The 144,179-nt window shown below is 34.0% G+C and overlaps 15 protein-coding genes, 1 long non-coding RNA gene and 1 pseudogene across 18 annotated transcripts; 5 read left to right on the top strand and 12 right to left on the bottom strand.

The window, feature by feature from the left end:
- Positions 1 to 6,773: 6,773 nt before the first annotated feature.
- LOC145597882 (transcription factor BIM2-like) lies at positions 6,774 to 15,143 on the bottom strand. Of its 3 annotated transcripts, none has more exons than XM_081654153.1 (12): positions 14,932 to 15,143; positions 14,366 to 14,634; positions 14,124 to 14,198; positions 11,566 to 11,937; positions 10,351 to 10,444; positions 10,144 to 10,268; positions 9,798 to 9,906; positions 9,133 to 9,202; positions 8,963 to 9,058; positions 8,043 to 8,497; positions 7,509 to 7,638; positions 6,774 to 7,403 (listed from the first exon to the last, which is right to left on the bottom strand). In XM_081654153.1, the coding sequence occupies exons 2-12, from the start codon at positions 14,403 to 14,405 to the stop codon at positions 7,302 to 7,304; spliced, it is 1,668 nt and encodes a 555-aa protein (XP_081510279.1). In that variant the 5' UTR covers positions 14,406 to 14,634; positions 14,932 to 15,143; the 3' UTR covers positions 6,774 to 7,301. The 3 variants fall into 3 exon arrangements, with proteins under 3 accessions (XP_081510279.1, XP_081510278.1, XP_081510280.1); XM_081654152.1 differs by having other exon boundaries at positions 11,566 to 11,943; positions 14,932 to 15,142; XM_081654154.1 differs by lacking the exon at positions 11,566 to 11,937 and having other exon boundaries at positions 14,932 to 15,138.
- A 16,178-nt stretch (positions 15,144 to 31,321) lies between these two features.
- Positions 31,322 to 36,289, bottom strand: LOC145598531 (uncharacterized). The gene is made up of 3 exons (XM_081654903.1): positions 35,834 to 36,289; positions 32,936 to 34,526; positions 31,322 to 31,876 (listed from the first exon to the last, which is right to left on the bottom strand). The coding sequence occupies exons 1-3, from the start codon at positions 36,215 to 36,217 to the stop codon at positions 31,617 to 31,619; spliced, it is 2,235 nt and encodes a 744-aa protein (XP_081511029.1). The 5' UTR covers positions 36,218 to 36,289; the 3' UTR covers positions 31,322 to 31,616.
- A 1,135-nt stretch (positions 36,290 to 37,424) lies between these two features.
- On the bottom strand, positions 37,425 to 38,837 carry LOC145597062 (putative serine/threonine-protein kinase WNK11). Its single transcript, XM_081653240.1, has one exon. The coding sequence runs from the start codon at positions 38,835 to 38,837 to the stop codon at positions 37,425 to 37,427; it is 1,413 nt and encodes a 470-aa protein (XP_081509366.1).
- Positions 38,838 to 40,023: 1,186 nt separating this feature from the next.
- LOC145597061 (putative serine/threonine-protein kinase WNK11) lies at positions 40,024 to 41,388 on the bottom strand. Its single transcript, XM_081653239.1, has one exon. The coding sequence runs from the start codon at positions 41,386 to 41,388 to the stop codon at positions 40,024 to 40,026; it is 1,365 nt and encodes a 454-aa protein (XP_081509365.1).
- A 4,638-nt stretch (positions 41,389 to 46,026) lies between these two features.
- On the bottom strand, positions 46,027 to 47,526 carry LOC145597060 (putative serine/threonine-protein kinase WNK4). Its single transcript, XM_081653238.1, has one exon. The coding sequence runs from the start codon at positions 47,524 to 47,526 to the stop codon at positions 46,027 to 46,029; it is 1,500 nt and encodes a 499-aa protein (XP_081509364.1).
- Positions 47,527 to 48,729: 1,203 nt separating this feature from the next.
- LOC145597059 (serine/threonine-protein kinase WNK2-like) lies at positions 48,730 to 49,614 on the bottom strand. Its single transcript, XM_081653237.1, has one exon. It carries the CDS (start codon positions 49,612 to 49,614, stop codon positions 48,730 to 48,732), a length of 885 nt encoding a protein of 294 aa, XP_081509363.1.
- Positions 49,615 to 50,232: 618 nt separating this feature from the next.
- LOC145597058 (putative F-box protein At5g47300) lies at positions 50,233 to 51,351 on the bottom strand. Its single transcript, XM_081653236.1, has one exon. It carries the CDS (start codon positions 51,349 to 51,351, stop codon positions 50,233 to 50,235), a length of 1,119 nt encoding a protein of 372 aa, XP_081509362.1.
- A 10,890-nt stretch (positions 51,352 to 62,241) lies between these two features.
- LOC145597057 (putative serine/threonine-protein kinase WNK6) lies at positions 62,242 to 63,288 on the bottom strand. Its single transcript, XM_081653235.1, has one exon. The coding sequence runs from the start codon at positions 63,286 to 63,288 to the stop codon at positions 62,242 to 62,244; it is 1,047 nt and encodes a 348-aa protein (XP_081509361.1).
- A 1,784-nt stretch (positions 63,289 to 65,072) lies between these two features.
- LOC145598132 (UDP-glycosyltransferase 89B2 pseudogene) lies at positions 65,073 to 66,865 on the top strand (annotated as a pseudogene).
- Positions 66,866 to 85,851: 18,986 nt separating this feature from the next.
- LOC145598507 (protein ENHANCER OF LHP1 1-like) lies at positions 85,852 to 91,274 on the top strand. Its single transcript, XM_081654871.1, has 12 exons — positions 85,852 to 86,134; positions 87,141 to 88,249; positions 88,332 to 88,508; positions 88,664 to 88,777; positions 89,082 to 89,186; positions 89,374 to 89,508; positions 89,593 to 89,648; positions 89,736 to 89,838; positions 89,920 to 90,036; positions 90,163 to 90,289; positions 90,389 to 90,519; positions 90,639 to 91,274. Exons 1-12 carry the CDS (start codon positions 85,852 to 85,854, stop codon positions 91,170 to 91,172), a joined length of 2,991 nt encoding a protein of 996 aa, XP_081510997.1. The 3' UTR covers positions 91,173 to 91,274.
- Positions 91,275 to 92,469: 1,195 nt separating this feature from the next.
- Positions 92,470 to 94,398, top strand: LOC145598156 (uncharacterized). Its single transcript, XM_081654470.1, has one exon. The coding sequence runs from the start codon at positions 92,476 to 92,478 to the stop codon at positions 94,024 to 94,026; it is 1,551 nt and encodes a 516-aa protein (XP_081510596.1). The 5' UTR covers positions 92,470 to 92,475; the 3' UTR covers positions 94,027 to 94,398.
- Positions 94,399 to 95,895: 1,497 nt separating this feature from the next.
- On the bottom strand, positions 95,896 to 105,693 carry LOC145598551 (uncharacterized). The gene is made up of 10 exons (XM_081654925.1): positions 105,365 to 105,693; positions 102,957 to 103,057; positions 101,277 to 101,331; positions 101,048 to 101,183; positions 98,069 to 98,182; positions 97,346 to 97,954; positions 96,933 to 97,079; positions 96,709 to 96,830; positions 96,563 to 96,596; positions 95,896 to 96,312 (listed from the first exon to the last, which is right to left on the bottom strand). Exons 1-9 carry the CDS (start codon positions 105,421 to 105,423, stop codon positions 96,566 to 96,568), a joined length of 1,374 nt encoding a protein of 457 aa, XP_081511051.1. The 5' UTR covers positions 105,424 to 105,693; the 3' UTR covers positions 95,896 to 96,312; positions 96,563 to 96,565.
- Positions 105,694 to 109,759: 4,066 nt separating this feature from the next.
- LOC145599383 (uncharacterized) lies at positions 109,760 to 111,235 on the top strand. The gene is made up of 4 exons (XM_081655773.1): positions 109,760 to 109,999; positions 110,274 to 110,362; positions 110,469 to 110,570; positions 110,801 to 111,235. Exons 1-4 carry the CDS (start codon positions 109,804 to 109,806, stop codon positions 110,978 to 110,980), a joined length of 567 nt encoding a protein of 188 aa, XP_081511899.1. The 5' UTR covers positions 109,760 to 109,803; the 3' UTR covers positions 110,981 to 111,235.
- Positions 111,236 to 113,059: 1,824 nt separating this feature from the next.
- On the bottom strand, positions 113,060 to 114,179 carry LOC145599520 (uncharacterized). The gene is made up of 3 exons (XR_014103787.1): positions 114,005 to 114,179; positions 113,810 to 113,882; positions 113,060 to 113,101 (listed from the first exon to the last, which is right to left on the bottom strand). It is a non-coding gene; the product is annotated as an uncharacterized LOC145599520 (long non-coding RNA).
- A 234-nt stretch (positions 114,180 to 114,413) lies between these two features.
- LOC145598778 (pentatricopeptide repeat-containing protein At1g18485-like) lies at positions 114,414 to 117,848 on the bottom strand. The gene is made up of 2 exons (XM_081655168.1): positions 114,606 to 117,848; positions 114,414 to 114,520 (listed from the first exon to the last, which is right to left on the bottom strand). Exon 1 carries the CDS (start codon positions 117,395 to 117,397, stop codon positions 114,878 to 114,880), a length of 2,520 nt encoding a protein of 839 aa, XP_081511294.1. The 5' UTR covers positions 117,398 to 117,848; the 3' UTR covers positions 114,414 to 114,520; positions 114,606 to 114,877.
- Positions 117,849 to 123,642: 5,794 nt separating this feature from the next.
- LOC145597056 (putative F-box protein At5g47300) lies at positions 123,643 to 124,692 on the top strand. Its single transcript, XM_081653234.1, has one exon. The coding sequence runs from the start codon at positions 123,643 to 123,645 to the stop codon at positions 124,690 to 124,692; it is 1,050 nt and encodes a 349-aa protein (XP_081509360.1).
- A 741-nt stretch (positions 124,693 to 125,433) lies between these two features.
- Positions 125,434 to 141,099, bottom strand: LOC145599308 (serine protease SPPA, chloroplastic-like). The gene is made up of 13 exons (XM_081655707.1): positions 140,554 to 141,099; positions 140,126 to 140,309; positions 139,401 to 139,538; positions 138,934 to 139,104; positions 138,725 to 138,828; positions 138,474 to 138,541; positions 135,782 to 135,948; positions 135,336 to 135,405; positions 134,293 to 134,447; positions 127,344 to 127,449; positions 126,920 to 127,007; positions 126,663 to 126,806; positions 125,434 to 125,933 (listed from the first exon to the last, which is right to left on the bottom strand). Exons 1-13 carry the CDS (start codon positions 140,998 to 141,000, stop codon positions 125,703 to 125,705), a joined length of 2,073 nt encoding a protein of 690 aa, XP_081511833.1. The 5' UTR covers positions 141,001 to 141,099; the 3' UTR covers positions 125,434 to 125,702.
- Between the last annotated feature and the right edge of the window lie 3,080 nt (positions 141,100 to 144,179).

Below are 144,179 nucleotides of genomic sequence, written 5' to 3'. Positions count from 1 at the left end.
ATATCAAGACACATGAATAGTATAAACTAAGGGCCTGTTCTCTTACGTTGAAATTCAGTTCAGTTCAGTTCAGTTCAGCTGAGTTCAGTTCAGTTCAGTTCAGTTCAGTTCAGCTCAATTCAGTTCAGTTCAGTTCAGTTCAGCTCCTAATTTCCTTCTCTTATAAAATATTCATTTCAGTTCAGTTCAGTTCAGTTCAGCTGAGTTCAGTTCAGTTCAGTTTAGTTTAGTTCAGCTGAGTTCAGTTCAGTTCACTTCAGTTCAGCTGAGTTCAGTCAATGAGAACAGGCCCTAAAAATGCTAATTTGAGGTCCATTATTAGTTTTCGTTTTTTTAAAATGAAAATAATAAAAAAAAACTAGTTTATATTTCTGTTGACATTTTTAAAATTTAACAATTTCTTTTTTCATAATAATATGTCTGCATGTGATAAATTCATAGACTCATATTGGAAGTTGTTTGTTATAGAGAGGGCAAATCGAGCTGCCAATTGGCTAGTAAATTATGGAGTTACTCGAGCTCACAAATTTTCTAGTTTGTCATTACTCCCTTTAGAGCTGGGAGTTATAATAGGTGATTAGGTTAGAGGTGTTATATCGCCACGTTTAGTTGTTCCATATACATTTTTTTTTTTACCCCGTTTTAGGAGATGATTAGATAAAGTAAACAAATGACTTTAATAAGATATTTTTAGCATTAGAAATAGAGAAGTAGGGTTAGTTACTATTTATATACAGCGTAAATCTTTTTAATTAGTTTGTATGTTTACATTATCTAAAATCTTCCTTAAAATGCGTGTATCAGCAAAGATATTAAACAAAGCCTAAGTAAGACATGTTGCTGTTGTTGTACCTTTTGTATCCAACGCTGGATGATATGGATGGTTGTTTTGGCCTTTGGGGGAGAGACGTTATAAGACAGTGTCAAATTTGTGGCCACAATAATAATACAAGTAATGGAAGAAGAAGAAGGCGCCCAAATAAGCCAAAGATACTGACAATCCCACTTGGATTTTTGTCATTCAAAGCCAAATTTAGAAACAGCTACAAGTGCTACTACTGTCAGCCTTGTTGCTTGAAAATTTACTGTCCTTTTTGAACGTTACAAATATTTGAATCAAATCATTCTTTCAATTGGATCTTTTTGGAGTGTATACTCTAGTTGAGATGGGAATTATTGTCCGCAAAAATCCAAAGTTGAATCTCTCTACCTTACCTTAATCAAATTTATTCTTTCTCTTTGAAAAGCAGGCTAGGCCCATTAATAACAAACACAACAATAATTTATTCTTTACAAGTTTACCCAGCCCATTAAGCTTTTTGGTAAGATAAATTTGTTTTTATTTTTTTTATGCAATTTTTAACTAGAACTCTTTAAATCTACAATATTATTAAATTTCATAGGGACAACATGTTGACGACAGGACATATATCACTCCATGTCATAATGAGATTTATTACATGACACCACATGAATGATAACATGACGTCACTGCATCACATATGAATATCATACCATATTTAATCCTTCATATCCCTTAAAATTCTAACTTTTATGACCATTATTGTTAATCAAGTGGACAACCACATTGATACTCCATAAATAATTTTTTTTTCACTATTGTATTTATTTTTAATGTCACTCTATTGCTTAGTTAACATTTATGAGTTGTAACTTTTCATTAACTTGGTTCTTAAAAGTTTTTAAACATATTATGCAATCTATAATACTACATCGTACCGCCATTTATAACCCTTTCCTCAACAAGACTAGGCGACACATGAATGTGATGTGGCACCATATATGTCACGCTTTTCCTCATTATGAATTGGTTCTACATAACGACATGTATACCATTAATAATTTTTATTGCATAAGTGACTTTTAGTCTTTAATCTATCATGGATTCCAAAGAACAGGAAAAACCTCAATTTTAAATGCTTTAAAAACATCCATTAATTATATTACGTGTGTTAATAAGGAGAAAAACATGATATCCATTAACTATACGCTATCACATGATCATCCATGATATTTATTAACTATATCCGGTGCAATGGTGTAAGTGTATAGTAAATTATTGTTGCTAATCATTTGCAATCTTTAAATTTTGTAACCGGTGACTTTAATCCTTCCCTTAAACTAATTGAAACCATTAAATCTATACCTTTTATATTTAACTGATTGTCATAGTTGACTTTTCTTTTCTTTTCTTAATGTCTTTTGTATTAACTAAGACATTTAAACATAATAGTTTTACAATGTTTGATTTAAATGTGGGAATGTATTATATTGAACAATTCTCATTTATCCAATCTTCATATAATTAACTATTGTGCATTAAAATTGTTCCGAATTCAAATTCTAAACGTTATTAAGAAGTATCGTACAAACATAAATTTATTATGAATGATAAAAGCGTAACAATCATCCAAAAAACTAAAAAATCAGGGCAACGTCCGAGTTAGAAACTAGTTCCCTACTAATTCTAAAACATATACTCTTACATCTCTCTTTCAATCCCCATATTTCTTTTCTACTTTTTTTATTTTATTATTTAAACTTAATTAATAATGTTTTCAAAACATTATTGGAACTTAAGGTAATTTTTAACTTTTATTTATCAAATTAACCATAAATTATGAAGAGAACAGGGGTGCTTCAAGGTGCAAAATGTCTTGTGTGTAACTTCTGGTTTTCTAGCCATCAAGCATGTTGAAAGCATGCTTTGCACAAACATGCAATCAAGCTTGATTATGACATGGATTTCTTTGTATGTATCCTGTGTATTAACATGAATACATTCCAGTTTCTTAAGTTATATAATTGTTCATCCAATCAAATTATCTACAATAATTATACAATATATATCGTTTGCAACGAAAATTTTATCCAATTGGTCTTGTATGGACCCGGTCTACAATAAATTATTGTAGATCCAAAATTTGACTCTTTTAAATAATATAATCACATTCTGGATGATATAATCACTTTTTAAGATGATATAATTATCTTTTTGTGAGTCATATTTTGAATTATATAATCTCATATTAAACCATTTAATGAGATTATATAATTATCTTTAGCATGATAAAATTTAAAAATCATCTTTTTTGAATGATGTAACTTACTATTTGATACTTTTTATAATGATAAATTCACTTTTTGAGTGATAAATTTACATAACAATTTCAGGATGATATAATCACTTTTGTAGTAATATAATCACATTTCGTATGATATAATCACATTCGTATGGTATACTAGAAGGTTGGGTCTACAATAAGTTATTGTAGATCGGGTCTATTCTAGTCTTTATAAATTTTACCCAGCTGTATTCTCAGGTGAGTTTGCAATTGTTTGGCTAGTAACAATTCTATCCTAACACAAGTATAATATTATCTATCACACACATTCTCAAAAAAACAATATGTGAAGTATTTTTTTAAAAACAAATTACGTAAAGTTTTTTTTTTAAAACAAATTACGTAAGGCTTTTTTTTTTTGAAACAAATTACGTAAGTTATTTATTTATATAATAACAATGTGTATTTTTTTCACGTGATATAAAAGGATCCTTCGTCACCATATTTTTTTCACATGCTGTATTTGGCCATTGTTTTGCAATTGAAACATCTAAAGAATGTCTTTGTTGTGATACATTCAAACAAGAATGATATTATTCAGACAACATGACCTCTCATTTAATCAATATTCTCCCTATGACTATACCATCGGGTCTACCCTGCTTCAGACTCAACAAGCATGATAGACAACTGTAGGTTGGTATTCGTCTTCTCATTGAGCTCTGTGCATACCTAGCCGCCCCCGATGGAATATCCTTATCCACCCATGCTTAGGAATGTGCTTATTCCTTTGAAGTCGATACAAGAAAATGTCATTAGAATGTGTGCGTGTTCCATTGTCTCACACAATGACTTTCCAGCTTGTCATGTACTACTTGTATTGTTTTTCTCTGCTAAGATATTCCCGTCTTCTCAACAACTTATCTATAAGATGATTTCTGAAGAATTGCCTGATATCCATGATAATCCTGCATACTCCACCTTCTTGGATGTCTTTGTGGAAAGAAAGTTTTTCCTTAGAGTTCCCCACCATGGCCACTTTTTCAATGAGCCTGCTTTGCTACTTTGCTACTTCGGCCCAACCTACACTTGGCTTCGATCGAACCTCCAAATAAGTCAGTGGCTGCTGCAAATGATTTTCTAGAATAGGTTCGATCGAACTTTTCAACAGTTCGATCGAACTCCGGCAATGCGCAGACAAGTCTTCGTAAAATGGCCATAATTTCTTCAATTCTTGACCAAATCGAGCTTATGACCAGTCGTTGGAAAGCTCTTGAGACGAGCTATCACCTCCAACTTGAATCATCTCAATATTATTTCTAGATCTTGAAAATATACTCATTTTAAGTCAGCCTTTGCCTTTCATAGTTGCTTTGCACCAAGCAAACAACCCATAGCTTAAATATAAATCTATGCATTCCCTTGCCTTCTTGAACCATTCTCCACACATTACAAAACTCAACAAGTGTTATCATGGATGTTTTTTATATTGATTATACTTTGTATATCCTGTAAAAATGTTCCTTCCTAACCATTTACACGCACAAGTCTCGCTTGTTTGAGAGTAGTTTTGACAGTGTTATCATGTACTACTCCCTCCGTTCTTAAATGTTTTTTATGTTTCCATTTAAGGTGTTCCTTTTTATTCTTTAAATTTAGTATCTTTCCTATTTTAGTCATAAATTTTGGACAAAGTTACCCTTGTTTAACATATTTTTTTACTCAAAAATCCTTACTTTTTCATGTGCTATTGTACTTTTTGTACTATTTTAATAGTTTTTCAACACTTATTATTACTTTCTCTCTCCTCTAATTTCTTAACCCCACATGCTCAACATTGTATTTTTCAATAAAATTGTACTTTCAATCATTGAAATATCCCAATATACATCAACTTTACACAATTTTCTTAATAACCGCGCATAATTCCAAACGTAAAAAACATTAGGAAACGGAGGGAGTATGTTTTTTGCTTGAAAAGTTGTTGCATATGGAATTATGAGGTTTAAAGAGAATCTTTAAAAGATACACTCGTTAACAATGTTTTTTATAATTTGGCAATTCCTTCTTATGCTTAAGTTTCTGTTCTTTTTCGTTTTCTTCAATTTTGGCAGATTCTTGCAGCTTGGGGTTTAGGATGGTTGTTTTATTTTCCACCTTGGCGTGGCTGGCTGATTGTTCTGCTTGAAGTTCCTACTCTTTTCCTCTGCAGTATTTTCTGGTTAATAATTATTACGGACTGTAATGGAGACTGAAGAGTACTCCCCTGTTTATATTATCATCTTTTCTAAGCTATTGACTTCCAGTAACTCTTTTGTAATAGTTTTTAACTAGCTAATTTATCCTGATTTAGCTTTTGTGCACTGATGCAGTTATGAAGTTCTAACTTATTCTATTAGTATGATGTTTTGAAGGATTAGGTACTTTTTTGGCATTTTAAAAGTGTATTCATGTTTCTAAAACTGGTTGCTGAATGCTGATTTTAGTTTCTTAATCTATATAATCTACTTATTCATACAATCAATTTATTTATAATAACTATACAGTATATTTCATTTGCAAGGAAATTTTATCCGGTTGTATTCTTATGTGAGTTTGCAACTGTTTATCTAGTAACAATTCTGTGCAGTACTTCATACGAAGTACAATATTAGATTATAAAATAAATGAACGAAGTATTGATTAGGGTTACTGTATGTGCTAGGGCCTAGGGCGATTTTCTACGTTTGCTTACTCGGTTTCTTATTATTTTTTGTTATTATAATTGAAGATTTGGCCTCTACTCCAAGCCGACTTGTTAATTTGAATCGTCGTTACTTATCTTTTTTATTTCAATTTTTTGTTTTCAAAAATCAAAACCAGAAAAAGTGGTTTGTACTTTATTGTAGTTAGTAAACCAGATTCTACGTAATTATGATTTCATTATAAATCATATCTCTTTAAAAAAAAATTACAAAAACCGAAAAAGGTGTTTTGATACCAAACGACCCTTAGCAAATAAGTTCGGATCAAGTTTCTTCACAAGTTGTTTAAAAACATTTAAGGTTAATGACAACCAATAAAGTATTAGCTTAGTTGAGAAGGTTCTTACCTCATATTCTAAAGGTTCGGGATTTGAATTCTACCAAATGAGAGTACTTGGAGGTATGGATTTCCTTATCCTCCCCTCTACTCCTAACTCTCAAGTGTCTAGCTTGCAAATATAAGACCAAACAAATCATGAGGGTTAAGGTCTAGTTAGGTATTTCCTTATCAATAAAAAATAAAAAAAAAAACTCAATGACATCGTTTTGCTTGATTAAAAGTTTGGGACCTTGATGTAAAAGTGAAGTGTGAATGTGTGGTTCTTTTATTCTTGTTGCCTACCAAAAGCTATGTTTTCCACTACTTAAATAAGGTGTTTTAGTAAGTTTTAATCTGATTTAACTTAACTTTCACCGTATATATAGACTAACATACAATTTTATTTTTTTTTTAAAAAAAAAAAAAAAAAAAAAAACACTATTAAGTGGAATCTTATTAGAGTATTTGTAATTCATAATTTATTAATACATAGTCCCAAATATTGGTAATATCAAAACACAAATACTCCATAAGATTTGGTCTAATCAGCTAATATAATATGGTATGATTCTAAAGATATTAAGCAACAAGATTTTTAAATAAGTGAAGAGAACATGGCCAAAATCCTCCAAATTTCAAACTCCGTTGAATGACTTGATCTCAAGAATTTAACTGGTTAATAACAGTTACCTAGAATTTGTTATTACATGTAGCAAGGAAAACAAAAAAGAGTATGCTAATCAGTATATAAGCTGCTACTTAATCTGCTATAGCCCCCAAGATACAAGTTATAAAATGAAGTTAAAAAAAAAATTAATAAAAGCTTCTCAATATGGAAGCTCATAATTAAAAGGCGGCTCCTCATACACAATATGGATGCCTATATAAATACATAATAAGTTGAAAAAATTAGAAAAATTAAGATGAAAGAATATTCTAAGTAGGACTACCTATTCACTCATCAGAAGTCCTGAAAGACTAAGCAAAAACAGATTGAAGAGAAAATTAATAGCATGTACAATTTGGCTCGAACTATCAACTGGTTAATCTGGAGAAGAAGGGATGGGCGATTTTACCAGAGGACCAGGACAGCTCCGCAAAAAATGATCTAATCACAAAGCAAAAGAATGTACCAAACCTCTTAAATAATATCTAGCCTGTCTTGAGCCTCTTTACTGCATGATCAGACTCGCTACTGGTGCTATCAAGTCTAGCATGTTGCAAAGATTGATTACCACTGGCAGTTTCGACAACCTGAATAAAGAAAAACATGTCTTTTGCTAAGATAGAATCACAGTATGAGAAACATTTGTGTTAAAGAATTCTCTCTGATTTGCCCAGTTACTGAATTATGCTTACCTTCCCAACAGCCTCCAGGGAATCTTGTCTATTATGTGCTCGCTTTCCTATGTCAACTTGAACTGAAATGCTTGCTTGAGACAAATCTACCCCAGAACTCTGCAAAGCTCGTGTTAGCGTACTCAGCAACCTGTTCAATAGAAAGAAAAATAACAGGAGAATGAATTTTTATATATACAATCAACCCCTGAAAATTACTTATTCTCTTAAAATAGTTGTCAATAGAGATAAACTTAATCTGCTGATCAACAAACTGGGTACCTTAGACATTATCATGTCTTGTCAAAAAAATAAAATAAAATAACATTATTATCATGACAAACAAGATAACTCAGTTACTGTTCATTTATTTACGAGAAGCCATGTTTGCCTTTATAAACCAATACTACAGTTTCAAGAGCAGAATCCTTTGCTTCTCACTTAGCGTACACAAATGGTTATGCATAATCATCAATCACCTTTGATACGAAGAGTCGTAAAATATTCCCTAATCTAATAACAAAACATCTACAAAGAGAGTTTATGTTTACTCACCCCTGAGAGTATACGCTTGAGATGTTAATTGTACCACCTTCAAGAGCCAGCTCTTGATCTTTCAGTTTATCAGTGGCAAGAGATGGCTCAGCTGCAGAAGTTCTACTTTGCCATAACTGCAATTGAGGGAAAGAACCATTGCCTGCCTCAGATGGAAGCCTCACGGGAGGTGGTGCAACAGCACAACTATTAATGATAGGAGCATGGATATCATGCTGCAGTGGTGGAGAAATTGATCCTGCTTTATTAGTTGTTCCAGGCTGCTGATCAACTGTCTTAACATTGATAGCATTGATCATGCTACATTCTGCTGGGGTTTGGGGATTGCGTGGGACATTCAATGAAACAGAAGGAGTAGCTTTCTCGTCAACTTTAGCACCAAACATCAACACAGGACTAGCATTCACTGCTCGAGACTGATCAACAAAACCCTCAGTTGCCCCATGGCTATTTCTCTGATCAAACAAATGAAAAATGAACAATGGTTTACTTAAAGATCTCTATAATACTTCAAAACACACAAATAAAAATAAAAGAATGAGTATTAAACTCTTGTTTATGGTTTTTTTTTTTTTTTTTTGCCAACTTTCTCAGTAACTAATGACTTTTTCACGCGGTCAAACAATCAAAAAATTTGTTTGTTATAATCTTTTGGCCCAAAATGCAAAAGTTAGTTTGAGTAACCTTTTGGAGATGGCTTTTGGCTTTTTATCCTAAAAGCTAGCTAAGTAACAGCCATACACTGATTATATCAAACATCACTATAAACATCTAATACTACCTAATTTAGCAACATTACTTTTAACCTAGAAAATATCAATCTGAATGACCCGGTGTAACAGTTGTTGCTCTGAAGCAAGAAGTCCTTTCAGAGTATACATATTGTTAGCGTAACCTGTAAAAAACACTGAAGAACTTACCCATGGATTCAACTTGGGTGGTTCACTATTCCATCCAGGGTATGCCCCTTCGTATCGATTTACCTTTTCTTGAAGATACTGAATGTATTCAATGACCTGCATAAATACGAATATCAGAGGGTATTCTGGACATCACTATGTCAGATAAGAGAAGGTGTCTGTGCTAATACCTCTAACAGAAATGATGCCTTATCTCTCTTCTGGTCACTGTGAGGAATGAGTTCTCTCAACATGTGAAATCTGCAAAGGCAAAAAAGAGGTGTCAATAAGCAGTAACTCTTGGGACATCAAATTCTTAAAATGCATGCAGGTAGAATTTTAAACTAGATTAACAGGCGACTTTTTCTGGGACCACAATTTCACAATTGGAAGCTATGTTACACAAATCATCACCTATCTTGCCATGACGGTATTGCGTCTACATCTAACCTGTGTATGGATGGGTGTAAATTTTCAAAAAACATCAGAAAACCTAGTAAAAATTAGACAGATAGATGTCGGACACCCTATCCAAATCAGACACTTTTGATGAGTCTAACATATAGGAACTGCTCTTTTGCATTAATTGTATATCTTCTTACTGTTTATCTTGCTAAAAACTTTGGAAACAAAATTTTGGGTTTAATTCAATATGGCAAATCATCAGATGCCTCTTAGAAGACAACTCCCAGATAATGCAGCAACAAGTCAAAGGAATGGGAACAGATATGAACTTTCTTATGAGGCACAAGTCCCATGGTGCATCTACTAGGTGCTTCATCTAATTAAGACAGTTCTAAAAAGTCTGCTTTGGTTTACAAATCAATTCATTACTTAGGCTGTGAGGTAAACTTGCCTGTCATTAATTTTGCATCTTCTTCGCTGCTCTGTGGCAGAGTGTTTGGATCGAGGGGTGATAGCTTTCTGATCACTGCTCTTACCACCAACATTTACACGTAATTCTCCTGTAGAATCATTAATATCAATGGTTAGAACCTCTTATATCTTAATCGAATGAGATTTCATTATATCCCATGAAGTCAATAAGAATAGGTTTGTATTCTCAAGAGAAAACATAAGTTCAAAGACAAATTTCATCTGCAACTAAATTTCTGTTTCAATTAAAAAGACACAGAGAGAAATAAAGAAGTTTATGACGCCAAATACAACCCAACACTTATTACAATGAGCAGAATACTAACCCTTTAAAGAAGAGCTGCTTTCCTTTTTTAGGCTCACATCCTCATCAACCTCTTCCTCCACGGAATGAGGACCCTTTGCTGACTTGATCATCTCCATAAAGCTTTGACTCTTCTGAATTATTGCCCTATAAAATTTCCAATTTCCTTATCAGTTGGACATAGTTGCTGGTGAGGATGAAAGAAATATAAATAGGGTAAGTCACTGACTGAGAAGACGAGAGAGGGCTGACACTGCTGCGGTGGTTGGAAGAAGAGTGTGACAGCCGATCCAAAGGCCACTGCCCCATTTTTATTGTTGACTCTGTCCATCAAAATCAAGAGATTTTTCAAAATCTAGTTAAGTTTGTAAAAATATAATTTTTGTAGAGAGAAACTTCAGAAGTTCCCTAATATCAGAAATTGGGATGGAACAAAAGTCTTTGTCGAAAATCAAGTATCAAATTCCTGATAAACCTTGATGTAGTTAGCCTTAGAACAGGAAGGTAAGTTATGTAAAGAAAGCCTACAGTCATTGGAAATTAGATTATATATGTGGAATACTACTGTAGTCGTACTCTGAGTCTCTGACCCAGAGCAATCACTTCAACCAAAACTATTATCAATACTTCATCCCAAGAGGAAATTGAGAGTTACAACACTTGCAAGCATTCAATTCTATGTATTTTATATGAGCCTATTTTTGTACCCCTTTCATATTATCTGCTTCTCTGCATTTAAATTGACTCAACTAACCTTGCCACTCGTACCCTCCTGTCCAAATCAAAGTCCTAAAGTACATATTAGCATGTTCAAAATTCCATGATGAAAAAACCCCTCCTGAAGCAAACTGTATTCAACTCAATAAAATTGTAGCAACATTAAATCCTCCCTCAGTTCCATGATGAAAAGACATAGAGATTGGTGTGATGAAGAAATCAAAGTAGAGAGCGACTTCAAGAGAAAATCATATTGTGACACCCTAAAATATGAGTAAGGCTATTTAGAGTGCAAGTTCTCCAGCAAACTGTAAGAGAGTCGACAATTTAATAATTACACTTATGTGGGATTCACTGCCCTTCCTCTCTGTATAGTTCACTGGTGAGCTAGTTTACCAGAATATCAGATATCCTTATTTTTTCCTAATATACAAATGAGAGATTTAATATGTGATGGACTGTTACATTGATGTGAGTGTAACCTCCAATCCCCATACAAACACTTTGAAAGCATCACTATGACATCAAGCATCATGCTCGCGGAGGTCTGTATAGTATATTACCTTTCTACTTCAAATGGGTCCTCTAAGTTGTCTTGTATGCCAAACTAAAACATGAACACAATAATTATTATTGGACTAATGTCTAGATAGTAAATTACTTATATCGAGTATCAACCTGCTATGCAATGCTTAATCTAAGTTGAAAGAATGAATTAGACATTTACCTTTAACTATGTTTTCATCCCCCAAATTCTCTTTCCCTGTATTTCCCTTTTTCACAGTTGATTCGTCCCACAATGTGAAACCACTTCCCGTATATGAGCTACAATTTGAATTGTCATCGTTTTTATCATTGCTGGTTGCTGGAGCCACTGAGAAGATATTCTCCTCTGGCTTAGGCACCTTTGGATTAAAATAGGAAATGTGACTTATGCTGTATGTTCCAATCCCACCAGGCAATACATGTTCAACTACTGAAGTAGGAGGAGCTGCAGATGGAGGCTTAGCATTTATATCTACCAAGTTGTCTTCCTTAGGACCAGTCTTTTCTTCTCCTTCAAGTGGTTGGAGGAAATTATGTGTTTTAAGCAAATTTCCTGCTCCTTTTAGAGTTGAAAAGATAGATAAGGTTATACACTTAAACTTCTTTATCTAAGCTATAAATAGTCGACAAATAAGGAAGTGCAAACAATTAACTGTTTCTCCTACGATCATTCGTATTACTGCTCAATTAATTATTAATTAGTAAGACCTCAGACCAAAAAAAAAAAAAAAAAAGCTCAAACCAGACCCATAAAAGGATGAAGAATAGATTCACACGAAACACATGTAGCTGTGTAAACATATTAAGTGCATAGTATTTATACAGTGGCCATGTTTAGCAATTGCAAAACAATGTAGTTCAGCTACCATGAGTCACAAGCAAAATAATATCGACTGTAACCAAATACTTAACTGAAGCTAATATAGCAAAGAAATGAAACCTCCTGGTCCAAATATTAGAATCACTCTGTCGCTAAAATTGTGAAATCCACTCTCATCAAAGAGATAATGCAATCATTATTGAGAAGTATATTTGAAACAAACCAACATTACAGCTACAATTGCATAAATGTAGAAGCTTATTGTCCATTTATCGAAAAAAATATGAAGGGAAAATATGTTGTAGGAAGTACAAAGGAATGGATACTTTGACAGTTCATGTAACTTATGTAAGATCAATCATAGTCCATAATCATGGAAAGTTTTCATTAAATAGCCAGGTTTGAGTCCGAGTGATTGCAAGAAATAAATTTTAAGGCATGCTTCTTGACATTAATCCATGTTTGTGTATAATCTGTGTACAAAAACACAATGTTACCCTGCCTTTTTATTCCAATTTGATGTACTTTTCTCAAGCTTCAAAGAACTACTTGTATATGCAATGAAAATTTTCTAGCTTGAAATTAGATTTTTTACATTCCCAGGATTTCCACATGCAATCAATCCTTGGTCAAATAATAAATAGCAAAGTAATTCTATCTTCTGTGGTATAGGCCTATAGGGTGTGTGTAGTCAATTAGAGGGTAATGGAATATATTCTAAAACCAAGTCCAAATAGAATGCAATGCGAATCAATCTCTTATCAAATACGCATTTTCATCTTTTTCGTTGAGCAATAGAAGGCGAACTTTTTACATCCTTTTGAACTTATACTCTACTTTGTATTTGTATACCCAACATAACCCATCAGACCGTCCATCACTAGAACTTGTCATTTGAACAATCAGTTCTAATTAGTAAAACATCAATTTCTATTAAGCTTAAATCAGATAAAACCATTTTAATCCGAGAACTTGGCTTAAACATTCAAGTATGATTAATCATGAAAAGAACTTATACCAAAACGGACTCAAAAACAATTTTGGACAGGACTACATTTAAAAGGGTAAAAGCCAAACTGCAAAAAGGACAACCACAGAACTACACACTTAGATCTCTCATCTCTCTCTCTTCTTAGTCTTGAATGCCCAAACATCACTGTCAGAGACAAGAGCGTGCGTATTTTCTGAAGACCCACATCAAAAAAAAGGATTTTGCATTTTCTATGTGGGTTGGGCCTCACGTAACATCAATCAGTCAGTGTCTCCCCCAAAATGGGCCCCACAAAAGACAACCCCCTCTCCCTCACGTGTTGACGTGTCCAAGACTAAGTGGCCCTCCAAATTTCTGGCTTTATGTATGGGCCCATGGGCCAGAACCCAGATCTATTATTCCAGATTTGGGCTGAAAGAATAGAAGCCTACTTTCACTACCATTTTCTCATCCCACAAAAGTCATCGCTCTAACCAACCAATATCACATATAAAATGCGATTTTGTTAGGATGAAAGATATTTCATTTTTGGTCGTCACATGCATGATTCATCTTTTTTGTGATATCCTAATTATATTATATGGTTTTTATATACTCCCCTAGTCCCCCCTCCTCCAATCCCATCTTTAGCCAAATAATTATTACTGTATTATAAAGTATAACTATTTTAATTTTTCTTTTCCCTTTTATAAAACTCACATGCATAAAGGCACAAACCAACCCGTAAAAACATTAGATGTGCTTATTAAATTTTAGCAAAAACAAAAGTTTCACTTAACTACTAGTAGAAATATTTAAATCCCTCAAAATCTATAATTCTATATACGCGTACAAGACTCTGTCCCGTGTCACCCTCTTATTGTACCACTAAATCCGAAAAATCCGATCACCGATCGATAAGGAGAGAAAATCAAAAATAAAAATTTACCGTGAGAAGACCTTGGATCTTGCTGAAGAGATGAGTGACTGTAGAGAGAAAGAAAGTCATGCGTAGCTTTTCTACCTGTACTTTCAACCAACCAAAAAAAAATTAATAAAAAGTTTAAAAATGAAATTATATACGGTACAAAAAAAAAAACAAATTACCATGTGAATTTTATCTTTCAAATCATCAGTTATTATTAAATATAAAAATGAAATTAATCGAAACGTTTTTTACGGAAATTCTACCTTGTGTGGCTCCGAAAGGGCGGGATTGAGGAAGCTCCATAAAAAAAAACCCTAAAATTCCAACTGAATTATCAAATTATGAAGCAAATTCAGCTGAATTTCGCGATAATTTGAACGTTGGAGAAATTCAAATCCAGAAAATCAGATCCAAAATCATGCAATCATAATTTGCATGAATGAGATTACGCAGAAGATCCAAAACCACATTCACTTTCTCTCTCTTCAAAAACTGCTATTTCTGTCTCAACTGAATTCAAATTTCTGCAAATCTGCAATTCAATTCCAGAAACAAAATCAGAATTACGCATCAAACAACTGAATTACGCATCTAAACTGCGAAAAACAACAGAATTATGCAAAATTCAGATGAAACACTAATCAAAATCACGAAAATCGACAGAATTATGCATAATTCAGATAAAAATCCTCGAAATCACAAACAATCCAATAGAATCCATAATCAATCACAAGATCTAACAACTAAAAAACTCGAACAACAACAATTTAGTAGAATCAAATCCTGTAAAATTCAAAATAATCAACAAAAAAAATGCAGTAAGAATTACGCTTTGATCTTTGGTGAGCTATATATTTTCTCTCTCCTGAAAAAATTTGCTTGACGCGCGATAGGCGCTGCTCTGCTCTCTCTCAGTTTCTCTCTCTTCACTTTCTCTCTCTAAAACTCGAGTTTCTCGCTCTTCGAAAAACCTCTTTACTGCAGTGAGGAGATCTTTTATACAGTGTTGCTGTTTGAGTAAACGGCGTTATATTCACGTCGTTGCGGCGGGTATTTTAACGGCGTTTTTACTCACGATTTTCTCCGTTAACATAATTAGGTGTTTTATATATATTTATTTTATGATGAATTATTTATGAATAAGAAAAAATAAAATTAAAAAAATGAGGGAGTGTGGGGAGTAATATTAAGATTTAAAGATGATGATAATGAGATGTTAAGATTTGGGAATTTTTTATGATTTTGGCAATCCCGAGGAGCACTTTAATCAAAAATAATAATCCTCAGATACCCTTTCATTATATTTATTGTTTTTATAATATGGTTTGCACTATAAAGTAGAAACATCAATTTGTGTATCACTCAATTTTTACCTTACCCAATCACATTGGACCAACACTAAGTTTACATTTTTTTTTTTTTAAATTTTTTTTTAAGAAAGTATATACTCCATCCGTCCCCAAGTCCCTTATGACCTATTTTTAGTCCCAAATTGATATTCCCATTTGCTTTTTTCAAGTACCATTAATATTAATTTTTTATCAAAACTCCCTCCAATTGCAACAATATTTGTGTAAATTTAACTTTCCCATGTAAATTTTGTTTTTCAATGTACTTTTATTACTTTCTCTCTCTACTATTTTACATAACCAATGTAAAATTATCTTTTCAATGTAACTAAACTACTTTTATTTAAATTTCTTAATTCCCGTAATTATTGCCCATAAGGGACTATTATTTGGGGACGGAGGTAGTATTAAAATTTATGGTAATTTGGAAAGTGAAAGAGTTGAAAAACTGAAGAAACTGAAGTAATAATTAATTTAAACTATATATGTGTGTCTTGTGATTTATTGTTTTCTTTTGTGGTGTCCTAGGTTTTATGTTCATGTTAAGTTTGCTAAAATGACATTTTATAGAGGGTAATTAAGGGCAGTTGGGTTAGTTATTACATGGTTTTAATAGGACTAAGATGGATGTGGCATGTGCATTAATACAAGTGCGCTTGGATGCTTGAAGTCTTGAACAATGCAAAGAACTATGCTTCTCATCATATTTGAGAGCTATGAATTTTTCCCATGATTTTCTTAGTAAACTCTAAGTTTTACCAAACTTGCTAATCATTCTATATTGAGAATATGGAATATAAAAGATAAGAGAAAGTGTAAAATATCTTAGAATTTGAGAAGGGGGTTGGGTGATGAGATTTTTATGGTAGTTAATTGTAGTATACTAAAGCTATTGAACTCATACTTTTTTGTCATTCAAATTTCAGTTATATATTAGAGAATCAAACAACGTCCACTCAAAATAACTGCCATAAAAAGCAAACAAACAAACACGTGTACTGTGTACATATCACTTTAATGTAGGGGATTCATTAATGAAGTTACAGTACGCCGTTACAAAAGTAAACGTTATTTACTATGAGTTTCAAAATGGAATACTATATGACCTGGCACCATAAATGAAAAGCTTAAAAACTCATCATGGACTAATATGAAATAATTGACGCCACGCACTGGTGACAAGCTCACAATGCTATTTATATATACAAATTGGAATTAAGGGTTTGTTCACTTCAGCTTAGTTTTAGTTTAGTTCAGCTCCAATCAGTTCAGTCCAGCTCCTAATTTCCTTCTCTCATAAAATATTCATTTCTGTTCAATTCAGTTTAATTCAGTTTAATTCAGCTCCAATCAGTGCAGTTCAGTTCAACTCTGTTCAGTAAATGTGAACAAGCCTTAAGCCAACCCTCTTGTCGTAAAGAGAAAATTTTACAAACCCTAAAAACTCCCAAAAAAAAAACTCTGCGTACGTTGATGTTAGTGAATTAAATTACATGGGTTTGATTAACTAATTAAAATATTAATAAAATTTTATAATTTTTTTTTGTTGACTACAAAACCAAGTAATCATGTAAACAAATTCAATTCTAAATATAAAGTACTATTAAAAAAAAAAAGTAAATATTCCTAAATATAAATGTTACATCGTTCTTAAATAACGATCTTCAATTCCATTTGCAAATTTTACAATTTACACAATTAACATACATATTTCATCATTAATATTTTAATAACATATTAGTAAACTTAAGAAACATTGATATGAACAAAATCTAGGTTAAAACAAATCTAACAAGAGTAAACCAACATTAGGGATTTAAATAATCATCTTAAAACTGATTTATATCATAAGAGTATAAATTTCTGAAACAAGTTTACATTATAATCAAATATGTATAGGTTTACTCTTTGAATTAAGTAAAACAACTTTGACAATATATTTTGTTTTTCAAATATTCAATTCACGTGATTCAATCCGAAATTTATTATTCTATCTTAGTTTGGCCTGATTTAAACTTCAAATTTGGCTAATAAGCTTTAATATTATTTTACAATAATCGTTAGCAAATAAGCTTTAATCTGAGAAAAATAAAAGCAGCCAAATATAGTAAGAGCTTATAAAACTTATTAAAAGATATAAAAATTATTAAGATAAGAAAAATAGAGCCACAATTTATTATTACCCGAAGATGAATATAAGATGAACAAAACAAACGTTAATCAAACCCAAAGAGGGTCAATAAAAAATTTGAATATAACATTTTAACATCATATCAAAACTATCCAAATGTAAATAGTTCAATTAATTATTTAAGTCTGTAATAAAGTTATATATTTTGTTCACATGATCTAATATGATCTGAATTTTTCGAATCTAATATGATTTTCAAATTTTGACCTATTGCGTAGTACACTAATCCGTAAGACAATAAAAAAAATGAGATGTCATTGTACTTATAGTTTTATATTAATATGTACTTAATAATAACATTAATAATAATTACTATTATTTTTATTAATTAATAATTAGTAGTAAATTATTATTAATAATTAATATAATATATTACAGTTTTTTTTTTTTTTTTGAAAACATAATATATTACAATTATAATTGTGAATAATTACTAATATTACTAATAATTATTAATATAATAATTAATAAATAATAACTTTTATCAATAATAATTAACATTATATAATCAATCATAATAATTATTGATTAATAATAAGAATAATTAATGTTATAAGAAAATAAGAGTAATTATAATAACAATAATAGCAGTTATAATAAGGGTAAATGCTAATAATAATAATGATGGTTAAAAAAAATAACAAAACTAAATTGAAAAAAAAATTAAACTATAATTATCTGACCTTAATTAAAAATCAAGTGAACTGAAACGAATTAAATTGAACCGAAATGAAATGAACTGAAAAACTATGTAGAGAAGTTTAAAATAATTATGGTAGCTAACGCACGATGCAAGCATCATAGCTAGCCATGTTCGGAAAGTTCTTTCGATTTGTCATTATATGTTACAACTTCTGTTTTTAGTAATGTAATGAGAAAATATGTAAGCAAATATTATTAGGGATATAAATGTCCATACAGTATTATTAAGAGTTTTTTTTTAAAAAAATAACATTCATGAATGCAAATATGTAAATTAAAAATTTTAGAAACATAAGCATCTCAACACTATTCATAAAAGTGTAGTCATACTTTTAAAAAGGTAAATGTAAATATGTAGTAAATATTTTTAAAGATATAATCGTCTCAATACTATTCATAGGAGCTTAATCATAATTTTAAAAAGGTAGGGATATAGCTTAATTAAGGCCATGTTTTTTTAAAGCTTTTGGGCAAAACAGGAGTTAGCAGAGTATAGCTTCCCACATTACAGGGCAGGGCGGAACAGGACTTAAGTTGAACAAAATATAACCTGAATTGACTAAATTAAATTAAAGGTAAAAAAAATGTTGGGAGAGAGAAAGTAAAAGAAAGGAAGGCACATGGGGAGAGTGAATGGTTGGCAGGAGTACGAGTCCCGGGTTTCCCGGCGCAGCTTAAAAATATAAAAACAGTAGCCACCCTACTTACCCTACCACCTCTTCACATAAAACTAACAACAACTCTTTCTCCTTTTTTTTTTTTTTTTTTTTAAATTCCAGCAACAAACCAACTGATTCTCATGGTGTTGTCAACTTGGCACCTTTGGTTTTTCGCACTAGGCACGTGACCCCCCTTTATCTGCCATTGTACCAACATCCTCTGCTTATTACTCCACTTCTTTCTTTCTTTTTTTTTTCTTTCAATAATTTATTTGTTTATTAGTAATAATTACTCCGTAATTGAATTTCTTTAATTATCTTACTATACCGTACCATGTTTTCTCTTAAATAATTATTTTAAATAAATAAACAATTAATTAATTAAACTGAGTTACATTTACTAATTGGGATCTGTGCACTAATCATGTCTTAGGTTTTGTACTACTAGTAAATGTCCTATTTTAAGTCAACTATTACTACCTTAAGTCAACTCACTACATTTACCCCCTACCTCCATTCACGTGACACTTGCAATTTTCAAACTCCCAAATTGTTTTTGGAACCTTAGAATTTGTTACCAATATTTTGTGTTACCCTATTATGGAGTACTTTCTTCTTTTGTATTTTACGGATAATTGAGTATAGTTATTTTGAGATATTCAGAAAATTGTTGTGCTTTTCAAATGATAAATGTTGTCAAATAATAAATTGTGTTACAGTTTAATCATCAAGGATGAACAGGCGATTGAAAGAAATCAAAGAATGTGTGATTTCAATAACGGAAATACAAGTCATTTTTTCCAATTGGGAAACAAATTAATTAGTAAAATGTAAAGTTGCATTAAATGATAGTCATGTTTTGATAGAAAAAACCCACATAGACATGAAGTAATGAGTCATTTAATTGGAAATTTAGTTGCTTTCTTATATTTATTTGTTTTCAAGACTTTTTCGATGGTCTCTTCACCACTGATCTGATCTAGACCAAAGTGTAAAGATGTGTATTGGAGGTCGTAAAGGCCAAAGTGTAATTACAAAATTAAAAAGAGATGAATGGAATACTAAGCATATGTATTTCAAGTGGAATTTTTCAAGCTTTTACATACATGATATTCATATAGATATGGTATTTATAATAGTGACGAGTTTTGGTAGTCAAAATTTGAAAAAGTGGACCACAATAATCAAAACGTAGAGAATTAAAAAATTGGAAATCCTAATTTATATTACAGTATAATGCTAAGAGGCGTAAGACCCATCCCTTATTAATTAATTTGCATTCAAAGTTTGTAAATATCTCATCATGCACTATAAATGCTTGATTATATTAATTGATTATATTACTAATTGTCTCATCCAACATGACTTCAACTTCAATTATTTTATCAATGTAGCACAATTTATATGAGCAAGAACTCTCTAGCAAACTAATCGATCAATTGTAGATAACTCTCTTCAAATTAGTTAGGTGTTATACTCTTACTACTATTTGAAAATGACAAGCAATTATTATATTATATTTATATATATGTCCTTTTATAATTGTATGACAAGTTTTATGTGTACAATATTTGTTTAAAAGGGATCATGATTTATAGACTTTGTCAAATATTTATAAATGTTAAACAAACAACTGTTACATATTGAACAGGAACACATCAAACTTAATTGCCACGCTGAAACATACAAGATAGATAGTGTACAATTTGGGCAAGATAACAATTGAATTGAAGTAGGTTTATTAAAATCTTCGAAGTATGTACGAGAGAAAAACTAGCCTATCTTAAAAGGAGTAACAAAACTACTCATCTTCACATAAAATGAAAAGAAGATCCTTATCCAAAAACTACTACGTATGGTAAGATGTAAGATACAAAAAGTTTTAATAAGGTAAGGAATTGAATATAAAAATAGATGAAGACCTTCGCATGATTGAAACATTTGTAATGTATCGGATACAATGATGACTGAAAACAAGGTAGAGTTAGTTATTCAGTTCGTTGCTTGATTTTCTTCATCTCAGTAGACGAGTTGAGTATTCTAATTGTCAAAGTGTTGAAGAAAGTAATTAGGGCTCAAATATATGTGATGATGTGATTGATTTTCCATAAAGTTGGCCACAAATTTTAGCTTACACCGAATTAATGTCTAAAAAATTACAAGATATATCCTTCGATAAAAATAAGAAGTTAGCCACGAAAAACAAGCACGTTAACAAAAAAACACGAGCCGAGTAAATAATAACATAGGGTGAAATAATAATTACATATACTTATATAGGAGTATAAAATAAAAATAAAAATAAAAATAAAAATAAAAATAAAAAGTGTAATAAAAGTAGTAGTGTAAAACGGTGCACATGGAAAGCACTTGGGGGTAGGAAGGCCGTTATCATGTCATGTAAAAACATGAATGTAGTCATGTCCATATGTGACAAGTCGCATCACTAAAAAAATGCTAAAATAGCATCGTCCTTGTCTATTTAGCTAACTTTGTACTCGTGTTCACTTCCTTCCCCAATCAAACCCCTCTTAAGTCTTTACCCACCCCCCCCCCCCCCCCCCCCCCCCCCCCAATTAATACTTCCATCCAGTGACGAGTGTGTGTACTACATACTACGAGTACTTGTTTTTAGCATTAACTTGATCGATCATATCCCGTTGATACCATATTGGTAGCCTAAAGTTTTTATGTTCCACTGCACTTGTTTGTATGCTTCAATTCTTTCAATTTTGATAAATTGTAACACTTTTGTATAATTATTTTATCAGTTTAATTATTGATCATCTCTCCCAACAATCTCAATTTATGCGTGAATATTTTTTTAAAAAAATAATTATTACGGAATGTTTTTTACTCACTAATAACTTTAGAGTATTACTTTATTACTTATCTACAATTTTGTTTACAAAGGACTAGGGTAATAAGGGAGACCTAACCTCAATTTGCAACTAAAAATATTATAATTCAGATATGTAAATTTTACATTGGTGAAAATCAAGATAATAGAACACGCCCCTCTATTTATTTATTTTAATGTATTTTGTCATTGATCACTTACATTTTCGAAAAAGATTATACATAGTCATTATGTCAAACATTAATTGATATGGTCATTTTAAGAAATGAACAAGCCAATACAAGTTAGGGCTAGCAATCCCTGACCCGACCTGAAGTTACTGAGAGAAACCCGAACCCGACCTGACTCGAATTCATCCCGATTTGACCAAAATTTCATATATCGTAATAATATTAAGTTTTAAACTATTTTTGATAGTTTTTAAGCACAATTCAAAATTGACCCGAAAACTGACCCGAACCCGACATGCTGACCCGAATTGCCACCCCTAATACAAGTATGAGAAATAAAAAAAGAATTTAAAAAAAAAAACATAAAAACATTAAGTGAATAAAATAAATATAAGAAAGAAGTGTGTAAAGTTAAAAAAGGCTGTTATAGTTTTATGTAAACTTATTATCTTTGTCTTTTGAAATAAAGATAAACTTAGATAACATTAAACATTACATGATTTACATCACAACCTACCTCGCAAGACATAACCTCTTTTAATAGCATGTACATGTACAGAAAATTAGAAAAGGTGATACGGAGTACTTCGTACTATTGCGCTTAGCAAATCACATCAATTCTAAGAATATTATGACCATAATTGAGCTGTTACTCCTGTTAGATGGCCGATTATGAGATTTAATTTTGTTTTGTAGATAGATATGCTATACCTTAGCTTTGTGCATGACAACTTGACGAGTAGTATTTAACAACATTAAGTAATAAAAGTATTGAATTGAAGATAACTAGATTATCGCTTTTAATGAGTATGTATCCGGAATATAATTTTCGATAAATATAACCACGAATTAAAGGCGCTAGTATGATTTATGGAAGCGGAAGTGGTAAATTTAACAAAGTTGTATGGGTTGTGTTTTCCAAATTCTTTTTATGAATAAGATTTAGCTAGAAAACATGTTTACAATTTACATTGCATGCATCTATGATTTTGTAACTCACCATAGTCACCAATGTCATAAGTAAAACAATAAAAAAAATTAGAAGAAGAAAAAAAAACATGACAATTGATCGATACTTATTATATTCTTAATCAGGTTAAATAAATAGCTTGTACATTAAATATTAAATTAAGGTCACTTTAATATTTTGTTCTCCTGTCAGTTTATTGCTGTAGATACTGGTACTTCGGTACTTCCCCTTTTAAATTACTACTTGCATGACTTAAGCCCTTTTCGGAAGCTTCCAAGATAGTAATGTGGATAATGTAGAAGTGAAGACTTGCTACCAAAACACATGGAAAAAAAATAATATCTCTTTTGCAAAATTTTTTACATTTTCGAGTTTAGCTCGATTCTCTTCGCCTTACAAATATTATCCGACCCAAGCTTACAATACATAATAATGCTATTTTAGTTGTAAATTAAACTTTAGCTAGTCTTATATTATCCGATAATTTAAGAGTATGCTACTAGATTTTATGGCGACTTGCAAAGGTAGGTCTGATTATGACTATACATTACGTTTTCTATGATTCCTCTACATATAAGAAAACATTAGCAAAACAATTAAGTTAATTAGTTAATCATTGAGAACTAAAGAGGGCTATAATAAGATTCCAATACATAAAAAGACAGCAATTGAGGTGCATGTATACAGGTAGTATAGCAATGTCTCTTTTCATTTTACAGATTAGGCTACTAATTAAACAATTATAAAGGTTAGATTTACATATATATGTGTATGAATATAATTAATTATTTAATTGAGCCTATGATGACGGTGGTATATGATTTGGTAATTCGACGACCTTACAATATATTAATATAATATAAAATAATAATGAAGCTTGAAAGATATACTATATGGTTGGATTACATTTTAAACCAATGTTTAAATTAACTTTAAAATGAAATTATTTATAATTGGTGGGAATATGGGTGTCTTCGTAGCCTAAGTAAATCACAATCAATTAATAATATTAAGCTATCTTCTGTTAGGTATCCATTAGTTTAATTTGATAGCTAGGGACCAAAGCTTTTTAGAGGCAATTAGTAGTATGTTGTCACATGGAATTGTCGACTAATTTTTTTTTAATGTTATGCATAATTGATTTAGATCATTTAATTTTGATGGGAGTAGATACTAATTTATTTAATTATTAGTATTACACACCATCCTTTTCCTTTTGTTAATTTGTTCTGTTGGAAAAAGACACACTTTGATGACCACCATGAATATTCATATTATATATACAACGAAAAAAAACCTTTAAATCTTATTGAATTTTCGATCTATAATTTCAAAGTATTTAGTAAATATAATTAGAGTTTATAGTTGAAGATTTTACACTCAAATCGTGCAATGAATTTTGCTTACAAAACGCCAAATTAATTGGATTATAGGGTGTAATATATACAAGCAAACCTTAAAGCTGCTTATAATAAATTAAATTAAAGATCTAAAGGTAAATTTTTTAATTTAATCAAACTCAAACGAAAATTACACCAATCGATATATGATCTTGTCACCCATTCCTAATTTTAATATTGAATTTTGATGCACAACTTTTATGGTTCATTGTATGTCATTACCCTTAATTATTAGTGTGTGGAAAAGACAATTGCATCAACATATTCAAATGTTAAGTTGTTACTTGTTAATTAATTAGTATAAATAAATCTTGTAATAATAGATTAACACCTTTTTAGAGGGAATGGGGAGTACAAATGTAAGTACAATCATAAACTAAGACTTAATCACATGAAGAATACATATATAATAATCCACAATATATATCATTAGCATTTACACAATTACGCAGATGAGGAAGCATGTTGGAAAGTATATTGAATTATGAGTGACGAGTATTTTGGGATGGGTTAGTAATAATGTGACATTGGCCTCCACATCTAGTCACATGATCGATTCGTCACCTCACCCTCCCCAAATAAGAATATAAGTAGTAGTTCCACTATACTTATCTCATCATATTTTATTTTTAGACCTTATATATAAATATAATTATCCCTTGATAATTTCTTCTCACATACTTGTATTACCTAAGCCTATCACTATGTCTCCTACTATCCTTTCTAACTCAAATTTTGTATATCTTAGCTAATATCTTATATGTGGAGCACCCATTTGATTATCATCATGTCTATCGAGAAGACAATTGCATCCCAAATTAAATGACATTGTAGCGATAATATAGGAAAGAAACTACTTAATTAAAAACTCATGCATCAATACATCGACTCTTTCTTAATTACATATACAGCAAACTTTGTTTATCATTCTTTTTGTTTTGTTCACCTTATTTACGATTTAAAAAGATAAATTTAATAAAAGAAAAGTTATGATGAGAGTTGATATGAACTACCAATGTTCTAATAATTACGTTTAGGTGATTATAAATATAATATTCAAATTAATAAAAATCAGGTGAATATGACCATTGTGACCATTATATATACACGATAAGAGACAATTATTAGTTTATTACCAATATGTTATATGTACTCCATAGCAAAATATTGTAAAAGTCAAATTAAAATAGCTAAAAAAACGAATTTTATTAGAAAAGAAAAGAAAAAAAAAAAGAAAAAAAAAGGGGGGGCTAGAAGATGGACATTCTCTGGCTAAGGAGTATCAATATAGGGATCAGTTAATAAATGTTTTATCTATCTTTATACGTGTCTTAGGATAATGATACTTTTACTTTAATGTACTACTCACTTAATAGTTTATTTAATTAATGAAATGAAATAAAATAAAATAATTGATGAGTGTGTCTTTGATTTAAAAGAGTGATACGTGTCGAAGCATGCATGGTTGATGCACCGCATCACGTGATTAAAAAAATTGGGTAGCCTACCACAACGTCGCCTCCCAAATCACGTGGCCCAACTCACGCTTTGGTGTGGTAGGTCCCACTCTCTCTCTCTTACTCTTACGCGATCCACTTTCTCTTTCCCTTTTATTCATACCTGTTTTTTTAGATTCATTATTGCTCCTCTTTCTCGTGTTATTGCTTTTATCTCGTTATACTACTATACTCTCTCCGTTTTGTATTGTTAAATTATTTCAAATTGATGTACCGATATGATTAGTGGTTAAAGTTATACATTTACAAGTGTGATAAATGAAACATGTTAAATAATCATACTAAATAAAATCGAAAGAATTATTTATATTCAAGCAATTGTGCTAAAATTTGAATCGTGTCAGATCAATATTTAAGACCAGTAAAAATAACTTGTAAAAATGTAAAACTTACTAATGAATTTCTACTCCAACTACTCTGTACTCCCTCCAACTCATTATCGATAATAATAAAATGTACTAAATATTATTGAAGGGTTGAATTGGCTCTTAGATTTGTTCATTTTTTAAACTCCATCTACCATAGTTATAATAAAAGGGCATTGGCCAGGCCATATCCAATAACATAAGCATGCATGAGAGTAGCTAGGCTGTGAAGTTATCTTTGTTTTTTCCCCCTAGTTGTAATCACATGTTCCTAAATTTTTCAACCTTTAATAATAAACTATTTGAAACATATATAACTATTTGCAAGTTGAGATTATCCAATCAATTTGGTGTAGTTGGTACTTTGTAGGTTATTAGGATGTTTACCTTGTAACCTTAAAAATCAAATAATGTATGATCTCGTTTAGTTGTAATTTTTAAAGTGGAGATTTCCTTTATCCTTTTCTTCACTCTAAAAACCTCAATTTGTAATTTAGATTAACCTATCTACAAGCTATCTCATATAAAAGACTAATTTAACAAATTCATTCTACCCATCTTTGCTATAAAAAATACGGAGTAATGGATATTCCTCCCTTCATCCTATAGCAAATATTTATTTGGAAAAATTGCCCGGAATAATCCGACTTTTTGCCCGTCTGCTGAAAATAATCCCACCTTTGGATTATTTTTTAATAATCCGACTTTTATACCCAATCTACTTAAAATGGTCCCGGGTGACCAGCAACCGGTTGAAGAGGTAATTTTTTTTTTTTAATTAAGTTTATTTAACACGTGTCACTACTTGATTTGTCCAAAATTAACAAAAACAATTTAAAAAAAAATAAAAATAAAATTTGAAAAATAAAAATAAAAACCATCACAAATCAGCACCGCCATCCCCACCACCGCCACTGACGCACCAAATCGAAACCACCTCCACTGACGCATTCACCGGAATCCCATCCCACCCCAGCCAACCCACCCCAAAACCCCTTTCGAAAAATCGAAAACCCACCCACGTCAGATCGAAAAATCTAGAATCGGGATTGGGGTTGGGGAGGTCGGAGCAATTGGTTAAGGGACGGTGGACGGGGAAGGGGCTGGGATTGGCCGGGAAATGGATTTTTGAGTGTTAAGGGCTATAATACGGTCGTCGATTAGGGTTTCGTGGGATAAGGGGTTGGGGGCTGGGCGTGGGATCTCACTGGTACGGCTGGGCTGGGCGTGGGATCCGGCGCTAGTTGGAGTTGGGATTCGGTCTCGCTGGCAGGGGTTGGTGGTTTTTGTGGCTGGTTGGCGTGGGAATTGGTGGTTAGCGTGAGGCTGGGTGGTCGGGACTGGGATTCAGGTTGCTGGTGGCGTGGCGCGGCGTCGGAATCGGCGCCGGATCGGAGTCAACATCGGCGCCGACTTAGGGTGGTCGGGGCAGGGATTCAGGTGGTGGTGGGGTGGCTTTAACATAATTAATTGTTTTTTTTATTTTTTATTTTTTCTTTACAAAAAAAATTAACTTTTTGTTTAAATTTTTAGTTTATATTAAATTTTTTGGACCAATCACAAGCCGCCACGTATTAGGTAATCTGTTATAACAAGTTACATGACCGGTTGGGACTATTTCGGGCGGATTGACTATAAAGGTCGGATTATTTAAAAATAATCAAAAGGTGGGATTATTTTGGGTGGATGGCTCAAAGGTGGGATTATTCCGGGCAATTTTTCCTATTTATTTTTAAGCAAATGTTTGTGTTAAAAGTTTCTATATCATTAACACATACACATTTAAGTTGGATTCGCTCTATAATACAAAATAACTCAACTAATTCAGTAATATAAACAAAATGCTTTTAGAATATGAAGTATAAAAAAAACCACTTACAAAATATAATAACTATAATATTGAGTAAATGAGACTTTTATTTAGTGATGATTTAGATTATCGGAAACTCATAAAATGGTTGATAAATGATGCCACACAATGATACAAGTATACAACTGTGTAGAGAGAGGGGGGAAGGCACATGAAGGAAGTGAGTGATCGCCCAAGTATTGCGTATGTGACATAAAAATGATGTGACAAGACATAATTCGTATGTGTCTTTAAATTAATTGAAAATGTAAATTTAGGCAATAGCAGTAGGAAAGAACGCACGTGAGTGAGGGAAGCAGCCAGTCACGTGCGCCCATCCCCTGCCGTTCATATGCCACACCCTCTCACACACACAGCCTGCCGAGTGGGGACCATTTTTTTATACCCTCATTCTCCCGTTCCGTTTTAACTTCCGTTATCTCACCTTTTTCTATAAAAAAAAATTTAAAAAAAAAAAAATGAAAAGCATTATCTTACATTCTTAATTTTTTTTTTTTTTGAGAAACAACAAACCATTTTCCTTTGAGTATTAAGGAGTATTTTTTATTTTAGGAAAATAAATATGACATCTACCTTGTAATTTCGTTGTTTAATTTTAAGATAGCAAAAAATAATGATATACTCCCTTCGTAAATTAATAAGTGTTATAGTTTGACCAGTATATAATTTTAGATAATTTTATCGATTTAAATAAAATAAAAGGTAAGTGGGATAGTTGGAGTTTAAAAAATTGTAAAAGTAAGATAATGTGGTTAATAGTTTATTGAAAAGTAATGAATGTGAGATGAAAGATATAATAAAAAAGTAATAGTGGGTTAGGATGAGGACCATATGAAGAGAGATATAATATTTTAATGTACTTCCTCCGTTTCTATTTAGTTGACGCGTTTGATTTAGGCACATATATTAAGGAGAGGAGAGAGAGTGATAGAGATTGAAAAAGCAAGTGGGGTAGCTTGTAAATGCAAGGTAAAAAATTTACCCAAAAAAGAAACGTGTCAACTAAAAAGAAACTTCCTAAAAAGGAATACGTGTCAACTAAAAAGAAACGGAGGTAGTAATTTTTTGCCAAAAATGGAAGTGTAACACTTATTAAAACACAGCCAGATTTGGTAATAAGTGAAACACTTATTTAAACACGGAGGGAGTAATAAGTTTTGTATAAAGCGGAGATGTTTAATCTACGCGTATTTTTAATTTTGATTGTATTTTAGTATGTTATAAAAAATGGTAACTTTTACAATATATAAGGGTAATTTCAATTTTTTTTAGGGTAATACCGTAATAAGTTAATGAAATTCTATTTAGGCCATTCTCTCTTCACCTTACAAAAGTAGTATTCAGCAAAAATAATTTTAAAGTCCGGTAAAAATAATTTTATTCAGTAAAAATAAGTATGGTTCAGTAAAATAATTCTAGTTCGTAAAATCGATAACTTAAATGAAGAAAATATAATAGAGAACTTATAAAATTAAGTTTAGTTTAGTTTAATTAATTTTCGATTAGCAAAATTGATTTTAGTTTTTTTCCTTTTTTTTTTAATTTTTGAAAGGAAGATCAATCATTAATAAGAAGCCATACGACATCTACAAAAGAGATCAGAAACGATAAATACAATGAAAATTGAATAATGTAGAATTATGATCGCGAGTGAGAATTGACATTAATGAATACCCTCGTCTCTTGAATCGCTCTCCTCTGCTGCTTCTTCTACCTGGGGGACTTGCAGTTTTTTGGATTGAACAAAACCTGATTCTATTAATTGTAGTCATTGATCTGACAACTGATTCAATGCCGCACGAACCACTACAAAAAATTAGAACTTCCAATGGCAAAAGATAAATCATTTACACCGATCAAAACCATCATAAGGATGAGATCTATTATTGTAAGCGATTAAAAAGGGATTTTTAGACTTACCATTGATCAAGGAACCAGTGGTAGTCCCTACTAATAATAACAATGGAGATCAAGAAGAGAAGGATGAAGTAGGAAAAAGGGAGAAGGGAGAAGATCAAAGGAAAACCCTAAAAAAAAATTTGAAAAAACCTAGGAAAAAAAACCCTCCCAAGGAGAAACCTAGAGGAAAACCCTACCTTTAATGATTATTTCAGTTTAATTAACATAATATCAATGTAGCAAAAAAAAAAAAAAAAAAAAAAAAAAATTAGTTCAGCAATAAGAAGGTAAAATGAAGTGTTCGAGATTTTGTGATAATTAAAACTCTATATTGGTAAATAAATTGTAGAATCTAATTTAATTATTTTTAGGTGTATTACTAAAAGAAGGAATACATGTAATTACCCTGTATTAGACATAATTTCAAGAGTAATTAAAAAAGAGAATGCTAAATTTATATATAGACGATTTATATTAATATTCGTAGATTAGAGAATGAAATCTTTCATATAAAAGTTAAGGGGATTCAAACACCCAACCACTTATAACAAAGTTGGCAATTTAACCATTTTAGCCCATTATAAAGCATGTTATAAATATAAAAAAGAAATCTACATAACTACAAACTACATTGAGGGATTGAGTTTACAAAAATCATTGATAGGAAGTCATTAGATTCAAAGAGTAAAAACGTTCTAACGAATGAATAAGACGTGTCTTAATATTACTCTAGGTTAAGATAAATTGTCATGATAAATTGATAAGTAAGATGATGTCTACATTTCAAGCATGATACTATTCACCAACGTTTCGATAAATATTTCTTCTTCATTTGATTTTTTCACAATAAAAGCGTAAACAAGTTGATCACAAAATCAGATAATTATATAACATCATAATGACCATTGAGGCATTGATCTATGTCAAACAAAATAAAATAATAATGAGCAAAATCAATTATATTAAGATTGGTTTCATCTGTACAAGTATGACAATTGGACGGGTTGAATTTCAATTTCCTTCCTCAAAGTCATACACACGCCCACTCTATCTTGGACAAATGCTTTGTAGAGTCTACATAAATATTCATACCCATATGTCAACCCTATATCTTTCTCAAGTAAAAAAGTAAAACAAACCTGAGAATTCACTTGTTGTTTATGTTGTTCCGACAAAAGGCCTATATAAGTCTCCTTAACCATTCCTAGTTATTCTAGCAAATGAAACAAGTAAAGACTATATATCAAATAAAAAATAAAATTTAAAAAAAAAAGAAAAAAAAAAGTAAAGATTATATCTGCTAATAATCATTTGTGCAATGCTTTTAGTCATGTAAAGACACAAATGTTACAAATACAATTAATTATATACAATGACTAGGAGTTTTTAGGATCCCCGAGTCCGGATTAGCCCAAAGGGTGAACCGGGTCGAACACCCAAAAAAAAAAAACTAGGAGTATTTAGGATCTAATATGCCCGAATGCAACTCAAAATCTTTCACCTTTGTCCTGGTCAAAGATGATGAGTTTCGTCATCAGCAATTTAGCATATAAAAAAATATATCAAGATGCAACTTTAGCAGCAACCTTGGCACTATTCAATTTCTTGGACATGATTGAATTAACTACATCTTTGACAAAGACGTAGAAGCATTCCCTACAAGAGCTAGGCACTATCGTAGATCTATGAAGCTGTGGAGTTTGATCACCGTGATGGCATACTAATGTTGGGTGTGGACTAACAATTTTTCGATGCTCAAAGCCACAGGAAGCCAAAATTGTATGTGTTGAAAGCCTGGCGATTTCCTTGAATGCATCCACGTCTAGTAGATTAGACAGAAGAAAGAATGAGAACACAACATTGGGTCAAGAACAAAATCAATATTACTCCAATACTTTTAAATGCGTCTACCCTAAAGGGTTCTCTAAGAAATTTCAACAATACAACAATAGAAAAGCAATTTCAAATTATACATTCATCCCACACTAAACTTTGCAACCTCAACGTTATAACTTATAAATAATATGAACAGGTAGTTTAGCAAGTCATTTTAATTAATATCCTTATTAATCTAAAGCTAAAAACATGGTAGATATTTTTATCCATAAAGGGTCAAGAACCATTGGTTCTGCAGAATATCATTAAGATTAAAGGCGAAAGGAACCACATATACTCCTTCCATCCAGATAAACAATAAATCTTGAGTTTTACTCATCCTACAGAGTACTCTCAAAAGATTCAGAAGGCCGCTGTCATAGAATGATCACCACAAATGACTGTACCACGGCAATGTCGACAATAATAGTACATGTCAATCCTATTTCATCAGTGAGAAGGGTCTTTATGCATTACCTCCAATATACACAGCCTGGAATTACCTTTATATTCAAAATACTTAACATAATCTCGATTTCCAGTAACATCTATAATATACACACGTTTAATTTTTTTGGAATGTTAAAACTTGTTGCATTGGTTCTGGTATATTTTTGATATGCAGTAGCAGTCATATGTATCAGATTACAGGTCACCACAAGGGTAAGGTACCAGCATAAGAAACCCTTTACTCTGCCCAAAAGGGGAACCCCTTAAAAGGCATCAGACATTTGAACCAATGTTGACATGACAAATGGATCAAGTCTAAATCATCTCACGTCACTTCTGATCAACAAATTATCACAAGATTATTCCATCAACTAACAATTTCAATACAATCACTCTATAAAAAGCCAGAACTTGTAGATCTCTGGTCGAGGGAAGGGCCAACTAGGGGACTATCTATAGCTAAAAATACTGAAAAAGAATTCTTTCAAATTATTCTAAAGCAGATAACACCTAACAAAAGAACAACACATACTTAGAGAGATTTTCATAAGCATACCTAATCGTTTGTCTTTGCAAAGGAGCTTCAGGTTGAGCTTTACAAGGGATTGTATCTCACCCTTTGCCTCATCATCTTTGTTACCCTTGCTGGTGTTGTGAGATCCAACACTTCCAGGACATGCTGATATTTTCTTGCCTTCCAGCTTGACATTTAATGCCTCAGAGCTGCCCACTATAGGATCACACGAAGATGTTGAGCAAGCAAAACCATTCTGTCCATCAGAAATATTTAAAAATCCTCTTCTTAAATTTGCATCAGAAAGTAAGCCAATTTTATTATGACAATTGTCAGCCTGTGCTGAAGTTCGTGGCTCCTGCTTATTGGGCGCACAGATATTCATACGGCCATTTTTCTTCACAGGACATGCAGATGATTCCATCCTCTGCAATCTGGGATGCGATACATCAGACATTCCTGCTATTTGCCCACATGAAGATGCTGCCCAAGCAGAGCCATCTTCAAGAACAGTAGAGTCTCTTCCCCGTAGCTTTTTGGATGATGCTAAGAGCGCTGTGTTGTGATAAATATTAGCTTTTGAAGTAGTTTGTACTTCTCTGGGCATAGATATTTTAGGGACACAGAACTTCTGATGCTTGCTGCTAGAGGTATTAGCAGCTTGTGAGTTGAAATTAGTCAAATGATGCTTTCCAGAAGTCTCAGCAGGCCTTCCACTTACCTTATTAATAAGCTTTTGCTTCTCAAATTTAGGGGACATTAGATCCTTTCTTCCAGACACTAAACACTTAGGTACAAATTTATCTATCTTTAAACAATGTGCTTTGTTTTGAGACATCTTAGGAGTATTTTTTGACTTAGCAATTTGTTGCCCAGTCTTTGCTTTTGTCATCAATTTCCAAGCTCTATCAACATTGTAGGAATCTTTATCACACATGTCATCATGTGACTTTGATTGCAAAGAGCTCACAGATGAAATGGATTGCAATTCGCAAAATCTTTCTCCGCTTCTTCCAATAACATTCTTTTTCTTACTAGCTTTACTTAAGGAATCAGAAAGTGCTGGAGAGAAGCTCAAGGATCCAGTTCTAAAAGCACCCCAATTCTCACGCAAGACATTAATGTGCCTGTGAGCATTTCGGCAATTCTGCAGTGTTCTAGCACTAGATGACATATCAGCAGGACGCAAATCATCTCTTTCGCCAGATACACTTCGTGCAGATGCAATATTTGACTGATCAGAAGCAGTAGCTCTGGAAGAAAACTTTGTCGGATTTTGAGACACCAATTTGAAAATCCTATCTGTCTCTGAGTCATGCTCCTTTGGGTCTCTCACGATATCAAATATTGAGACCGAAGATGAAGTTGGCAATGATTCCTCAGCACAAGGAGGATCAATAGAAGTAACATCATCACTCATATCATTGTCAAGCTGCTCAGCCCGTAGAAGAGCACAATCCCGGCAAAACCAATCATCTTCAGGTACAGTGGCACCAAGGCCAACACAAAAAGTATGTGAAGCTGAGTCACAAAGATCACATAAAAGAAGAAGGCACTCATCCGTTGTACCATTGCAAACAGAGCACTTTGCTCGTGCATATGGGTCAACTGGTTCCCCAAAAGGATCATAAATCTGCAAGTAAGATATACAACAGATAATAAGTAACAGATACTAAGCATTAGCAATCAAAGATACCATCACACTCAGCGCCGTCAGCAGGGAAACCAAACATGTATCTTGGCCAACAGTCAAAGCTGTGGAGGCTTAAACATCTAAGTGAATTATTAAGGAAAGGCTTAGTATCTAATGGTCAATTTACAGCAAAATTAAGCTGGACCTATGATAACATATTACTTTCAAACACTTAAGCTACTTTCTAGTTTCTACAACATCAAAGTATTACACCAACCATTTAAAACAAATAAATTGCATTTGGCACCCTAACAGGCTAACAACATGTGACAAAATTCTGCATTGGTAACCTATTGAAATAATTGTTTCATCTCATTGGCTTGACAATAAGGTTGTTAAATTCCAGTAAAAAGTGATGTGTCATCCAAAATTTCTTAAAAAAAATATTAAATGTTTACTGTAGAAAAATAAATAAATTAGAGATCCGATTAAATTGATGTTATATTGGAGTATAACTTTCATATTCAACTTCAATGGTCTAAATTATAAGATTACAAATAAAATTTTTCTTGACCCTAATGGATACAAACTTCAAAATTGTTACAGATCACTAAATTGAAGCTAATTTTACAATATCAAGTCACCAAATTGAAATTATGCAATATCAAGTAACCCAAGTGATATTATTAAGATACTATAGTATCCTTACAGCACCAAAATTGGAAAAAATCCTTTAAAAAAGCTTCTTAAGCCCCAAAAGGTACTCTATATATCCTATATGGGCTAAGGGTTAACCATTCTTACTCTTTTAACATCTACTTGTACTATAATACCACCCTTTAAAAGCCTATTTCATCAACAGGACTGATTCGTAGGTGGTTAGGGAATGAAATTTAAATTTGGTAACGAAAATCCCTAATGTAAACGCCAATTTTAAGGCCAATCAACTGCAAAGTATCTATTTTTCTTCATAATTCCACATAACCATCCCCCAACACTTGAGGGGTTCCATTGTGTGGGAATGTAATTTTACGAAATAACCCATAATTTTGGGGATTGTGTTGCATGATCACAAACATTAACATTAAGGATGCAATACTTCCATTGTAAAAACTACATTTAACTTCAATCTCATTACCGCGATTTATTATCACCTACCAAACAGGCCATAATCATAAACACAAACACAAACACAATCATATATATAATCACTCAACAACAAACACAACTTCAATTAGCAGAAATCACATTGATAAACAAACACTGAAAAATCCAAATTCAACAATAGCATAAAACAAATTATATACCTGATCTCGCACCGGCACCCGAACCGAACCCTGACCAATGATGCTCCCATCCTTCCTCATACGACGGATACTACTAAACCTCCCTCTACACAAGGGGCACCGAGACTCAATCTTCGACCACTCAACAATACAAAGAAAGCAAAAGTAATGATCACAGCTATCAATAAGACCTCTAACGGTTCTTCCTTCTTCCGAGAAACAAATTCCGCAGCCATCATTCGTCGGCGATTCGCAACAATCGTCGGTTTCGCCGTCATTGTCTTCGATAATTGGAGCTTTACCTTTGTCAATTGAAGACGAAATTGCAGGATCTAGGGTAAGGTTTTCTGATTTCAATCGTTTGTTTGGTGAATTGGGATTGAAATTGGGGTCTAGGGTTTCCATGATGAAGAAAACTGAGTGTGTTTGTAACAAGTGAGGTGAATTGGATGAAGTAGGATGATGAATGAGGTGAGATTTTCCCACCAAATATGGTTATTTTCTTTACCAGGGGTCAAGGGAGATAATTATTAGAGCTGCGTTGATTTTTTAATGGTTTAAAACAATTAAAAGTCATAAATACATTATTGTGAGTATTTATTGGTTTTATTTTTACTAAATTGAAATTATTTTTACAGAAGTTATTTTTACTAAACTTAAATTATTTTTTATTGAATTTTATTTAAAGAGAACAAGGCCTCATTGGGCTTTGAATTTTGATTCGAATTTGAATCGGATAAACTTTTGACCTTTGTATTGAATAGGAATCCGGAGTAGATGTCAAAACTATCATTGCCAATTTGCCATCCACCCCAAGCCAAATTAATAAATTATACGAAGTACTTAGGATTGAATTATACAATCACTAGTATAATTTGGATAATCCATAAATAATTTTAAATCTTGTGCACAATGTCACTAGTTCCAAGTCAAATTCTTAACTGAAAATGCATAAACAATGAAAGGAAAAGCAATTAACACAAGTAAAAATAAGAGAGCAACATACACAGGCCATTGGTGTGTAAGTACGGCCGATGAACTTGCCAACACCAGGAGTTGAACATACAAGCCGCCGGCCAAATTGGTCATCAAAGTCCTTTGCATTGCCCGCCTATTGAATACGAGTAGATTCCTTGATACGATTAATTAACTCTAATTGTGCTAATAACAGAATTTGGCTCAAGCTGATCGCGTTACTCTAATAACTTGAACATATATTCCATGCTTAAAAACACTTTTTGATATATGATATTAACAGGAGAGGATTGCAAAGATATTACTAAGTATTACACAGAAGATGAAAAAAATTGCGTACTAATCAATGTTCATCTATCTAGATCAAACACATACAATTACAAATGACAATCGATCAACAAAGGAAAGAATTAAATCCTAGTTGAATTGAACCTAAAACTGAGAAATCATACTTATTGGCACTCTTAAGATTACTAACAACATGCTTAGAATCAAATATTGTACTTGAAGAATCAAATTGAAAGTCTAATTGTGTACTAAGAATCAAATTGAGCTTAAAATCTACTACTGTCAAGTAATGACAGCTTTCCAATGCTACTATATCTTGTCTTTCTGCTGCCACTTCAATTCCCTCATCCTAATTACTCCGATGTTTCCGTACCTGCCTCTGCCTCTGCCTCTGCCTCTGCTTCTGCCTCTGCTTCGCGACTTGCCTGTGTTGGATCCTTGGTATCTCATATGTCCGGCGCCTACCATCAGAAGTTTCCTCAGTAGGTATATTCACAAGATTCGGAGCATTGTCAGAGACTGCAGCTGTTTTACTGTCACTGTTAGCAAATTCTGGCACAAGTTCTGTTATCAGTTGCTTCATACTCACAGAAACTGATGCAGCATCTTCATCTGACAGGCCATATTCTTCTTTAAGCTTCTCTATGACTTGCAGAAATGTATTCGTTTCGAGTGAGATATGAAACCTAACCCTCTTACTACCATAATCTACAAAGTCCATGTGTATCAATTCGCGGTCCTTCACTCTTCCTTTTAATCCAAACTTCTTATTTCCTTTGTCATCATCAATAACCTTTTCGATTTCCCTTCCAGATGACTGCAGTACTGATCTCAGCCTCTGATCACTCGAGCCAGGAGCCGGGAATTCCACAATACTAGTTAGCCTCAGATTCGGAAGACTGCATCCTGTCAAATACGTGCTAGGATCCTCAACACTCGGTTCAAGAAACACATCATTCAAGAGCTCAATCGCGGTAGGTCTGACATCTATACCTCCTATACACTTCTGAATGAACTCCTTAAGTTCTTGGTCCACCACTCGCTGCAGCTTGTCACGCGAGTCCCTCCATCTCCTCTGTACAGCATCCTTATACACCATCTGTAGTACACACATCCCAAACTCGTATATCTCAGACCGCGCATTTGCAACAGCATCAGCATTACTGCTCTCACCCGGTTCAAGAACCATCGCGCTACATAAATCTCCAAGCTTAATTGTACCCGAATTTCCAATAACAAAGAAGTTTTCCAAGTAAAGACTACGAAGATAAATCGATGGACTAAGACTATGAAGATAAATCAGCCCTCCAAGAATATGCCTACACCAATTCTTGATTGGAGTAGTATCTTCAAATTTTCCAATCCAATGTTTCTTGGAATAATCTCTCAAATTTGCACCATAAATTTCAGTAATCATGTTAAGCGTTACTATATCATTTTTAAAATCGACCCAACAATCGTAACACTTCATTATGTTTTCATGGTCCAACTTATGTAACAACTTAGCTTCTTCGTATAATATCTCGTGATTTTCAGTAGTTAACACTGTTTTACTCCAAGCAATATCTCTGCCAGTAACACCATCGAATCCCTTATAGACTACTTTCGATTCGCTGCTCGGTTCTCTGATGAATTGGTTTCCTGGCTTCTTTAGCCTTAGTACCGGTTGTACAATGATAATGTCATCGTACCTTGCGAATTGCCGTGTCGGGTTTCTCTCCACGATCTTAAGTTCGTCTGCCTGTGAACTCGAAGCCGCCATTACTACAGAGTATGTACTAACTAAGAACAGGAAAACAGAAGAACTAAATTAAAGAAAGATTTGTAATGGAATGAGGTTGATTTTTATAGATGAAACTTTTGTTAGTTATGAAGTAAAAACAGAATATTTGATGAATTATAGCTTAGTAATGTAATGTAGATCGCTATTTATAAACATAGTTTAGATGTTACATGTAAGCAAGATATATTTAAAGTGATTAATCTTCATTTTTTCCAATTAGTTGTAGTTAGTTAAGTCGGTTATAAAGATCAAGATTCAGAATGTGCCCTTTCTTGATTTTTATTATTTTCTTAAATTGTTGAAATTCTACCTTTCTTTAATGGCAGGTACAAATATTATTATCCCTCAAAAAAAAAAATTACTAAATGAATTTTTTATATTATTCCCTAATCGTTAATGTATTGAAGTGGTAAAAGTGGTGAAAGTGGTTTTACTCCAAGTAAGTCAGCTAAATAACATTATTGGTGGGTCTAATTAAACACATTGTTTTCACATAATTTTATTAATTAGATCCATTTATAAGTGGTAGATATATTATTAGCGGTTAACATATAGTTAATTTGTTTTGAAATAAAACATCAGTAATTACCTATTCCACTAAATTTTTCTTTTAATTTAGGAATCAAAATTTCTAAAGTATACATTTCGTCGCATAAAATAGGTACATTCTAGTTCGTTTATCTTACATTAAAGATCTGATTTTATTGAAACATAAGTTTGATTGAGCCTAATTGCTTCAAGGACCAATGCGATTAATAGTAAGTTAGACGCTTATTTATTGAATGTGGGTTGTGGTTACATAAACAGTCAAGTTAGCGTCAACTAACCAACTCTTAAGACGATTAATAGTAAGTCGCTTAATAGTGAGTTATACATGGAATTGTACATGGAATGAAGATACGAGTACTAATTATAAAGAAAGAAAAACAAACTGCATAGTCTCAAATTTTATTAAAATCTTACAACTAACACACCATTGTTCATATATCTAAATCACACTTATTGACACACTAAGTATCACTAACATAACTAGATTTATTCAGAAAACCTCTATACTATGACATAAACCAAAGTCTAATTTTGCACTAAACAATCAAACTGATGAGCCTAATACACCAATGAGTCTTCCTGTTAGTTGCCACTCCCCTCGTCGTAATTACTCCAATCAGAACCTCGGGATACTTGCTGCCATCAGTCGCGCTTCTTCAAAAGAAAGAGCTATGTTACTGTCATCGATACCACCCTCAGAGTTTGCTGCAGCTGTGTTACTGTTGTCGATATCACCCTCAGTCTCTGCAGCAGCTGCGCTACTGTTATCGATTACATTACCATCAGCCACACGTACTTGTTCTTCTATACGAACATTAATCTCGAGAGGTTCACTAGTATTATCTTCTTGAGGCTCATCATCAAGTCGCGGACCTTCTGGTCCTAAATTGGCTATGAAAAACCTCAGTTGTTCCAGAGTATGAGCCATCAATTCGACGTCTGCATTAGTATTAACTTCTGCTGTGATTACATCAATCATATCAGGAACTGAATCAGTAAGTGAGAACACGAAATTAGTATTCTTAACTTCAGTAGTCCTCAAGGTCACTGCCATCAGTTCTCCGTCTATCCTCTGTCCCGATAATGTGAATTTCCTATATTCTGTATCGAATTCTGTTGCAGACCGCAGTTGTAAAACAGGCCGAGCTCTCGGGGGGCTAGTTGCTGGTACTGGTGTATAGCCAGAAGGTACAGTCCTCGGTATCAGAAACGGGTCATTCAGGAGTTGAGTTATTGTAGGCCTGATATCTGCAGGATACACACACTTCTGAATGAAGTTACTAAGCTGTTGATCTTGTATTCCGTTTAACAGGCTAAAATCCATTGTTTGCAATCTTTCGTCTCTCAGCATCTGTAGTACGCACAACCCAAGACAGTATACCTCAGATCGCGCTATCATACGAGCATAAGCATCATCATACTCTGGACTAGTCCTCGGTGCAAGAATAGTCTTCGCAGCACTCAAATCTCCCAGCTTAATCGTGCCTGATTTACCAACAACAAAGATGTTTTCGCACTTGAGATCATTGTGAATAATCGGTTGATTTTGGCTGTGAAGAAAATCGAGCCCTGTCAGAATCTGTCGACACCATTTCTTGATTACAGGAATGTTTTCTTTAACCTGATGTTTCTGAGTGTAATCCCTCAAATTCCCAGAATAAAGCTCAGTAATCATGTTAAACTCAACATTGGTATCTAATTCGATTTCTTTTTCGACCCAAAAATAATAGAAGCATTTGATTATATTATCATGATCAGAATTCCTCAACAACTCAGCTTCTGTAATCAAAGTATCAAGATTATTAGTTCTTAGAAATTTCTTACACCAAGCAACTTCTCTGCCATTAGTCTTATCATATCCCAAATAAACTTCTTTAAGATCGACCTCATCAATCAGCTTACTGTACCTTGAGTATTGCGCTGTAGGATCTGTCTCCGTAACTGTATAATCGTGTCCTCCTCGTGAGCGCAAAGCCGCCATTACTAGTTAATAACAACAGCAAGACAGAACTAAAGAAAGATTTGCAATGGAATCAAGCTAATTTTTTGTTGGGTTATAAGGAGAAAAAACAGAATGTTTGAAATAATGGGTTGATGATGAAATGAATTAGAATGCTACTGTAAGAGGGTATTTATAATGGTAAGTGTTTGGTTGTTAGTTATAACCAAACCATTTTATACAGTATATAAAACGACGAATCTTCAAATTATCCATTTGTTGTAGTTAGTTAAATCGGTTATCAAGATCAAGAAATAGAAAATGCCCTTTCTTGATTTTTTTAATTTTAAAATAAATTCTTTAATTTGCCCTCTGTTCAATATTTATTTATTTATTTTTATATTTTATGTAAGAGATAATATTCTTATCCTATTTCTTAAAAGTGAGTAGTAACTACTTATCCTATTTCTTAAAACTGATTAGTATCTAGTATCTACGACTAACAAAAATCGTTTTTTAGTCTTTCAAAAAAAAAAAAAAAAAAAAAAACACATTTTTAGGCTATACTGTGATTATTAATGTTTAATCAGAATCATCGGAGAGAAATCTATTAAACACTCAATTTATTTTCAAATTATGAGATAAAAATTTCTAATGCCCTATTAAAAAAATTGCTAGTAAAGAACCAACGGCTTTGCCCTGCCCTTCTTTCCTTCTCTGTCAAAGTTAGTCTCAACTAATGCCGTATTAGCTATTAGAGATGACCTCAAGTTGAACACATTAATAACTCTGTTGAAACGAATTTAAAGCCCGTGCTTAAGATGCTTAATAGTAAGTTAGATGCTTAATAAGTTATAGAGTAACAAAATACTTGTAAAGAATACTTGTAAAGAATGAAAAACAAACAGCTTAGGGTTCGTTTGCCATTGTTTTGGTTAGTTTTCTGTTTTAAAAGTATATTATATATGTCACATAATGAATCAAAAATTATTTAGGCTTATTATAATTATGATAATTTTGAAAACTGACAACAGAAAAGTGGAAACATTTTTTTCTTGTTTCCTGTTTTTGGTTTTTAGTTTTAAAAAAATAGGAAACTAAAAACCAAAAATGATGTCAAACAAGCCCTCAAATTAAAGTCTCAAGTTTTATTAAAATCTTATAATTAACACTGTTACACACCAATATAATGTGGAAGACTATTCAATGGTTACATAAAAAATGTAGCCATTCTAACTACTTTTAATCTCAACCGTTTAAATATTAATGATTAACCTTGTCCATCAATATATTTGACTTCTAAATTATAAATATTTAAAAATTTATTTATTTTTTTTTTAAAAAAAAAAAAAACTGAAAACATAACCGCTTGTCTTGCTACCATTGATGCAGTTCCAAGCATTCAACCTTCAGCCTAAATCTCATTTAAAAAGGTATATGGAGGAGCAATTATCATGGATTGGATTAGATTAAAGTATAACCAATTTAAATCAATGGAAAATTGGTGACTAACCTTGAAAAAAGAATACAATTCAATTTTATAGATTGGATAGTTTTATACGAACTACATGGATAATATAAATATTTAATTATTGCTCTACATAATTCTTCCTTTCATCCTTGCACTAGTTAATTGATGGATTTCATGTTAATTAAGTGGATTATTTTGTTATTTATACTTTTTTTTTGAGAAAATCATCAATGGAGTAGTTTACTGTGTAAAGAATTAAAGAAAACAATTAAAGAAATTTAATTTTGTAGGTATTTTTATGGTCAACTTATATCAACGATCCCAATTTACATAATGATAATCAAGGGTGTAGATTTCATTTTTGTGGTGACTACAATTTCATTGTAGCAATTGCAAAACTGTCCATATAATGTTCATATATCCAAATCAAACACTTAAAAATGAAAAGGAAAATTTGCCAAAAAGGTGCTTTTAATCCCTTCAAAAAAAAAAAGGTGCTTTTAAGTAGCTAGGCCATCACTTTGTCTTAATTGGTTAATGTATGTCCTTTTATTTTTTTTTTTTTAAAAAAAAAAGTAGCAGTCCTTTTATCACACTTAAGTTGTGTACAAATTCTTAAATGGACCTGGTTCACACTAATTTATTGTGGACCACTAACATTAGAGAAACTATGCTTGTTTTATTAATAAAAAAAAAGTCACTATAATAAAATAAAGGTCACTATGTTGAAAATAAAAGTCATTTTGGTAATAAGGCAATAAGAAGTTAATTTTTTTAATGAAATATTTTACAAGGTCAATATAAATAATAAAGGTCATTATGTTAAAAATTAGGGTCATAACGTCGTACTTCAAGTTCACAATAGTATTAAATGTTATACAACTCTTAATAAAGGTTATCATGTTAAAAATAAGATTACTATATTAAAAATAAGGGTCACTATATTCACTATAATGTCAGTTACGTATGTATAGACCCCGGGTCCATAATAATATTATTGTGGACCAGGTCCACGCAAGTATTCGTGTAAGTTGTGACGAGGGTCATTTAACCGAATTCCGGCCATTTACTTTTTCTTTTTCCGGTGAAAATTAAAAAAAGTCACATGAGTTTCACTTGATTACTTAAAATCAATTTTTTTTTTTTTTTTTTTTTTCTTCTAAATCTCCAATCAAATAAATATTGAATTATAAGATAAACCAATAAATATTTGTAAAATGATATATCAACGTTAATTTGTAAGATAAACCAATAAATATTGAATACCATATAAGATATACATGAAGATCCTTAAATCTAGTGCAACTACTATAGTTAGGAGTCTTAGAACCCTAGCTTGCAAAGTACGGAGTAAACATTTTTAAGTTCCAATTTCTCCCCTTGAAATCCTGTTCTTATAAAATGGCGGACGAATTACCGACGGATTTGTGGACGCAGATCTTAGCGAGGCTGCCGGTGAAAAGCTTAATAAGATTAAGGTGTGTTTGTAAAAGCTGGTGTTCATTAATTGATTCTTCTTATTTTATTTTTTTGCATCATCAAATTTACAACAACAACAAACCCAAGTATATGATGGGCATGGGATTATTTAAATCTACCGTTTATAGTATCGACACATTAAAAAATAACAATGTACTTTTCAAAACTCCTGATAATTGTGTTGTATCAGCAAGGAACTGTTATGGATTAATTTTGACACAATCCTTTGATAAAACAACGCCTAAAGAAGAGATGATACTTTATAATCCTTGCATTCGAAAGTCGTTGGTCATTCCTCCTTGCCCTTTGATTTCTATGGGATATAGCATAGGCTATTGGCTAGGTGTTGCTCCGTCTAGTAAGGATTATAAGTTGCTTGCTTACGGCTATCTTAAGCAACCCGAGTTTTCCATCGCGATTTATTCATTAAATGATCGCCTTTGGAGGATCAAAGATAGGTCCGATGCTCATGTTCGAGGCATTTTAAGTTTTATAGATGGGGATATATTTAATTGTAAAGGTGGTTTGTATTGGTTTGGATTTGATCAGGGCAAACCTCGTCCTCGTGGCTTACATACTCAGCTTGGGTGGTTCGATTTTGATTCCGAGGAATTTAGCTTTGTGGATTTGCCTGATGCTCTTAAACAAACAGGGCTCATTATTAAAATTATTTTTGTCCTTGATGAGTCTATAGCAGTTTTCGCTATGTCTTCGGATTGTACCTGTATATGGGTTTTGGCCGATGAGGATAAATTATGGCGACTTTGGTATACCGGAGCTTCAAATGTAGAAGGCTTTTGGTTTCTTACAAGAAGTTTTCGTACGGGGGTTTTTAATGCTGAGAAGAATACATTTTTCGTATTTAATAAGCAGAGATTGTATTCTTATAATTATAAAAGTCACCACATACAACTTGTGGAAAATTATAATAATGATGGTCCTAGTAGATATTTAGACATTTTTAAGGAGAGTTTATTACTGCATAAATGATCGAAACCAAGGTTTTTGACAAGACTTCTGAATCTAGAAGAAGATCATCAAATGTGAGTGTGAACTGTCAAGTGTTATGTTGCTTGTTCTTTATCTTTACTTAAAATGGTTCTGTAATACGAAATTTCTGTATGTTTAACATGATTTAAATCTATTTCACCCTTAGTTATTATTTTAATGTTACTTCACCATTTAGTTTGAAGTGTTATGTTGCTTGTTGACACACTAACATACCAACAAGTGAACACTCTATTTGAGATATCTAGTGATGGAAAATTATTGCTCGTGCTTAATAGTAATTAAGTTATAGAGTAATGAGATGAGAGGATTGAAAAGTAAGGAAATTGTATGTAGAAAGACACTAATGACTAATTACACAGAAAGAAAATCAAATTGCATAGTCTCACATTTTATTAAAATCTTATAACTAACACACCAATGTTCATATATTTAAATCACACACCAACAAATGACAATGAACATACGAAAGATATAAATCTCAGTTGGACCTAAAACAGAGAAACCATACTTATTGACACACTAAAGTATCACTACCATACCTATAATTATTCAGAAAATTCCTGTACTATGACACAAACCAAAGTCTAATTTTGTACTAAAGAATCAATTAAACTGATGAGCCTAGACTAAGCTACTGCCAAGAAATAACAGCCTTCTGATGCAACTACATATTGTGTCTTCCTGTTGCCACTTCCCTTGTAACTACTCCATTAGACCATTCACCTTGCATGTGTTTCCGGATTTGCCAGACCCACTGCATTATCTGTCAGTTGGGCCTCTTCATCATCAGATGTACCGATGCCAGGCAAGGCGGGCATTCCCTCTTCAGCATCATCAGATGCATCGATGTCAGGCAACACAGGCATTCCATGCTGCTGCTGATGCTGTTGCTGATCCTGCTGCGCGTCTTGGTTCTGTTGGACCTCTTCATCAGATGCAGCTACATTGTTGTCATCAAGCATTCCATGCTGATGCTGTTGCTGATCCTGTTGCACGTCTTGGTTGTGCGGCATTATGATTGGGGGAGCACCTGCCGGATGATTCACAACAGTTCTCTCAGTAGATGAAATCCGAAGAGATGAAACACTGTCAAAGATAAAAACCATGTTACTGTCATTGGCCTCATTGCTATCATATTCAGCCACAAGTTTTGCTATCAGTAGCACCATACACTCAGAAATCGATGCGGCCTCTACATCAGACAGATCAAGTGGTTGTCTTAAACCCTCCACGACTCCCTGAACTGTATCATGATTGACTGTATACATAAATGTTTTCCTGAAATACCTTATCTTAACGAACCCGAGTATCACTTCACCACCGCCCCTCATTTGTCGTCCCATCATAAGTCCTCCTAATGTGAAACTCTCACGCCCTCTGTCGATTTCCCTAGCAGACGGCAGTAACAATACACCCCTCTGATCACCCACAGGAACACTCACATTCAGATCACTCGGTGCAAGAAACGGATCATTCAAGAGATCAGTTACAGTAGTTACAACAGTTGTAGGAATCAGACACCTCTGAATGAACTTCTTAAGCTGCTGATTTTTCACTCTATTCAGTTCAGCAGGCATTACACGCGACCCAACCGGTCTCCTCTCCACATCTTCCTTAGTCAGCATCTGTAACACGGTCATCCCATAATAGTATATCTCAGACCGCGAAACTTCAAAACGAGCAGCACTAGTTTCAGGAGTAAGTGGTGCACTCCAACCCATAAACGCCGCTTCTTTCAGATCTCCTATCTTAACTGCACCTGTTTCTCCAACAACAATGTTTTCACACCTGATATTCTGATGATAAATCGCCGGACTTCGTTCGTGAAGATAATGTAACCCTTCAAGAATCTGCTGACACCAAATCTTGATTATAGGCAATGCAGCACTATCTAAAATCAAGTGATTCTTTGTAAAATCTCTCAAATTACAAAAATATAACTCAGTAATCATGTCGAGCGTGCCCGAGTTCGTATCAATCCAAGAATGGTAGCATTTCAGTATACTAGCATGGTCAGAGTTCATCAACGCTTGAGCTTCGCAATACAAAGCATTATGATTTTCCTCTGTTTCTTCCTTCTTAATCCAAGCAATAACTCTGTTATTAACCCTGTCTAATCCCTTGTAAACTACTTTCGATACGTCTTGTTCAATGATGTTATCGTACTTTGTGTATTGCCTTGTCGTATCATCGTCTCCATGTGAACTCGAAGCCGCCATTATTAGTTAATAACAACAGCAAAACAGAACTAAAGTTGTGGAAACAAGTTGATTCAAATGGATGGAATTTTTTTATTGTGTTTGAAAGAGAAAAAAAGAAGGAATTCTTGGAGTAGTACGTGGAAATTGAATGACTTGATGATGAAATGAGTTAGAATGGCAGTGTAAAAGGGTATTTATAATGGTTAGTATTTGGTTGTTACAAATATCCAAACCATAATGTATACAGATGATTAATATTCAATTTATCCATTTGTTGTAGTAGTTAGTTAAGTCAGTTATCAAGATCAAGAAATAGAAAATGCCCTTTCTTGATTTTGATTTATTAATTATGATGAAATGAATCTTTATTTTGATGCCTCTAATTTGTTTTCTTGAAGCCTATTTTCTTTTTTCTTTGAGTACGTACTATCCATCAAGTTGAGATGTTCTTTAGAGTTTAGAGAAGATTGTCCGATTTGACATTAATACGGTTTGGTTTAGATTGAGGAATGTTGAACCGTCTTTTACGATTTGGTTCGAGAAATATCAGACCTTATTTTTAAGATTTGGATTGGTTCTAGAAATGTCAAACTGTATTTTTACGATATGATTTGGTTCGAGAAATGTCAAACACTCAAACCATACTTATTTTTATGATTTGACTCTAATTAGTCCTATTAACTTGACCCGGCTAGCTCAAGTTGAACACTACTTTAATCAAAGAATTCTAGTGAACTTACCCTAATTAGTCATACTAAGTTGATCTGCTTTAATTGAACACTTTATTTAAAGAATTCTGGTGACATAAATTTATAGCCCGTGCTTATAGTAGTGAAGAGATGAAAGGATTGAATAGCAAAAGAAAATGGACATAGAAGTAACTAATTGCAGTGTCTGTTTTTTATTAAGATCTTATAACTAACACAGAAATGTTCATTTGTCTAAATCACACAATTACAACGAAAATTAATCAAGAAACGAAAGAATAAACCTCAGTTGGACCTAAAACTGAGAAAACAAACTTATTGACACACTAAGTATCAACAACATACCTAGATTTATTGAGAAATTAATGACATAAACGAGTCTAATTTTGTACTAAACAATCAAACTGATGAGTCTAGAATTAAGCTACTGACATGCCAAGAATTAACAGATTTCTGAAGCAACTATACTCTGTCTTCCTGTATGTTGCCACTTCCCTCATTGTAACTACTCTGATCAGCTAGCAGTCAAGGCATCTTCAGCAGATGCAGCTACGTCATTATCTTCAGAAGTTCCAAGCTGCTGCAATTCCTGATTCTGCTGCTCTGATGTACTTGCCTGATGTTGTACACGAGAAGTTCCCTCAGTAGATAAAGTCCGAGGAAGTGAAACACAGCCAGAGATTACAACTGGTTTCCTGTCTACAAAACTGCATGCTATTAGCTGTTCCATACCATCAGAAATGGATGCAGCTTCTTCATCAGACAGGCCAAGTTCTGCTTTCATACTTTCCATGACCAGCAGAACTTCATGAATACTCGGTGAGAACATTAACTCATGACGAAGATTCCGAATCTTCAGGAACATCTCTATCTCCCCATTTCTATGCATTCTGCCTCTTAAGACATACCTCCTGTGCTCTAATTGTGGCATTGAACCAGTGTATCTATCGATTGTATAACTCGATGATGCAAAAAACGGGTCTTCTCGGATCTCATAAATCGTAGGCCTTGAATCGCCAAAAGAAAAACATCTCCTGATGAAGTTGATGAAGTTTTTGTCTGTGACAAAGCTTTTGGTCACCATCTGTCGTACACATAAGCCGAAATTATATATTTCATCAGCCATAGCTTTGCTTACGGCATCACTTGTGGGATCACCTGGTTCCATCTCTAAAAGAGTTTTTGAAGTAAAAGAAGCTGCCTCACACAAATCTCCCAGTTTGATTGTTCCTGAATCTCCAACTACATAAATGTTTTCACAGGACAGATTATGGTGAATCATCACAGGATCTTGCTCATGAAGAAATATCAAGCCTTCAACGATTTGTAAACACCAATTCTTGATTGAATGTAGTACATTTCCATCGTCGTCTCCTCCGCTTGAACTCGAAGCAGCCATTACAACAGCAAAAACAGAACTAAAGAAAGAATTGCAATGGAGTCAGGCTAATTAATGAAGTTGATTTCTATGGATTAATGGAATTTTTGTTGGATTATAAGGAGAAAAACAGAATGTTTGAAATAATGGGTTGATGATGAAATGAATTAGAATGGTAGTATAGAAGAATTAGAAGGATTATTTATAATGGCAACTGTTTGGGTTGTTACTTATATCCAAACCGATTAATTTTCAGTTGTAGTTAGTTAAGTAGTTATCAAAATCAAGAATTAGAAAATGCTTTTTCTTGATTTTAATTCTTAAAAAAAAATAAAATTAGAAGGATAAGCCTTAGTCTTTTGCTGTAGCTTAGTAGTTTCTTTTTTTTTTTTTTGTGTTTCGTTTTTGTTCTGCTTTTTCTTTCTTTATTTTATGTTTGTTTTATGGGGCTTGTCCCCTCTCCTTCACCCAAAAAAAAAAAAAAAAAAAAAAAATAATAATAATTCTACTTTTGGTAAGCCAAAGGCAAATTAAACACTATTACACTAACATGAAATACGAGTATATTAAATCTACTACATACAAGAATTTGAAAGTAAACCAGTTCATATTCTTCACAACTAGAAGTCAGTAATATATCTATAAATGGACCAATTTAGTTCTTTCTTCACCATCCTCATCATCATGGTATGTCAAAATCTTCCTTTGGTTTTGCTTGTGCAGTACTAAGCTCTCCATATAAGTGTCAAAATACATAGGACGACCATCATTATAATCTTCCAGATGTTGTATCTGATGACTTCGGAAGTTATAAGAATACATTCTGCTATTATTAGATACGAATAATGTATTCTTCTCAACATTGAAAATCTCCGTACAAATACTGTTGGAAAGAAGTCGACGAGCTTTTGAATTTGAATCTCCAGTATACCAAAGCCGCCATGATTTGAATTTATCTCCACCATCCTCGACCAAAACCCATATGCAGGTACGATGCGAAGACATAGCCAAAATTGCTATAGACTCACCAAGGACAAATTTAATTTTAACTAGACCTTTTTGTCTAAGAGCATGAGGCAAATCCACAAAGACGAATTCCTCGGAATCAAAATCGAACGATACAAGATGCTTATGTACGCCACGAGGTTTATTCTTTTGAAACCCTAACCAGTACATATTACCCTTACAATAAAATTCATCCCCATCTTTATAACTTAAAAGGCCTCGAACGTGAGCATCCGACCTATCTTTCATCCTCCAAAGATTATCATTTGACGAATAAACTGCTATCGAATACTTAGAATAGCCGAAAGCAACAACCTTATAATCATTAGTAGATGGAGCGAAACCTGGCCGATATGTCCAAGATATACCAGGACATACGGGGAACGACCAGAACTTTCGAATAAAGGGATTATAAAATACGAGCTCATCCGGCGTCATTTCATAAAATGAATACATCAAAATTAATCCATAACAGTTGCCTGTTACAACACAACTATCAGGAGTTGTAAATAGTTCATCAATTCTTCTGAATGTGTCGATACTATAAACTGTAGATTTAGAGCATTCCATGCCTATCACGTACTTGGGCTTTTTGTTGTAAATTTGAAGATGCAAAAGACTGAAATAAGAGGAATCAATTAATGAACACCAGCTCTTAGAAACACACCTAAATCTCATTAGGCTTTTCGCCGGCAGCCTTGCTAAGATCTCCGTCCACAAATCCATCGATAAACTAGGCAATGCTTCCGCCATTGTTTCGGAATTTCAACTTCTTACGGAAATTTACAACTTAAAATAGGGTTATTATTGAAATATGAATGTATATTGGTCTGATATTCATGAGAATATATAGAATTATATTCAAGTATTGTTGTAAGTCTTGTAACATTAGGAGTCTATTATTAAAAGAAATATTATTGTGATAATATTTTAGAGTATCTTATGAAAGAGATATGTTTTAGATAATGTAATATTTTTGGTAGTTGAGATGATTAAGGAATTTTAAGGATTGTTGTTCTCCAAGTATATTTTAGGTAATTTTTTTTTTTAATAGTTAAGGATAACTACTAGGGAATATTAGGTGTATGAATCGTTTGTATTTTTGTAAATTAATAATTTGTGACTTAGTTTGTTGGGATAATTTTCAATTGGCTACAATATTGTAGTCATTATACTTCGTATTAGATTAAATCTTAGTCAATCATTAAATTTTGACTAATTCAAACCTTTTATTGAAGGAAAAATTAGAAAAAATAATCCCAACTTTCATCAATTTTGCTAGAATAATTCCAACTTTTGATTATTCTGGAATAATCCGAACTTTAGGGGTCATTCTTTTTCTTCAATCCCTAACCGGTCAACCAAAGTCAATGACCTATAATATCAGGTCACTTGACACGTGTCAAGTCCTGATTGGTAAAAAAAAATTAAAAAAATAAACAAAAAAAAAAGAAAAAAGAAAAACCCAGCCAGCAGCAGCACCATTCCACCCTAACCTCCACCACCACAGAAAGTTCGCCGCCTCGCCATCGTCGGACAGCCGCCGTTCTTTCTTCGGTGGACCGCATTCTTCCCTCGCCGTTTTCCCCTTCCTCGAAATCCCCTGCAACCCCCCACGCAACCACCAAAGCACGACCTTTCCCACTCCCGAAAAAAACCCCAATTACTTTTCCCCCCACCCCAAAAACCTAGCGGCTAGGGTTTTCGATGGTGGGGAAGGGGTTTTTCGTGGTTTTCGGGAGTGGACAAAGTGGTTTAGTGGGGTTTTCGAGTGGGGTTGGTGGTTTAGAGGGATGTTTCGAGATTGGAGCTGGTTGTTTTCGGGAGTGGGGCTAGTGGTTTTGGGGGTTTGGCTGGTGGCGTGGGAGTTTCGGGTAGGGGGGTGGTAGTCTGGCTTGGAGCAGCGACTCCAATAGGGGGGGGGGAGACGGCTGACCGACGAGGGAGGTGGTTGGGCTGGTGGGTTGCCGGACTTTTAGGGTGGTTGGGGTTTAGGCTGGGTGGTTTTTTCTTTTTTAATTTTGGTTTTTTTTTTGTTTTTTTTATATTTTTTAACCAATTAATTTTTGACACGTGTCATTTTTCCTTTATTGAATGACTTTGTGGTTTTAAAAAAACGAAAAAATAGTTTGACAAAAAAATAAAAATAAAAATCTACTACACGTTCTTTCAGGTTTTTTTCAATCAATCTGAACTTAGGGTCTGTTCATATTTACTGAACTGAGCTGAACTGAACTGAACTGAACTGATTGGAGCTGAATTGAACTGAACTGAACTGATTGAAACTGAAGTGAACCGAATTGAGCTGAAATGAATATTTTATGTGAGAGGGAAATTAAGAGCTGAACTGAACTGAACTGATTGGAACTGAACTGAACTGAACTGATAGGAGCTGAATTGAACTGAACTGAAATTAAGTAAATGTGAACAGGCCCTTACTTTATACTTTGCTTTACTCCCTTCTTCTAAGCAATAACATCTTTTTTCTAGAGTTTCCCAGAAATAAAATAAGGCTAAGATATATTTCGCTGGATTTATCATTTCATTCATTTGCAACTACGAAGTAATCCCTCCGTTTCAGAATGATGTTCCTATTTCGTAAATCAATGCAAATTTTTACCCAACTTTGACCGCAAATATCTTTAATCTCACATTAGCAAAAATTATAAAAGTTAGATATTAATAATCTGCTCACCAAGACGAATCAAACTATATCCCACATGACTATATTTATTTTTATAGATTAAGAGAAATTTAGAAGATTCTCTCTTTCTTAAAAAAAGTCAAAGATTCCAAACAGGAACATAATTGTGAGACGGAGTGAGTACTATCCTATGACAATAGATTGCAATTACTACATGTGATGATGGGAGTTGGTGATTTATTTTTTAAGGCAAGATGATGATAATGATGAGGATGACGAATGTTTAATTTGGGTGGGAAAAAATCCAATAATTATGCTTTGTTCTTAATTACATAATCATCCGTGTTTATGCGTATTTGATAGACTCTTTTAGTTTGGAGGTAGAGAAACTATTAATGGCGGAAAACCATAATTTAGAGTAAGAAACACGAATAGATTTTATTTATTTTTATTTTTTCAGTTATATTTTTATGCCAAACAATTACGTGGACGTATTAGATTGATTCATAAAATTTTAAGGGTCAATATTGAAAATAGTTACAATTGCTACAATTTTGTTATAGCCGTTGAAAAGTCTTCTTATGTATCACTCTTTTTTAAATTTAATTTTAAAATAAAGGAAAAAATTGTGGGGTAAATGTTAGATTATGGAAATAATCTTTTGTAATTATATTGCATATATTTAGTGTATATCTTTCCTAGTTTAGCTTAGCTTAACCTAGAAGCCTAATCTTTTATATATACTAATCTATAATGAATGAGAAGCCTACGGCAAATATTCACACATTCTATCAAAATCTAAGATGGAGATTCCCGGTTCAAATCCTGCACAACAAGAAAAGTTTCTGGATGGATGGAATTTTTGTTGGATTATAAGGAGAAAAACAGAATGTTTGAAATAATGGGTTGATGATGAAATGAATTAGAATGGTAGTATAGAAGAATTAGAAGGATATTTATAATGGCAACTGTTTGGGTTGTTACTTATATCCAAACCGATTAATTTTCAGTTGTAGTTAGTTAAGTCAGTTATCAAGATCAAGATTTAGAAATGCCCTTTCTTGATTTTCTTTTTTATTTTAAAAAAAAAATCCTTTAATTTGCCCTCTGTTCAATAATTTTAATTTTATTTAAGAGATATTTCTTATTCTATTTCTTGAAAGTGAATAGTAGCTAGTACTAGTCTACTATTAACAAAAATCGTTTTTTGGTGAACACTTATACTACACATTACAAGTATGATTATAATTATTGTTTAATCAGAATCCTAGGAGAGAAGCTAATAAAACACTCAATTTATTTTCAAATTATAATAAAAAAAAAATTACATTCCACATTTTGTTGGTGACGGGTAAAAATATTATTAAATGATTTTTTGTTCCCTAATCGTGGTTAAAGTATTGAAGCATTACAGTAATAGGAATAATTTTAAAATTTTACTCCAAGTAAGCACATTCGACTAAACTATTGGTGGGTCTAGTTAAACACATTTGTCCAAGTTAAGGTGGCTCTATGCTTTACCCGTAGTAGTAGTAGTCATCGTCTAAAGTGATGGGGTAGAAGATTCACATATTGTTCATTAGTCGCATTTATCTTATTTTGAAGCAAATAAGTACTGGTTATATTGAAATAAATAGACATAAATTTCCTGAGCTAGAGATAAATAATTTACTTAGTCTCATTAAAGACCCTATTAGTTGAAATGACACGATAATATCATGCACTAGCCAGCTCTAATTGCCATACTAACTTGATCCGGCTCAAGAATTTGACACCTTATTTGAGATCTCTAGTGATGGAAAATTATTGCCCGTGCTTAAGATACTTAAATCGTAATTAAGTTATAGAGTAATGAGATGAGAGGATTGAAAAGTGAGGAAATTGTACGTAGAAAGACACTAATGACTAATTACACAGAGAGAAAATCAAATTGCATAGTCTCACATTTTATTAAAATCTTATTACTAACACACCAATGTTCATATATTTAAATCACACACCAACAAATGACAATGAACATACGAAAGATATAAATCTCAGCTGGACCTAAAACAGAGAAACCATACTTATTGACACACTAAAGTATCACTAACATACCTAGAATTTTCACACTAAAGTATCACTAACATACCTAGAATTATTTAGAAAATTCCTGTACTATCATAAACCAAAGTCTAATTTTGTACTAAAGAATCAATTAAACTGATGAGCCTAGAATAAGCTACTGCCAAGAAATAAAATCCTTCAATTCTGATGCAACTACACATTGTGTCTTCCTGTTGCCACTTCCCTCATTGTATCTATTCCGATCTGACGATACACCTTGCAAGTGTTTCCTGATTAGCTGTCAGTCGGGCCTCTTCATCATCAGATGTACCAATGCCAGGCAAGACAGGCATTCCCTCTTCATCAGCAGATGTATTGATGTCAGGCAAGACGCGCATTCCCTCTTCAACTTCATCAGACGCATTGTGTCAGGCAACACAGGCATTCCATGCTGCTGCTGTGGCTGCTGTTGCTGATCCTGCTGCGTGTCTTGGTTCTGTTGGACCTCTTCATCAGCTGCGTGACTTATTCCTCTTATGATCATAATCTATGAAGTCCATGTGTATCAATTCACAGTCCTTCATTTTTCCTTTTTATCCAACTTTCTTATTTCCTCTGTCATCATCAATTACCTCTTCTGTCTCCCTTTCATACTGCAGTACTGATCTTAGCCTCTGATCACTCGATTCCAGAAGGCGGGAATTACACTATACAAGTTAGTCTAAGATACAGAAGACTGCATCCTGTTCAATACATGCTAGGATCCTCAATACTCAGTTCAAGAAACAGATCATTCAAGAGCTCAATCACAGTAAATCTGACATGTACACCTCCTACACACTTCTGAATGAATTCCTTAAGCTCTTGATCAATCACTCTTACAGATTAGTAAGTTGTAGAGTAATGAGATGAGAGGATCGAAAAGTAAACAGGTTGTACATGAACATACTTGTACAGAAAGAAAAACAAATTGCATTAATCAAAATTTTAAAATCATATATGTACCAATGTTCATTCATCTAAATCACAGACTCACAAATGAAAATCACAATCAATTAACAGATAAAAGAACTAATTCTCAGTTGGACCTAAACCTGAGAAATCATACTTATTGACACATTATCACTAACACACCTAGAATTATTCAGAACATTTCTGTACTATGACATAAACCAAAGTCTAATTTTGTACTAAACAATCAAACTAATGAGTCTAGAAATAAGCTACTGACAGTCTTACATGCCAAGACATAACAGATTTTTGAAGCAACCATATTATGTCTTGCTGTTGCCACTTCCCTCATTACTACAGTAAGACGCTTCACCGCTTCACCTTGCAAGTGTTTCCATATCCGGGTTGAACATATTAGCACTATGCTGCTGGATCGTTTCTTCATCAGTATCATATATTATTGGTCTGCCACCAATAACAGGATCAACAAGTTCATTATTGAACTCAAAAAGCAGCTGTTCAATCCCTTGAATCATTGAATGGGCTTCTTCATCAGGCATGCCAATTGTTTCTGCTCTAAATTCATCCATCATCGGATTATCAAGTGATAGCATAAAAACAACATCAACAATTTCCCTTGAGGTCACAGACAGTTCATCGCCCACCTTTTGTCCTATAAGTAACTTTTTCGTCGTATCATCTTGGGTTGACAATGTTGGTTGTAGTCCAAATTCATAACCTTGCATGCAGGGCATACAAACTGAATTAAGAAATGGATTCTTCAAGAGTTCACCTATAGAAGTCTTCTTCTTCCATTTCAAACACTTAGCAGCAAACTTCTTCAGCTTATGGGATTTTATGGCTTCTAGTGCATTACAATTAACCATGTGAATCAGACAAACACCAATACTATAGATTTCTGCTCTTTTTACATCTTCAATCGCATCATACTGTGTTTCACCACCAAACTTAGAAAAACACTTAACACAAGATATATCTGCTATTTTTAGAACAGATGAAGGCCCCATAATGACAATGTCATCCAAACTAAGATTAGGGTGGAATACTTCTGGTTGTTGGTCATGCAAAGATTGTAAACCTAAAAAAATTTGCTTAGCCCATTGAGCAATAAAAGGACTATCCTCTTTAACCTGATGCTTCTTACAGTAGTTACCTAAACTATCAGAGTAGAATTCAGTAACAGCATTGAGGGTAACAACCCCTTCAATTAATTCTATCCAACACTTGAACGTTTCAAGTATATGATCAAAGCATTTGAATCTAGATAGCAATTCAGATTCTGCTGTTATTGAATCAAACCTTTTCTTGGTGATTAATTTTTTAATCCAACAAATTTCTTTGCCATTTCTTGTATCAAACCCACGATAAACAGACTTTGATTTTGATTTTTCAAGAAGAATCCCATACCTCAAGTATTGCCCAGTAGGATCTGTCTCCATAACCGTATAATCCTCGTCTCCTCCGCTTGAACTCGAAGCAGCCATTACAACAGCAAAAACAGAACTAAAGAAAGAATTGCAATGGAATCAGGCTAGTTAATGAAGTTGATTTCTATGGATTAATGGAATTTTTGTTGGATTATAAGGAGAAAAACAGAATGTTTGAAATAATGGGTTGATGATGAAATGAATTAGAATGGTACTCCCTCCGTTCCAGAATGATGTTCCTGTTTCGTAAATCGATGTAAATTTTTACCCAACTTTGACCGCAAATATCTTTAATCTCACACTAGCAAAAATTATAAAAGTTAGATATTAATAATCTACTCGTCAAGACGAATCAAACTAGATCCCACATGACTATATTTATTCTTATAGATTAAGAGAAATTTAGAAGATTCTCTCTTTCTTAAAAAAGTCAAAGATTCAAAACAGGAACATCATTGTGGAACGGAGGGAGTAGTATAGAAGTATTAGAAGGGTATTTATAATGGCAACTGTTTGGGTTGTTACTTATATCCAAACCGATTTTATCCAGTTGTTGTAGTTAGTTAAGTTAGTTATCAAGATCAAGAACTAGAAAATGCCCTTTCTTGATTTTTTTTTTTTTTTTTCCCTGTTTTAAAAAAATTCTTTAATTTGCCCTCTGTTCAATAATATTTTTTTTTTTTTTTTTTAATTTAATTTAAGAGATATTTCTTATCCTATTTCTTAAAAGTGAATAGTGGCTAATACTAGTCTACTAGTAACAAAAATCATTTTTTGGTGAACACTTATACTATGTATTACGAGCATGATTATTATTATTGTTTAATCAAAAATCCTAGGAGAAAAAGCTAATAAAACACTCAATTTATTTTCAAATTATAATAAAAAAAATTTACATTCCATATTTTGTTGATGACGGGTAAAAATATAATTAAATGATTTTTTATTCCCTAATCGTGGTTAAAGTATTGAAGCGTTACTATAATAGGAATAATTTTAATATTTTACTACAAGTAAGCACATTCGACTAAACTATTGGTGGGTCTAGTTAAACACATTTGTCCAAGTTAAGGTGGCTCTATGCTTTACCCGTAGTAGTAGTAGTCGTCGTCTAAAGTGATGGGGGTAGAAGATTCACATATTGTTCATTAGTCGCATTTATCTTATTTTGAAGCAAATAAGTACTGGTTATATTGAAATAAATAGACATAAATTTCCAGAGCTAGAGAAAAATAATTTACTTAGCCTCATTAAAGACCCTATTAGTAGAGATGACACGATAATATCACGCACTAGCCAGCTCTAATTGCCATACTAACTTGATCCGGCTCAAGAATTTAACACCTTATTTGAGATCTCTAGTGATGGAAAATTATTACCCGTGCTTAAGATACTTAAATCATAATTCAGTTATAGAGTAATGAGATGAGAGGATTGAAAAGTAAAGAAATTGTATGTAGAAAGACACTAATGACTAATTACACAGAAAGAAAATCAGATTGCATAGTCTCACATTTTATTAAAATCTTATAACTAACACACCAATGTTCATATATTTAAATCACACACCAACAAATGACAATGAACATACGAAAGATATAAATCTCAGTTGGACCTAAAACAGAGAAATCATACTTATTGACACACTAAAGTATCACTAACATACCTAGAATTATTCAGAAAATTCCTGTACTATCATAAACCAAAGTCTAATTTTGTACTAAAGAATCAATTAAACTGATGAGCCTAGAATAAGCTACTGCCAAGAAATAAAATCCTTCAATTCTGATGCAACTACATATTGTGTCTTCCTGTTGCCACTTCCCTCATTGTATCTATTCCGATCAGACGATTCACCTTGCAAGTGTTTCCTGATTAGCTGTCAGTCGGGCCTCTTCATCATCAGATGTACCAATGCCAGGCAGGACAGGCATTCCCTCTTCATCAGCAAATGTATTTATGTCAGGCAAGACGCGCATTCCCTCTTCAACATCATCAGATGCATTGATGTCAGGCAACACAAGCATTCCATGCTGCTGCTGTGGCTGCTGTTGCGTCTTCTGTTGGACCTCTTCATCAGCTGCAGCTGCATTATTGTCATCAGGCATTCCATGCTGATGCTGTTGCTGATCCTGCTGCGCGTCTTGGTTGTGTGGCATTATGATTGGGGGAGCATCTGCCTGATGATTCACAAGAGTTCTTGCAGTAGATGAAATCCGAAGAGATGAAACCCTGTCAAAGATATAAACCATGTTGCTGTCATTGCCATCATATGCAGCCACAAGTTTTGCTATCAGTAGCTCAATACTCTCAGAAATCGATGCGGCCCCTACATCAGACAGAGCAAGTGATTGTCTTAAACCCTCCACAACTCGCTCAACTGTATCATGATTGAATGTAAACACAAAACTATCACTGATATACCTTATCCTAACAAACCCGAGTATTATTGCACCGCCCCTTAGTCTCAAAATTTGTCCTCCTAATGTGAATCTCCCACGCTCTCTGTCAATTTCCCTAGCAGACGGCAGTAGCAATACATCCCTCTGATCATTCACAGGAACCCTCACACTCGGTGCAAGAAACGGATCATTCAAGAGATCAGTTACAGTAGTCATAACAGTTGTAGGAATCAGACACCTCTGAATGAACTTCTTAAGCTGCTGATCTTTCACTCTTTTCAGTTCAGCAGGCATTACACGCGAACCAACCGGCCTACTCTCCACATTTTCCTTAGTCAGCATCTGTAACACGGTCATCCCAAAATAGTATATCTCAGACCGCGAAACATCACAAAGATCAGCACTAGCTTCAGGAGAAACGGGTACATCCCAACCCATAAACGCGGCTTCATTCAGATCTCCTATCTTAACTGAGCCTGTTACTCCAACAACAATGTTTTCACACCTAATATTCTGATGAATAATCGCCGGACTTCGTTCGTGTAGATAATGTAACCCTTCAAGAATCTGTCGACACCAAATCTTGATTATAGGCAATGTAGTACTATCTAAAATCAAGCGATTATTCCTGGTATAATCTCTCAAATTACAAAAATATAACTCAGTAATCATGTCAACCGTGTTCGAGTTTGGATCAACCCAATGATCGTAGCATTTCAGAATACTAGCATGGTCAGAATCCTTCAAATCATGAGCTTCATCCATCAAACAATCAAAATTTTCCTCTGTTATATTCTTCTTAGCCCAAGCAATAACTCTGTTATTAACCCTGTCTAATCCCTTGTAAACTACTTTCGATACGTCTTGTTCAATGATGTTATCGTACTGTGTGTATTGCCTTGTCGTATCATCGTCTCCATGTGAACTCGAAGCCGCCATTACTAGTTAATAACTACAGCAAAACAGAATTAAAGAAAGATTTGTAATGGAATCAAGTTGATTCTAATGGACGGAATTTTTTATTGTGTTTAAAGGAAAAAAAAGAAGGAAATTTTGGAGTAGTACGTTGAAATTGAATGAGTTGATGATGAAATGAATTAGAATGGTAGTGTACAAGGGTATTTATAATGGTTAGTATTTGGTTGTTACAAATATCCAAATCATAATATATACAAACTGATTAATATTCAATTATTTATCCATTTGTTGTAGTAGTGTGTTAAGTTAGTTATCAAGATCAAGAAATAGAAAATGCCCTTTCTTGATTTTGATTTTTATTTAAAAAATAAATCTTTATTTTGATGCCTCTAATTTTGTTTTATTGAAGCCTATTTTCTTTTTTCTTTGAGTACGTACAATCCATCAAGTTGAGATGTTCTTTAGAAAAAAGATTGTCCGATTTGACATTAATACGGTTTGGTTTAGATTGAGGAATGTTAAACCGTATTTTTACGATTTGGTTCGAGAAATATCAGACCGTATTTTTAAGATTTGGTTTGGTTCGAGAAATGTCAAACTGTGTATTTTTACGATTTGATTTGGTTCGAGAAATGTCAAACACTCAAACCATACTTATTTTTATGATTTGACCCTAATTAGTCCTATTAACTTGACCCGGCTAGCTCAAGTTGAACACTATAATCAAAGAATTCTAGTGAACTTACCCTAATTAGTCATACTAACTTGATCTGCTTTAATTGAACACTTTTTTTAAAGAATTCTGGTGACATAAATTTATAGCCCGAGTTTATAGTAGTAAAGAGATGAAAGGATTGAACAGTAAAAGAAAATGGACATAGAAGATACTAATTATATAGAAAGAAAAACAAATTGCATTCTCTGTTTTTATTAAAATCTTATGACTAACACACCAATGTTCATATGTCTAAATCACACAATTACAACGAAAATTAATCAAGAAATGAAAAAATAAATCTCAGTTGGACCTAAAACTGAGAAATCAAACTTATTGACACACTAAGTATCACTAACATACCTAGATTTATTGAGAAATTTATGACATAAACGAGTCTAATTTTGAACTAAACAATCAAACTAATGAGTCTAGAAATAAGCTACTGACATGCCAAGAATTAACAGATTTCTGAAGCAACTATACTCTGTCTTCCTGTATGTTGCCACTTCCCTCATCTTAATCACTCCCATCAGACGTTTCACCTTCCTTCCCTGCGAGTCTTTCCGCCATCAGTCTGGCATCTTCAGAAGCAGCAGCTGTGTTACTGTCGTCAGTAGCACCCTCAGACTCTGGCATCAGTTGGGCATCTTCAGAAGCAGCAGCTGTGTTACTGTCGTCGATAGCACCTTCAGACTCTGCAGCTGCACTAGTGATGGTAGCAGGCTGCAGTTGAATTGTAGGCCAGGGCCAAGCAGGTGGTACTGATGTGCTGCCAGAAGGCGCATTCCTCGGCACAAGAAACGGGTGTTTCAGGAGTTGAGTAACTGTAGTTCCAAGATCAGCAACACACTCCTCAATGAAGCTCCTAAGCCCTTGGTCCTGTACCTTTCTCAATAGCTTCATATCCATTAATCGCGATGTGCTGTTTGCAGCATCCTTATTCACCATCTGCAGCGCGCACAGCCCAACACAGTATATCTCAGACCGCTCTATCGTTCGAGTAATAACAGCACCATACTCACGACTACTCTTGGGTGCAAGAATCTTCGCGACATTCAAATCTCCTAGCTTAATCGTGCCTGAATTTCCAACAACACAGATGTTTTCGCACTTGAGATTACTATGAAAAATCGGTTCATCTTGACTGTGAAGAAAATCAAGCCCTGTCAGAATCTGTTGACACCAATTCTTGATTGCTGGACTGTTTTCTTTGACCTGATGTTTCTGAATGTAATCCTTCAAATTCCCATCATAAAGCTCAGTAATCATGTTAAACTCAACTTTGGTATCTGGGTCACACCAATAATGGTAGCATTTGATTACATTCTGATGATTTAAACTCTTCAACAACTTAGCTTCTGTAATCAAAGTATCAAGATTATTATGTCTAAGAAATTTCTTGCACCAAGCAACTTCTCTGCGATTAGTCTTATCATATCCCAAATAAACTTCTTTAAGATGGCCCTCGTCAATCAGCTTACTGTACCTTGTGTATCGCCCTGTAGAATCTGTCTCCCTAACCTTATAATCGTCGTCTCCTCCGCTTGAACTCGAACCTGCCATTACTTCTAGTTAATGACAACAGCAGGACAGAACTAAAGAAAGAATTGCAATGGAATCAAGCTAATTAATGAAGTTGTGTTTGGAGGAAAAACAGAAGGAAATTTTGGAGAAGTACGTGGAAATCGAATGAGTTGATGAAATGAATTAGAATGGTGGTGTAAAAGGGTATTTATAATGGTTAGTATTTGGTATTTTGGTTGTTACAAATATCCAAACCATTATATTTACAAACCGATTAATCTTCAATTTATCCATTTGTTGTAGTAGTTAGTTAAGTTAGTTATCAAGATCAAGAAATAGAAAATGCCCTTTCTTGATTTTGAATTTTTCTTTTTTTTTTCTTTCCTTTTTTTTTTTTTTTTTTTTTTTTGAGAAACCTTTCTTGATTTTGATTTTTTTTTTATAATTATGATGAAATGAATTTTTATTAGTTAGTTAAGTCAGTTTTTTTTTTTCTTCATTTTTTTTTAGAGGAAAAGCCTCTACTTTGTTTTATTGAAGCCTATAATAATTCTTTTTTCATTGAATACGTACTATGTAACAAGTAATCGTGTCAAAAAAAAAAACAAGTAGTCGTCTATATTACTTTGCATGTTTTAGTGATAGACTTTGTAAGTTTGTCTATTAACTTTTTAATTAGAAATATGGATTTGAATTATAATTAACTAATAAAACTATACGTTTGTCATCATTTGGAAATTGGAATAGCATACTTTTTGTCTTATTGAGATGTTCTTTCGAGAGAAGATTGTCCGGTTTGACATTATTGTGGTTTAGTTCAAGAAAATGTCAAACCGTGTTATTACAATTTGGTTTGGGTTATGTCCTAAACCGACCGCGAACACCTCTAAATACAACGGGTTAATCTTATATGCATTGACAAACTTAAAAGTCAAAGTATTCCAAGCAAAAGAGAACGGAGGACATATACTAATAATAATAGATGTTTATAATTGTATTTGGTCCAAATAAAACGCAAGTACAATACAAATTTCAAAGGACTAAAGGAGTAAGTTGGCCCTTATTTTTAAACTAATTAAACCAAGACCTTATTAGTAGATGCTAAAAGTTGTGAACATTTAGAAAATAATTTTTAATTTCAAAGGGTTTAACTTACAACTTATTAAGCACAAGGTAGTGAAACAAGTCAAGCAATATTAAATGGACCTAATATAGCTTACGTGCCAAGAGTTTTTCGTCTAACAAACAACAAAGCATATTTCTTTGCATAATATAGCTTTTCTTATCTAAAATAATATAATGTTGACTATGATGTAGATTACCTTGATTAGAATGGATATAATAGAATCAAAATGAAATTGCTGTATCTTTTTCCTTTTGTCGGATCGTCAATATGAAATTGAAATTATAGAAAACCCAATTTTCATTATTCACGTCTAAGGGTGATAGAATTAGCAATATATTTTATTTTTTACGGAGTAATAAGATGAAAATCCATACTAAACCATCACACACAGCTCCATCAAATTGTTCCTAAAAGTAGTAGTATCTTAATCAATGATTATAATCTAAATTATCCAAATATACCGCTCAACAAAATCCATACTTTGTAAGTTAAACTAAGATTTTCATAGACGACCACAATCAACGGCTCCCTCGTATACATAAAGGTCAAAAAAGCTATTACACTACAAACTTTCGTACATCATTCAACTCACTTTATTATATTTGGACTAACCACTGAATAGTGAACACATTCATGAATCACGATCCATTTCAACCAATAATTTCATCATTTCCATCAAACTTTCCAACCTTTATTGAAACGCTTTATATTCATCCATTCATTCATTCCTCCATTATTATTCTTCTGCAACCCTACTTAAATACCCACCATTCATTCATTCACTCAATCACCTACTCCCTAATATAAGGACCTCCCATTTTATTTCCACCATTATTATTATTATTCATTCATCTCTCATTTTCCTCTATTAGGTACACAAATGGCACCCGAAATCGGAACCGGAACCGATACCGAACCCGAAACAACTCATATCTTGGTGATCCCGTACCCTGCACAAGGTCATATGATACCATTATTAGATCTCACGCACCACCTTCTATCCACGCGCCGCCTTACCATCACCGTCGTAACCACCCCTATGAACCTTCCTCTATTATCTCCTTTGCTTACTCTTTTTCCTTCCAATATTACCCCTCTTGTATTACCCTTTCCTTCGGCTCCCGGAATTCCCGCCGGAAAAGAGAATACCAAGGACTTACCGCCGGCGAGTTTCCGGCAGATTATACCTGCTCTGGCGAGATGGCGGGATCCGATAGGTCACTGGTTCGAATCTCATCCAAGTCCTCCTGTGGCGATTATTTCGGATATGTTTCTTGGTTGGACGCATCGTTTTGCGGTTGAGATGGGGGTTAAACGCGTCGTTTTTTCTCCGTCGGGGGGTATGGCTTTATCCGTTATTTATTCACTTTGGAAGAATATGCCTAAAGGAGGGGATCAAAACGGTGACGTTTTGTTTGAGGATGTACCGAGTTGTCCGAAATACCCTTGGTGGCAGCTGTCCCCTGTTTATAGGTCTTACGTGGAAGGGGACCCGGATTTGGAGTTGATTAAGGAAGGGTTTTGGGATAATATGGCTAGTTGGGGGCTTGTGGTTAACTCTTTTGATGGGTTGGAAAGAGTTTATTTGGACCATTTGAGAGGTAGTATGGGTTACGATGATCGGATTTGGGATGTGGGCCCATTGGTTCCCGCTAAGGGGTACAAGGATCGAGGTGGAGCTAGTTCGATTGAGGTGGATAAGATGTTGGCTTGGCTTGACACATGCCGAGATAATGAGGTGGTTTATGTGTCGTTTGGAACCCAAGCTATACTAACAAGTCAACAAATTGAGGCGATTGCTGAAGGATTGGAAAGAAGTGGGGTTCGATTTATTTGGCCAATAAGGGACCATGCCACGACTAGGCAAATGGAAGGAGACCGTGAGACGGTCATGACCGGATTTGAGGATCGTATGGCAGGTCGAGGGATTGTCATAAGAGGGTGGGCTCCACAAGTTTTGATATTGAGGCATCGGGCCGTTGGCACATTCTTGACTCATTGTGGGTGGAACTCTATTCTTGAAGGAATCATGGCTAGTGTAAGGTTGCTTGCTTGGCCATTTAGTGCCGATCAATTTTCAAATGCAACATTGCTAGTGGACTACTTGAAAGTTGGGGTTAGAGTTTGTGAGGGATCTAACACGGTTCCAGATCCATGCGACTTGGCTCGAATCTTAGCCAACTCGGCTAATCAAGACGAAGCTAGTAGACAAAAGATCGTCAAATTACAAAGTAATGCATTAGAGGCTTTAAGTGAGACTGGAAGTTCTTCCAAAGCCTTATCTAGGTTTGTTAACAAGTTATGTGAGCTAAAGACAAGGCCTAAAAGTCACATCATTTCTCATAACAATCACGTTGAATGATGTGAATGCTTAATGTTTGTATTATGTATTTATGTGATAATGTAAGTTAGTTGGTTAAAGTTATGAAGTTTTTAGAGGATATCTATACTATCTATTAAAAGACGTTCCTTTTAAAGAAACGGTGCCACGTGGCACTCTTCAACGTAGATGAAATTATGGTTTGATCTAGATTCGAACCCGCAACCTCCAACAAATAAAGGTTTTACACTTACCATCTCAACTAGCTTTTATTAGTGTTTTAAATTTCACATAATTAACATTATATCTTCCTTTCAAATTAGAGGTTATTTAATTTATTTATTTTTCACAAGATTAGAAAATAAATACATATGAAGTAAAAAACCATAACATTCGAGGTAACGCCCGAATCACACTCAGATGGACATAATTATCAAATTAAAAAAGTTCAGTACAAAATAGCACCTTCGGGGATCGCGCGGGACACACACTAGTTATAGATTTATAATTGGTTACATCATTATGTAAAATATTAATAATAAATTATTTTATGATAGTGATTTTTTTAAAAAAAAAAAAAAACTATGAGGTAATCCTATTTATTCAAAACCATTGGCGTTAAAGATAATTTTAACAAAAATCCTATGCACGGAGTACAATAAAAGTTGATTTGGTCTTTATTTAATTTAAATTTTTAATTAGGTATGTATTAGTCTATAGTACCATTCATTTGGTCTTTATTTAATTTTATATTGTATGATACAAAGTCTTTTTCAGTAGGAAAAGTCACTATAATAAAAAAAAAAAAAACCCAAGCAAGTAGCAAACTTTAAAACGTTATTATATCTCTAATATTGCAATGTGCTTGAAAAATGCAGTTGTTTTGTTGGTCGATTTTTTTTGTTGGACCCTACTAGTACAAAGATCTGTTGGGCTCTAAACAGTAAACTTCCAAGAAATTCAAATTATTGAATAATCAACATTCAATGTCTTGGATTTTCCTTGAGAAAATGAGAAGACATTCTTCTAGATGTATCTTTGGAAAATACTATTCCGTACTTTTATTAGTTTATATGCAATGTAAAAAGTTAAAAAAAAAAAAAAAAAGTTGCAAATAGAAGTAATTAATAAATTAAATGGGTAATGCTATATGTAGCCAAGCATTAAATTCACTCTTAGAAATTGTATAAAATTAGGAATTCATGACAAAAAACATGCATAAATCTTTGTAATTAGTGTTTATATTTTTATGATTTCTGAACTTTTTACGATTTTCAAGCGTAAATTTAATGCTTATATGTAGCCCTAAGGGCTATGTATAGCATTTTCCTTAATAAATTTAGCCTTAAAAATATTACCAAGGTGCTATTCTATTGTGCATCCTATATAAATATCTTTTAGGAAATGTTAACCATGGTTATAGTTAACCCTTAGAGTTTTATATATTATGAATGTTTGCATAATAAACAAATACTATCTTGAGCTATACCTTAACCAGCTAAGCTAGTTCTCAAGCAATATAACAAGCTAAGCTAATGTTACGACTCAATACCCAAAAGAAACGGGTCGAGGAATATGAGACAGGTAGTACAAACATTGTAAAAAGCTTATGAGCTACAAAGTACTTCGAACATAAGGTTCAAAATGGAATTATACTTTCATTTTTTCAGCCCATGCATGCTAACACAAGATCAAAAGTTGAGCCAAGCAGTAACTGAACTTAAAATTGCCTAGTTAACCCTTTTTTTTTTTTTTAATAAAAAACTGAAATTTAATTTTAAATTTATGCGTCTCATATACTTCATTTTTCATATTCCTAGTTTCTCTATTCTTGAAACTCACTGAAACCAACGATGTTGGTGGAAGGTGTTAGAAACATTGTGTGTTTACAAGGATACGAAATTAACAAAACGAAGAAATAGAATGAGAAATCGAATGAACCATCGTGCCCTTGATAATGAAGGACCATCGACATGAACACAATTATTGTTGAATCCCATTGTAACCCACTTATGAGTGTCCTACATTGGAGAAAGAGAAGAGATGGTTTCACTTTATAAGGTAGAGGAGTACCTCCTACTATTGCCAATTGGTTTTAGTATGGAAGCTCCAAAGCCTTGTTTGTGGCCCAAACTCTCCTCCTCCTTGTTCGGGTTGCGCAGGCCCATTTCATACTGTTTCGAAATTTCACAATTATACTTGGTGCAACCGGCACCTGTTGGTTGTTGGCTATCTATGTTATTTCTCTTGGCCGGTTGGTTCGTGTATATTGTCTTTTTATATTGGTTGTTTGATTAATTGACTTTTAAGAAATATGTTTGGTTAACTTAGTTGTTGGTCGTTGTTAAGGTACAAAATTGACCTTTGAGGGCATTGATATGTTTACTTAATTATGCTTCCTTTTTTTTTTTACTTGCGAAATTTCAATTTTCACGCTTGTCGATGCATTATTTCAACCGCTAATATTTTTAATCACCAATACATAAAAAGTATAAACATGTGATATTAAAACAGTGTAACTAGAGACAAATCTAACTAACAAAATCTCACATAACCATATTATTGCTTAGCTATAAATCATACAAACTAGTCAAAGTGGCACATATGAATAATGTAAAAGTCAAACTGTTGGAAGTAAAAAAAAAATGGAGGAAGTATATACTTTTACATCCTTAATCTTTATAAGCATAGCATAATGCATTTATACATTGAAATTTTTCATTGTACCCACATGACTATATTTTTTCTTATATATGAATCACCAACATTATATTGGTCAAACTAGAACATGTGAATAGTACAAAAATTAATCAATTCAATTATAAATTATGAATTATTGATTACTTAATTATTGATTATTGATTATTTATTATTGATTATTGATTCTTAATTACTCCAAATTAATTTATAAAATATTATTAGTGAAAAATAAGGGTAGAAAAGTAATTTTAAAGGTGAAAAGCAAAAAAGGTTTTATTTTTGTGGAAACGCCATGCCGATTTCTGAGTTAACCAAAAAGTCATTTACCAAACACTTTTTTTTTTTTTTTTTTTGGTTATTTAACCAAGAGAAAAAAGAAAAGTTATTTTCCCTCCAAAAATAAAAAATAAAAAAGAAAAGTCATTTGCCAAACAGCCCTAGAACATATAAAGTTGGTTAGAATTTATTGTTTTGAGAAAACATGGAGTTAAGTGTTGTTCACATCAAACATAATCGAATAATCAACCCAAAGAAAGTCACACGTAATATATTGCAGAGAAGAAAGAAAAGAGTATGTATAAACTTAGCATTTAGCAATAATCAAAATATTGAATCAAATGCATGAATAATAAAATAATAAAAAAATTGTGATGAAGATGATAAGGTTGAAATGGGAAATTCCCTGTTTCTCATGATGGCATTTTCGTGAATAAATCAACAACTTTTTCAATATTATGGGCTCCACAGTTGAATAAAGTTGAAAAAGTTTTTGATTTATTCACAAAAATGCCCCATGAGAAACGAATTCGTTTCTCACGGTGAGAAACTGGGGCTTCCTTTGAAATCCCTATAATCAAACAATAATATAATTTGAATATAGCTCCAATAGGGCTCCAACGCGCCCAGTCCATCGAGCAAGCCTCGAGCCATTGAGCGTGACATTGCGCGCTCGATCAGCCCAAGCTTCACTGCCTAGGCAGACTATACTCAAACAGGAGGGTTACGGGGACCCCTAGTGTATCCGGAGTAGTCCTTGTGCATCAAAGTAAACCAATCCTCATTAGCAGCTTCATTGTCATAGGATTTTTGCTTATCAAAGTTATCAGTCGTTGTTCCTACACTTTTTCCTTTTTGTTTCTTGGCTTTGCGTAACCATGTCACATCCTTGCCTTTTTTATCCTGCAATGGAAATATACATGGTAAATAAAACTTCTGTGAATTTCAACTTGTTAGACTTCTTTTTGTTTTTTTTGCACTTTCAACCAAAGATAAGATTTTGAGATTTTCATATGAAAATACAAGTATATAATAGTACGAACCTAATGAGATTTCATTTTTACTCAAAATAAATAGTGCACCAACAAGGTCAAAAATTAGTCCAATCTAAAAAAACTGAATCAACTGTCTTCCTTAAACTCTATGAAGAAGTGAAAAATGAAAGTTAGTGTCAATATAATTATATTGTCATATTTTCAGTGGCATTTTGGTTAAAATAGTGGATTTCGGAGATATATGTGAGGTATGTATATATGATTTCAACTCCAAGATTTAACAACTAACAAGGACTATTTCATGATATGGTATAATAATTTTAATGAGTGTATTAGATGTAATTAATTCTACCTTGGCAGTTATGGTTTGATGAATGCCTTTAGCTTCTATAGTCTCATATTGCGGATTGAATTTATCCTCCAAAGTGCCTGCAACATAGGTAAATAAAATTCATAATTCTATATCATAATCGAGATAGATTAAAGATCAAATAAAGATCGAGAAAACAAAGCAACATAATTATGTGTACATACATACCTTGATGATAAAGAGCGTGATGCTTAAAAATGGAGTCTCTAGCTTCAAGCAAAGTAAACATGAGCACAAAGATAAGACTACTTAGCCTTATGGACATCATTTTTTTGTATTGTATTATTCTACTTTGGAATAATTAGCTATTATTTTGTTGATTACAACAAAAATGAAGTAAGTTTTGAATATGTAATGGTATTTTGTTATATAATGGTACGTATATTATTTTATTTTTTTTTGAGGGGAATAATGGTATGTATATAATCATACAAAGTATTATCATTAGCACTGTCAAAACGGTTTGACAGTTCGGTTTCGGTTCGGTTTGAAATCGAGTCGGTTTGGAATCGGTTTAATTGTCTTGCGGGTCGGTTTTGGTTCGGTTTAAATAGTTATCGGTTCGATTCGGTTTCGGTTTATTCTTAAGCGGTTTTAATTCGGTTCGGGTTGTAAACAGTCCAGGTAGTAAACGGTTCGGTGCAGGCGGGTTGCGGTTTGTTAACGGTGCGGCGTAAACGGTTTTTATCCCGGTTCAAACAGTTTCGGGTTGGAAACGGTTTCGGGTTAGAAACAGTTCGGTTCTTTTTTGGTTCAATTTATAACTGGTTCGGATCTTTTTCGGTTCAGTTTTTAACTGGTTCGGTTTTTTTTTGGTTCAATTTATAACTGGTTCGGTTCTTCGATGGTTTAACCACTTTAACGTTATTCATATCGGTTCCATTTCAAGTTTACTAAATTACGGTTCGGGTCGGTTTTCGGTTTCAAAAAATAAATTGTTTATCGAGTTGTTTGGATTCGGGCAGTTAAATGGCTTTGGTTTGAAATTTGATAGTACTTGCTAACCTTTTGCGTTCACAAATTTTATATAAAGTCGGCAAGTCGCGAATCATTTCATATTTATGCAACATATTATAAACAAATTCTCATTGATTTTATAAATACATATTATATTCTGTTTCAAGTTTAGTCATACTGATTTTACTAGTTTATTACGAAGTAGATTATAAGAGTTAGTGTATTAATTTATTATTGTTATACAATTAGGTTATTATATGCTTCTTATTTAATCATTTATATACTACGCCAATCATAATCATGATTTGATGAGTTCTTGACTTCTTGTGAAATGGAAATTTGCAGTTTGGTTCATAAACGGTTCGGTTTATAACCAGTTCGGTTTACAATCAGTTCGGTTTTTAAATGGTTCGGTGCAAACGGGTAGCAGTTTGCTAACGGTTCGGTGTAAGTGGTTTTTTTGCCAGTTTAAACGGTTTCGGGTTGGAACCGGTTTCGGTTTAGATACGGTTCGGTTCTTTTTCGGTTCGGTTTTCATTCAGTTCGGTTTATATTCGGTTCGGTTTGTTAACGGGTTCGGTTCTTAAACGGTTTACCATTACTCGGGTCGATTCGGTTTCGGGTTTACTAAAATACGGTTCGGGTCGGTTTTCGGTTTCAAAAAATTCGGTTTTTAATTGGTTCGGTTCTCATTTGGGTCGGTCAGTTTCGGACAGTTAAACGGTTTCGGTTTGAAATTTGACAGCACTAATTATCATAGCTTGATGTCAATATGTCATGAAGTTTCCAAAAAAAAAAAAAATATACATTGATATCATGATATGAGCGGTGGGCCGTTATGTAAACCTTAAAATGCCAAAAAATAATCAAATGAAAGAAAATAAATTAACAAAGATATATGGCCCTAATTGCCAGCTCATGGGCTATCTCTTTTTTTTTTTTTTTTTTTTTTTGAATTTTACTTTGGGCTAATTTTACCGGGTAAATGTAAAATTATTTGGGCTTCAACCAATGTTAGGCCCTAGATGGCTCCTATAGGACATATCAACTTCTTTTACATAATTTTTACTTATTCATAATAATTAGGGAGAATATTTATAGTTAAATTTATGTAAAACGTGTCATCTAATTTGAAATGGTTGTAGTACATTGTAAAGAGTGTACATACTACATAGCAATATAGCATATAAGTAATATAACATTCAACCTATTAAATATTTAGCACCAAGCTAAGCTTGGTCTACTGGAAAGGAGACCTCCCCATCAATGACAATTTGGGGGTGGGATTCCCTCACCTCCCCCCTCCCCCCTCCCAAATTATCTAACCCGCTAACACGGGCCGGGTTAACCCATGAGGGGTTTCAATCTGATAGGGCCTTTCATAAAAACCTATTAACTATTTAGCAAATCGTGTCATCTAAATGTACATTGTAAAGAGTGTACATACTACGTAGGCAACGTAGCATGTAAGTGATATAACATCCAACCTCGAAAACTCTCCGTTGTGTGTGTCACCTTCATTTTTCCAGGCCATACTTATACAAGAACAAAATTTGAGCCAAAAAAGCAGACATTAATAAACTCAAAACTGCCTAGATAATAATAAAACTGAAAAATTATGGTACATATATGTATATCTTCATATACTCCCTAGTCCTATTTTCACTAATCTCAGTTGCAAAACTCAAACTAACGATTGTTGGTGGGAGGGTTACGGCGACCGCCACCGTTTCCGGGGTAGTCTCTGTTCATCAAAGTCGTCCACTCTTCATTAGCAGCTTCAAGGTCATGGGACTTTAGCTTCTGAAAGCTTTCATTTGTCGTTGTTCCTACACTTTTCCCGTTTTGTTTCCTGGCATTACTTATCTCCTCATCTGTTACCTCCTTAGTTTTTTTGTCCTGTTTCAACAGAAATATGCAGGATGTATTCAAATCGAGTTCAAATGAGCAAAAACATAGGTTAGGGGTGTACCACGCTTTTTTTATGTACAATCGGGTGTATAATGGAATCTATGGTTACGTGACCATTGACAATTACCCTCATATATTAACAAAAAAATAAGGGGAAAGTGATTTGGTGTACCTCAAGTTTTGGTTCTGAGCTCTGCATTCTAGATGGATTGATGTTCCTTCCTGCAACAAAACAATGAGAAGTTTAATTGATCCATAAAAACATTTCTTCAATTCTTACTTACCTTAGTTCGCATGTAATTTCCTAGCAAATAAGTAACAACTAACAAATGGATTAAAAATAAGCAAATACAAGTCATAACATACACTAGAAATAATGAGATTTTGCAAGTAATTACATGTAAAATATATATTTGCTCCAATATCATATATATATATATAAGAAAAAAAAATGAAAATTTCCTTTGAACATTAATGAATCTCTATATTGTAATTGAATAAATACAATTTGTATGAGAATCTATCTGCTCTAACTAACATTTTTTCTACCATAGCCTATGATTAATTTGTTTTTTGTTTTTTTTTTTTTTTTTTTGGACAAAATTTGAAGTAGCAAATATATAAGTTTGCTAACTTCTTAATAATAGTAACACTAATCTCAATTATGCCTAGGTGGATGAGAATTTGGAAAGTGGTAATCAGCACTTAATGCTACAAAACCAGCAGGAAACTTGGCATTCTTCTTAGGAATACTTCTAACACTTTGATTACATATTACATCCATTTTTCTTCTCTTCTTCCCTTTATTGTTACATGATTTCCATGAAGAAGGTGTTGCACCTGAGATCTTTGAACTCCTCCTATCCATTGGCATCTTAGCTAGCTCTTTCGTGTTCGCCTTCTCTTTCTTGGACTCATCTTTTGAAGTTAATTTCCTTCCTTTTAACATCATTTTATTGCCTTCTTCCTCTGGAATAATAGGTATGGACTTGATTTCCTGGAAGTTGTACATAAATTTAGTTCAAAGTATATGAAACGATGTTTTCACTAGGTATAAATGACATAAATTAGGTAATACTAAAACAATTATTGACAATGCAATTAAGAGAATTAGATTTCTCCTCGTTAGATTGAAGGGTTTCCTAATGTTTAATTTTTTTTCTTACCTTTTCAAAAGGGGGGTTGGGGGGGGGGGTGTTGAATTAGAAATGTAGAATTGGCAATTCATTTAAGAGAGTTTACTTGCAAACAATTCGAGTGAAAAATCAAGAGATTAAGATTAATTTTATCAATATAGTCGTCATAGTGTTATATATATTTCAGTGGCATTTCATGTAATTTTTCTAAATTGATGGGGGGTTTTGGAGAGGTTGAAAACAGGGTTTTGGGAGATTTTTGTGGGGGTATGATTTGAACTATTCACAAATCTCGGAGATTAACTATGACTACTTCATGATGTGATAATATAGAAATTTAATTACGAGTATACATACAGAGGTAAAATTCTACCTTGACAACTTTGGTTTGATAAATCCCTTTAGCTTCTATAATTTCATTTCTTGTGATTTTCGCCTCCAAAACCCCTGCAATATTATAATAAATTGATGAGTTAATATCATAATTTGAGATTAAAGATCGAAGATCCTCGAAAAAAAAAAAAACAATTAAGTGAACATACATACCTTGATGATAAAGAGGGTGGTGCTTAAAAATGGAGTCTCTAGCTTCAAGCAAAGTAAACATGAGCATAAATATAAAGCAACTTAACCTTATGGGAACCATTATTTGTCTTGTATTCTACTAATTTGGTTTGATTAGTTGTTCTATTCTTGCTTAAACTTGATAGGGAAAATTACACATGAAAGAGGTAGTAATAAGCTTTCAAGTGAAAGAAGTTATGTCTAGGGCTTTAATTTATACATATAGGATGATTAAACTATTTAAAGTGATCGATCAAACAGAAATAATGTAAGTCAAAGCTGCAATTCCAAGGATAATTGGTCAGTTTCAGTTGATAAATTATATAAACTAGTTGTTACTATGTTACTATAAAATAATAATATGGTGGTTATTATATGCTTAACATGTATCAGTAATTTATGCATGTATAGCTCAGAAATCAAAGCTTTGTCTAATGGTGGTGAAATGAGAATTAGTAATATAATGGGGTTTTAAAATGTTAATAACAGCGTGGAACGGAAGATACGGGGTTGTTTTCACTTTTGCACTTGTTTGCTTGCCGTCATGCATGCTCCGAGGTGAAATAGTTCGTAGGGTATGTTTTTGGGTAGCCAAGCTTTGACCATAGATGTACACTATTGTAGTTCCATTCACATCCTATATTCCTATATTGGTCAACAAATTATTCAGAGCGCGGAATTGTGCTTTGAAGTGATATGAAATTTCAGAAAACGTGAATATGATATTTTAAGATGAGATATTGATATATGGTAACGTGTTAGATGCTAGTGTTACATATAGGGTCTTGTTATGTAATGTACTTATATATATCAACGAGTTGTGCATGCTTTAAATTGTCATTTTTCATGTTTTAATACGAGTAATGTTTTATATATGTCATTGCCCCTCTACCATCAATTAACCTCTAGCTATGTTATAATCCAAGCAACCTTAATTATAATAATTCAAATAATAATGGATATAAAAGTCGTAATTAACTTGATGTTTTTATACGTGCTATGAATATTAAGACAATGCATGATAGTTTGAATAATGACTCATAATTATACATATGAGTGTGTTCATATATGCCTAGATTCTTCATGCTTAATATGCAAGTATGCAACACACTCTTACAAGCTCAAATATTTCCTAATCAAAGAAGCCTAACTACAAGTTCAAACTTTGTGAACATAAAAGTGTATGGAAACTTGAAAGCATGAATTAAGTTGGAAGATCAAACCATATGGTAAAAAAGTTTTACTTTTGAAGTGTGAAACAAGAAGCCCACTTTTAGGTTGTAATTACTTTGGAATTGCTTCTTTTACCATCTTTACTTAGCACTATTATTTGACTAATTTACCAAAAAATTTACTGTTTGACTAAGGGTAACATGTCCACATGCTTCAAAGCATGTGACTACCAACAATTACAAGTGATCGAGTTTAAAAAAAGTTGTTGGTGAAAGAGATCTACTAATTAATAATATTTTTTTTTTTTGAAAGATAATAATAATTAATTGTTGTTTATTCAAATAAAAATTATTGCTGTATTATAAACCAATTAACCGAATTAAGGACAGTACTTGAAATTTGAAAAAATCAGATTAGGTTTGGTATATATATGGCTCTTTATTCATATATCACAAATAACTTTGTACATGCAAAAAACCTGATTTTCTGGCAAAATAGTCAGCTTAAAATCTGATTAATGCTGATCTGAATTGAATATTCTGGCCTGGCATATTGTGATTGGCGTTCAAGGAAGAGACAATTATCATCTTGGCATATAATCATTGGTCCATGATTATTAACCCTTATAATTATGTGATTGCTCTGCTTAATTAAAGTACATTAGAGGCATGTACCCTAGCTAAGAACAGCACATTAGAGAAGTGCATATTTGCCTTTTGTACTCCTTAAAATAAGTCTATGTTTTGTTCACCTTATTTTTACGTATATAGAAAACATAATTAAGTTCTAACAAGGTTATATATAAGGGTCACCACCTCTCAAAAAGGTTCACCAGCCAAGTTCAATTTACGACTTAAATAGATTCTAATAATAAGGTATAATAATTACGATCCATGCGACCATGCAGATAAACATAAATTATGTAAATATGTAATGAATATATTTCGAGACAAGTTTGTAGCTATTACATTTCACTACTTCACTCATCATAATCATATATATATCACAAATTTTTGTATGCGGCTGGCCACATGGTGCGGCAGGGGTTACTTGTATGGTGTTACTATAGGTGTTACTTGTTTCTGGGGTTACTTGTATGGGTGTTACTGATTTTGTCAGGGTTACTTGTAGGTGTTACCTGTACTCTGGGGTTACTTGTAGGTGTTACCTGTATTCTGGGGTTACTTGTATGGGTGTTACTGGTTTTGGTCAAGGGTTACTTGTAGGTATTACTTGTATTATGGGGTTACTTGTATAAGTGTTACTAGTTTTGGTCAGAGGTTACTTGTAGGGTGTTATTGGTTTGGTACGAGATTTTGATGTGGGGTTACTCAACCCATTCAAGTGTTCCATACAAGTAACCCAAGAATACAAGTAACTCCAGAATTGAAACAAGTAACCCAGAATACAATTTTTTTTTTCAAGAGTTACTTGTACGATGTTACTGGTTTTGGTCAGGGGTTACTTGTAGGGTGTTACTAATTTTGGTCGGGGTTACTTGTAGGGTGTTACTGGTTTGGTATAGGGCATACGTACAATCAACCCTTGAACAAGTAACCCATGCATACAAGTAACCCTTAAATAAGCTAGTAACTCATATAAGTAACCCTTGAATAATTAATCATACAAGTAACTCTTGAATTAATTCATACAAGTAACCCCTGAATAAGTAATCCATACAAGTAACCCCTTAAAAAAACAAGTAACCCCTAAAAAATACAAGTAATTAGTAACTCCTGAAAAAAAAAATAAAACAAGTAACCCCTGAATAAGTAATCCATACAAATAACTCTTGAAAAAAAAAATTTATAAGTAACCCCTAAATAAGTAATCATACAAGTAATTTAAAAAAAAAAAAAAAAACAAGTAACACCTGAAAAATACAAGTAACCTTGACAATACAAGTAACCTTGACAATACCAGTAACTCCCATTATTTTTGCTGACTTGGCAGCAGGCCACACCATGTGGCCTGCTGCACCAAAAAGGCACTGTATATATATATATACGAATTAATTTTTTTTCTGTTTAGGAAATCACTCTTCTTTTTTTTTTTTTTTTTTTTTTGAGGGATTTAGGAAATCACTCTTTATCAAGTATATATTTACTTTTCCTCAAAAAAAAAAGTATATATTTACTACCAGTATATACACTTGTAAAATTCCTCGTTAATGCCAAAAATCATTTCTTTTTGACGCATTAACTATTCAACCTATTGCCAATCAATTAATTAGTTTAAGATAAACTCTAAACGAGCTTGTATGTGGTTACAGACCTTATAGTACTATCAATAATCTCAAATACTCTATTTATCATAATGATAATTAAACTACTACTGACTACTGTACGTATTAATTAAAAAATAATTAGTTATATACAAGTATGCGGCAACAAAAAGGAAATATCTGAAATAAATAAATAAATAAATAAAGTAATAAAAACAAACTTGGGGATTTGCCTCTCTGGCGAAAGGAGGGGGAAGATGCGGCAGCAAAAATCATGTAATAAAACATGAAAAGCATACATTAGAATAGAAACCTTAGTTTGGTCAATTTGCCACTATCTCGATTCTTTAACTAATTTTTCATATACAAAGGTTCTGTTCTGATTGACTGAATTGCTGAATTGAACTAAACAGAATATTTTATAAGAGGAGGATATCAGGAACTAAACTGAACTGAATTGAAATTAATCTGAAGAGAATATGCCCAAAGTACCAGTTTTATAAGCAACAAAACTACTACACGTAGTAGTAAATCCGGTTTTTGGTGTAATATTCGTATTCTTGTGGTCAAAGTTTTAAAAAATTATCATACTTACAAAAAAGATTCAATAAAAAAAATGATTTTAATTTTAGTAAATATCTGACAAAGAGATAAAAAAAAGTTTCTATATATTGTAAATAAAGTCAACATTACTGTATAATATATTATATAATGTGTTAATGTACTGTATAAAAATATAAAGAAGCATAATCAAAACGGAGTACTAAGTATACTAATTTAGTTGTAGTTACTAACTAAATTAGTATTAACTAAATTAAGTTAGCTAAGAACACGAGGTCGAGCAATCCAACATGAAGGCAGTGGGTACTTTTAGAGAATTGTGTAAACAACTGTTCAAATTAGTCGGTTTCTATTTGTCTTATTTCTAACACTAATTGTCAAATGATTATACTAATAAACTTAACCCTTAATTAAAAATTCTACTTCTAATTTTACCGCATGTGGATGATAAATTGATAAGTTTCCAAGATAGACACATATATACACTAATCCATAGACCATAGGGTAAATCTATAGTAATATATAAAGTCATAGGGGATTTTGGGTGATAAATTTTTCTTTCCCAAAATACCCCTCTCATCTTTTATTAAAAAATAAAAACTACCTTCATTTTTTTTTTTTGAAAATAACTATCATCAATATAATAATAATAATAATAATAATAATAATAATAATAAACTACGGAGTACCATTGTTTATTAAAAGTTAAAAGCTAACTATATTTTTTTTTAACTCTTTTTTAAAGGAAGTCATATCCAAGATTTAATCAATTTATAAAGTCACTTATATTTAGAATGTGGAAGATAATATTTCGGAAAATTAAAATAAAAATCGAGTCATATAGCTTTCTTACCTTGCACACGCAATTTTGCGTGTGTCTCCTTGTATAAATAATTTGTTGATAATGAACTTTTTTTTTGTTCCACCCGGTTTACCATTTGGGCTAATTCGGATTCGAGGATCAGTTTTAGGCGGTTAGGTTATAATCCTCTCCCAATTGTTGTTACGAGGGGTCGAACACGGATCCTCCTTACCAAGTGCACTTCTCAATCACCATTGTACCAACAACCAATTGGTTACCATATATAGATTATACCATCATAAATTTAAGATACCAATGAATTGTGAGAGGGTAGGAGGGTAGGACAAAGGGAAGTTGGTTTATGAGACATTTTTACGTGTCTTTTCGCATTTTAATGTCCAAATGGTCACACAACAAACAAAATGAGAATATTGAGTAGTCAAATGTAAGTGTTGAGATAAAAAAATTGACAACAAGCGATTGACACCCTATTACATACAGATCTAGCTAGAGGTCTAGAATTCGAATGCCTTATTGGTGGTGCGACTCTAATTACCGTATTTTTATTATCAATGTTATGACTATGTATGAGTAATGTTACAAAAATTTACCAATATAAGCCATTAAAGATAAAGGGGCAATAAACCTAATGTACCGATGCAAACAAAAGATTTTATAGATTTAATTCAATGGAGGACACGCAAACGTTATTTAAAGAAAATTAAATAGTGTGGTGGAGGTGAAGCTTTCTGCTGGAAATAGTGCAATGGAGGTGAAGCTTTCCTTATACGTGAATTGTTAGATTTGATATCTAATTTTGTGTCATATAATCTTCATTACTTGTTTACATTATTAAATTGTCGAAAGTTCGAGCTTTGATTATGGTTTGATTTAATTTGCTTGTTTATGTGTGTTAAAATCAATGATTTTGAAAATGTTGGTCATGAGTGTTCATTATTGGATATGATGGAGAGACTATTGTAAGGTAGTAAATCTAGGTTGTTATACAATTGGTCACGATAACTGAACAATACAAAGTACCAACTAAAATCAACCCCCCCCCCCCCCCCCCAAACCAATTTTGTTATTGTCTTGCTACTTGTTTTCGGTAGAAAAAGGATTTGATTTGAGTTACATCAAATTAGGATGGTATGCCAGTTTTGGACCTCTGTTGTTTTGATTGCTGATATAGCTTGCCATACGCCCATACCCATACCCATACCGCATATACCCTAATCTTTTCCTTTTGATAATAGTTGACTTAGTTAGCTAGCTTATCTTTTTAGTAGTACTTATCTTTTTAAAGTACTTATTATTTTAGTTTGTTGATTTGTTATGCAATGTAGCGGCTACTACTATTAGGTGATCTTGTAATGTGCTTTGCCTATTTAAGCTCATGCTAGGTATCTTCAATAATCATTCAAAATCATTTTCTCTATATGGTATCAGAGCCAAAAAGATCTTGAGACTGCAAAAACACACCATTCCCAAACAATGACCAACGACAACACCATCATTCCCAAACAAAATGACCGTCAAAGCCTTTCACTCTTATACAAGTTCACAACTCCATCAAGCTAACCTCAACGAACTTCATTGCATGGAAAACCCACATCCAAGCCACCCTCTTAGGATATGACCTCTGAAAATTTGTTGATGGAACTTATCCCTCACCTTCGACCTCGATCATTATTATACTCATACCAAATACCGACACTTATGTGACACCTGAATATGGATATATGAGACTATGAATATGATCCTTAAAATATCATAGGAAAGCATGAACGTCACAAAAAAATGAGGTTTCAATTCCTTAAATATATTTCATTATTTTCTAAGATATGATTGTTATAGACAGGGGATTTATACTGTAGTCCAATAACACATGCAATCGTGCATGTAGCCATAATCAGTTGGTAGAATTTTAAGACGAACAAATTCTGATAATCTGATGAGACTTGTGATATTGTTTCACTTATTGTATGGCATTGGCATATTCTTGAGAGGGTAAAATGGCATTGGATTTATTTAGATGAGCATGATTTTTTTATGCCTTAGGATTGCTTAATCTTTTATAATCGTGCCTTTTCTCATGCTAGACGGACGTGTAAGTCGTAGCTTATTTAGTTCTTGTTCTTTTGAGCTTCTGGGCAGAGCAGAATAGATTAGAGCAGAGCAGAGCAGGATAGAGCAGCTCTAAAGAACAAGGCCTTAGTTGATAAGTCGGATATGATTTTTACAAACTTGATGTCAATCAATAAAATGCTCATGCTACTACCTTTCCTTAAAATAAAGAAAATATAAATTGCTATCTTTCCTTACAAAAATAAAAATAATAAGCGTAATATTTCATTATTTTATCAAATACTTCATCTAAGATCTTTTAAACAATTCTAAAATATTATATTATAATTTTTAAAATAGTAAGGTAAATAAAACAAACTCTAAATAAATGAAGTTTTTTTTTTTTTTTTTTTTTTTCCTTGAAGCTAAGTTTGCTGCCTTTATAACATTGATGGCATCAGCTTTAATCCAAACCTTAGAGTAAGCTTGGGGAGCTCACGATTCTGACAGCAGCAACACCCACAGGAAACACGCGCCTAGCATACTCAGCGTACTCTTTAACAAGTTTTGTGAAGCCAGCAGCTAAACGATATCCTCAACCAAAAAAACTTGACTACAATTCATCATCTTCAACATCTAATTCCTCTTCTTCTTCCTCTTCCTCTTTTTCTGACTGCTCTTTCAATTTCAACTTCAATCAATTCCTCTTCCTCTTCCACTGTTAAAATAAAAAATATATTAACAAGTTATAGCATAAATAAATTAAGATGATAAAATTAGAACAAAAAAAATATGAAGAAACTGTACTATCTGACCATTGTAACTTGGTAAACATCGGATTGAATATAGTTGCTTCAACATGAGAAAATCCAAGAACATGTACCTTTTCACTAGTTTTAGAACCAACATCATATACCCTAATACCTTTATAACCACAAGAAACCAACACTTTCTCCTTATCAATATACCATAAAGGCATAGAATAAAATTGATATGTATGATACACTACGAATTGTTTAACCCAATAATCTTTCACCCCATAATCCTTCATAACCCATATGTTGTGAGGACAAATATTAACTTCCTCCATTGCCATTGCACCCTATTTGTCCATTGCATTCAAACAGAGGCAAGAATCTAAAACACACAAAACAAACCGTGTCTCTTCCCTCATACCATCAGGTAATGAAATAGCCGAAAATTTCTCAGTTCCAAAATGAAATGACCATATACATTTATCCTTACTAGAATACATATGAATCGAGTTGTTCAAGTAAACCGGATTTGAACAATACGCATTTTTACAAAAATCACGTGGAAGTGGTGTTCTTTTATCAAGATTCCTCCATTCATTAGTACCGAGTGTTTTAACTTGCCCAACCCTTCTACTTCACTTTTCTCTGTGGAATATAATTCTAACCAGTTTTAATTCGCGTAACACAAGGCAGCACCCAATCCCTACCATCCATACATCATAACAACCTTGTGTACTGGTTTTGTTGAGGAATGTATATTGTCCGGTTAACAAGTTTCATATGATATAAGAACACCAATTAGATTCATAATGATAAACAAATAAGATAACACCATTACATTCATTAACTATAGTAAGTTTCCTCACTAATTCGGGTTTCAGCTCCATAACTGAATCGATATTATTAGTATTAAGATTACCCATCTCGTCGACAATACTTGTTGAGGTTTTTTCTATGTCAACTAGCAATAGAGAGATATAGCAGCCATGAGAACGCCGTAAATCAGCAAATTCAGGATCACTGATGATGTTATACCAATCTTTGCATACAAGCTTACAAACCAAGCATGTTCTTGTAGGAAGTTTTAACAAAATATCCCAAATTATTGGTATCAGGATTTCTTCAAATTGGGACCGCTTTTGTTTTAATTTATGACTCCGTCTCACATAATACTTTTTGTACATTCTATTCATAATTGATCGATAACTTTTTTTTATCCTACACCACTTATATTGAATAAACGAGGTATTTATACAGGTAGCCTTAGAACTTGGTTACTTTTGTTTTTAGGAAAAGAATTGAACTTGGTTAAATTATTAAAAAACAATTCCAGCACCTTAAAAATTCCTAATGATAATAAATATATCAATTGTATAAAGATATTATTCACGAAATCATATCTTAACATAAATAATATCTTTACAAAATAGAAAGTATATCATTTATGTTTTAACATAAAAGATATCTTTACAATAATAATAATAATTTATGTTTCTTTTTTAATGTGAAAATTATCACAGTAATATATTTTTTAAAACATATGTACAACATGATTTCCTAAAACAAAATAGTTTTTTTTTTTTTTTTTTTTTTTTTTTAAATCATATCATATTATATGATTTATATCATATAACTAATATATAAAGTTAAACTTTTAATCAGGTCACGAGACAGCGACACTTGACGTCGTTAAATAAAATAGATAAAAGAAAATTGAATTATACCTTCTCTTTCAACAACGAATTTGTCAATTACATCTTTCAACAAAAAGATTCATCGGAATAATAAAATCTACTCCGTAATAATATTAAATCACTTCGGAATCCAAAATTTGTTATGGCTTCTTTCTCTCTAAAAATTCATTTTCTCTTTCTTAACAAAAAAATGAATTCTATCTACAAAAAGTAATATAAAATGTAAATAATAAATCAATTCCATAAATTAAGGAAAATAATAAACACAATCCCTTAAATCAAGGAGAAAATCGTTTTTTTTCCCACTCGTGTACTTTGTATTTGCACACGAGGTTCTTTCTGCGTTTGTATAATTCTTGTATTTTAAGTGGGTGTACCATGCTGTGTATGATGAAAATTTCAGTGTGTAAGGGCTTGTGGCCTTGTGGGTGGTGGTGTTTCTCCTCTATTTAATTGTGATACTTTTTTTATTTTAATTTTATATTGGATTATTATCCACTCTCTTCTTACTTTTCAATAATCATGTTTAAGAAATTTTACATTGGGTTTCACACACATCCTGTTTGTTACACATAATAGTGGTCAGATGAAGTATAACAAATCCACTCAAATACAAACAAGACAAGGTAATAATTTACCAAATATCTAGTGAAAAATGAATGGAGACAAAATAAACAACAATATTGAACATATGTGCTCTTACAGTCCAGTATCTTTTGGGCTTTGGCACTTCACAACTATAGAATAAAAATGTTCTCCTAATTCCAAAATTTTCAAAAATTAAAAAAAAAAAAAAAAAACCGGGAAGCCAATTCCAAAACCCCCAAAATTTCCCGCGAAAATCTCCCCAAAATTCAACCTTTTATCCCCAAAAATCAACCCCATAAACCCTAATTATTTCACTCCCCAATTCAATCAATCCCCACTTCAGAAAACCAGATTCAGAGACTTTTAGAGTGAGAAAATCCAAGATGAAGGTGAAACCAGTTAAGCTCAGAGAATCCCACAAAAATACCAACAACAATGGCAAACCTTCATTTTGCTCAGTTTTGTGGGACATGTATTCTACCCACATTGTTACTTCTTCCTCTTCAGATTCATCCATTTCTATCTATGAATCTCTCCTCCTTTCGAACCCGATGAAGAATCTCCGCCATCATCGAGACGGCGTCACTGCTTTAGCTCTTAGCCCTAATTCCACCTGCCTTGCTTCTGGATCTATCGATCGCACCGTCAAATTATACAAATTCCCAAGTTTGTTTTCTGTCCCCTCTTTACCTTTCTATTCTTGAATTTTTATTTCTGTATGTTTTTGCATCTGGGTATGTTTTATTTACTTTTTTCTGGGCTCAAATTTATCTGGGTTGTTTTTATTTTTGTACTTCACATTTTTTTTTTGTGTGTGTATGCTGATTTGTTATTTGTTTTAAACTTGGTTTTGGGTTGAATTGTTAATTAATAAATAGGATTAGGAAGATTATTGGGAATATGTAACATAGATCTGTTGTTTGTGATTAAAAATTGATAGGTATTAGTTGGTAATTAGTGTTTCAAACACTATTCCAAAATTTGTGAGCTATTTTAGCTTCATCTGTTATAGTGAATGTTGTAATTCTCACATTGCAGCTGCTTGTGATGATGTATGCGGAATATATCGAATCGAATTGACTAAGTTTGATCTGATACTGGTTAAGGTTTACTGAGCAGGGCATGTGTAGAATAATTAGTATTCTCTGATTATGATAATAAATGATGTAATTTGAAGGAGTATAATGCAATTCAACTAGTTGGATATGACTGCATTATTACGAAGCTACAGAAAGAATTAAGTTCAATGTAAAACAAAGAAGCTTTTTTTTCTGACTGTGAGTAACACTACATTGCCATGGTATATAATAAACTGAAATTGGTGACAAACTAAGACTATATTAGTTTGTAAAGGAGAAAATGATTAGTTTGAATGTTTGTATGGAAGAAGACATGATTCAAAACTAAAACTGAAGCCTTGTGACATTCCATATAGGTGTCTCGAGTATTTGAGTAATCAATCCTTAAGATGTATAATTGTAGTGTAGTCTAATTGTATCAAGTGTGTGTTTAATTTTTCTGGCCTTTAACTCTTAAATAGCTCGAGAACTACTATTGTTGAATAATTTAAGCTGTATGTAAAGCATCAAGCTTCTTAATTCAAAATGTGAGCCATATTTATGGAAATTAAATAGGTAATTACTTGCCTAATCTGAGATTTTTCTAATGTCAGGTGGGGAGTTTCAGAACAATATAACCAGATTCACATTGCCTATTCGCACCCTTGCTTTTAACAAGTCAGGAAGCTTGCTGGCAGCTGCTGGTGATGATGAGGGAATCAAACTCATCAACACAGTTGATGCTACAATTGCAAGAGTTCTTAAAGGGCATAAAGGACCTGTCATTAGCTTGGCTTTTGATCCTAATAACGAATACCTTGCTTCTCTTGATACAAAGGGAACGGTAATATTTTGGGAACTTCTATCAGGAAATATGCTACATACTCTGAAAGGAGTAGCTCCTGATACAGGTTCAGACATGTCCATTACGAATGGACTTAGCTGGAGTCCTGATGGCGAATTGTTAGCTGTTCCAGGGCTAAAGAATGATGTGGTGATGTTTGATAGAGATACAGCTGAAAAGGTATCTTCGTTGAGAGGTGATCATGTGAAACCTATTTGTTTCTTGTCTTGGTCACCTAATGGGAAATATCTTGCTACATCTGGTTTAGATAACCAGGTGCTGATATGGGATTTTGCAAAGAAACAAGACATTGACAGACAAAAGTTTGATGAGAGGATTTGCCATATGGCATGGAAACCAACTGGAAATTCATTAGCTGTTATTGATGTCATGGGAAAATATGGTGTTTGGGAGTCAGTAATTCCTTCATCAATGAAATCTCCAACAGAAGATGTTCCCAACTTACAGTCGAAGAACAACAATGGAATCCTCTTTTTTGACGAGGATGAGAAAGAGCAAAGCACATCTGCCAGTCTAAGTGATTTGGGTGAAGACGACTTTGTGGAATCAGTGCCTCAGTCCAGGAAAAGATTGCGAAAATCTTCTATGTTGGAAGAAAATTTGGAAGAAGAGATTGATGAGGAATTAAATACATCTTCAAGATTTGAATCAAATAAAAGGCCTGCTAAGGTTCGCGAGGAACGTTTGGATGGTGGTGATAGGAGGCCAAAATCCATGATTGCTCAAATTGGTTCAAAAATACAAGAGCCATTTCAGCCTGGTGCAACTCCTGTGCAGCCAGGAACCAAAAGCTTTCTCTGTTACAATATGCTTGGAAGCATAACTACTATGCAACATGATGGATACTCACATATAGAGGTTAAACAATCAACTATATTTGTTTTTCTTCTCTGGTGTCTTTGTTGCGGTATGACTCACAAATTTGTACCTTTCTTTGCAGATTGATTTTCATGACACAAGTCAAGGTCCAAGAGTTCCAGCAATGACTGATTATTTTGGATTTACTATGGCTTCTCTAAATGAGAATGGAAGTGTTCTTGCAAATCCAAGGAAGGGCGACAAGAATATGAGCACTCTCATGTATCGTCCTTTTAGCAGCTGGGCAAATAATAGTGAGGTTAGCCTATTAGCTCTTTAACAAAATCCAAATTTAGTCATCTTTCGTTTTGATTGCCATGATTGGTAACTGCGTATTTAGAATATGCTAACATTTGTTATAAAGAATATTATGAAGTTTTACTGGATGCTCATCTTTGTACTTGATGGCATTAGTGGTCTATGCGGTTTGAAGATGAGGAAGTGAAAGCTGTGGCACTTGGTACCGGGTGGGTGGCTGCTGCAACTAGTGCTAATTTTCTCCGCATCTTCACTGAGGGTGGCTTGCAGGTTGGTCTATAAAACTTTTCATATAAGAATCTTTTCATAATTCACTTGTATATATATATCAGGAATAACATAAATCATCACGGCATCAAATAACTTAAATGTAATACTCAAAGCCACATAACATTTGTGCCACTCTTTGTAACATAACATGTGTGCTAGTCTTTGTAAGTTAGTGTATGCTTAAATTCTAAGCTGCTGAAAAGATATACTCCATTTATGCAACTAAATTAGTTATACCTTTATTTAGAGTTTTAGCATAAATGTAATGTTTTGTGCTTACTTATTGCTTTGATGATTTTTGCAGAGACACATTCTCTCCCTTGATGGTCCAGTTGTGACAGCAGCAGGCTTTAAGGACAAACTTGCCGTTGTCACTCATTCCTCTCAACCACTTTCTTCGAATCATCAGGTAATTTATCCATACTCCAAACTATATTACTTAGCATCACAAGTGTACCAAATGGCACCTAACATTTATAATGCTGATTTGGTACTTCTTTTAACAGCTTATTCAAGATATATTAACTCGTGTGTATGATGACATCTTGCTGCATAAATCAATGTTTGTCTGATTCCTAAAATTTGTGCTTTTTCAGATGTTAGAGTTCAGAGTATTTAACATTAGCAATGGAACCCAACCTCTTAAAGGATGCCTGCCTTTGTCACCTGGTTCAAGCTTAACATGGATTGGATTCAGTGAGGAAGGCCACCTAGCTTCTTATGATTCGAAGGTATGTCCTCTAAGCTAGAGTTTTCTAGTTATAATTTGCTCTTTAGTGATGGTAATCTAAATTTCATAATTTATAAATGTCTAGGGCATGCTGAGAGTGTACTCAGATCAATTTGGTGGGAATTGGCTTCCTCTATTCAGGTTAATATCTTTTAGACTTTTGTTTGATTATTTGTTCTCGCAGTCCATCATAACCTAACCTTTAACAATGGTAATCTGATTTGGCAGTGCCAGCAAAGTTAAGAAGCCAGATGAAAATCACTGGGTGGTTGGTTTGAGTGCTGAGAAGTTGTTTTGCATTATATGCAAGTCTCCTGATTTATATCCTAAGGTAAAGCTGAATTATCCCTTACAACTCAAGATACTCTAGTTCCTCTTTCTATAGCTTATGGAAATTCGTATCATTTTTTAGGTATCACACAAACCAGTTCTCTCGCTTCTTGATCTTTCATATCCTCTTGCATCTTCTGATCTCGGAGCAGAGGCTCTTGAAAAGGAATTCATCTTCAGGAACACACGACTATTACAGGTTTGGCCTTTTCCTCCTTCATTGGTCATCCAAAGCAATGCCTTGCTAGTGTTACATGAGATAGCTTTCTATTTGTTTTAGCGCAGTTATTTTAGGCACTTTTAATTTTTTTTAAAATTGTTTCAGATTCAAAAATCAATTGAAGAAACAGAAGCTGCTGGTATGGATTGCTCATTACTTGATGATGAAGCTTTTGATATGGAAGCAGCACTTGATAGGTGCATTTTGAGGCTTATTGCATCTTGCTGCAATGGTATGATGATCTGAAGTTGATGCTAGATTAAATCCTCTCCTTTGAATGTATGCATCTTTTAAAGCAACATTATTTAACTGCCACTGTTCTCAATTTCAGGTGATAAGCTAGTACGTGCTACTGAACTTGTGAAGCTCCTGTCAATGGAAAAATCAGTTAGGGGAGCCATAAAGCTGGTCACCACTTTAAAGCTTCCGAGCTTAGCAGAAAAGTTCAATGGCATCTTGGAGGTATGCTACTGCATATGACTATTTACAATCTTCTCTAAATTTTGTTAAGTTGTGTTTTTTTTTTTCCAGATATAGATCTAAATCACTAACATGAATTTGAACGGTCTTGCTTACCTCAGGAGCGATTGCTGAATGATACAACCAAAAATGTGGCACTATCTCATCCTAACTCCCATGCTGATGCCACTACTAGAACAGACACCATTGATAAGACAAGCATTACCCCAAACAATTTAAATGAAAAGTTCATTAGCAGAAATAACACCTTGAGTAGTAGCTTGCATTCAAACTTAATAAACGAGCCATCAGAGCCTATTACTCCCTCACCCACACCTAAATTTACAGCTCCTGTATTCCCTAAGAAAGCAAAGATCCAGGAAGGAAGCAGTTTCATATTGGAGCAGAAGAAGTCAGGTGGTCTAACTACTGTACAGAAAGCTACTAACATTACCAAAGATGCTGATAGTTTAGGAAAGCAAGAAAATGTTGAAGAGGCAACAAAGAAAGTAAGATTTTCTGGTGCCTCTAATCCATTTGCTAAATCAGGAAATGACTCTGATGTACGACCGAAAAAACCATTTGCAAAGTCATCAAGCATTCCAGAGAAATCCTCACTGCTTGATTCGATCAAGAAGATGAAGACAGTCAGCTAGGACATAGCTACTCTGAACTTTTGTTTAGGGATATTGTATAATGTACATAAATTCAACTCTGCATACTGCTTGATTTGTGATCTTTTTTCGAGTTCAATAGAATATGATATTGCAAATTTCACTGTGATCTCAGTAACTCAGTTGCAGAGTCTACCTCGTGAGAGCGATGGAACAGCTGAAATTAGTTGAGTTATGCCTGTTTAATGATTTTTATCAATCATCATAAGGCTCAATAATTTGTCAAGGTACTTGTCTGAAAAAATTTGACATCCCAACCTTAATTGATTTAGACCTACATCACATGTACCTTCAAGGCTCAAGCATATTAGTGGCCAATTCATGAGCCCCACCTCACACACTATTGAACTTGTTTAGGACGTATAAATAAACTAGAGGTTAGTCTTTACTCTTTAGAAGGCCACCCTCCTTTTGGATGGTCAAAGTAAGCATAGCATATCATTTCAAGTTTTGAACCAATAGAGAAACATAACGTTGTTATGCCCTATATTAACCATGAAGTCATTAACATAGGTAACACTTAAAGATAATATGACATAAATGGAAATCCAACAAGCAATGTAGGAAGAAATTATTGAGGATATGAAGATTTTTCTTTAATTTGTAATTTACTTGGCTCAATTAATCTATAATATTGTTGTTGAATGATTTAGGATGCTTTTTTCTTTTCTTTTTCTTATTTTTTTAATTAATTTATTTTTTATTTTGAAAGTTTCCGGACGCTTTGTTTGCTTTCTATTCACTTGATATTTACTTATTTATTTCATATAAATTTATGTCTTGGCAATATAAATTTATTTGATTTTTCCTCAAAAAAAAAAAAAAAAAAAAAAAAAAAAAAAAAACACACACACATATTTGATTTTATTTTCATTTAAAATTAGATTAAAAGTAGATCATACAACTTATAATTTTTACAATTGTAATATACTTCGTATGAGATATTATAGATTAATAAATTCATGTTAAATTTTGTCCATACAAATCCTTAAAAATATTCCAGTATTAAGGGTTTGTTCACATTTACTAAATTGAACTGAATTGAAATGAATATTTTATGAGAGAAGGAAATTAGGAGCTAAACTGAACTGATAGGAGCTAAACTGAAATTAAGCTGAAGTGAAGAGACCCTAAATTATGATTCCATTTTTTTTTTAAACAAAATTTCATGGATTTTTTTAAAGTAACCAAGTATTTTCCATATCTTTAATTTGAAATGAAGCAAAAGAGGAAAAAAAATTACAAAAATAAAATAAAAAAAGGGAGGCTAGAATTAAAAGTCAAAATGCTGGCATACTCCAAAGCAAGAAAGATCCGGGGAACCTGCCAAACACCCCCTCCTTCAAAACTCATCCTTTTTCCATTTTTCGTAACTCTCTTTTCTTTACACAATTACAGAATTACTCTCTCTTCCTCTCTCCTTTTCCTTCTTTCAGAGATCTCAATTCCTTCTTCAATGGCGGAAGTTTCTTTCCTCCATTTCCCAGAAGATGACCACGATTTGTTTGTTGAACACGACGTTTTCTTTGAAGAATTCTCCACCCTCGATTCCTTCCCCTATTCCTTCTCTCCTCGCCGACACGGCGGCAGCCATGAAAGAGACGATTTCTTCGCACCCAGTTCTTCCAATCGGAGTGTCGGACAATCGGGTGTTGTTGAGGGTATTATTGGAGATAGAAAAAATCAGGTAAATTTTGTTATTGATTTGTTACATGAACAAGTTGAGCAATCTCATATTGTGGGGTGTGATGATTTTGTTTCTGATGTTGTAAATGATTTGAATTTTGGGGTTATTGAGGAGAATTATGATGTGGGTGTTGATTCTTTGGATTTGGATTTGCGATTAGGGTTAGGGTTAGGGTTAGAAGATGATGATGGGGATGATTGTAATTGTGGTGGGTTTGTTGTTTCTGAATGTGGGGATGAGTTTTATATTGCTAGGAGAGAGACTGGGACTAGTACTGTGAATTGGAATGATTTTCAGAATGAGAATGGTAATGATAATGGTGATGGAGATGAGATTCCGAGTGGTATGGCGAGAATTGGTGGATTAATGATGGTTGGTGTCGATTCCGATTCCGAAGAGGAGGGGAATGGAGTGTGGAGGGTTCATGTGCATTCAGAGGAAGAAGATTATGAGGTTGATGATGTGAATGATGATGAAAGCATACCACTTTGTTGGGACTCACTCAATTTGGAGGAGGTTGATCAAGGTGGGGTTGCTGTCGATTTCGAGTGGGAAGAGGTGGATGATAGAGTTGATGAGAGGGAAATCTTGAGTGTTGCTGCTGATGCTGAAGAAGAAGGGTCCGGGTCTATATCAGTTTGGGCCTATTCGGGGCCTGAGGAAGACGGAGTTGGGGAAAGAGAAAGAGGGAGAGGGTTGAGGAATTCGGAATGGGAGGTGTTGCTCAATGCTAACCATATTGGGAGGAATTCTGAGATGATTGGAAATGATAATGATGCTTACTTTGATGATCATGATAATAATTTTCTTGCTGCGGAGTATGAGATGATGTTCGGGCAGTTTCCTGAGAGTGAGAACGCTTACTTGAGTCGCCCCCCTGCTTCAAAGGCTGTTGTTGAGAAGCTCCCCTCGGTGATCACAACTAAAGATGATGTGCTGAATGAGAAAGCACTCTGTGCTGTTTGTAAGGATCAGATTGAGGTTGGGGAGGAGGGAAAGCAGTTGCCTTGTTCACATCGGTATCATGGTGATTGCATCCTCCCTTGGCTTGGGATTCGAAACACTTGTCCTTTATGTCGGTATGAATTGCCTACAGATGACCCTGATTACGAGCAGAGGAGGGTTCGGAGAGCAGCTCGTGTCCAGTAAGTTTCCTAAACAAGGTCGGAAAGAACTCAATATTATAGGTTCTGCACAATGTAGATAGAAGATTTTCCTGAAAGACTGATATGTTTTGGGTATCCATAGCTGAAATTCGATTTAATTTGTATATGTTTCGTTGAAGGATTCTTTGTCGTTAGATTGTAGTATCTTGATTTTGTATGTTTATATGTGAGGTGTGAACCCCATTCATACAATTTCGATTTTACAGTGTTTGGTGTATAATTTTATCCTTGAGACTTTGAAACAGTCTCATTGAGCAATACTGTCATCATTTCACTGACAAATTATACTACTTGTAATAAAGATATTGGAATTTTTAAAAATGCTTTCATTGATTAATTTTCTGAATTTGTGTCATTTTCCTTGTTCATAGTTCTAGGACCTGTTCAAAGTATTTGAAACTATCAACCTGCGAATATTTTGCCGATCTACCTCTGAAAACATGTCATTTTCCTTGTATAATACGAACGAAACATATCAAGCTAACTTCTTGTCACACCCCAAGATTTCTAATTCCTTATTGATTCATGCATAATGGTCCGTGATGGTGTTGTCATTCCTTTGTTCCTTGATCTCGTCTCCTTTTTCTTCTCTTCTTTGTTCCCTGCATCCCGTCCCTCTTCTTTCTATGCTCCATCTTCTAGCCTCTTTGTTGCCATGGCTGGATTTCCTTGAAATTTGGGGTTTAGGTTTCTTTGGCTGTCAAATGCCGCTGCAACGACACTGCAAGCTGCAAACCAATGAAGCATTAGGTGTGCCTGCTGGGAAATGGTTCCATGGATGCCCCCTTGCCCCAAAGTTCTGGGCTGATTCCTTGATAAATAAAACCAACCCATCTGGAACTACACTTCTCAAGTTTCAGGTATACTAACCCTCTCTGTTGCCATTTGAACATTCCTGTATGCCAAAACTTTAAGGTAACATCATCCATTATCATGTACAGTACATTAATAAACCTAATTTAACCACAATTGATCACTAAACAAGCTCAATTATACTGTGATAATTAATTTGTTGTTTATTTGATTTTAATTATTTGGTTGACAAAGTACCAACAATTCAAATTAATCACACAACCAAATTGGGACAATTTAATCATCGGAATTGCTTGCAAAGATCCAACTTTATTAATATAAAATAAAAAGATAATATACTCGCTTTAGTTTTCATTACTATTTTCGCTTTATATTATGTGCAACATTTACCAACTAATGATGAAAATTACGTGAGAACATTACAAAAATAAGTAAAGTAAACAAACAAACAAAACAAAACCAAGGCACAGACTACAAATCAATGCCAATCAAGAGAGTTAGAGTGGTTTCTTAGAGAGTTGGAGTACGTGCTATCAAACATGTTTAACAGTTAAGCGAAGTGTCCAAAGATCATCTTCCAATGTTAATGTTCAGTTAAGCGAAGTGTTCAAAGATCATCTTCCAATGTTAATGTAACGTAGTACTTTCTTCGTTCTTTTGTTTCTCTTGCTTTGTCCTCGTAATTTCTTGATTATCGATATAAATTAGACAATATCAATTAAATTACTACAAAACGCATGTATTGGGTGAAATGGGTCACAAAACTTTATTTTACACAAGATTTTGACCAGAAACAACTTTGGTAATTACTCAAGGTAATAAGCAATACAGAGAGCATCTGAGTGTGTTAGGTAACACATTTTTGCTACATTTGCATTGTGTAGTGTGGGTACAAGTACAACCTTCTCAAGAGCCGGGGTGAAGGTTTGGTGTACGGTTTGAATTGGGGCCTAAACCAAATCCAAACTAAAATAATTTTTTTAAATCATAATCCAAATTAAAAATAGGATCTAATCCATTTCAAGCCAATCCGAAGCTCTAAAAGCTAATGCAATTTTATTTATTTATTTTTTCTTTTTTTCAAATTTGGGTATAATTTTTTACAAACATCATTCACAAATTAAGTACTTACTAGATTTTAAGCCATAAATTGGTCCACTTGAAACATACAAGAATATATTACAAGCCAACATTATTGTAATACGAAGTACTACATATCCCTAAAATACAGTCTAACAACACTTCAACAAAACTAGCTTCATAATCTCCAGCAAGGTAGTTCACAACTCTTCAATTTGCACTATCTCATGACAAACATCTCCTAATTCGATCTCCAATGGACATTTTACTCGAGTCTTGAGTCTTTTCACCTGTCCTTTCGTAGAGCAAATCGACATATGCTTCTAAGTCGGCTTCTAAGTCAGCCTCTAAGTCGTTGAAATTTTGCTTTGTGAATCTTTAGAACATACATATAGAAAAAGAAATTCATAAATTCATAATTGAACTTTGCTAATACAACAGCTTAAGAAATGAATCAGTTCAAAAAAGATAAATATATCAGTCATTCGCAATTGATAGGGAATAATGGGTAGACCAGCCTTCATTTTTATATGAAAAGAACAATGGAAAACCACAAATTGAACTCTTAAATAATGTGACGATATTAATGGATCTTACACGAATCTAAACAAGTTTAAATGAATTACCTCTCACACATTTCTTTCAAATCTTGTGTATCTCCTGAGAACGAGATGAAAGAGGACGTGTGAGTAAGTAAGGGCAAGAAATTGAGAGTGAACCAAAATGAAATGTGACATAATTTTGAAAAATTATGAATACTAGCAATACTTACTCTATCTTATTCGCATTTTCTTCAAATGCAAATAATTTGTTTTCAAAAACTGATAAACGTGTCTCCATATACTCGACCTTTTGTATGATCCATGTTTTTTTAGCTTCGATTTTCATCATCAACTACATTAATCATATAATATAGGAGATTTAAAAACAACATTAGCTTCAATTACCAACAAATTAACTAATGCAGTGGTCTTGTAACTATCATCAAGCACTTACTTCAGGGGTCTTGTAATGTAGGGGATAGGAGACAACTATATAATGTAGTTTTTCGGTGTTGTTATCATTCCAGTCATCAATCCTAGGAAGATTGTACTTCCAAATATCGTCTAGACCAGATTTGGAAGAGTATTCACAAAATACGGCCTGCAAATATAAGATTATATCAATGCAATTTAGTTATACTGATTCTGTACAGACAAACCAAACAGGGATTTGATCATTGCTAATGTATCAACAGATGCACACACAAGCATTAAACACATTAATTTATGGCCAACGGAACATCATTTTAATGTCACTACCGGAGAAGAATGTGAAGAATCATTTAACACACTAAATCTCAGTTAGACAGAAAATAAATTAGAACAACATTCTAGTTTGGTAGGTGTAAGAGAAAAGGCCGGAGTTACCATAAAAAATAGGGGACAACCACCCAATTCATTAGCCGAGGTAGCTTTGAACTCTTTCACTGCTGCAACTGTGTTGTCGAGTATGAACTTTGCCCAATTCCACCTTCCGATCATTTCATTCCTTAAAACAAGGTGAAGCCAAGTGTTTCTGGGCCTTTTGTCTGCAGTTGGAGCAGCAAAAGATGTCATGAAGAACAAAGTAAATACCTTTTGGAAGTCAGTATCATCATGTTTCATATTCCGGAGTTCATCTGCAAAGCTCCTTGTGTCCTGGTGTAAAAGACTAAGAAATTCCTTGGTGAAAGGTTCAGAAGGTTCAGTTTTCTGAAGCACTTCATCTTTGATGTCAAAACCATCATTCTTAAACCCTAGTAAGTATTCCACATGTGTTGGATTAATTTTTGTTGTTTTCCCATCAATCTCTAAGATTTGAGATTCAGGATCAAAGTGGTCGATGACCCATTTGCACATCGTTTTTCTCAAGTTCTTGCAATTAAACTTCAGCAAACATCCAAAACCCAATTCATCAATAATTTTCTTTTTATCCCCCGATAAATCATCAACAAGATTGATTAGAGTTTCCAAATCGAACAATGTGGACCATGTTTCCTACAGTTAGAAGTAGAAAGTTAAGGATCAAAGTCATCAAACTAGCTATAAAATACAAGATTTTGTTACTATTTTCAAATGTAAAAATGGAGCAAATAATAGCTAGTTGTTCACCATGTTAGTCCAGCCTATATGATCACCAACTGCTTGATGTTCTTTTACTAGAGAATCACTTGAATCACCCATATCATCGGTCCTTTTCATCTCATTTGAAGAAATGGGGACGACCTAGCAACAATGAAACAAACAATAATCTCAATATTCCAAGTTTTTATTGCTCCCAAAATAAAATCTCAACATTCCAAATAGTTATTCGTGGATTGAAAGCATAATCCACGAGCATCATAAATATGAACTAATGATGATTGATGATACTCTTGGATTATGAAGGAGCTTTCAAAGTTTCAATCCTTAGGATCCATCCATAATTGGAGATAAAATGCAATTATCCTTGCAGAAAAGCTCATTATGAAAACTCGTAAACTTCTCAATGAAAGCACAAATTACATGAAAGACTAAGCTCATATCATTATAAGCTCATAATTGAATTGTGAAAGCTCATAATAACAATGATTTTGTTATTTTTAGAGAAAGCCATTAATTCTTTCTCATGTTTGCAATTGAGTTCATTTAAAATGGAATTAAGGATCATAAACTTATTTATGCAATTATCCTTGGAGAAAGCATATTTATGCAATTAAGGATCATAAATAAGGAGAAAGTTTTTAAATGAGGTTTCTCCACACATTTATAACTAATGAATATGATCCTTAATTTCCCTAACTATGAAATCCATCCCACAAACAAATATTACTTGCAGCAAAAAAAATAAGTTTTCCTTTTTGGTTGCGAAATACTTTTGGTATGGAGACTAAAGTGCAAATAATTAGGTTTTTAGGTCTTGTTTGGCAAAACTTTTGGCAATTGTTATGAGTAGATGAATGTATGTCAAAAGGAGAGTATGTGTGACTTAGAGCAACTCCTATGGTAGTAACTAGGGACTTGCTTACAATATTAAATAATTCCTAGCAACTAGCTTGACCATTGGAGTTAGAACATGCAATTAGCTTGGCCAAACAAATTAGGTTTTTAATTATTTTTTTTTATTTTTATTTTTTTAAAAATACTTGGAAAAGAACTTGCTAAAATACAACAAATTAGAATAAATAAAATGAAATTTATCAATGTAAATTAAGGAGGTGTGGTCCATTCAAATGGTAAGTTGAAGTACTAGCTAACCATTGGAGCTAAAATAACAATTAGCTTAAAAGCTTATGTGGCATGACAAGCTAAATTGACAATTAGCTTGCCAATGAGTTGCTCTAAGTAAATCAGTTTTTATATAGTATTATAATATATTTTTTATTTATTTTTTGGTAAAACACAAAACCTTTAATTATTTTTTCCTCAAAATAAAGTAGATTAAGAATAATGAAGAAGTCAAAAGTTAACGAACACCTTGAGGGCGTTGGATAAGATAACCTAAAGTAGAGCATTAAATTAAATGAACATCAATTACACTGATATCAACGCGTGATTTTGACATATATTCCTGAATTAATACCACTTTAGAAAATATTTTAAATGCTTATCTAATTCCTCGGGGGCGTTTGTTATCAAGATCCAATGAGAAATTGCAATAGTTTAGTTGCCCCTCCCATACTTCCCTACAAAACCACGTTAGTATACTTAAAGATTGGTCATGTCAACCCGTGTAGGTTGACACATTTTGGCGTGCTTCGTGCTTAAGTGGGAATAACTAAGGGAAAATCATGTTGTGTTGGGCATGTGTTGATCATTTAAAAAGAGCCCATGTAGTGTTCGACCCACGTGCCATGCCATGCCATGCCATGCCAAATGGCCTCCTTAGTAATATTCATGTATCGAGCTCGTAGTTTAATGAACACGAAGAAAATGTTGGCTTCGCTTGGCTCGTCTTGTTTAACACCTACCCTAGTTATCTCTTGGTTCCAAAATACTTATGTATGTTTCTTCATGACTTTCTTGTCATTCATGGCACTAGTAAGAACTTTCCAATTCATAATGCATTTTTTTTTAGTTCGCGTCCCCTCCTTTTGCTTTTAGAGATGAAGTGAACGGAAAAGACTAAAGAGGAGGATTTTTAAAATAAGACCGCTTTGCCATCAGAAGTGGGGGTTCCTACACCCACCCACTTACTTAAAAATATTAAACATTGCTTATACAAATTTTTATTAAGAACGCCTTGTCATAGTAAGACCACCTAGTAGGTGGCTTGGATAAAGGGTAAAGACAAACCAGGATAGGATCATATGTTTGCTATGAGCCTATGACTCACAAAAGTAGTCTTATGATGGTAAGATGACTTAAAACAAATATTTCTCTTTAAACAAGATCGACATCATAAAACCACCTTATAGGTGTCTTAATTTTACCTATTTTACCTATTTCTAATAAGTTCTAATATGGTAGGTTGCCAAGTTGGTAACTTGAAAATAAGTTCCAAAAAATTCATACTAGTATAAGATAAGTTTTATTGTTGAGCTATTCCTATCATATGGTGATACATAGGCTAGCATATCCGAGATTAGCCGGGGCTCCCTCATATTCTTCTACAACTTACTAATTTGGGCTATATTCACTTCAAAAAGACAAAAAAGTTCAGCCATAATAGGTCTTGTCAATTACCAACTCAAAAGCCGAGGGGACTGAGTGGCATACGTTCTACTGCGACGTGGCTCCATACAGGGGAACTGGGTTCTTAGGACTTTTTTTCCCTAATTTTTTTACTTGGTCAGTCACCCTAAACGTTTTAACATGAATATATATAAAATCAATCCAAATTGAGGGATTGTATAAAAATAACAATTATATGTGAATAGTGCATATAACAATGACTTCTTTGTAATTTTGGCAAAGTAAAGGTTATTTCGCCATCGCAAGGAAAGTAAGGAGTCAAGTTTTGGGAAGTACTTTTCTACTAAAATTGTTTTTTAAAAAGAAGCCAAGTTTTATGCACTATTTACTATGATAATTTTTTCAGCATTTCTCAAATTCAAATGCTGTAGATTTGCTAAAAAGTAAAAACAAACATCATCAGCTACTCTTCTTAACTGGAGTTATGCTGCCATTTGCAATGTTTTGAGACGGTTCAGCCCCAGGAGCGGGTAGTTCTACTTCAGAAGCCAAAACATGGCCAGGGTCTACAACACTCTGCGCAGGTTCTGCAAATGATCGAGTCGGAGATGACCTGCATCATGAAAAGCCATAACAAAATTATGTCATCTGTATTGAACTTCAACTTTGAATGTTGTAAATTCAAAAGAGTAAGCTTTGTGTGCACCTGCTAGCTTTTATGGTTTCATTGCCTACTTTGACTGTAAGGTCATATATGTCACCTGTACACACAAATCCACAGGTAGTATATATAAGTCATAAGTTTTGTGTTAATAATTATGTGCTTTACTAATCCTCAGCATCGTCATACATAGAAAATGTACTGTACTGATAACAAAAACCAAACAATTGTGCAATACAAAACAGAAGATGTGCCCTGCGGCCCCAGCATGTCTTTTTATTTTTGTTTTTCAACAATTAGATCCTTTCCATTTGGTCATGTATAAATGTAATTTAGTGATACTAGATTGTCTCAAATAATCTATAATACTCCTTAAGTCAAATTCAAAGAATGAGATACAGACTTTCTTATCCAAAGTAACTAACAGGACTTCCACTATTATATTTCAATTTTAAGCACCCACAGAGCTATAAGAACATTTGAACATTCTAAGTGTATGCACCTCATGATTGATGCCGATTGAATCAAACTATCACAGTGCTTCCCCATGTCAATAATAAGTTAATAACAATAACAATGCTATAGCAATGTCAAAAGAATCTCGAATAACATCTAAATCTCAATTTTATATGGGGGAAAAAAAAAAAGAAAAACTCACACAAAAGCCTATTTTACAAGCCACTTCATTGGAAATTTGGAATCTAAATCCCCTGTTCCAACTTTTCCATACCATAAGAATGCCACTACTTTTTACGGAGTATCATATAATCTTTACTACTAACTATATATTGGCTTGAACCTATACAAATGAATGGCAAATTGGCACACACACAAAAGAAGTGGGAGCATGAAGATTTGGATACTTTACTGTACTCTTAAGAAAACTAAACTCCTTTTTGATGACGTTCATGAAGCTCATGGTGCCAACACCATAACACCATGACATGAAATCTCCTGTATAAACTTTATGTGACTCTAGGCAGCTACAGTTGTTACCACCGCATAGGGAAGCAGACACTATCACTGACCTCTTTTCTATAGATTGATGGGTGGGGTAAAAAGTCTCTGCACTAGAATTTCTATAAATAAAAAATAAAAATAAAAAAAAAACATGAAAAAGCTAGAATATTTAGAAACAACATGAACCTAAAAGCAACGCGATCTGAAATATGTTAGAAAGGAAAATTTTGAGACAGAATTTACACCTTTCAAATAGAAAAATGGAGTAGCACCCTTATGGTGATATTATAGTAGCGCATACAAAGATGCCAACTAAGATAAGCATGCGATGGGAAAGGAAGTGGAGAAGCGATAAATAAACTAAGGCACACACATTAAAAACTTACATGTGAATGTAAAGAGGAATACTGAGTGGAAAATCAGGCGGCAGATGAAGTAGAAAGGGAGTTAAGTGTGAAATACGTAGCATTATCTAATTCGGGCCTAAGCATTCTTTAACGAAGACCCATTGCTTAATAGCATTTGGAAGCATGCAGCACAAGGTAAGTCCAAATCAGATTTTACCCCTCAGTTAGCAGTCATAATGCCTTTTGGAGTAGGCTTGGAATGGTGGTTTCAAATGATTTGCTAGATAGCACAAGTACAAACAAATTTAATTCAATTTCTGATTCATTTGGTATTCCTAGTATACACTGGTAAGCATCACAGAAAACAAAGGACATAAGCTTACAGGACATGTATGAAAGAGTCAGCATAGCAATTTACCTCCGTAGACATCCTTGTCCGAGAAGTATTTCGCCCTCAGGTAACTAGCATAATCTGCTTCATACTTATTATACTTCGCGATTTCATCAGCAGTGAAGAACCTGTCAATCACCCCAGACATTGAAAGACTCGATTAATCAATGCCATGAGTATTATGCCTACCATATACCTGATAACAGTATAACATAGAGGTTGCTGCACTACACAACAGCTTAATCAATCACTGTACTTTCTCCTTAGCCCTTTAGACTCAATACACGAGATGACGATTTAATCTAAATTTATGCATATCTCAATAGCATTTCACACGATAACCTTACCTTTTACTTGTAATTTGGTAAATACTACACCCTCATTTAGGTGGCACAACCTTACAACAAATATAAATGCAACTACAAAAACAGAAATTTAAATTTCGCAACAAGGCTCAGTTCTTCAAATAGCAAAAAGTATCTTTAACATTTACATATTTTACCCAAAGAAGTCTATCAGTAGAGATGTAAAACTCAAAACCAATGATCCGGTCGGATTGTATCAATTAAGTGGTTAGTCATGTAGGTTCATACACAAATATTTCAGCATAACTCAGTATCATAGAAGTATGCCTTTTATTTTCTTTTATATCTTTTTGGTGATTTTGAGCAATTCCAATAACAACACGAGAAATTTTGAGCCTCTAATAGCTTGAGTCATCAATGACTATAATAACAATAGTTTTTTTTTTTTTTTTTTTTGAAAGAACTGTAATACAATAGTTGATATTAAGTTGTATGTATCGTCTTAATACCAACAAAGAACTCTATTCATACCAACAAAACTTAGATTTTAATTTTGCTTTTTTGGTACCAATGAAGAAAGATCTTACTACTAATCTTAGCACGATGATGATACGACTAACACAATTTCATATCAACAGAAATTATTTAAAAAAAAAAAAAAGGGTTATTCTACATGGTGCCCTTGTGTTTTTTGGGTTTCTACATGGTGCCCTTGTAAATTTAACTTTCTCTATGGTGCCCATGAGTTTATTAAGGTTATTAGCAATACCCATTCCTTAATTAAATGTTAATTTACATTTAACTATGGTGAACAAATTTTTTTTCTCCCAACTCCATTAAACCTGATTTCAATTTTCCTATCTTACCTTCTTTCCACTGAACAGCCGCGCCTATTTTAGTATTACTTTATTTGCAATTCTTTCTGGTTTCATTGTTTATTTATAATTTTTTTTCTTGGGCTTATTGATTAATAATGGTGAGTAATTTAAAGGAGAGTTTACATTAGAAAATGCCTTAAACGTCAGTATGCAATGATAATCACAATATAAAATCAACAACTAACGCAGTATAACAAACCATTGTACTCAGAGAGTTTGCTAATTGTTAATCGTATCACCAGAAGGTGTTTGCTTGAGCTGAAATTGCCCAAACTGGTAATTTTATCACCAAGCAAGCCACAAAAGGCTGACTTGTAGCAAATTGCTCCTACCATGAATCTAACCAGGCCAACCGATTTCAACAAGAAAGCCTTTTTTTTTTTTAGATAGAACAATTAATCAAGTAATCGTAGCTTTTAAAATAATATGAGCAAAGACTTCCAGTTTCATTGAATTGAGAAATTTAAGTTGCAATGTTTGTGAATTGTGAATAGAACAGGGGTAAGTGAAGGGGAAGGTGAGTGGTTTGATTAGAATTGAGAATTTTTTTAATACCCCCCAAAGTTGGGTGGTGATGGTGGTGGTGCTGGTGATGGTGGTGGTGCTGGTGATGGTGGTGCTGGTGGCTGGTGGAGAAGCTAAGGGTGGCTGTTGGGTTTTTTTTTTTTTTGAATTTATGTTTTTATTTTTTTTTTCCTATTTTTTTCAACAAATTACATGTTGACACGTGTAAAAAAAATAAATCAGAAATGTTTACCTGATTTACCGGTTGCAGGTCATTTGGATGCAATGGAAATTAATACCCAAAAGTTGGGTGCAATAGATAATAAACAAAATTTGGGATTATTTTCGGCGGATGTAGCAAAGTTCAGATTAATGGGAGCAATTTTTCCTATTGAATATTGAGAAATTTTCGCAATTGGGTCAGGTTTGACGAACTAGAGTCAAATTTGAATCATGCTAAATTTGTCGTGTCCATTCAAATCAAAATCGAAATTGAGTTTTATTTGAGTCGGGTTAGATTTTGACACCTCTACTCGTATTAAAAAAACGGGGTGTACTGCCAGGGACAAAATGTGTACTTCGTAACAAAATCGAAATAATTGAATATACATCGATTAATTAAAACCATTTTCCCGACCCTCCAAATAAACTTAACAATCGAATAAAATAACCAAATTAAAAAAAAAAACAAATTAAAAAAATTAAAAGAAAAAGGGAGAGAGAGAGAGAGAGAGAGAGAAAAACTAACTGGTGGCTGTGGGTAATTTTAGTGTCATCCTGAGGCGGAGCAGTAGCATCGGTATCCATGGCTTCTTTTTCGCTCTGACAAAATTGCAAAAAAATAATAATAATTTTATTAAAAAAAGGAAAATGGGTATAAAAAAGGAGAGAGAAAGAGAGAGATCTGGGGAAAAGAAGGTAAAGTGGAGGAAGGAATTTGATTTTGATTTAGATTAACAGGATGAGTTGAAGAGCCTTGGGAGTTGGATGGGGAGTTTTCAATTTCTGCTGCCATCGTTTTTTTGTAACTCGGTTCGATTTTTTTGGATTTACGGAGTTTTTTTTTTATTTTTTATTTTTTTAATTTGGGTTTGATCCGATGTTATTTTGGGAGTTATATTTATAGTACACAAAACAGTACTAAGGGCCTGTTCTCATTGACTGAACTCAGTTGAACTGAACTGAACTGAACTAAATATTTTATAAAAGAAGGAAATTAGGAGCCGAACTGAACTGAACTGAGCTGAACTGAACTGAACTGAACTGAACTGAACTGAACTCAGCTGAACTGAACTGAACTGAATTTCAACGTAAGAGAACAGGCCCTAACTGCACTAGACTACTGAACTTTGAAATGTTGCAACTACAGTAGAGTACTGAACTTAATAACCTTTTTTATTTTTTTGAGGAAACTTAATAACCTTGTTAAACATAAATAAAAATAAAGGAAAATTAAAAATTCCGACTTAAATAAAAGCAAGGTATTAAAAATAAAAACAAAAATTTACTCCGATCCACATGAATATTGGTAATTTAATTTTCTGCTACCAAAGAATAATTTGAATTATTCAATTGATTTGATTATTTGTTGTATGATTAGAGTGATTAAAAATTGAAAAACCGAATTGTTAATTTGATAAAATTGGAGAAGTAAAAGGCATAGATGTTGAGGAGTGTGAAGGTTGGATAAGCAGGTGTCAAAGTTACCAAATTTAGTTTTGTGGCCTTTGTGCACGTGGCTTATCTTATTACCTCTAAAAGTTGTCCTCGTGTGCACTTTATGATGGTAATTTAGAAAATATATATACAAAAAGCTTACCGAATATATTATGGGTCAAGTAATATGACATTTTCATTTTAGAAATGTTAGGGCATGTTCTCATTGACTGAACTTAGCTGAACTAAATATTTTATAAGAGAATGAAATTAGGAGCCGAACTGAACTGAATATTTTATAAGAGAAGGAAATTAGGAGCTGAACTGAATAATTTATAAGAGAAGGAAATTAGGAGCTAAACTAAATTAAACTCAGCCATATATCAAATGAAAAATCCGAGCATGGCTCGGGCATTAACTAGTAACTATATACTTAAAGACACAACATCAGTGACACGTGTCGGTTTTCTTAGTTATTTTGTTTAAAAAAAATTAATCCTTTTATAAAACTTTTATATTTTAGGAAATTATTGTATACAATAATAAGGAAATTTTGACATTTGTTACCAGGAAAAACACCTCGCTTCACATTTGCTATCGGTTTATTTTTTTTTTTCTTTCTTTTCTACCACCTAAATCAGAGTTTGTTAAATATCACTACCACTTATCTTACACCGTTAGTATTTTCGTTACCACCACCCAACCACCGTCCAGCCACCACTCCTTCCCACCCACCAGCTACCCAATCCACCGCCACTGTTCAACATCAAACTTACCGCAACCACCATCCAGCCACCACTCCTTCCCCACCCAGGCCACCAGCTGCCCAATCCCTTGCCGCAGCTCCATCCACCCACACAACTCCCCTGCTCCTTCTTCCTTTCCTCAGTCGCTCAAACCACCATCAATTACCAACCCTTTAGCTGCTCTTTTCCCTTGTTCCCTCTTATCACCACCAATCGGCACCAGCAACCACCACAACCAATCCCACCACTGCTAGCCACCACACATAGCAGCAACACTGCCCAGCTTCGCAACCAATCAGAGAAGCCGCATCAATCAGACCCAAATTCGCAACCCCCTCCCCTCGAAAACCCGCCTCGATCCCAGCCAAAAACCCCAATTGAGCAAATCTCAAACCCCAATCGAGCAAATTGCAAATCTCAAAAATATTAAATCGTAACGAGAGTGGAGAATATTTTGTTTGATGTCGTAACGTCGAGGTGTTGTTTGGTGGAGAATGTGGTTGAAGGAGAAGGAGGAAGAGCGGTTTTTGTGGAGTTTTCCGGCGGCAAGGTGGAGGACCATGGGGAGGGTGGCGCCGGCAGGGGGGAGGGTGGCTAACGAGAGAAGCAAGGTGTTTTAAGGGTGGCTGGTTTTTGTTTTTTCTGTTTTTTTTTTTTTGAATAAACTTAACGGAGTCAGAATAAACTTAACGTAATCCTAACGAATTCCTTTAAGTGGTAGTGATTTTTAACAACCTCTGATTTAGGTGGTAGCAAGGTAAAAAAAAAAAATTTAAACTGATAGCAAATGCGGAGCGAGGTGTTTTCACTGGTAGTAAATGTCAAAATTTCTCAATAATAATTGTTATAAACAATTGTACTATATAAAATAAGTAAAGATTTTTTTACATCTATAGATGGATATGCCCATAGGTATGTGTTTTGATAACATATAATTTTTTAATAAAACACAATCTTTGAGAATCTTTTTTAAAGAATATAATCTTCATATACTTGACAAGAATAATTACTAAATTAGAAAAAAAAAAAAAAGCCTATATATATATAATTTATAAATATTTATTTGATTATTAGTAAGAAATAAAAGGATACATGCATACATCACATTTGTCTTTGAAAATTTAATACGATCAAAGACCACTACAAAAAAACGCGTTTTTAGCAACCAATGTTACCAGCGGGCGTCAAATCATTAGCGAGTGATTTTAAAAACCTTCACTAATTACCAACCATTAACATAATCGGTCGCTAAATATGACCGTTTAAAAAATCAATCACTCGACATAATTTCAAAATACTTATTTGACTAAAGTACTAAACAGCTCTTTCACGTGATATTCAATGTTTCAAAATTTGTAAAGACATGAAATAAGAAGAAAATAACTACTTCCTCTGTTTCTTTATAGCTGCAACACACACGGTATTTAAGAAAAGTAGACGTCACATGTTATAATACACTTAAAATGAGGTTAAAAGGTGGTTGTTAGGAGTATAATCAAGTGGGTCATGTGATTTAATTTAATGTAATAGTACAATTTTCACCCTAAAATTATCTTTCTTTTATGGTATGTTGCAACAATAAAGAAATGGAGGAAGTATATTATAGTAAAAATTTATTCACAATAATTTTAGAATTTTTAAATTAAATATAATGCTAATTTAATAATGAAAATTGAAATATATTTAGGGACGGATGGAGTAATGTTTAAAGAGCTATGAATCTATGAAGTAGTGTTTTTTATAACAGGAAACCCACTTCCAATTAACTCAAAAAAAAAAAAAACAAAAAACAAAAAACAAAAAAAACAAAAAAAACCACTTCCAATAACCCAAGGGAATTTTTTTTTTTTTTTTAAACTTAAAAAAAAAAAAAAAAAAAAAAAAACCCACAAAAACCAAATTGTTTTTTTTTTTTTTTTTTTTTTTTTTTTTTTTTTTTTTTAATAAAACAGAGGTACTTTTTCATAAACCCACTTCCAAAAACCCAAGTGGTACTCCGTATTTCTCACAGTCATATTTATTGGCTTCAACGATTCTGTTCTTTCACCAAATTACAACTTCAACGAGGAAATTCATCACTAATTCGGTATGTTTCGTTTTTTATTCTTTGTTTGTATTTAATAATCCAATCTATGATTATTGGATGCATCATAGTTTTATATGTTTCGTTTTTCATTTTGGCTGTGTTTAATCAATTTTAGATTTTGAGGTAAAATAAAAAAAAAAGGGATGATCCCCTTTAACACATCGTTGCTTCGTCCGTTAATTCTTTTGGTGGTGTTATAAATCTAAATTGTCTATTCATACTTTGTATTTGTACTTGAAAAATCATGGTATCACTGAAGATTACTCTTTCATAGATTTTCGGCGTTGTACTCTGTTGCTAACATCGACATACTTTGGCCTGTGTTGTCTTCTGTGTCGGACACTCTTGTGTACAGGTGAAAAGAGCTTGCTCCTGTTAATAATACGATCAAACTTACCCTCCCTCGAAACATGAAAGATAAATAGATTAATACTAGTTGCATTGATATTGTTGTTTTTGTAATTGTGTTATCTATGTACTCCCTCCGTCCCTTAGTTAGATTCTTATTTCCTTCATTTATTAGTCACATGATAGAGAGAAGTAGGAATCTAATTATGGGACGGAGGGAGTACGAATTAGCCACACTAATGAACCTTATTGAGAGTGAATTCCTGAATCTATTGTTGTTGTTATTGTTATTAAGCATTAACTATTTATTGGGATCAAAGGTCCATCATCTTTACACCTTGTGCACTGACAATGGAAGCTTCGAAGAGGTCAAAGCTAACAGAAGATGCCCTTAAGCAATTTCAACAAGGGGTTTCACTTGTATTCTCAGGCTGGGTTGCTCTCCAAGATGCTGTGAATGGAGGTTGGGGAGGCATTCATTCGCGTGAAATAGCAGTCTCTATTGAGTCTTCTGTCCTCAGTTTCTTCTGTAAACCTAAGAAAAATGGTAAAGATGTTATTTCATCTCATGTAATATTTCTATACTATTTTTGAACTTTGATGATTACGCCATTAGACTATCAAAGTATTTGCTTCAAAAGTTATGTGCTTTAGCCATCATACCGAAAATCACAACAAAGATGATTTAATTTTAAGTTGTACAAATATGTGAGTGTGTATATATATATATAGTCAATTGAAGCTTTAAGAAGATATAAAAGTTCGTGTTGGGTTCTTAATTTTGGCTTTAGAATTAATGTAAATGCTCTTCTCTTTCTCAGAACCTCTATGCATTTTTGATTTAGAAGATTTGCTTTGTGATGGCATGGATTCCATGAGTTTGATGGACTATGAAGTGGAGTGTGAGGAGGTTATTTCTTGATCAATTTGATTATGAAGTATTATTTATATCGAAATTGAAGCTATAAGTTTATTGCTTTATTCTGATTTAGAATTATTCTGTTGACACATTATAGGTGGCAAACAAGCTGATGGTTATGTATGAAGAATGCTTAGAGGGTGACTATCAATCAATTCAAAGGCTCAGGGATGTGAGGCCAATTCGCCTTGTGGTACCGGTAATTTTCCTCTATGTATAGTGTATCATATATTGTGGGTGAGATTGTGCATGTTTTTTTGGCTGCTTGAGGTTTTTTTGTTGGGTTTTGTCTTGATTGTGGTAAGCCTTTTGGCATTCCAAACAATATGCATATCTCCTAGCTTAGGTCTTGTGTTGGACATGGTCATATTCTTAGACTCATAGTGTCTATTTTCAAAGTGCTGAATCTTGTATCTCGTCATGTTGCAGGTTATCAGTGATGATGATGATGATGATGATGACAACGATGATACGAGGAATGTTGTAGGTCCGAGTATGATGACAGATTCAGTAGGCACCTCCTCAAACAATGAAGTTGCTTCCCAAGATATGGAGATGGATGGGTGGATTCCTGTTTCCCGAAAGAAGAGCAAGGGTCAGAGAAAGTAGGCTGAGTCTCTGATGGGGTGTTTAGTATTTTATGGTCGAGCATTATCTTATACTCTTGCAATTTTCCTTTAAATTAACAGTACTTGGTATTTTTTAGTCGATTAGCATTTTGTTTGGATTAGGTGATCTGAAGAAGATTAGAGAGGAGGTGATATTTTGATTTCCTTATATTTGGAATAAAAGAGAATTAGAGGGGGTTAGAAGGAGACAGACTTGTAAATAATGGCAAAGTTATAAAATTATTTACTTTTTGATTTTTGATATACCACATTTGTGATTTTATGTGCAATAGTAATGCTTAAATGGAGTACAACATTTGGTTGAGAATAAATAAAATTCTCCTTGAATATTTAGCATCTCTGTTTGGAAGCTCTGTTAACAAATCTACCAAATTACCATCAAAATTTTCAGCAAATTTACCAAAATATTGCGTGATTTACCTTTGCTCGTTTATATCGATGATGTAATTTAATTAGGCGACCTTCCATGGGATAAGTAGACTCCAGTTGAATGTTTATGATCTCTTTTGTGTTGTGGATTATTAATGGAGATATGCTGTGATGTTACAGCTTTTAAAATGTTTTCTTGTTAACCATATTACCGATTGGAAGTTGTTTATATGGTCTTAGGGTGCTTTTCCCATAATATTCACATGTAAGGCTGTATCACTGATTAAAGATAGAACTACAGTATGAATAATGAACATAGCAGTACAATTCACTTGATTACACATACATATAGCATATTGCTATAAAACCGACTACATGTAAGTTCCACTAAAATTTTCTATCACCAGAGTAATTTTCGAATGCTTTGATGGTTTACACTTTCATTTTTCATATAAATGAGTTTATGTTAGACTTGTTTAAACTTTAAAGGAGAGATGGCTGATCCTAGAGCTCATTCTGTATCGAGCTATATTATGAAGGTATTTATCTTCAACGAGAGCCTAAACAGTCCTTCAGTATACATATGGTAGGATTGCAGTTAGATGCTTCACCCAGTCACAAAGATGATCCCATCCATCGTTGCTTGGATCTCCTCAACAGATGTTAACTTCTGAAGTAGCGCTTTTAGAGTTCTCCACCCCTAATCAGAGTAACCCCTATGGCACTCAAGCTCAGCAAACTTTTCCCTTACTTGATATCAATCATTTCATACAGCTAACCAAATTGAACTTCCCTATGGTCAAACACAACTGCATTATTAGGTGCAATTTATATTACAGCAAAGGATACTCAGGTCAGAGTACAATCAGACGAGGTCACTGGTCAAGTATCAACAGTTTCATTTTACCCATAAGAATTTTTTTTTGTAAATTCTGCTGTGAAACAATTTTACAGATCAGAATAGCTCAGAGGGAAAAATCCCAGAATTTTATTGCAGTTAGCATTCAGTTTAGGAGTATATATGTAGAGTTCAAAGCTCATCCTAAAGCAACATCAGGAATAGAGAAATATAAGCATGAAGAACTTAATGCAGAACATAAATTAGTCATTCACAACCTTAGCCAAAATCGAACAGCATCAAAAGTTTACAGTAGTAGCAATTATATTGAGTTGGCAGTTCAATTGCTATATACAAGTACTAAAGAAACATAATGCCACCACTGATTTTCACTATAATGCCCATGATTTAGCGCTAAAGTGCAGGGATCACATTTGAACCCTGAACTGTATCTCTAAATTTCAAGAACAGCATTAACCATGCCAATGTGTCTTGTTAAAGCAATTAATGTTGAATGTCACGACTTTGAGAAAAAGCATACCAGGATTGAGCAATATATTAAGAAAGGTTCGTCGCAACTTCTTGCATCACAGTAAGTAAAAGACTCTCCATGAGGGCATTTGCTAACTAGTCTAAAAGAATACACTATAAAAGGTATTACAATTTGACAGACAAAAAACTTTATTTCAATCTTCTGGAAAGTTACCTATATCCAATTTATGCAACATTTACAAACTTTTTTATTAAAAAAGCCAATAATGTATATTAGATGCAGATAAACAAGCCAGACAAAGAAAACAAGACATACCTCTTACACTACGTACCTTCTCGATTAGCTGTTCTGCAACCGTGCCTCTGGTACAGCCAGTCAGCGACCAATATATATAAGCAATGCTGATAAATTGAGATAAGCAGAATAATTTAGGTGAAATACTGAAAGGCCATTAATTATGTTTAGATGCACTTCAGCGCATTATAACGATTTAACATACCACTTTAATTTCATATAGAAATGATATACGGTACCATTCTTGTCAATTATACCAGTTCTCTGTTGTAATAATGTAGAAAAAAAGATCATTATAAGGCTGCAAATAAGCTTCTGCAAATTCTGAAGTTATATCATCAGAATCTCACAGACATGACAATATGAAAGGACGAAGTTGATGCTAGGGCTGAGGTTGTAGAAACTTAGGAAGCTTACATTAGCTTTTTGAGGCAGAAGAGAAAGGCAAACTGGTTAATAGATGGTGATATAAATACTGCATATTTTGATAAATGCATTAACACTAATAACAAAATAAGATTTTGCAATGAAAGATCTTGCTGGACAGAAGCATGATCAAACAATGACGCAAATAAAAGAATTTGATGATTTTTCCATCTATGGCTTGGGGAAGCATATAAATGGATTATGCTACTTGATATGGAGAGCTTATTGAATGTGGAGCTAAACATACAAATGTCTGACCACAAATGAGAGATGAAGCCCTTCTATTTTGTCCTCAAAAAGTTCAAGCAATGCATGCTTGCATTCCAAATTGGGAAAATTGCCAGAACTTCATAGCATGTGAAACACATTAATATAGTAAGAGTACTTACACTATATACACCAGGTTTACAATTAATGGTATCCCATTTAATCAATAATCATAATATTTGAGTGCATCATAATCTGCAGAAGACCAGACTCAGCATTTAGTAACAGCAATGAGTAGTATCTTTAAAAGTCAGCATGATATTCAAACAATCATAGACTTCAAATAAGAGGGGTGAGGCACTGAGGTGGGCAGGTACCAGTTTAAGCTAAAGCAGAGCAGGAAAGCAAAGAAAATGGCAAAGTGGCTGAGGTTTGCAATGGATATTATGCCGCCGTATGATTATTTAAATCTCCATTTTTCTTCCTTTTTATCTGCTTCCAAGATCTATAGTGCATGGGAATATTGGGGTAGTAGTAGAGCTTTATACTGGGCTAATTTAGACCAGGCCAATTTTATCAACTGTTTTTTAGCATTATTCCTACATATCAAAGTATCAAACTCATTGACTGATTAGTGATTACCCATAAAAAAGTCATTAACTAATCTAAACATGACAATATTATTTACAAATGAGATTCTTTCAAAATTTCAGTATTTACTCTTCTTAGCAAAATTTTTGTAAGAACATCAGTCTAATTAATATCTCCATATGATAAAAATAATTACCAGAGCTGCTAACAGTCAGTGCTTGCTTAGCTATTTGGAAAGGTGTCTAAAGATCTTCATCAAAGATGCAGCTTGCTACCCTCACTTGTCACATGGAATACGGGGACTGCCAAGAAACAAGACAATGATTTTAAAAGGGTAATGAAATAGGATAATTGCCAAGCTGTATAAATAAAATTTAGAGCACCTACTTGATGAGTAAAATTTACACATGATTGAACTTGAAAGCTTGAATTCCACGCTAAAGAGCATTAGTGGAGCTGAACAAACTTTCTCACAAGTATGGGTTGATATGAGCCAAGCCAAGAGCCAATCATATTATTTTGTTCATGTCAAGCTCATTTTATTTAGGCATCCTGAACTTAGTTTTTATTTGAGCTAATAAATCTGTCCAAGCCCAGTTCATTCAAGATTTAGCAAATTTGAGTTTGTTCATGTCAAGCTCATTGTATTATATACTCTTTTACCAATAATCTCTACATGAACAACACCCGTTCTTAAAATGGTGAAACCGCTTGTTATCTCTCACAATTATCTCCCTGTTAACAACCTTGGATACCAGTTTAATTGCATTATGGCAATCGCAACATATACGCAGATTCTTGCAGACTCTCACTGTCATACCATCTGCAGATTTTAACAGGCCAAAGGAGACTGCAAGCTTCTCACTATGTCCCCTTAGAATTTGTAATTTCTCTTCTTGTCCCACATCATGAAGCACTGAACTAGTATCAGGAATGTAACCAATTTTTCTGATCTTCATCTCTAATTCAGTCCAAAATGTTTGAATCTCTTCTGATTTGGAAAGCATGTGATGGCCAACGACGAAAGTATACACCTTCCCTCCAATTTCCACCCAACTACAGCCAGCATCCTTCTGAAGTCTTTTCTCCTTCATTTTCGCCCTCACACTTCTCACGTCATCCCACTTGCCTGATTGTGCTAGTAAATTTGATACTGAAATATAGTTCTCTACCCTATTTGGATCAAGTTGTAGCAGTTTCTCAGCTGCTATTCTTCCTAAAACCATATCGCCATGAATTCTACAAGAACTAATCAAAGAAGTCCAAATTTTAGCGTCAGCTTCCATGGGCATATTTTTCACAAGCTCCATTGCATCATACAGTTTCCCAGCACGTGCTAGCATGTCCACCACACAAGTATAATGCTCTAATCCGGGAATTAACCCATATAAATTATGCATTTCATAGAAATATTCCAGACCTTCTTCAATAAGCCCAGCATGGCTGCATGCCATAAGTATACTGACAAATGTAAAATGATCAGGCATTAATCCCTGTATTTGCATCTGTTCAAATAGCAGCAATGCCTCCTTTCCATGTCCATGAACTGCATATCCTGAAATCATGGCTGTCCACGATGCTGAATTTTTCTTGGTCATGCTGTCAAAGAACCTCTGAGAGAGTTCTATGCATCCACATTTAGCATACATATCTATGATGGAACAGTTAACAAACACATCTTCTGTCAGATTGCCCTTCAAGGTAAAACAGTGTACTTCCTTACCCAGCCTCAAGCACGAGAGCTGTGAGCATGCCCCAAGAAGACTTGTTATTGCAATCACATTGGGCCTAATTCCTTGTTTTAGCATGTGACGGAATGTGTCAAGAGCTTGCTCTGGGCATCCAGACTGTTCATATCCAGAAATCATTGCATTCCAAGAAACGGGAATTTTATTTATCATTCCATCAAATAAAGCCCTAGAAAATTGTGGTTTATTACACCGGAAGTAAAAAGAAAGCAGTGATACACTTATAAACGGATCAGTATCTATTCCATTTCGAAGAACAAAGCCATGGATTTCTTTGCCAGATGGCAAAAGACGAAGTTTGGAACAGGCTAAAAGGAGGCTAGTTAAGCTAAACCGGTCAGGATGTAAGCCTGAAGATCTCATTTCAAGGTAAAAGTCTAAAGCCTTTCTCGGATCTCCATATTGTGCATTACCATCAATTACTGCATTCCAAGAGTTCAACATCTTGGTCTCTATTTCATGAAAGACAAACTCAGCAGAACTTAAAGACTCACATTTTGCATAGGCCACAATGAACGCATTAGCCACCAACTCATCACCAAAAAATTCGTGTCTTAATGAGTAACCATGAAGTTCCTTTAAGCTCATTTTCTGCAACTTGTGGGAGAATGCTGGCAACACATTCAAAATAGTGACTTCATTGACTCTAACTTCATCTCCTTCCATATGAAGTTCCCTAAGGAGATCAAATGCCTTTGAAGCATCATCATTTCTAGAAAAATTCCAGATGATCGAATTCCATGAAACCGTGTTCTTATTTTTGTTCTCCTCAAAAAGCGTTTGAGCAGCATGTGAAAGCTCACATTTAGCATACATGTCAACAAAGGCATTATTCACAGTAACCTCATAAATGAGACTCAGTTTTATAGCCAAACCATGAAGCATCTTTCCCATTTCAATTTCCCCTTCCCCTGCACAACTCGGCAATACTGTCACCAACGTAGCAACATCAGGTACTAAACCGCACTCATCTTGAAGCATTTGCCCAAAGACAACAATACTCTCCTTATATAACCCATTCTCTGAATAAACACGAATCAACGAATTCCAAGAAACCAAATTTCTCTGGGACATATTATCAAACACCTTAAGTGCATCTCCAACCAACCCAAATTTACCATACATCATAATCAATGCATTGCCCACAAACACATCCGAATCTAACCCCGATTTCGCCACCAACCCATGAATCGCCTCTCCAAGATCAATCCTAAAGCTCAAAGCACAAGATTTAATAACACAAGGAAAAGTAAAATTATCAGGTTTCAAATCAGTGCTTGAAACCAATTCACAGAACATCAAAACAGAATCATCATAAAGTTGATTCTTTGTGTAAGCACTAATCACTGCATTCCACAAAAACAAGTTCTTCACCTTTAATTCATCAAAAACCAAACGACAATTCAAAGGAAACCCACAAACAGAATACATTGCAATAAGCCGATTGTAAAGAACAAGATCATCACTAAAATAAGACGAAACAATTCCATGAACTTTTCGCCCAATTTCGAGGTTTCTTTATTGCCCACATGACTTAATCAATAACCCAACAACCTCAGCTAATTGAATTGGATTACAATTGGGAATTGTTAATTGTTCTTGAATTACAAATAATGCTTGATTAAGGTTTTGGGATTGACAAAGATTGTTTACAAGTAGGGAAAAGGGGATTCTAGGGTTTGAAAATTGGGGGGTTTTGAGGGGTTTTGGGGAGGAGAGAGAAAGAGAAGGAACTGGGTTTTTGATTGAATGAAGAAAGAAATTGTTTTTGTATGATTTATGGGTAATTGAATTGAAGGAAAATGGGGAGTAGTAATGGTAGGATGAAGAAACAGCCATTTTCATAGAGCTCTGTAATTGAGTAATGAAAGTAGTGGTTTGCCTGTTAATTCAGTTATATTTGGCGCGCAATCAGACAAGAAAGATAAGATGGTCAAGTTTAATAGTCTTCAGAAGGAAAAAAAAAAAAAAAAAAAAAAAAAAAATTGTGGTTAAGACATTGATCTCAAGAGGCGTAGAGACTAGAGACTTTTTTTTTTTTTTTTTTTTTTTTTTTTTTTGGGTCTCAAAAAAAAACTTTGTAGTTCCTACTCCATATATTGATTGACTTATTAAAAAAATGGAGAGAGTATGATTGCAAAAAATCTCAAGAATTAGGGGGAGTGTTAATTTCACTTTTTACTTACTGTGATGACAACAAGGGTTATTCTTGGCATCTGCATTCCCCTAAAAATTCAAATGATGAAATTCGTAAAAAAACGTGTTTTTATATTTCATTCTTTTCAAAGTAATTTTGACGATATTTGAAAGCTCGCATTTTGTAGATGCGAGAAACACATTAATACAAGCAGTTAGGGAAGGATTTAATTTGGGTTTTATTTAAATCTACATTATTGTGTAAACTATCTATACGAACTATTGGTTTGAATAGAAAAACAGGCTAAGTATGCTGTAATGGCTAAAAGGTGTGATTAAAAATATATATTTTCTAATTGATACTACTCCATATGATGGAGCTCTATGTAAAATGACTTGCTAAATGTTAGGTTTTGGACTTTGAATAGGCCACAGTAGTTATTTTGAATGTCACAAATATACTATTTTTTCCTCAACTCCACAAAAACCTTTAATCAACAAATAAAAACCTTAAATATAGTATAAAACTGTTGTAAGATTGATGACAATGATCTAATCTTCAAATTTCTTTTAATTTACATATGTCAAAAATTTATTGTAAACCTCCTATTGGGCAAATCAATGGAAATTGGACTAATACCAAGCACGTTACGAATCATAATTTAAATCTTATATTTAAACACCGAATCCACGACAATTAAATCCTGAATCCACCATTATCACGTGAGTGCGTTTAAGACCCAATTATAACAACCAAACCATGAATCATCTTTTCTCATAATCAATGCATTTCCCACAACACACATACATAGTATTACACAAACTAATCAAACAAATGCCCCCCCCCCCTAAGTACAAGTATTAAGTATCTCAATCAACACTTCCTTGTTCATATCACATCATATCAATGCTATATTATAAATACTTACTTGGTACCAAAGTTATTCATTTTGAATTCACAGAAATAAAAAATTTAGAGAGAGAAACACAAATTTAGAGAGAGAAAATCTTGGAACATGGGTACTCGAATGGCTGCGTTACAAGATAGCTTCGTTAATTACACACTCAATTTGATTAATCAGGTACTCCTAATTACCGTAACTTTCTTAAAACAAACCCTTTCTCTCTCTAATTAATTGATTAATCTTCACTTTCTCTCTCTAATTAACTTTCATAATCTCTGTTTTTTCTTGTTCTAAAAACAGGGGATTCTGAATTATGAGTTTAATAATCAACTTTTACTGCAAAATCATACAAACCCAGGATTTGTTGCTAACAAATTAAATGAATTCTTTCAATCTACTCAACAACATCTCGATAATTTGGCTCAAATTCTGTTAGTTTTCTCTCTTTTTCGTATTAATCATTTTTAGTCTAATTAATTAATTTAATTGTTCGTTAATTAATTAACTAATTATCTTGTTTTGTTCATAATGTAGGGAACAAGAAAATGTAGACTTCTCGAATCTTGATCGAATTCTTCATGGGTTTAAGGACAGCAATTCTACGTAATTAATCTCTTTCTCATTTTTAATTAAATGGGTTGTTAATTAATCAAGATTACCGTTCATATTCACAGTGTAATTGTTTGGTAACAAGAAATTTTAATTAATTATACATTATGATCGATTTTTGTTAATGTTAATCTGCATAATTCTTGAATTTAATAATTATTATAGCATTAAATAAATACTCTGAATATATACCATTGGTGAAAAATTCTACGTTAGAGGTTATATTGTACGTCAAGAGAGTCGTAACGATAGTGAAATATAGTCGGGATTCAATTTCAAGTCTCATTATTTATGAAAGCTAACATTTTTTTGTAACACAGCATCGGTGCAGAACGTATTCTTAGTGAATGTGTTCAATTTCGAATTAATTCTCACGCGAAGGACAAAGAAGGGTATTATATATTCTGCATTTTAATTAATTAATTAATTAATTTTGATGAAATTAATTAAATTTGTTGAATATACGATTTATTGTACGTATACAGTTGCTTAAGGTGCTTGGAACGAACGAGAATGTCATACAACCAGTTGAAGTCCAATCTAGAAACCTTATTAGGGGTGAGTAGACTGAATTTTTCATAATCGATCACGATCATGTAATGTAATATGCTTAGAATTGAGGGGTCAGGACTATGTGACAACTTATGTCGGGTCTATGCGATAACATGACTACGTGAACTTACTTCTGATATAGTGTTTGTAACGATTTTAAATTGTAGATGGAGAATCGAATTGTACAAGCTGGTGGGTTAATTCCTAAGCTACCAATCAACGAGGTTAAATGTATTTCCTTATATATAGTCATAGTATTGGACTAATAATGTGTAAACAAATTCGCGATTTATTTAATAAAAAAGACTAATATATGTTTGATTTATGCTTGCAGAAAACGGGTACCAAAGTTGCTCAATATCAATTTGAATATGTTGATTACACTAGCACCTTGATGGATGAGGTATTAATTAATTACTCTAGTTCTTTCTTTCTCTAATTAAGATTTTTCTTTCTAATTAAGCTTCATAATCTTGTGTTATATTCTTATATATGTTTGTATGCAATGGAAAACAGTATATTTTGATAACGGAAATCAATCCAAAATATGAAGCTCATAATCTGAATGTTGCACTGAGAGATGTCACGAGACGACTCGATAATTTGGCTGAATTTGTGTAATGTTTCTCACATTAATTTTGTTATATAATTATCTCTTCTTTTATCACTAAATATTATTTATTACTAATTATTTCAGCCTAATAATTTATTCTTCTGCTTTGAATTTTTTCAGACAAGAACTAAATGACAATATGAATTTTGATTTTCATATTGACCCGGAAATTGCAAGAACTATGAGGTTTATTAATACTACACTTGATAGTTCCAGGTAATTAATTTGTCTTACTCACTCTCATTCGTTTTAAAAAAAAAAATCAATTTGATAGAGTTGATATTGTATTTGATCTATCGTAAATAAAAAAAATAAAATAAAATATAGCTTCCATATATTGATACACAAGATTTAATTTCAAGTCTCGCGTGTTATTCCACAAGTTAGAGTTTGTCAAGAAGGTCAATATTTACGCGGGGGCTAAGAAAGTAAACTTGTACACTAATTATACTTAGGCTGTCAAAATTATGGAAATAGAATTAACAAATAAGTGATTATAAGTTATAAATAAAGAAATTGCTAGTGATTAGTATTCTTGTAATCTTGTTATTCTAATTTATTATGGCTTATATTTTGTGGTTCAAATGGTGCAGTGTTGGTGCAGTAGGCTGTATTTCTCTACGTGGTGCATTAAAAAAAGTACGAGATTATTATAAGGAGAGGAATATGGAAAAGTATGCTTTATATAATTTTTTTCATATCCATATTGCTTTTTATATTATGTTATAAAATTTGTAGCATAAAATATTTATGTTTATGATGATTTGATGAAATTTGTTAAAAATTTACACAATATATTATAATAGGTGTTTAGAAAGCATGAACAAAGCAAAGAATGAATTCAACTCACTGAAGAGCAGATTGGAACCTATAATGGAGGTGAGCACAATTATTCACAATTTCCAAGTTTAGTTAAATTTGTGTGTTGATTTTGTGATCAAGTCATAATCCGATAATTATTATTGTGGGTAGTCGCATAATTTATTTATGGATATTCAAAAAAAATCGTTACATGTATGAGTTTATTATGTAAATCAAGTGATCATATATATGATAGAACGGTTATATCTATGAAGGGTTCTTTTGATTAATTATGTTTAATTTAACGTGTGTTTATATAAAATAGGTTGGGACGATGTAACAACTACAAGCTTAATTAAATTGGTGTTTATTTTGTAGATGGAGAAAAAGATCGTAGATGCTGGTGGATCGATTCCTAAGCCTATTGTGAAGGATACAAGAAGAATTGGAGCGTTGCATCCTAGTCATGTTTTTATCATTGGCGTTGATGTTTCGTGGAATGTTGGAGATCGAGACTAAAAGGATTACTTCATTCTTCCTATAATTCTTTGTAGTTTGTAGCTTTAATTTCTGTTACTAGCTTGTTTGTGTTGTTTTTTTTTTTACTAACTAGGTTTGATCTCGTGCCATGCACGGTGATCGTTATACATTGTTAATAGATACATATTATAATCATAAATTAGTCGAGGAATAATAAAAGTATGTGATATGTTAAATTTTAATTGTAGCTTCTAATACACATTAAAAATAAATTTAGGCAAAAAATCCGACCAATATTTTTTTGTTGTTGTAAAACAGATCACAAAATATTTTTAAGAATAAAATTTTTGGTTATAATTGTTATAATATTATTTTTAAGAACCATGCATTGTTATAATTGTCCAATTTTCTGTTATAGAAAAATTATTTGTAAAATATTTTTATTTTAAATATACTACATTAATATGGAATATGTACAACAAATAATATTATTTTTGAAATTGATTTGTTTCCTTAATTAATAGATTTTTTTTTATATATAAAAAAAATAATAATAATTAAGGACACACTGAGAGATGACACGTGTCATTGCTGGTGTGTCTTTTAGTATATAATTATTGAATATTGAATTATTGATATTGATTGATTATTGATGATTATTGATTATTGATTATTGATTGATATTAGCTTGTTACAGTACATGTATAGCCATTTGATACTTTGCTCTGTAACTAGATTTCGATCATAAAAATGTTGTTTACATTTTCTTTTGGTAATGAAACAATTTGGATTTTGGATTAATCCATTTGTAAACTTTTCTATTTTGAATTGTGTAAGACTGTTACGTTCAAGTAAGGCTATGTAACCTATGTTACTCAAGCTCGGGAACCCATGTTTAAAGATATGTAACTAGTTTCTTTTTTTTTTTTTTTTTTTTTTTTTTTTTTTTTTTGGACGAGAAACTGGTTTATAATTGAACTAAGATTGTAATTTTTTAGGTATGGTTGAAGGGTGACTAAGTTTAAGAAAAATGGTGATGATGAGAATGATAGGGCCTTTTTTAACAGATGTTTCGCCAGCTTTAAAGTTATATTTATACGGGGTATTTCAATATTTGGTGTGGGAAAATTTGTTCTTCTTAAACAGGGCTTGTTCTGCTCAACTTAAATTCAGTTCAATTCTTAATTTCCTTCTCTCAGAAACAACTTAGTATTCTATACAAGCTATTTGGCAAGTTTTTTTTTTTCTTTGAAAGGCGAGCTATATTTGAATGTGTTGATTCCAATAAATAATGAAAATTTTGTAGTTATCGATTGAAGTATATATGATGACTATCATGATTGACCTGTTTTTCTTCAAGTATAATAAGAATATAAGAGTATAAGTATAATTTTGATATAAGAGTATACCTCTAGTCTCTAGACAAGAAACCTAATACTACTATAATTAGGGTTTCAGAACGTGTTAGTTTAACATAAAGCGCTCTCTCTATATATACACGGTATATTAACTATAGGTTATACACTTATACACAACACAAAACCCTTTGATTCAATTTATCACCTTCAAATTCTTAATCAATGGCGGAAGAATTAGTGGATTTACCGATGGATTTGTGGACGGAGATCTTAGCAAGGCTGCCGGCGAAAAGCCTAATGAGATTCAGATGTGTTTGTAAAAGCTGGTGTTCATTGATTGATTCCTCGGATTTCATTGTTACACACCTTCACATTTACAACAAGAAACGCAAGTCTTTGATAGCCAAAAAGGAGACTGAATTTACCCTTTATAGTATCGACGCATTCAAGAAAATTGATAAAGTTTTCAGCACTCAAAAGGATCATTACAATTCATACCACAATTGTTTTGGACTGATTTTGTTACAAGAAACCAATGATAAGTTCGTATTTTATAATCCTTGTATTCGAAAATCGTTGGTAATTCCACCTTGTCCTTTTATTTCGATGAGATATACCATACTTTATTACCCCGGTTTTGCTTCGTCTACTAATGATCATAAGATTATTGCTTTTGGGTGTCGAGGGGATTCCGAGGTTTCGATTGCGGTTTATTCATTAAATGATCGCCTTTGGAGGATCAAAGATGGGTTATTTGATGACGCTCACATTCGAAGATATGGGTGTACTTATTATTCCAAGAGTGCTACCCACTGGTTAGGATTTGATCAGGATGATTCTAAACCACCCTTATCAAGTATTCATCTTGTATCGTTCGATTTTGATTCCGAGGAATTTAGCATTACGGGTTTCCCTGATGGTCTTAAACAAAAAGATAGCCATAAATTTCTATGTACCCTCGGTGATTCAATTGCAGCTTTTAGTGTGTGTTCAATGCGAATCTGCATATGGGTTTTGGTCAAGGATGGCGGAGATAGATCATGGCAATTGTGGTATACTGGAGATACAAATTTAGAGGCTAATCGGTTTCTTAAAAGAAGTTTTTTTATGGAGATTTTCAATGCTGAGAAGAATACATTTTTGGTACTTAAAAAGGGTAAAGTGTATTCATATAATTTAAGAACTCATCAGATACAACATTTGGAAAATTATACTGATCATAACAGTAAATCTTTTGAAGTTTATGTGGAGAGCTTAGTATTGCACAAATGAAGCCAAGGGAAGATTTGGACATCCTAGCCGTGAGACTGATGAATTCAGAACAGTACAAGATTATACATTGATTCCGGGTGTGTATGAAAGGTGTTCGTTTGTTTTTCCCTTCTGCGTACTCTGTCTCAGTTTTATTTTGTACTCGTACTTGAATATTACCATTGGAGATCAATCTAGCTAGAAAGATAATCATCTTAAAACTTTAAAAGCTTATATAGAACGGCAAGAATTTGACAATTAGCTCGCCATTAGAGTTTGTGAGTTGCTCTTAGACACGTAGTATGTCAGCCTTATATGCAACGGAGTATAATGCTTTTGAATTTTGATGTATTGGAAACATTCCCATTCAAAGAAAGACTATCTACCAACCTATAAGTATAAACATTTTATTTTTAAAAATACATAAATTAAAAAAATTACTACTATTATATGTTTATATACATGTAGATAAATATGAACTCTTGAAGACAGTCACATCTATAATTTTATGATAATTTTAAGTTTTTAACTGTATATATGCTTGTATAGGAATCAATGTGAATTTACTAGAATTGCAAATGTAAACCTTAAGAGAATAAAGAAGCTATTCATGTGAGATACAACTTAGATCCAATCGGCAATCGTATGATTAAGATGGTCTTAGGGTTCTAATTTTTCCCATTACATACACATACTCCATGAACAGATAGAAGTACAATATGATTAATGAACACAGCAGTACAAGTCAGATGACAATCGCGGTAAAAGAATGCAACACAGTGAAAAATATCATATTACCCTCTTGCTATAATACAATACAAGCAAGTTCCAGTAAAAAATTCTATCACAAGTGCAATTTTCAGAAGCTGTGGTGTATCTATCATTGGATTGTTATGGCAGGTAGCTTTACACTATTTTTTTTTCTTTTAATTTTTTAATGTAAATGATTTCATGTAACACTTTGGTCTAAAGAAGAGATGGCTGATCCTAGAGCTTAGTCGGGATTGAGTTTTAATATGAGGTCTTTACCTTCAAAGAGAGCCTAAATAGTCCTTCAGTATATTTATTATAGGATTTGCATTCGATGCTTCGCCCAGTTTCTCAAAGATGATCCCATCCATTCTTGCCTGGATTCCCTCCATAGATGTCAACTCTTCAAGTAGTATTTTTAGAGTTCTGTCCACCCCAACAATAGTACCCCCTATGCCACTCAAAATCTCCGGCAGCGAAGGGGATGGTCTTGACACTTCAACCAGTGTCACCTGCATCATTATCAGCATAAACAATGAGATGGGCACAGAATAGAAAGTTCATAAAAAGTGTCATCATGAAGAACTTTTAGAGACGGAGTAATTGGTATTTGGAAGCACATTATCATTTGGTAGCTCTTAGTTACAAAACTACTTGCTCATGCTTTAAAAAAATATCCCTTTTTTTTTGTGGGGGGGGGGGGGGGGGGGGGGGGTTGTTTAAGTCCCAAATTTCAACACTTAGAAACAGGTTTCAAGCATTTGTTATTCTTGAATTACAAAACTTGTATTCCTTGTTTCAATAACCATGGTGGCTGTGTGGTTGACCTACAAATAGGACTGGTGGTCTGCCAAGCTTACAAGCCTTACTTCCCTAGAGTACGGCCACATCTTTGACAAAAATGTCTTCCTCAAATTTGAGTGAAATTTAACTTGGGCACTAGCCACCTACTATTGCAAATCAAGACATTGTACTATTGTAGCCATGGTCCATAAAGATGTGGTCTTTCAATAAATGCAGTGTTATTCAATAATACAAAGGCATTATCTCAACAAGGCATCAACAAAGCATACCTATCACACAACTGAGAATTTACGGAGATGGCAATAATTAAGAGCTATGAAAGAAATTTTGAATGCAAAAGGCAGAAAAGTGCCACAGCACAATAGAAAGAAAGAGTTGGGAGTAAAATTAACACCAAACATTAGAGAGGTATGAGCCATAAAATAGAAAGGAAATACCGGTTGCTCTTGGGGAATGTTAGCCTTTTGCTTTGCTATGGCAACTGCACGGCCCATTCCACCTAAAGCATCAACAAGTCCTCGAGAAGCAGCATCACTTCCGGTCCAGACTCTTCCTTGTGCATTTTCTTCCATCTTATCTACCTATACATAATGAAATAAATCAATCAATAATCTGTATTGATAGTGTCAAATTCAAATAGTTCATGTTAAAATAAAAATAAAATAAAATAAAAGGTTAGTAATAGAAAAATTACAGGCATTGATCTTGAATAGGCTGCTTTATCTCGAAATTGTGTATAAGCATGCTGGGCAGACTTTGCAAAAAGCTCTGCTTCTTCTGGCCTATAACAAATTTGCATTTAGAATGAGAAACAAATCAAATGTTACTAAGATTGTAGCTATCAGTGAAAGTTAGCTCTTTGATGCCAAATGAGGGAAGATCTAAAAATTAATTTACCCTTAACATAGCAAAAATTCACTTTTGAATTTTTGAGAACCCAACAATCTGAAGATTAATTGTCAAAGTTATTGACTTCAATTGCCAAGAGTTTTCTAGCAAGTACTTTTGTAGCATGATGTAGAGCACAAAGGACATGCTAGATTCCTACTTCCTAGTGATCTGTAGACGTAATTTATTTTAGGAAACCTTTCCCAAGCATGCAAGACAAGAACTTTCACCTGAAAGATCGCTGCTCTGCCGCAGTGAGCTCAGCAAACTTTCCCCTTGATATGATCTCCTTATTGAATCCAATCTTTTCATACAGCTTTCCCAAATTGAACTTCCCTATCAAATAAAACTACATTATTAGGTGCATTTCATGTTACAGCTAAGGACACATTGAGTAATTATCTAAGTGTGCTATAGATTCTAGCATCTATAAGCTCAAGCATCACATGAACATTTGATTTGATCCATAAGATATGTTCACTGCTGTGAAACAACTTTACAAATCAATACGTCTCTGGAAAAAGAGGAAAAAAAAAAAACCAGCAATTCATTGCATTTATTTATTTATTTTTTGTTCAGGGGCAAATAGATACAGTTCAAAACTCATTCTTCAGCAAAATCAGGAAATAGAGAAGTATAAGCATGAAAAAGTTAAAGCAAAACATAAATTTATCACTCACAAGTCTGACCAATGAATTGCCAAATTTTTCCTTTTTTTTTTTTTTAATATTTTTTTACATTTGAAACAAACCAATGAATTGCCTAATGGTTATTAATCATTATAGCCTTTTCAGCTATGCACAATATTAGATGATAGAAATGTTGCACAGCTTATATATTGGATCCATGGCATTAAGTCTCAGCTGCATTGTGAAGGATTTTGAGCTTGCCAAAACCGAAATATTAGGTGCAATGAACCCAAGGCCACCTCCCGTGACTCTTACTTACCACAGAAGACAGAGAGCACAGCAAGGGCGCACCAACAACAACAACTTACAAGGGCAGCAGCAGCAAGAGGGAGCAGGACACTGAGCAGGAGACAAGGCACTTTTGTTGTTTGTTTTGTATTGCACTAAAATAGTATGAGGACAAGAGTAGCAATTGTTGTAATTAAGGCTATGTTGCCATATCTAGTATGAGGATGTTAGTATTAGTAGTAGTAGTCTAGTAAGGGGAAATCATTCAGAAAATTGTTGTAAGAACTTGGAGAGTCATGGCCTAAAGCCATGTTTATCATTCTCAAGCTTTAAGCTTAATACAATCAATCCGTCCTTCTACTAATTCATCGAAATTACATAAGCATCACGCGTAGTCCGTTGCAGTTGGTATCAGAGCAAGCATGCCGCCGACATCGTTGACTGTAACTCCGGAGAGGGTGGCGGCACTAGAGGAAAGGGTGGAGGAGATTTGCGAGAAGCTCGGGACAGGGGAAAACTCACTCCAACACGCGTTACTCCAAAAGCAAGACGAAAGCATAGACAAAGTGAGGCAATCCATGGAGGGAAAAATGGATAGATTCCGGCATGACATCACCCAGCAGATGGGTATGACGACCAGCCGTCAAGAGAAGGCGTTGGACGAAATTCGCAATGCTCTGAAGGCGTTGGGAAAATAACCTAACTTAGGGAACGAAGAAGTGGAGCAGCCGCTTAATATGGGTGGCTTTGAAGGATCACCACCCCGGAACGGTGGGTTCGACGGACAACAATTTGGTGTGGGGGCCTTCAATGGAATACGGATTGGGAACTGGGAAGCAGGAGTGGGAGGAAATTTTCGCCACCACAACGAGACACCGGAGAACCGAGGGAGCTGGAAGTTTCGAAAGTTAGACATGCCGTTGTTTGACGGCACCGACCCCGATGGGTGGATACTCAGGGGAGAGCAATTCTTCCAATTTTACCGCTTGGCCAAGGTGGAGAAGATTCAAGCGGTCGTCGTGGCGATGGAGGGGGATGCACTCCGATGGTATCAATGGGAGCATCGCAGGAGACCAATCATTAATTGGGAGGATTTGAAGCTACGGGTTCTCACTCAATTCCGGCCAGTCAATACCGGCGGACCTTGCACGAGCAATGGTTGGCCGTCACTCAGGTGGGATCGGTGATAGAGTACAGGAAGGCGTTCATTGAAAAGGCGTCGCCGCTGGCTGACATTCCGGAGAGCATCATGAAGGCTCAATTCGTGAATGGATTGAAGGACGATGTGAAGGCGGAGATTAGGATGTTGAATCCGTTAAACCTGGAGGACGCCATGGATCTTGCGATCCGGGACGAAGAACGTAACCGGGTTAACGGGTTGAAGAGAGGATCTGGAGCTTTTGCTAAACCCGGCCCGTATTCCTTCTTTAACCGGAGCCCCGCCTCTACTCTTTTAGGAGCTGGGCCAGCCCAAAACTCCTCAACCAATTTCCAGCCCAACCCAAACCAATTTACCCAAACACCAAACAGGACCCAACCCAGAAATAATCCAACCCACTCATCTCCACAAAGCTCAACAGCTTCTGTGAACTATCCCACCCGTAACACCCAACCACCCACCCAATTTTCCGGCCAAGTCCGACGGCTGACGGAGCGCGAAGTGGCGGAGAAGAGAGCTAAAGGCTTGTGTTTCCGTTGTGATGGGCGGTGGACGGGGTCGACGCATGTATGTGCAGCCAAGGGGCTAAGTGTTCTTCTCGTGGAGGAAGAGGAAGAGCAGGGGAATGAATTGGCAGCCTTACAAGGCGTTGAGGAGGAAGAAGAGGAGACACCACCGACCCTTTCAATTAATTCAATGGTGGGGATTGCGAACCCGAAAACGATGAGGTTGCAAGGGGAGATTATGGGGAAGAAGGTGATCGTAATGATCGATCCCGGGGCGACTCACAATTTTATATCCCTTAAGGCGGTGAAGGAACTTGGGCTAGAGGTAAAAGGCGAAACAGCTTTTGGTGTGTCTTTGGGAAATGGAGAAACGATCAAGGGAAGGGGACAATGCTCGGCGGTGAAATTGAAGCTCAATGAAGAGGTGGAGATAGAAGAGGAGTTCCTGCCCCTTCAATTAGGGAACTCACACATCATTCTAGGCGTGCAGTGTCTAGAGAAATTAGGTTCGGTGTTGACTAATTGGAAGCTCCAAGTAATGAGCTTCTCATTAGGAGGCAAGGTGGTCACGGTGCGGGGAGACCCGGGTCTTGCTAAGACCGGTATTACTCTTAAGGCAATGGTCAAGACTCTCAAGAAGCATAAAGGTGGGGTGTTGGTGGAAGTGAATAGGATAGAAGAACAGGAGAGCGAAAAGGGAACAGAGGAGGTGCCAACATTTTTGAGGGAGGTACTGCAAGAATTCAAGGAAGTGTTTAAGGAGCCTAAAGGATTACCACCAAGTAGGGGCCACGAGCACGCTATCATACTTAAAGATGGGAGCAACCCCGTTAGTGTTCGCCCCTACCGGTACCCCTAATTCCAAAAAGACGAAATTGAGAAGTTGATCGGAGAAATGCTCTTGGCCGGAATTATCCGACCATCCACAAGCCCATTCTCGAGCCCGGTGTTGTTGGTGAAGAAAAAGGATGGGTCGTGGCGTTTTTGCGTGGATTATCGGGCCCTTAATAAGGAAACCGTCCCGGATAAGTACCCGATCCCGGTGATCGATGAGCTCCTCGATGAGTTGAACGGAGCACAAATTTTCACCAAGTTGGACCTCAAGGCGGGTTACCATCAAATACTTGTGAAATCTGAAGACATACACAAGACGGCATTCCGTACTCACGAAGGACATTACGAATTCTTAGTAATGCCTTTCGGATTAACGAATGCTCCGGCCACCTTCCAATCGTTGATGAATGATGTTTTTAGGCCTTTTTTACGCAAGTTTGTGTTGGTATTCTTCGATGACATACTCGTATATAGTCCGAGTATAGAGGCTCATGTTGAACACGCGAAAGAGGTGCTTAAACTCCTCCAAGCACACTCACTGTTTGCTAATATCAAAAAATGCGAGTTTGGCAAGAGTGTGGTGGCCTACTTGGGCCATATTATTTCACAAGATGGTGTGGCTGTTGATCAAGACGAGATCCAATCCATGATCCACTGGCCCACTCCCAAGTCATTAAGGGACTTAAGAGGTTTTTTGGGCCTCACTGGGTATTATAGGAAGTTTATCTTCCACTATGCCCACATAGCTTCACCCCTCACTGAGCAATTAAAAAAGGATTCGTTTGGGTGGTCGGAGGCGGCGGAGCACGCTTTCATGAAATTAAAGCTAGCCATGTCCACGGCTCCTGTTTTAATTATGCCTGATTTTTCTAAGGCCTTTGTAGTGGAATCGGACGCATCTGGCTTTTGGGAGGTTGGGTGCGGTTTTGATACAAGAGGGGAGGCCCGTGGCCTTCTACAGCAAGGTGTTGGGTCCGAACGGTCGAGGCAAGTCGATTTACGAGAAAGAGTTAATGGCCGTATGCTTAGCCGTGCAAAAATGGAAGCACTACCTCTTGGGAAGGAAATTCATAGTGAGGAGTGATCAACAAAGCTTGAGGTTTATCACTCAACAAAGAGAGGTAGGTATGGAGTATCAACGCTGGATTCGGAAGCTTATTGGCTTTGATTTTGAAATTCATTATAAGCCGGGGGTGGCGAATAGGGTGGCTGACGCCCTTTCGCGGCGGGGTAGTGGCGAAGGTGAGTCTGAATTGAGTGCGTTAATTGCGGTGCAAGCTGTGAATTGGGAAATTTTGGAGGCGGAGATCGAGAGTGACAAGGGGTTGCAAGGGCTACGGAAATCGGTGGAGCAAGGTGACAACCACCCTGGGTATGCGGTGGACGGCAGCCACCTGTTGTACAAGGGTCGACTGGTGATACCTCAAAATTCGACCATGAAACAGAGCATTTTCAACGCCTATCATAATTCGCCACAGGGAGGCCACGAAGGTGAATTGAAAACTTATTTGAGGGTGGCTAGAGAGTGGTATTGGCAGGGAATGCGGCGTGAGATTGCGGAATTGGTGAGGGAATGCGTGATCTGTCAGCGTAACAAGCAATCGCAACAATCTCCGTCGGGGCTTTTACAACCCTTGCCAATTCCGGAGCGTGTGTGGGAGGACATTACTATGGATTTTGTCGAGGGTCTTCCGAAATCAAGGGGCAAAGACACGATCCTAGTAGTAGTGGATCGCCTTTCTAAATATGCGCACTTTTTGGGATTAAAGCACCCCTTTACTGCAGTTAGCGTGGCTGATCTGTTCATGAGGGAGATAGTGAGACTCCACGGACTTCCATACAGCATTGTGACGGATAGGGATCGAGTGTTTGTGAGTGCCTTTTGGAGGGAGTTGTTCCGTTTGCAAGGGACGGAGCTGAAAAGGAGCACGTCCTATCATCCCCAAACGGACGGGCAGTCGGAGGTAGTGAACAAGAGGTTGGAAACATATTTGAGGTGTTTCGCCGGGGAGCAACCAAAGTCGTGGGCTAAGTGGCTCGCTTGGCTGAATATTCCTACAACACATCAGTCCACACATCGACTCAAGTCTCTCCATTCAAGGTGGTGTACGGCCGTGAACCTCCACGCCTTCTCAGAGTAGGGTGGGGTCAGACCTCCGTAGGGACAGTAGAGGAGGTACTGCGGGAGAGGGATCTCATGTTGGACGAATTAAAAATTAACTTACTGAGAGCGCAGCATGTTATGAAGGCTAATGCCGATGGGAAGCGTAGGGATGTGGAGTTTGAAGTGGGGAATCGAGTGTTTCTGAAATTACAACCGTATTGTCAGAGATCCTTAGCCAAGAGGCCTTTTGAGAAGCTTGCAGCGAGGTTTTATGGGCCGTTTGAGGTGATTCAGCGCATTGGGAAGGTGGCATATAAATTGCTGTTGCCCACCGATTGCAAAATCCACCCTGTTTTTCATGTGTCACAATTGAAGCTAGCCGTGGGAAATATTCCGAGTTCGCCCACTATTCCCACCCAACTCACGCCGGAGCTTGAGCTGGTGGTCGAGCCGGAGAGTGTCATGGACAGCAGGCCTAAGTTAAGGAAGTCTGGGGGTATTGACGTGCTGATCAAGTGGCAAGGGCTGCCCGATTACGAGTCCACTTGGGAGGATGCGGATTCCATCATAGCCAACTTTCCAAGTTTCCACCTTGAGGACAAGGTGGCTCTCTTGGGGGGGAGTGTTGCAATGAACCCAAGGCCACCTCCCGTGACTCTTACTTACCACAGAAGACAGAGAGCACAGCAAGGGCGCACCAACAACAACAACAACAACTTACAAGGGCAGCAGCAGCAAGAGGGAGCAGGACACTGAGCAGGAGACAAGGCACTTTTGTTGTTTGTTTTGTATTGCACTAAAATAGTATGAGGACAAGAGTAGCAATTGTTGTAATTAAGGCTATGTTTCCATATCTAGTATGAGGATGTTAGTATTAGTAGTAGTAGTCTAGTAAGGGGAAATCATTCAGAAAATTGTTGTAAGAACTTGGAGAGTCATGGCCTAAAGCCATGTTTATCATTCTCAAGCTTTAAGCTTAATACAATCAATCCGTCCTTCTACTAATTCATCGAAATTACATAAGCATCACGCGTAGTCCGTTGCATTAGGCCACAATAGCCGCATAGCCTGCGAAAGTGGTTACGTAACCGTTACCACAATCGCAACCACATCCGAGATTTAAAGCCATGATTGAATCTGGAATTTATATATTATTAGCAAAGGCAAAAGTAGAAATCAAAGGGTGAGACTTGGTGTTGTAAATTATCCCATTTTGGCATAGAATAATCTGGTTCAGATCCATGAGACCCACCTTCTCAAGAAAGTAAAGATTATGCCCTTTCTTTGTGAAGCAAGAAGAGGAAGGTCAATACCAGAAGAAAAGAAAGGTCAAGTCGTACAATTATACAATGTGATGGTCATCAACCTCCTAACTCCCAATAATTCTGTACCAATTCTAAGCAACTTACAATGCATCATTTACTATTTAGGACTACTCCACATACTATGTCAGGCCACTAAGGAATTGCTTCCTCCTATTTCAAATATATCACTAAAAAACCAGCTGCAACAAGTACAGTGTTGAAGGGAGTAACTTGCGGTGATCCCCAGTGCATAAAGGATTAACTGAGTATTGAACTATCAACTATTGATGAGACACGTGATACAGGAGTCATTTACTGAAGCCTATTGATGGGACAAGTGATACAGAAGTCTAACCTGTGACAACTCCAATTGAACCAGTCAAAGTAAGATTTTCTGCAACTATAGTCGCTGCTCCCATCGCCATGTAATATCCCCCACTAGCAGCAACATCACCCATTGATGCAATAACAGGTTTTTCGGCAGCCAAAAGTCTTATCTCCCGCCACATCCTGAACATATTTGACAAGTGATTATCCATTAATGCCATGTAAAACTGTGATCATATTAATATATATTATTTTCTGGGCCTTTTTCATATGAAAATTTATTCATGATTAAGGTCATAATATTGTTAAAGACTGCAGTGTCAAAGCAGTATGTCGCATCTGTTACATCACACTTCACCACTATCTAGAAATGAATTGACAGACCAAATCATCCTCTTCAACTTCAGAATTTTAATAGTTTTGGAATCCATTTTTTTGATTATACTTGAAACTTTACATATTGTCATTGTGGAACTCCTTCCATGAGTTCCATCTAAATAGAAACTTGCATGTTTTTTCAACTATTTAGATATTTTCATATTGTTGTTCAATGAAAAAAATTCAACCTTTAACTGTTTTTTCTCAACATTTTAAGGAACCATATAAAGCGTGCCTGTGTCTTCAATCTACCAACTTGATTTGTGTGTTAAAACAATAAATGTTGAATGTCATTTTCCCTTGTGGCTCTCTTTACACCCAAAAAATAAAAATAAAATTGAAAAAACAGCATGATGCCAACTTCCTAGGTGATAAGCTAAGAAATATTCATCACTTCATCTGGCATCACAGTACATTATACAGCAAAAGATTTGTCCATGAGGCCAACTATGCATACATTCACTGGAAATTGTGGTGACCTAACCCTGGTTTCCTATGTTGCTCAGACATGGCATGTCTGACACGGATATGTGCAGTGAAAAGAAGATGCTGATTAACATAGCTGGCTTCTAGTGTGATACATATGGATAATTAAGAATCCAAGAGTAACAAAAGAAAGGAAAAAAAAAAAAAGTGAATTAAAATATAACCATGCATTCAAATATACTGTATGTAAGAATAGGATACACTTACAGATCTGAAGCAAGAGCATCACCTCCAGGACTGTCAATTCGAATTATTGCAGCTTTGTATCTTTTGGATTCTGGACAGAAATTCCAACATTAATACAAAAAACAAACTGGTCATTCTTGAGAAAAAAAAAAAAAAAAAAAATTAACAATTACTTTGTAGAAATTTAGAGGACATCATCACACTACTAAGGATACAACTAATCTTACAGCCATGTTAGGCTATATTAAGTTCATCACCAGCACTGCTTCCTGGACATTTGCTAACTTATCAATAAGGAAAAAATTATATAAGGTATGAAAGATTGATAGATGAAAGCTTAATTTTTATCTTCTGGAACGCTACCTATTCTGATTTATGCAACAATTACAAAAGTAAACACATTGAAGAAATTCAATAATGCATACGTGATACGGATAAACAAATCAGACAAAGAATATAAGACATACCTCTTACACTACGTATTTTCTCGATTAGCTGTTCTGCAACTATGCCTGATGTAGACGAACTTAAAGGGCCACGAACACGACTGATGCTTCCAGAGGCTCTTATGACTGCAATCCTCTCTTTTCCTCCAGATAATCCCAGGGTCCATTTTTTCACTCCAGAGTATCGTCTGTAAATGCACGGTTGTCATAGATTTTATTCCAAATTTCCTACATAGATCACTGCAAAATATAGAGGTCTAATCTCCCCTTTTGCACTTTCACAATATTTGACTTTCTTAAGACAGCAATAATTCATGAAAAAGGTAAAAACCAGTTGACTTCCAGAAAAGCCATGCTTCATAGAGAAACAAGAATAACATTTGATATCCTTATAGCAGACAAGCACCAAATTCACATAATTCTCTAGTACAGCCAATAAGCCAACAATAATTATAAGTAACACTGATAAATTGAGATAAGCAGAACAATTATGGTGAAATGCCATTCAGTATGTTTAGATGCACTTCAGCCCATTCTAACAGTTTAATTTCTGAATAAATTAACCTAAATATCATATAGAAATAACAAAATATTGTACCAATTTAGTCAACTGTACCAATTCTTAGTAGTAATTTCACAAGAAAATAATGGTAAACTGACAATAAAACCTTGGATTTGGCTGATTTAAATCCCTACATGTTTGATGTTTATGATAGATACAAGACTAATCAGTAATTTCATTTGCATATAAAACTGGGTACGAAAGTATTTTTATTTATAACTAGATTAGGTTCGTGCGATGCACGGTTTTAACATCATTTTACGATTTTAACAATATTTTTAGCTTATTTGTGTGTAATATGTACGTAGTACAAATGATTTAAGCAAAATCTAATATATTGATAAATTAATAAAAAGTGGAACCCCAATTCATATAATTTGTATAAAATATACGGACTAGGAGAAAAAGATAATGTTTATAAGAAAATAAAATACTACGACCTTCCTTTAGTTTCTCTAATGGAAATTGCATAATTAGTCAATTTAAATACCACCTTTGATTTTTTTTTTAGTTGCAACTTTGAGGTATTATTTGAGAGATAAAAAAGTATTTCAAAGTTGCAACAAAAAAAATCGGAGTTAGAATAAAATCTGTTAGGAATATGTATAATTAATTTACCATTTTCAAATTTTTATTTATATTGAAAAAAAAAATGATGTCATAATAAGTTTTGGCGGGAAAATTTTTTATAAGAGGTTGACATGTGGAAAATAATGACATCAACGGTAATTACTTTAGTTATATTATAGACTATAGTCTATGACCATAACTCAGCTACCCTCGGAGAGATAATTGTAATAGCTCAATAGTACTGCTCATAATATGAGTGATGCTTGGCTATGTGGTGATGATCCTAATTGTATAATGGATGTTAATGAAAAAATTAGTTGCATTATTGTTACAGAACACTTACATAATGAAGCAGGGATACAATTTCTTGAGTGATCAAATTCCTTCTCAACAATGGACTAAGACCCTGTTCTTTTAAATTAACTAAATGTGAATGGAGGGACTAAACTAAGCTGTAATACTGAGAGGGAAGCTGGTTAAAAAATAAGATTTAACTAGAAAGCTGAAAAAATATTTTTTAAAAGAACATGGACCAAGTGGGTTTGGGATAGGTTAAGCATTCCAAAACATAAAATCACTTTCAGGTCGTTATGGCTGCAAAGATTGAGCACTAAGGTCAGCCTAGCAATTATAGCATCTGTGATGATCTTTGTCCTCTTTGTGGCATATGTTTGAAGACTAAGGTATATCTGTTTTACCAGTGGCAGTTTTGCTTGAATTGACACATAGGAACTGGAGGGGAAATAATCTATGCAAATTATACATCTAAGTTAGCTCAAGCTTCAAAGGGACAAATTTTTAAAGGAAATTTTATAATGCTTTTATAGCAGCAAGTGTGTAATGTATTGGGAAGGTAAGAATTGGAGCTGTTTGGGGGAATTGTGTGCGAAGACCTAAGAAGGCAAACAGAGGCTTGATCAATTGTAAATAACTTGAGATCAAGATGTGCCTTTATGTTATCCTTCCTAGTAATCTAAGTAATTAACTAGGTAAGATAAACAGTGGCTTAATGCCTTAATCAGGTAAATAGCTTGTGCTGATACTAGCTAGTGTTGTAATTGTTGTGAGAGAGAAGGGAAGTCCACGTCCATCCCATTTGACTTTGTAAATGGTAGCTTGGTTTTGAGGTGATTAAGTACAATAACTATCTTACCTTCCCAAAAAAAATCATACTTAGATCTTTGGAAATGAATTAAACTCCACTGCTCCACATAAAACTAGATTTAGCACCTACCCATTACTCCTACAGTGGAAAGATAGAGATAAATTCTAAAATGAAAATCTAACCTAATGTTAATAAATGTCTTGGCTTTAGAATCAAGTATATACTATAGAATTTATTAAATTATCGGGATAATTTCCATGTATGAGAACACTCTTTTTCTAAGTTTTTTAAGGAATCATTATATTTTTAAAACTGTAACCATTCAAGGACATAAAAAATGAGCCCAATTTCACCTACTTGCAAAGCTTGTAATCACTTTCATCCATGTCACAAGTAAAATTCACAGAGATATTTTCTAATAAGTGTGACACATGCATATGCATGACATATTTTCTTCTTTATACTAAAATAAATACCTGTAATCAACCATGGGGAGTTTCTTTTCCTTCTCAATCCCCAATCTTTCTTTCAACATCGAAACCACCTACATAAACACGACTAAGTGTGTCATTTGTGGTATCGAAAGCAAAAGATGATTGACATGTAGCTGGAAATGAAGTGTTATGATGGATGGTAAGCTATTATAATGAACTAGAAAAAGATGCGTGTTATTTCATGAACTCTAAAGTCTATAGAAAAAGGTCTCTAATAAGGAGTGGTTTCATACCTCATCATCGTAATTAATATTTGTTATCCATCCCTCCTCTTTAAGCCTTTCAATTTTGTATACTCCTTCATTGATGAACTTCTCAACATCATCTTTGTTTTTTCCTGTACAGAAGTTTCAGTACAGAAACTGTAAAGCATTTTTTGTCATGTCAGCCCATGATTAAGATGGCTTTTATAATCAAGTGTAAGCAGACAATGGCAAATCACCTTTAGCAGCTGAAATTTTATCAAGCCAATTTCCATAGATATTATCAAGCAATGTAGTCAACATCTCTCGATTTTCTTCAGATATAGATTTGCGTGTAAGCTGGTCTCCAGCACTTTTAAACTTCCCAATCCTCTCAACCTGTGGTTCAATACCTACTTTCTCAAAGATACCTGTATGCAGAGATTAAATTGTCAATGCTAAACAGTGCATGATTGCATGACAATAAATAATCCTACCTATATTCATGAAAAAAAAACCCACAAAGAAGAGCTACTGTCAACCGAAAACTTAGAATACCACAAAATGATTGGAACAAGAACTGTAACAATATATTTTTCTTTAGCAAAAGGTTTATGCTCAACATGCAGACAATCATATACGAATTCTACTAGAGCAAGATGTTCCCAAGAGAGTATTAATTGCAACTCTAGAGCACAAAAAGTAAGCAATGCCAACCAAAACATACCTCCAAGAAATGATGCTTGAACAGTCAAACCATACAGCCGAAAATAAGCACTTGGAGGTGCATATACCTCTTCACAGGCAGAAGCTAGATAATACTCTTTCTCTCCACATGTTGGAAGATACCCCACGACAAACTTTCCTGCAAAAGCAACATATCACTTAAATGTGGAAGGTCTTCCAAGGTAAAAGAATGAAGATGATCAGCACAAAGTTAGCACGAGATCCATGGAAGGTCTTTACAAGCTGCTGTCACATAAATGTGAAAGGTCTGTAAAGGTGAAAGAATGAATGTCAGAACAAAGTTAGCAAAAGGTCCACGGAAGGTCTTTACAGGCTGCAGTGCTGCTGCTAGCATCCTAGGACTCTAAGCAACCAAACAAGTCCTATCATTCACAACATTCATCCTGATTATTATATAAAGATATGACATACACGTTCCAATTCTGTGGAATTGGTACTTAGCGAAACAAATACCAATTATTCCTTAACTTCCATACAAGTCCTTTTATAATTTGCAAAAAACAAACTAAGGCCAAAATTTCTTCTAACTTTTTAAACTTTATCAGCACCTGGACATTATGTCAATGCCATCTAATTGAGCAAGCTGAAGCGAACACCTAATGTATTGTGCTAATTGCCATCCATTGTTAGTTGCAATAAACTATCAGCATCGAAAAACAACGAATTATAAACGCAAACACAAAGAATGTGACACAATATGCTCACCAGACTTCCTGAAATCCAAAATATGCCTCCGAATTTCCTCAACTTTACCCCATCCACAATTCAAAGATTCAATATGAAGATAAACCCCAGAAATCCTAGGATCATAAGCTGCCTTTATAAAATTCTCACATATTTGTGGCAGAGACAACCCTTGCGAAAACCGAGATTTCAACTGATCAGAAATCTGAACTTCACAAAACATACACAAATATCATCACAAGAATCTAAAAATTCAACACATTAAGTATAATTGATCATGCAATAACTATAACTCGAGACATTGCTCGAGCCCAAAAACTAGTTAAGCATTTAATAATAATAATTAAACAACACTACATGAACGCGTGATTTTGTCATTCATTCCGAAATTAATATAAAGGAAATCTCGAGAACATAATAATAAATAATTAAAAGATGGAGAAATAAACCTGGCCACGCAATTTAATGGTGAAAACACTGCCCTTCTTAACCCGTTGCCAAGGAAAAGCAATGAGCATACGACATTTAACAACAAAACTCTTCCAAGCACCAAATTCTTTGAATTCAAATTCACCACTAGGAAAAACTTCCTCAGATTTAGGAGCGCCATTAACAGAATCTTCATCAAGCTTTTCTTCAACCTTAACCTTAGAATCAGAATCGGAATCGAAAGCGTTGGTGGAGAAATTGAAATTGCGGCGACGAAGAATCGGAGCGAGGCGAAGAGAGGAGGAGAGAGAAAAGGAGGAAGAAGGAGGAGGAGGAGGAGAGAGAAAGTGAGAGGAGATGGGGGAAGAGAGAGGGAGTGACGGAGGAGGAGAGAGAGTGGAGAGAAGGTGGAAGCTATGGCGGTGGATTGAGTGGAGGCGAGGAGATGAATGGAGGAGTTTCGCCATTGTTGTAGCAGAGCAGAGGTTTGTGAAGTGTGAAGTGATTTCTGGTATTTGAATGAGTGGGGAGGAAGAAAGAGGATGATGAGTTCAGGAAGGTTACATATTCCTCCACGTCGACTCTCTTACTGTCTTACATCAAGGAAGTAAAGTGTACTCTGTATGTTAAAAACTCGATCACCCAACCTGATCGATCCGATCCGACCCGATTCGATTTTTAGGTAACCGATTTAGATTTTGACTTTTTAATGTTCTTTATAAATGAAAGTAGAATTATTTTTTATTACTTCAATTGAGTAACATGTGGAATATCATATTTCAATAAAAATTGTGATGTTAATGAGTATTTCATATCTGTTTAATGTTTTATATATGTACGCGTCTTTTCTTTAATTTTCTAAGTTTAAAGTATATTATACTTCCTCCGTTTTCTTTTACTTGCAACACTTCCCTAAAAAGGAAATGTCACAATACTTGCAACACACTGAGTTAAGCATAATATAAGGACTTAACATTTGACATTTTTCACCGTTAAGGACCTATGACTTTTTTTTTTCACCTTTAAGGACTTAACATTAACTTTCCGGTGATAATTTAAAACAACTAACCCAAGGTGAGTTAATATTTGGTTAAATATTTTTTTTTCTCACTTATTATTTTATTATCTCCAATAAAAAGTATTTTGGCGCAAACTTCTTCCCTGTTCTAGAGTTTGGCTACGGGATTGACGAAGGCGATTCTGGGTAAATTCACGGAATTTCAACCCGATTCTGGGTAAAGTTGCAAGGTACGCCCGCTTTTCATATATTCGTGTATTTATTTTGTGAAAAATGCAAAAAAAAAGTTACTGGGTTTGTTAGGGTTTAGGGTTTTGACAAGAATTTGATCAAGTGATTATTTTTGCTAAATTTGATATTGTTGTTTATGAAATTGTTGGTTATTGTCTAGATGTTGTGATTTGAATTGTCTGTGTATGACGACTTGGAAGGGATTGACGAACCCAGACCCTAATCTATGTTAGCAGTAAACTTGTGAAAAACAGGGGTAGTGTGTAGGGTGTTTGGAATTTGGTATTTTGGCTCAAATAGAACTAAAATAAATAGCAGCAATTGAACAGGGAAAAAACACTTAAGAAACAACTTTAATAGAAATATATTATCTAAAATCCAATAATGCTTAATTGCCGCAAACTTCGATTGGGTTAGAGTTTTATTATCTTCTGTTGAATGTATGCTACTGGTCTACTACTATTGGCTATCACTATTTAGGGCTTGTTATGATAGCAATCTACAAAGATATACATGCATTTGAATCATTTTGGATAATTTTTATGCAAGGGAAGTTTGTATGTAATTGATGTATCCCTCAATTGGGTTAGAGTAGTAATGATTAACGGATAATTAGTTGTCAATGGTTGACATTGTGATTAGGATGTTGTTAGACAATGTCATAACAATGACAATGCTTTTACAGTGGTCTGAACTTGAAATTATTAATGCAATGAATAATCTTTTTAATTTTGCTCATTTTTGTTTGATATTTGGTCAATATTTTGTGTTGTTGTGTAGAAAATATGGAAGTCCAACCTTGTATTGTGCTGCATCATGGGGGCAAGTGGGAATACAATCCTAATCTTTGTTACAATGGTGGTCAAGTAAAATTAATCAATGATATTCCACTTGATTTTAATGCCACCTACTTTAAATCATTGATTGATTCACTAGGCTATGATAATGTGATAAAGCTCCATTATTGTGACCCTTTGAAGAATCTTCAAACAGGAGTGAGATTCTTGGCATATGAAGACTGTACTTTTGCTGTGTTCAATAGTCTTCTAAGTGAGTTCAAGATAATTGATGTGTTTACTGAGCATGATGATGAAGGGCATAGGGTCTGTGGTAATGCTACACCTGGTTTTAGGGCTGGTGGGACTAAAAATCAAACCCATACACCTGTACAACCATTTTTAACCACAAAACCAGTGCACACAGAACACCAACCTGTTGACTATATTGAACCTGAAACTGAGACAACCAATTTATTCAATTTTGGGGATGATATTGATTATGATGAGGAGGGTAGTGACGAGGAGGATGTAGAGGTGATAGATGCTAGAGAGAGACTTAAAGAAGCAAGTAAGGTTGAGCTCGAGTTTCTGAATGAGCTAGATTCTTTGAATAGAGTTGCTGGTAGATTAGGAGACCGTAAGAGTCAAGATGCTGACCATGTTGATGATGGTGATGCTTCATCAGAGTATGAATCTTTGTCATACTCTGATGATGATGATGATGATGAGTGTGGTTTTCTGTTGCCACAACCCGATAAGAAAAAGAAAAGAGTCAGCAAACAAACTAGCCACTTACCCTTTACAACACACTCAGAAACAGAGTCCCCTTTCTATTTAGGACAGAAGTTCAAGGATGTTGTGGAATTGAGAGAAGCTATTACCACTTACTCTGTAAGCATAGGAAGGGATATAGAGTATATAAAAAATGACAAAACAAGGATAGGGGCAAAATGCAAGGCAAGGGAAAGGGGATGTCCTTGGTACTTATGGGCATCAATGAGTGGCAATGGGACATTAAGTGTGAAGACTCATATCCCGCAACACAACTGTGGGAGAGTGGCAAGAGTGAAAAGAATAAGGGCTACATGGATTGCTAGTAAATACCATGGTAAGTTCAAAATTAATCCATACTTGAAGTGTCAAGAAATTGTCGATACTATATGGTCTGAGTGGGGAATCAAGATTTCACTTTGGATGGCTTTGAAAGCAAGAAGAATGGCTCAGAGGTTGATATAGGTGAATATAAAGAACAGTACTTACTCCTTCACAGATATGCTCAAGAAATTCTTCGGTCTAATCCTGATAACACAGTGAAGTTCAAGTTGAATAACAATGTTTTTGAAAGAGTCTACATCTGTTTTTCTGCTTTGAAAAAGGGGTTCCTAGCTGGTTGTAGGCCCTTTTTTGGATTAGATGGCTGTTTTTTAAAAGGTCCTTATGGGGGGCAACTTCTTGTTGCTGTTGGCAGAGATGGGAACAACCAAATGTTCCCAATTGCATGGGCTTGTGTTGAAATTGAAAATACAGAGACATGGACATGGTTTTTGTGTTTACTTGCTGATGACTTAGGTACAGCTGATGGTGCTGGTTATACCATTATGAGTGACCAACAAAAAGG

This window comes from Chenopodium album, chromosome 20, assembly GCF_948465745.1.
Source record: "Chenopodium album chromosome 20, dcCheAlbu1.1, whole genome shotgun sequence".
NCBI lineage: Eukaryota > Viridiplantae > Streptophyta > Magnoliopsida > Caryophyllales > Amaranthaceae > Chenopodium > Chenopodium album.
Note: the sequence above shows the minus strand (reverse complement) of the source record. Positions and strands in the feature narration are given on the sequence as shown.

What these genes read in the sequence shown, in the direction of transcription:
- LOC145597060 (XM_081653238.1), bottom strand. Translation starts at nt 47,526, where the DNA reads ATGGCGGCTTCGAGTTCACATGGAGACGATGATACGACAAGGCAATAC.
- LOC145597062 (XM_081653240.1), bottom strand. Translation starts at nt 38,837, where the DNA reads ATGGCGGCTTCGAGTTCACAGGCAGACGAACTTAAGATCGTGGAGAGA.
- LOC145598778 (XM_081655168.1), bottom strand. Translation starts at nt 117,397, where the DNA reads ATGTATTCTGTTTGTGGGTTTCCTTTGAATTGTCGTTTGGTTTTTGAT.
- LOC145598531 (XM_081654903.1), bottom strand. Translation starts at nt 36,217, where the DNA reads ATGGAAACCCTAGACCCCAATTTCAATCCCAATTCACCAAACAAACGA. An exon ending in GGGTGCCGGTGCGAGATCAG is followed by an intron (nt 34,527 to 35,833) that starts GTATATAATTTG and finishes TCTTACTTGCAG; the next exon opens with ATTTATGATCCTTTTGGGGA. An exon ending in TTGCAAAGACAAACGATTAG is followed by an intron (nt 31,877 to 32,935) that starts GTATGCTTATGA and finishes CTAATCTACTAG; the next exon opens with ACGTGGATGCATTCAAGGAA.
- LOC145598507 (XM_081654871.1), top strand. Translation starts at nt 85,852, where the DNA reads ATGAAGGTGAAACCAGTTAAGCTCAGAGAATCCCACAAAAATACCAAC. An exon ending in CTCCTGATTTATATCCTAAG is followed by an intron (nt 89,839 to 89,919) that starts GTAAAGCTGAAT and finishes ATCATTTTTTAG; the next exon opens with GTATCACACAAACCAGTTCT. An exon ending in GGAACACACGACTATTACAG is followed by an intron (nt 90,037 to 90,162) that starts GTTTGGCCTTTT and finishes AAATTGTTTCAG; the next exon opens with ATTCAAAAATCAATTGAAGA.
- LOC145599383 (XM_081655773.1), top strand. Translation starts at nt 109,804, where the DNA reads ATGGAAGCTTCGAAGAGGTCAAAGCTAACAGAAGATGCCCTTAAGCAA. An exon ending in CTGTAAACCTAAGAAAAATG is followed by an intron (nt 110,000 to 110,273) that starts GTAAAGATGTTA and finishes TCTCTTTCTCAG; the next exon opens with AACCTCTATGCATTTTTGAT. An exon ending in CAATTCGCCTTGTGGTACCG is followed by an intron (nt 110,571 to 110,800) that starts GTAATTTTCCTC and finishes GTCATGTTGCAG; the next exon opens with GTTATCAGTGATGATGATGA.
- LOC145597882 (XM_081654152.1), bottom strand. Translation starts at nt 14,405, where the DNA reads ATGGAGCTTCCTCAATCCCGCCCTTTCGGAGCCACACAAG. An exon ending in AGATCCAAGGTCTTCTCACG is followed by an intron (nt 11,944 to 14,123) that starts GTAAATTTTTAT and finishes CAACTCTAAAAG; the next exon opens with GAGCAGGAAATTTGCTTAAA. An exon ending in AGCCCTCTCTCGTCTTCTCA is followed by an intron (nt 10,269 to 10,350) that starts GTCAGTGACTTA and finishes GAAATTTTATAG; the next exon opens with GGCAATAATTCAGAAGAGTC.
- LOC145597056 (XM_081653234.1), top strand. Translation starts at nt 123,643, where the DNA reads ATGGCGGAAGAATTAGTGGATTTACCGATGGATTTGTGGACGGAGATC.
- LOC145597061 (XM_081653239.1), bottom strand. Translation starts at nt 41,388, where the DNA reads ATGGCGGCTTTGCGCTCACGAGGAGGACACGATTATACAGTTACGGAG.
- LOC145599308 (XM_081655707.1), bottom strand. Translation starts at nt 141,000, where the DNA reads ATGGCGAAACTCCTCCATTCATCTCCTCGCCTCCACTCAATCCACCGC. An exon ending in GAAAATACGTAGTGTAAGAG is followed by an intron (nt 135,406 to 135,781) that starts GTATGTCTTATA and finishes ATTTCTGTCCAG; the next exon opens with AATCCAAAAGATACAAAGCT. An exon ending in CCTATTCAAGATCAATGCCT is followed by an intron (nt 126,807 to 126,919) that starts GTAATTTTTCTA and finishes CATTATGTATAG; the next exon opens with GTAGATAAGATGGAAGAAAA.
- LOC145597057 (XM_081653235.1), bottom strand. Translation starts at nt 63,288, where the DNA reads ATGGCAGGTTCGAGTTCAAGCGGAGGAGACGACGATTATAAGGTTAGG.
- LOC145597059 (XM_081653237.1), bottom strand. Translation starts at nt 49,614, where the DNA reads ATGGCTGCTTCGAGTTCAAGCGGAGGAGACGACGATGGAAATGTACTA.
- LOC145598551 (XM_081654925.1), bottom strand. Translation starts at nt 105,423, where the DNA reads ATGGATACCGATGCTACTGCTCCGCCTCAGGATGACACTAAAATTACC. An exon ending in AAAATTACCCACAGCCACCA is followed by an intron (nt 103,058 to 105,364) that starts GTTAGTTTTTCT and finishes GGTGATTGACAG; the next exon opens with GTTCTTCACTGCTGATGAAA. An exon ending in GTTGTCCCCTATTTTTTATG is followed by an intron (nt 97,080 to 97,345) that starts GTAACTCCGGCC and finishes TTATATTTGCAG; the next exon opens with GCCGTATTTTGTGAATACTC.
- LOC145597058 (XM_081653236.1), bottom strand. Translation starts at nt 51,351, where the DNA reads ATGGCGGAAGCATTGCCTAGTTTATCGATGGATTTGTGGACGGAGATC.
- LOC145598156 (XM_081654470.1), top strand. Translation starts at nt 92,476, where the DNA reads ATGCTGGCATACTCCAAAGCAAGAAAGATCCGGGGAACCTGCCAAACA.